Source organism: Aythya ferina (genome assembly GCF_964211825.1).
Source record: "Aythya ferina genome assembly, chromosome: 1".
NCBI lineage: Eukaryota > Metazoa > Chordata > Aves > Anseriformes > Anatidae > Aythya > Aythya ferina.
In genome coordinates this window covers 110129254-110268661 of record NC_140296.1, presented here as the reverse complement: position 1 = coordinate 110268661, position 139408 = coordinate 110129254, and the positions used below count along the sequence as shown (strand labels likewise).

At 49.4% G+C, this 139408-nt stretch overlaps 5 protein-coding genes and 2 long non-coding RNA genes across 15 annotated transcripts in view; 2 read left to right on the top strand and 5 right to left on the bottom strand.

Moving 5' to 3' along the window:
• The first annotated feature begins 2051 nt into the window (after positions 1 to 2051).
• On the top strand, positions 2052 to 25587 carry CD80 (CD80 molecule). The gene is made up of 6 exons (XM_084536861.1): positions 2052 to 2381; positions 13405 to 13746; positions 16289 to 16570; positions 18595 to 18720; positions 21469 to 21592; positions 22956 to 25587. Exons 1-5 carry the CDS (start codon positions 2297 to 2299, stop codon positions 21573 to 21575), a joined length of 942 nt encoding a protein of 313 aa, XP_084392987.1. The 5' UTR covers positions 2052 to 2296; the 3' UTR covers positions 21576 to 21592; positions 22956 to 25587.
• Positions 7383 to 9646, bottom strand: LOC311445125. The gene is made up of 2 exons (XR_014698219.1): positions 9557 to 9646; positions 7383 to 9049 (listed from the first exon to the last, which is right to left on the bottom strand). It is a non-coding gene; the product is annotated as an uncharacterized lncRNA (long non-coding RNA).
• A 1713-nt stretch (positions 25588 to 27300) lies between the features above and the next one.
• Positions 27301 to 34869, bottom strand: TIMMDC1 (translocase of inner mitochondrial membrane domain containing 1). 2 transcript variants are annotated; one of them, XM_084507134.1, is made up of 7 exons: positions 34777 to 34869; positions 34354 to 34519; positions 32875 to 32963; positions 30990 to 31057; positions 29957 to 30035; positions 28845 to 28955; positions 27301 to 28293 (listed from the first exon to the last, which is right to left on the bottom strand). In XM_084507134.1, exons 1-7 carry the CDS (start codon positions 34851 to 34853, stop codon positions 28194 to 28196), a joined length of 690 nt encoding a protein of 229 aa, XP_084363260.1. In that variant the 5' UTR covers positions 34854 to 34869; the 3' UTR covers positions 27301 to 28193. The 2 variants fall into 2 exon arrangements, with proteins under 2 accessions (XP_084363260.1, XP_084363261.1); XM_084507135.1 differs by having other exon boundaries at positions 27301 to 28588; positions 34777 to 34862.
• Positions 34870 to 35369: 500 nt separating this feature from the next.
• POGLUT1 (protein O-glucosyltransferase 1) lies at positions 35370 to 51082 on the bottom strand. The gene is made up of 11 exons (XM_084518903.1): positions 50949 to 51082; positions 50710 to 50800; positions 48096 to 48239; positions 47515 to 47650; positions 44782 to 44903; positions 43186 to 43245; positions 42168 to 42267; positions 41314 to 41372; positions 38823 to 38990; positions 38236 to 38292; positions 35370 to 37604 (listed from the first exon to the last, which is right to left on the bottom strand). Exons 1-11 carry the CDS (start codon positions 51043 to 51045, stop codon positions 37448 to 37450), a joined length of 1191 nt encoding a protein of 396 aa, XP_084375029.1. The 5' UTR covers positions 51046 to 51082; the 3' UTR covers positions 35370 to 37447.
• A 131-nt stretch (positions 51083 to 51213) lies between these two features.
• Positions 51214 to 133228, top strand: BCL9 (BCL9 transcription coactivator). 7 transcript variants are annotated; one of them, XM_084518076.1, is made up of 10 exons: positions 51214 to 51858; positions 62402 to 62524; positions 118578 to 118660; positions 121681 to 121987; positions 123533 to 123849; positions 124772 to 124961; positions 125430 to 125529; positions 125966 to 128195; positions 129531 to 129791; positions 131035 to 133228. In XM_084518076.1, the coding sequence occupies exons 4-10, from the start codon at positions 121935 to 121937 to the stop codon at positions 132150 to 132152; spliced, it is 4269 nt and encodes a 1422-aa protein (XP_084374202.1). In that variant the 5' UTR covers positions 51214 to 51858; positions 62402 to 62524; positions 118578 to 118660; positions 121681 to 121934; the 3' UTR covers positions 132153 to 133228. The 7 variants fall into 7 exon arrangements, with proteins under 7 accessions (XP_084374202.1, XP_084374203.1, XP_084374205.1 ...); XM_084518077.1 differs by lacking the exons at positions 51214 to 51858; positions 62402 to 62524 and adding an exon at positions 81288 to 81480; XM_084518079.1 differs by lacking the exons at positions 51214 to 51858; positions 62402 to 62524 and adding an exon at positions 104744 to 104800.
• Positions 100171 to 103998, bottom strand: LOC311436198. Its single transcript, XR_014692669.1, has 2 exons — positions 103133 to 103998; positions 100171 to 103060 (listed from the first exon to the last, which is right to left on the bottom strand). It is a non-coding gene; the product is annotated as an uncharacterized lncRNA (long non-coding RNA).
• A 5595-nt stretch (positions 133229 to 138823) lies between the features above and the next one.
• ACP6 (acid phosphatase 6, lysophosphatidic) overlaps positions 138824 to 139408 on the bottom strand; it is a 6759-nt gene continuing 6174 nt past the window's right edge. For both annotated transcript variants that reach the window (XM_084526096.1, XM_084526095.1), the window contains 2 exons: positions 139285 to 139408; positions 138824 to 138997 (listed from right to left, as the gene is read on the bottom strand). The exon at positions 139285 to 139408 is cut by the window's right edge and continues 42 nt beyond it. In XM_084526096.1, coding sequence (XP_084382222.1) covers positions 138857 to 138997; positions 139285 to 139408 — 265 coding nt within the window. In that variant the 3' untranslated portion in view covers positions 138824 to 138856. The remainder of the gene's footprint in view (positions 138998 to 139284) is intronic.

The following is a 139408-nucleotide window of genomic DNA, read 5'->3' as shown; positions in this document are numbered from 1 at the left end:
TTTGTTAGCACTCCTAAGACTGCCTAACACCCCTTGCTTGAAGGGCTGGCTTCTGAGAATCAAGGACATGTGCTTAGGGAAGCTTTAAGTGATGGACACATTATGACTTCTGCCTCTGATCAGAGCAGAACAAAGCACTTGACTGCTGTGCTGTTTCTGTTGTTGCAATCACCTCGCAATCAGGGAGCTGTCTATACGACAGGATACCAACAGCCATGATACTTCGAAAAGGAGAAGCAGCCCTGGCCAAGAATAACATCCTTGAGTTCGGGTTTCTGTATCCAATCCAGACAGCCTTAATGAGGCACTGAGATACTCTGGATTGCTCGGTGGGTAAGAAGGGGCACGAGGCTTTCTTGCTACAGGCTGGCAGTCAACGAGGGGGACCCAGCAGAAAAGGCAGGGTGGCCAGGAGCAAGGATTTCAGGGGCTGGGAAGCTCAGATACTTTCCCTGGGACTGCTCATCTAAGAGCAAGGTTAAACCCCAAGGAAGAAATGCAGATGTGGATGTAACAGGCTGGGGTTTCTTTTTAGTTGTGATATGCTAATGGCAAAAAAGAAAAAAAAATTTTTTGAAAGCTTGAATTTAAAATGAAAGTGAGATGGTAAACTGCGCAGCTAGAGCAGGGCTGCCAGTAACTGTATAATGATGCAGGATACGTGATTAGACCAGGAGCAGAAAGTTGTGGGGGCCCATCTGACTTGCAGAGAAGCTCAGTCCTTATTTGCCTAAAATGCTGCACTGCTGTATGGGAGTGGTGGGGAGGGGAGGTGGATTGGTGAAGGGAGAGCTGTGACTGTGACTGAGGAAAACAGCCTATGTACAGCTGAGTTCATGGTATGTATTTCCTTCTCTGCCTACAAAGAAAACACTTGTCTGTAAGCATTTGTACAGTCCTAATGTCATCTGTATTTTCAAACTGTGTTGGTGCCCCCATTAGAATATGCTTGGTAGAGTGCAAATGTACAGAATTGAATTCAGAGCCCAAATCACGAAACACGTGTACAAGAAACCCCACAGTGGACAGGCACAGTCCTACTCTGACTCACCATTGTGCTCCTCTGTGCTGTTTCATATAGAATATATTTTTCCCTATGAAAAAGGTGTAACCTGTTCTTGGTCTGGTATTTGGTCTCTCTGTAGAAATACCACCTGTTTAGTTATGTCAAAATAAAACTGATTTGTATTATGGCGCAACAGGCCTGATTCACTTCTACATCAGTCCCTCTCACCTACCTAATTCAAGGCAGCTATACTGGAGAAAAACTGGAGCAATGCAGCGGCAAATCATTTCTGATAAAAAAGATGCATTTCCTTTAAATCAAAGTAATCTGAATCAGCAAGCCAGAAATCTTCATTTAAATAATTGCTTTTAATTGTTTTGTGTATGCACATTATTTTTTTTTTCCCTGAAGAAAAGCAGGTTTCCATCAGTGTGTAAACCTTTCACTGTGATTATTACCATTAAATATAACCTCTGATGCTATATCTGGGTTCATTTTATTTTCCCATAGGCAGGTGCACTATATTTGTACAAATCTATGTCACTCAGCACACATTTACTCATTTGGGCTCTTACTTACTATTACTAAGCTATCTCTTTTTATACTCAGAATTTGCTTCTGAGTGCTTGGAAATCGAAGTTGAGCTAAGATGTACATCAGAGACATCTTTAGTGAAACAACGCCTCTCGTGCCTGCAGAGAGTTTGGGCACAAGGAGGGGACATTTATCGAAAACGTGCTTCGCATTTGAGAGTGATAGAAGCAGTGCGAGGAAAGAGCTAGCTGACCCTGACTCAGGACGACCCTACAGCCCTTGCCTCCCTCACCCTCCCCTGGGGCAGGAGGGGGAGCCCAGCGTCGCCCCATGCCCCATTTTGGGGCCCTTTCCTTCCTTCTCTAGTCCTAACACCTCCCGGCCCTTTGTTTTTGGGGGTGTCCCGGGGCGGCGGGGCCGTGGCGGTGAGCGCTTGGCCTCACACACGCCCTGTGAGGAAGCCGTGGGCGGGCGTGAGGCAGCTTATCAGGCCCAGCGCCTGCGCGCCGCCCGGCCTTCCCCCAGCACCCCGGCGGGGAGACAAAGTCCCCGGGCGAGGCCAACGGCCACCGGGTGCCCATGGCCTGGTGCTGAGCCCCTGCCTCCTCCCTGCAGCACCGGGAGGCCTCGCTCGCCTGGTGAAGCCCCACAGTGACGGGGACAGAGTGGGAAGCTGACTTGCGTCGGGTTTTTGGGGAGGCAGCAGGTGTCGGGAGCTCACGGGTGCTGTGGCTGCCAGCCCAGCGCGGCACGCAGATGGGGTGCCTGGCGGTGATGGCCGGATGGCCACTGAAGAGGTGGCTCGGACTCGCGCTCGTCATGCTTCACCTTGTTACTTTGGGTAAGTAAAATCAACCAGCACCGAGGGAGATGCTTGCAGGTGCCAGGCTGGAGGTGCCGGGCGGTCTCCCCATCTGGGTGGGAGGACGTTGGGTGTTGGCGGGGTGGCTGATGCCCACAGGGGCACATGGTGGGACCCCCCGGCCTCCCCGGCGGGGAGGAAGCAGCATGTTGGCCCCGAGGGGATGAGCAAGCTGCCGGCTCCTGCAGTGCGGTGGTTTCTGCAGTTTTTTGGCTGAAACTGAGTTTGTGGAGGGGAGACGGGGCAGGGTGGTGGGCTGCGCTGCTGCATGCCAGGGCTCCCTCCGGCAGCACGGCTCCGTGTTGGAGGACAGCAAGGGCTGTCCCCATGAACCAGCCACAACGCTCGCCAAAGACCACAGATAGCCCTGACCTCAGGAGGCTTGGGGTTGAGTCCTCTATGCTGTATGAAATGTTAACCCTGAAACCACAAAAAGCACACTCCTGAGCTGGGATTTGTTATGGGTGTGAAACAGGCTGTGCTTACCGGCGGTCCTGGTATTTCACGGCAGCTAACGATACCTGGGGGCCAACCTGGGCTGAAGCGGGGCTCCCATTAAAAGTAATGCAGAATTAGGAGGTTTTCATGGTGCTGTTGTGAAACTGTGAGATATCTGATGCTCTCCGCTGGGTTTCGTTTTGACTTTCAGTCTCAGAATCTTAAAACAAAACTCGGAGAATTGAGCAGGGATGCAATCACGGGGCTCGCTTGGGAAGAAGGCAGCCTTGGGCCCCCCTCGTGAGATCTGTGCTCGACGCTTTCCCCCGCACTCCTTCGCTGCCCTCTGCGCTTGCGAAGCACATGTCAGCCATGGGCATGTTGTGCCCGCATTTCAGTCGGCAAATAACCTGCCACGTGCAGAACTGCCTCTCCCACTGTAATTTAAGACCTGGTGTTTTAATGTAGTAATGAGCAGGTGATAATTTGGCAGCCCTGCAGTTTTTCTAGAAGGGGTGCTGATTCCAAGACCAAAGACGAGCAACAGCCAGATATATCACTTGATGCTAATAAGCAGTACTGGAAATAGGGGGTTGATAATATTAGCAAACTAGGAGTCCCTGCAGTTACTGTACTTTTTTTGGCATGGTTTACTAAGGGAACACTAGTTCCCTGAACGCTGAACGCTGGCTGTCTCCCCACCTGTTTCTCAGGCCCTTGCTTATAACTTTGGAACACTCTGCCCCGTTTCAACCAAATCCTACAAGAAGGCAGAGCTGCGGTGTTCTTGCCTGCTGCGTGGAAGCTGCAGGCCCCACATTGTGCCCAGTCAACAGAAAGGGGGAGCGGGCTGTGAGGTGGCTCAAAGCAGGCAGCACAACAGCCCTGAGGGCCTGGGAATCAGCTGGGAGCGGTGGGGAGACACCGCTGGTGCCTGGGCCGGGAGACACCAGACATAGGCTTTGGTCAGCCTGCGGCTGAGCTGAGTTACTTCTCTAAATCTGATTGATTTCAAAATTCCAGGGTTTAACTTGGCAAGACGCAGAGCAGGCAAAAAGCTATTTTGGAAGTGTTGCATCAGCTTTTGGGGTGTAATTGTTAGATGCTTCCCACGCGGTGAGGCGGCGGGGGGCCCGGTGCCTCAGGAGCGGGTTGCTTGGCAGACTGATGAGGGCAGCACAGCCGATGCACTTTCTTTCTCCCTCCCTATGCACACATACATACCCTGCCACCTTTCTCTCCCAAAGAGGTATTCCTGCATTAGTGATGCTTAAAAATCCATGGTACAGTATCCACATATGAGCAGTTCTAAAAGCCTCACCAGGATTTTTAAGTGATGCCTTCCTGATGGCACCCATAGGGACCGCAAGCACTGGCCTCAGATCTTCTCATGGCAAAACTGTGAAGCCTTGGGAGTCGTGGCCCTGCCAGTGAGTTCCCCTGCCCTGTTGAGCAGGTCACCAGGGCCAGCATCTTCAGAACCGACCCTGTCTGGAGCTGCTGATCACCACGGCATGGCATGGCATGGGCACCCACAGCCTGTGGCTCCATTGTGCATCCTCGGGCTTGGCCCGTGTGTCCTGGTGCTTGCACATCTTCCTGCTGCAGTGCTCTGAAAGGCCAAAGAGCACGCTGGGGTGAAAGCAGGTGCTCTCCCTATGCTGTATGTCCATAAAATGGTAATATTGGGAATGTCAGGCTGAAATTTTACATGGTGGCGGTAGAGGGTATTGAGGTGGGGATTAATTAAAAAGGATGATTCGAAGATTGTACTGTATAGGAAATGATGCATGCCCAAGCTGCCTTGATGTATTTGTTTCCCCCTACATTGAATTTTGCTACTCTGGCGTTCACCTGAGGTGACCCCCTGAAACAACACTGTAATTTAGAGCTGCTCCCAAGATGTTGTCTGCTGCTGGAGACACTGATGAGCACGAACGCCCTGCCGTCTCAGCACGGTGGAAAAGGGGCAGAACAGCCTTGATTACATCCTTGATTACAGCACAAACTTACTTATTTATGGTCTGAATGCAATGATGGTATCCTCATGGGCTTGCTTTTCTCCTGCCATTCCACCTTCACACCCACCTACTAATCGCAGGATGGCCATGTTCTCCAGCCCTGTTTGAGGTTGTTATAATGGGAAAATATCGCTTGAAGTCACCCACAATGACCTTTCCCTGCCCCGGGCATGAAGCTGGCGTAGGCACTGGTAGCTGGGACCCAGCCGCCCCTGGCCTGTGTCCGTGGAGCATTCCTTTTTGGCTTCCCTGGAGTCTTTTCATCTGACCGGAGGCAGTCCCGTTCTCGGTTTCTTCACTGCCGTGAAATTTTTGGGAAGTTCTGAGGAAAATCCCTACGGCTTTTCTGAGTTATTGGAGAGTTGGGGAGGGGAGGGGGGAATATTCACTTCCCTCGGCATCGCAAACGAATGTTTGCCCACAAGTAACTCACTCTGGGAATCCCCTCTCATGTGTTAATACCGATAAAGTGCTCAGAGTGGAGCTAGGTTTTGGAAGGGGGTAATGAGCCTTGAGGTGAAGAAAGGTTACCTGTTTCACAGCCTCTCACAAATATTAAAGCAGCAAGTAGTGAGCTCCAGGTGCTTCGCAGCTGATTTCCGTGCCAGCTCTGGTACAGGTTGTGCTGAGGGCAGATTGCGTGGTGGAGGTGGCAGAAATTTTTCTTTATGTACAAGCTTTGCCCACTTTGACACTGGATGCAAATTGAGTTTCTATCTTATCACTCTTGCTGTCTTCAGCTTTTTTTTTTCTTTCTTTTTTCGGACGAGTTTCTGTCTCCTCCCCCCATTCCAGATACGCAGAAAATAAATGTCTTTGGTTAAATAGCAATGGCAGCGGAACTGAGGAACTCCTTTCTCTGTCTGTCTGTCTATCCAGAATGAAACCTGCTCTAACAGCCTGTCTGGAGAAACAGAAACCCATCTACAGGCTTTTGCTTATAGACTGCTTTACTATTTCTGGCTTTTTTTTTTTTAATGAGAGCGCTCTTTGGGGGAGAAAAAATATATTGAACAGACAAGCGAAATTCCTACACAGTCAAATTATAGTTATATGCACGTATATAGAGTTCGTAAAGTTAGCTGTGCAACATTTCTTTCACCCACATTGTTTCCTTTTTCCAGTTAGAGCAGAATGAACACAAATACCTCCGGTGAGCTCATTACTCTGAGGCCAAAACCATTTTTGTATTTCTTGGATTGCCAAGGCCTTTGCAGCCCTTTTACGATGTGAATGTCAGACATTCCTGCATTTAAACATGCAAAGTTTGGGGCCGAAATTTGTGCACACTGAGGGCGATTACCAGCAGAAGTGGCTGCCCTACACGTCCTCACACCTTTCCCACTTGGTGCTGCCTCAAGCCCCAGATACAGGTGTGGTTGGTGGCGTAAGTAATAGGGCATACACCCTGCTGCTCTCCCCGCTGCGCCTGGCAGAGTTTCCTTTTACCTCTTTTTTTCCCCTTTTTTACTTTTTTTTTTTTTTTTTTAATTTTCGTTTTCCACTTTTTATCCTTCTTGCTTCCTTTTTTCCCTTTCATCCAGCTGCACCCCAAAGTTGTGCCAGGCTGGAGGAGAATTTCCACCTTCACAGAAATGCTCCATCCTTTCTAACATGTTTCCTCCCATAAGCACTGCGTGTCTTCAACATGATATTCTTCATGATGTGGCAAGACAGATGCATTAGACACACTTAAATCTGTTTGTTGACGAAAGGAAGTTGGTTTTGCTTTTAAGGATATGAACTTTATGTTGAATTGTAGCCATTCTGTCCCCTTGGAGGGGCATCAATATCAGGAGTCTCAGGAGGTCATTTGAGAATATGTAAATCTTTCCCAACGCGGAAATGCCACGGGCTCTGCTTCTGCTTTTTCACTGTTATGCTTTTAAAATATCATTCGTCCCAGGGGACTCCCTGGCTGAAAATAAAATTGCTGACTGCTGGGTGGCACCTCTAGCTACACGGTGCTCAAAAGCTGTCCGTGCCCCAAATGCCCCTGTGTCGTATAAAAAGCTAGAAAAGACCATCGAGGCCGGTCCCTCTGCACACTGCTGAGCTCTCTCCATAGCAGGTACCCTCTGGTGTAATTTTATGTGCCTGACAGACTGAGACTTCATCCCTGTTCCTGGCACGCTGCTCCCCGAGCAGACTGTGCTGTCAGCCGCTGCTTGCCACCGGCAGGGAGCCCTGAGCTGTGATGCTGCCGGCTGTTACCTGCAGCGCCCGAGCAGTCCCTGCCGAAGCATCATTTCACTCCCTCTGTGGTTTCTGCAGCTTTCAGACACCCCTGGGCCGCTCTGTTCTGCTTTGGTTAGCCATCCTTCTCTTTAATATCCGCTTGCCAGGTGACGCTTTTATCCAGGGCTGTTCAATCTTTGCTCCAGCCGAGGGGCTGTGACAAGCTCACCATCTGCAGAGCGCTGCTGAGTTAGTGCCGGAGCAGGGACCGCGGTGTGTGAACAGGATTTGTGCTGGCAGGCCTGCGGCTTAGTCACAGCACAGGTACATACATATTGCTGTGGCGACAGGCAAGCACTTCAGACAAATAAAAACTGCGACTTCTCTAATTCTTATGTGAGAGGTGTAACACTTGATTTTCCTGGTCACTGGGCGTTTTCACCTCCTGTTAGTTTCAAGAGGGGCTGGCTACGTGGGGAGCATGTGAGGCAGCGACATTTAGTGAGCACCGAAGAAAATGGGGGCCTTAAGCAGTGGGGGGACCTTGACTTCAAAAGGTTTGCTGTGAGGACAGCAGTACTGATGGCAGGGGCGCTGGAGGAATTCAGAGAATGATCTGAGGACATCTTCAGCTGGGAGATAAATATAGAGGAAGTACAAAGAGATCCAGTCAGCAAGGGACAAAGGCTCCAGGGGAAAAAAAAATTAACAAATTTATTTTTGTCTTCATGTGCTACAAATCTCCCCCAAAGGCCTGTCTTACACAACTGCCACATCTAGTTTCTGTCCCGAACTGGGAAATTGTAAGAGTGCTGAGCCAGATGCACGGATCTGAGCTTGAAAGGAACTAAAATATGCAAATCCTCCAAGGACATCCAGATTTTGTGTTTCCCCTGCCCTTTTTCATCTAGCTGGGTCACCCACTCCCAGTGCAGGGAATGGAGAAAGGGGGAAGGCTTGGAAAGACTCTTCCCTTCCCTCCTTTCCCCAAGTCAGAAATGTCCCCATCCCCAGCATCCCTCCTGCTATGCACCGACGGGAGGTAAGCAAGCCCTCCTTCTTTTCCTCCCCAAGCAACATCCATGCAGAGGGCTCTGCGGCAAATGGGAGGATATTCAGAAATTATTTAGTCATCATCACTGTCCCCCCCAAGTCCTTTGACTTCTCCTCTCCAGCTCCGTGTTCGGAGGCGACCTCCTGGCTAGCACCAAGATCAGAAATTTGCCAACTGACTTGTGATGTGAAGAGTTGCAATCTTACTCATCTTATAAGCAAAGCAGACTGGACATACCCAAGCGGTGGGCTTGTCCCAGCGCGAGGCACTCGTGACTCAGAGAGCAGCAGATTTTTATCTTGAGAAGTTCCGAAACAGGACTCGGGCAGGGCAGGAGCACGGGGGAGGAGGACCAGCTGGCTGGAGTTGCCCCAGCGTTGCAGTGAGCCCCTTCACCAAAGTACTTCAGATTCCCTTTCGCCTTCTCAGTTGCTAATTGCAGATAGTGGAAGTTTTCATGATCCGTGGAGTTTCTTCAAGGCTAGGTTTTTGTCAGAGCAGCGACTTAGTCGCAGAGCATCCTCTCAGCTCCTTCTGCCTGGTTTCCATGGCATAAAGATAACCAAGAGGGAGTGAAATTAAGTTTCTGGTGTTTTTGTCAGGAACCTGCCAATGCAACTCTAGTCAGAGGGAGGAAGGCTTTGGCAGGACCTGATGGGAGCGGTGTGTGTCCGAGAAACCAAGCCCACACCTGACAGCACACGTGTTGGGACAGCCATGTGAGCTTCTCTGAAGCGAGCGTTGCCCACAGCACATAACTTCTTACCAAGGTGTCATCAGGGAGACAAATAAGATTGATACTTTCCGATTCGTCATCACTAGGGCCCCGGGTTAACAGCCTGCTGGAAAAATGGGCTTAGTGCACATCCCCTGAGATGTGCTGTCTTGCTGTCTGTAGATGCAGAAAGGTCTCCTCTGCTTTTCACAGCTGCTTCATGATTCCAAGGATTTCTCCTCTGAAAAAGAAACAAAATTAAAAATAATAAATAATAATAACATTAAATGGAAAAAAGGCAGCTGAAGGAGTGGGGCATAAGAAGTCAAAAGATATGCCAGGGACATGAATGCTGTTGCCAAATTGAGCTGTATAAGGCTGGGCTAAGCAAGGTTGGTGCTTTGCTCAGCAGGAGCGTGGCTGTGAGGATGGAAGCACACAAAGGTAGGAAGCACAGCTGAAACTGCTGAGCAGGGCACCCCCAAGTTATGGCTCAAAACCAAGCAGAGCTGAACTTTTAGAAAACCTCTTTGCCCCTGCTCCCTGTCTCAGGCCTGACATGACATCGTAAAGTAGGATCAATCCCGGCTCTGCGCTGCTGCGGGCACACTTGCCAAGTGTGAGCATGTGTGAGGCAATGAGCTGGAATGGAGCCGCTGCCAGATGAAGTGTGTGGCAGCTTTTCTTCAGGATGCCCTTAACCCTCCTCCCTCACCACATCTGGGATGAGTAAGTGAACAGGACCTACCAGAAGGTCACCGTGACACCGGCTAAACTGTGACACCGTGAACCAAATTCGGTTCACAGCTGCTTCTCTTTGCCAGAGCAGTGCAGAACAGCTGAGGGATGGATAGCAGCAGTAATTAATTCATTACCGAGGGCTGGGCTGGAGTTTATGAAAGGGGAAAGGAGCATTCCTCCTTTCTCTGTGTGCTGAGACCTTCCTGCATGCTGAAATCAAGCCTGGGCAGCAGGACCCTCAGAGGCTTCCCAGGCACTTGTGTGCAGGTTAGTAGCCAGTCCCAGGCTCTCTGAAGAGGGCTGGCAGCACCTGCTTTTCTCTGTTTCATCTGGTCTTTCTCATTTCATGGAGTCTTTGTAGTGAAATGCAGAGTGAGGCAGTGATTTTGTCCCAGTGTCTCCACGCAGGAGTTATCTGAGCATCTGTTGGGCTATTTTCAGTATATTCACAGTGTGGGTTAGATGACATATAAGGTATTTCTTCCAGTGTTCAAGTGTAGCACAGGATATTTGCTGAGTTTTATCTTCATGGAAATCCTTGAAAGAATCTGATCGCTCACTGGTAAAATTTCCTGGGGTAAAGAAAAGACCAATGGGGAGTGTCCAGTCCTTTAAAGACTCAGCTCTTCAAAATTTCTCAATTTTTAAACTAATATAAAAGCCTGACAGAGCTTTTCGTAGAAGTGTCATCTGGAAAAATGTACAGGTACACTGTCTTACGTGCTGCTTACTCAGAGGGGCAAGGGACTCCAGGTCCACCACGAAGGACCTTTCCCTCTGTGTGGCTTGCCTTGTGGGTTGTGTGTGGAGTGAGGTGACACAAGGTGAGGCCAAAAAAAATGTCAAAATGGCTCAGCAGGATAGAGAAGTGGTGGGTGGAAGGGAAGGAGATGGCTTCGGGCTCTCCTTTCCCAGGGAATTAACTGAAGTTTCCAGCAGCCCGACCCTGCTCCTCTAAAGCCTTGTGTGGTCTTTTGCTGCCTTTTACAGGCAAATGTCTCAGCAGCGCTCTGCCCCAGAGGCAAGCCGCTCTCCTGTGCAGCCTGGCCAGCAGAACCAAGCTCTCTGTGGCTGGGGGAATTTCTGAAACCTGGCTGCCGCAAGGGATGAAGGAAAGGGGGAAATCTAGTTAAAGGTTTTGTTAAGAATTAAAGATTGTTAAAGACTCTTCTTAAAAAACGGGAGCTCAACAGCCTTTCCGCCCTCCGTTTCAGAGTGAACAAGGAAGGATGCTTTTCCTCTAAATTCACCTTTCTCTTCTAATCAGCCCTGTTGTGTTTAGGAGTAGTTTGAATGAAACACACTTTTTCTGCTGTTTGGTCAGCCCTTTCCTTGGTTCAGCACCGTGGGCTGCCAGCGGAGGAGCAACGTGAGTGCCCAGTGAGCAGGCAGGCTTCGCGGTGTGCAGGAGGGTGGTTTATTTCTTTTTCTAGAAAAGTCATTAAAAATTATTTCCATGGTGGATACCTCCCCCGCAGCTTGGTTATGGAGAGCATTCAGCGCAGAAATGGGACAGAACTGAGTTTTCATTTTTGCTTTGCAGTTCACCTTTAAAGTGAAAGGGGACTTTTGTGGGACTGAATGACTCTTCATGGACCTTGGTTCCTTCAGGCCTGCAGCATTCAGGTTGCAGTTTCAAGGGTGCAGAGCCTTGTAAGGGTAGATGTGACATCAGCAGGAGTTTCCAGCCCCTGCACATGTACTGCCGAGGAGGTTTTTGTTCTCCTTTTGGTCGCAAAGGAGACTCTTTGGGGCAAGGCGCGGAGAACCTCATGCAACTCATGATGCGATGTCTCACTGACATTTACTGTACGCCTACTCTTCCCCTATTGCTGCAAAAGAAAATAGAAAATACACACTCAACTACATTGTTATCACCAGGATCCACAGTCCCAAAGCTTTCCTGGCTGCTCCTGGAGGTCTCGCCAGCAATAGTAAGAGCTGAACTGTGAGAACAGGCAAAGAAGTGGTCGAGGAAAAACACACACAGACACACACACAAGTGCACAGCAGGAGGAACTTCAAGAATCACCGTCCCAAATGGGTCGCTTTTAAAGTAACCAGAAGGAAATGCTTTTTCACACAGCATGTAATCAAGTCATGTAACCCACCGCCATGGGAGTTTTGCTGCAGAAGCCAAAAATATACGTGTGTTCCTGAAGGGGCAGAGCCTATTTGTGGAAGATAGCTCCAGCAGTAGCAATAAGCTGCCAACGTCAGGGAGCCCCTAAATTTGTGACTGCCACATGTTGGGGTATGCCAGGTCTCATCCCGTGTAGTGTGCAAGAACTGCTTTTTCTATGCTTCTGGGCCAGTGGCTTTCTGCCACAGGTCAGTGGGCTGAGTGGGCCCGCGCCGTGCCCCAGTCTGGCTGTAGTCATGCCTACGATGCATTGTAAGGGGAAGTACAGGTGGGGGAAATCGTGTCAGAAACTATCACCTCCTTTCCTTTGGAAGATGAGCGAAGTGGTGAGATGAAGCTGGCACAAAGCGTGCAGGAGGGACGGGGAGAGCTGTGCCGCGGGGGACGGGGTGGGAGCTCATTTCATGCTCTGTCAGGGCTAGGGACTGCTAAACTGAGGCTCACAGCTGCCAGTGGTTGGCACTGCACTCAGGGAGCTCTCCCTGTTCAGGGCCTTCCCAGCACCTCTCAGATGTGTTTCCTGAGGTCTCTGCAGGGAAGGAAGAGGGAGTCTGAATCTTCTCTGCATCCGCCTGATTCCTTATTTCTCTGCTGTCAGTCAGTAGAGTGCAAGAGGTCGGTCTGTCTCCCCCTTCTACTGGAGATAAGTTCTGAGGCAGTGAGGCCTAGGCAAGCAGGGCAACCCCAAAACAACCCGGCCTTCTGGACTAGGGTGTGCAGGGGATGAGCATCACCCCAGAGGCTACACAGACCCAGGCAAAGGCAGACGCATCTGCCCTGGCCTTGCACAGGGCTGCAGGAGCCCCTGGCTCGGTGGCTCCCTTGCGTTGTCTGTAGCCCGGTGCCTGTGAGCACCCACTGGAAAGAGGAAGGGAAGTAGTAATGTGAAGCAGTGGGATTACTGCCAGCTTGGTCAAAGGTCAGCAGTAACGTGTATTTTCCTCTTGCAAGAGCCCCAGCTTGTCACTGAAGGTGCACACCTGTACACAGTGCCAGGAGGGAGTTTGGGAATACCTGTGCTGGTTTACAGGTAATCCCAAGGGAGGCCCATGGGCCTTCAAAAATATTAATTCATTTTAGCTAGTCTAGGAAAAAATGTTTACTTGCTAATACCATGTTAATATTATGATAAAAGTGTGGCTCTAACCACAGTTTGTTATCGTAGGGCTGCTTCTGGGATCTTAAAAGGCTGTTTGTGTGTTGTTTATAAAAAAAAGAAAAAAAAATCAAAAAGCAAATCCCCCAGTCTAATCAACCACTGTGGCCATGTTTGGGATGCAGGGACCACAAAGTTAGAGCAGAGACTTTCCCAACACTGAGCTCTGAAAAGGGAGAACAGAGGAGCCAGCAGCTGGAGCACGTATGTTTTTATCCTTTCATCCAACAATCATGGCAACTCTTCACTCTGAGGTGTGGTGTTGAAAGCAGCACCAGAGCTTATTTTCAGGCAAGTAAGTCTCCTGCCTTTGCTTTTGGTAATTCATGCTGAAATCATTGCGTGCCTGCTGGCGATCATGAGAAGGGCTGGAGCATCACATAAAAAGGCACCGCCCAGGCAGTCCTCCCCTCAAGGAGAGCTGAAGCTGTAGGTGGGGCGAGGGGTGAGGTAGATAAGGGGGTGCAGACAGAGCTGAGATAGGCGAGCTCTCCACAGCAGGCCCTGCCCCAGGGCTGCACCCCTGTCTCATTGCCTTCTGTTTGCCCCTGTACAGGCTGCGCGCTGCCGAAGGAAGTCAAGAGTAAAGTCGGGGAGAAGGTTGGCCTGCCTTGTTGCTATGAGATCCCCAGCTCGGAAAGCCTGCGCAACTACCGGGTCTACTGGCAGAGGAACACCAGGGAGGTGGTGCTGGCCTACTCGGAGGGGGAGAAGATCCCAGATTACAACCAGTACGTGAACCGGACAGAGCTGGACAGCAAGAACCTCACCCTGTGGATCTACCCTGTGGAAATCCTGGACAATGGCACTTACCAGTGTGTGGTTCAGAACCTCAGAATTTCACACGACTTTTCACCCCGTGTTGTGTGTGATGCGCCTGTGTCCCTCTCTGTTACAGGTAGGTGGGCTGCCTCCCTGCACCCGAGGCTTTCTGGCACCAGCCCCTAGGGGAAAAGGGCACTCCTTGAAGCTTTAGGCATAGTGTAGCAGGTAGCTTTTCATCGGGAAGCCTAAAACAGCACCAGAAAGTCTGTTAAGTCCCCTGTATTTCCCTTCAGGCAGCCTTCCTCCCGTCCTTCCAAAACCACCCCAGATACAGAAAATTGCCCTTTCCTCTCCCACCACCACACTCCCCTTGATGACGCCCTCTTGGGAAAGGCCATCTCCCAGGTCCCACTGCCACTGGGTGCCCTGGGCCACCTCTGCCCCCTGCTGTCTTTTGGGCAAAGCTGAGACCCTCGGTGCATGGGAAGCATCCAAGCCACAGGTGGAGCGGGGTGGTGCTGCTTCTCCTTGGCCCCAGAGGCATCTCCTGTGGGGCTGGCCCGTGCGCGGGCTGCACGGCAGCTCCACAGCCTGAGGTTGGAGACTTGAGGCTTTCTACCTCAAAGGCAAAACCCAAGTTCCTTTGCTCAAAACGAATCTGAATCTGTTGTTGGAGGCTGCAGAAAGTTCCGCTGACATTATTTTCCACTTGCGCCACTTGTTTTTGTCGTGGTTGGTTTCAACCAAAAGCAGAGATACTGGTAACGTGTGTGTGTGTAAATATATATATTTAAACAGATTTGAATACCTTTAGCAGCAGAGCTCCAGAAATCCTCCAGACAACCACTGAATGAGCATTCCCTACCTTGAATGAACATTTGTCAGGAGAAAAAAAAAAAGCCACCACAAGTTCTTGAGGTTTGGCCACTGCCTGCCTACTTGGGTGAATGAATGTTGGACATACACACAATGAGACAAATTCAGTGATCCTTTTGGGAACCAATAAGTAAAAAATGGCGCTGCACTGCTGGAACCCTCCCTAGCAGTGGAGGAGAGTATTGCTGAGGGGACCAGTTATTGTGGGAACCAGCAAAGGGAAAGCTCCCTTTGCCACAGCTGGAGCCAGGCTACCCTGAGCGAGAGAGGTGGAGCAGTGTTATGCCCTGATGACTGATCTGGGAGCTTCGGTGAAGCAGACTGGGAGGTTTGAAGGTACTTTCCAGATGTCAAACTGGATGTCAACAGTGTATTGCTCAACAGCGGGCCTGGAAGGAGAGCTGGGTCTGTGTCTGCCACTGGTTGGCCATGCAATGTTGAGCAAGTCTGTTTCACTAGCTACTGGGTAGCCTAGGCTATGGTTTCATGGTCAGCTTAGGCCATGGAAGACATGTTATGACCATAAGGGACTGCTCCCCATTTCCTTGCCTTTGTAGGCTGCCTTCTGCAGGTCCTGTCAGTCATGTGGCCAAAGTGTGAGTCAGGCAGGGAGCAACTGCAGACACAACCGTAGCTGCTCCAAAAAGGGCTGTTCTGCAGTGCAATAAGCAACATGCTGCAGCTCTCTGTGTAGCCTGGCCATGGCTGGGGCTGTAGGGAGTGGTCAGACTTGGAACTGGCAGGGGTGGGAGGGAGAGAGGGGCAGTTTGGTGCCTTTGGAAGCAGTGGTACTAGTGGATGCACACCCACCAGGAGCCACACATTGAACTGCTGCTTCTGACTGGTCCCTGTCTTGCCCAATCTGTGGTCCCACAGAGGTTTTGTCCCATGGAAGTGCTGCCTTAAATAGTCCCCGTGCCTCTTTTTGCCTCTGCTGAGGCTACTTACTGCAACCCGCAGGCATCCCCAGTAGTGCCGATGCAACTGTTTAGTCATGCAATGAGCCAGACTGGCAAGGGGATCCAGGCTAACAATGAAACCAGCTTTTTCTCCACCTTCACCCATACCTGTTTTCTCACCTATTTGACCATCAAGCCTCAGAAACACTTGCACATCTAAAGCAGAGGGAGGGCATGGAACAAGCTGTGTGGGTGGGTGGGAAAAGCTCCAAAAAACAATTATGGCAATGCCAAAAAAGTCTGGTGGGAACACGGTCTGTGTTCGTCAGAGGAGGGCCTATGGATTGCTATGCATTTTTGCAATTAGCAGTATGACAGGGTCTTGCTCTCAGCTGGGCTGTCTGGGGGCTCTCATAAAGAAACTATAATTTATTCTGGTACTGGCCATCATGGCTGAGAGGCCAACGTGTGACTAACTCTCCCCCCCACCAGAGATGGACCCTCTGTGAGCTCCAGGGTGAGAAAGAACAGGGCAGAGTGTGTGGGGGGAGGAAATAGTCTGCCATTGACTCTAACACAGATTTTTGTTCCACTGCTTCATATTCAGTCCAGTCTTATGACTCTGTTGCTCCACAAACTGCTGTATGTAGAGAGGAACAGCAGCACTGGAGAGGTGGCATCACAAAGTTCGTGACACCTGGGATAGTGATCAGGAAGGAAAAGAAGCAAAGGTCAACACTATATCCTGTCAAGGCTGCTGGGAGGATGCTAGGGCACAAGAAAGGCCAAACAGATTACCACAGAGGGAGAGTGTCCCATGGGGGAGTCTTTACTTTTACCATGGGTGACCAGGACTGTGGGGAATCTGACAGAATGGTTTCTCAATCTTTCTTTCTTCAGCTGACTTCAGTGAGCCAAACATAACATCAAATGTCATTAATACTACTTGTGAATCAACGGAGATGGTGGTAACATGCTCTTCTTATGGAGGTTTCCCCAAACCCAAAATCTCTGGATTCTTCAACAACGGGTCCCTCGTCTGGAATACCACCTGGGTGTCTGAGTCCAGCCTCAGCCCGTACAATGTCACTGGGAAACTGCATCTCAACGTGACCAAAGACATCAACCTCACTTGCTCCGTTGAATACAATGGCTTTGTCAAGTCCACCAGTTTGCTTCTAAGTAGGTTTCCATAATTGTATTACAAAAATGCTTTGCTGAACCTGCTAATTTGCCTCTTTGAGAAAGCAGTAGATGTTTGTATACCTGTTCATGCAAGGACGACCAATGATCCCATCTGTGAGCTGCACACCAAAATATTTCAATGGCTCTAAGACAGCAGGGATGGTGGAACAGTTATAGCTGTTTCTGGTGAGCAGACATGGCTCTGGCTTCCTGCTGCTCTGTGGTGGGCCACAGCTGGGTTGACAGGGCGGCCAGATCCCACAGCCTCAGTGGCTCACACAGGTTGGGATCGGCTCCATTCAGTGCCTGTCTGTACCAGTATGGTCTTGCTGCCAACTGTGTGACACAGACCAGGTATCTGAATGGAGGAACTTGAGAAACGTGTGTGCCTCAAATGCCACAGGCTGTGCTTACAATTTCCTCATTTAACAAGCGTATTTCTTTTTGCTTTAGTGACAGAAACCATCAGCTGTGGTCTAGACAAAATTCTGCTTTCATACATATATTAAATATAGGGTTAAGTCATATGGATAAAATTGCTTGTGCTTGGCTTAAAATTGATAAAATAATAGGTAAGTGTGTGCCTTGAAAAACTTGAGGGACAAGTGGAAACAGCATGAGGCAAAGCAGCGTGCTACAGTCCACATGTTTTTGCAGTAGAAAGAGATGCACAATAAAATTCTTAAAGCCAAAAGGATTGTTTTTTTTTTTTTTTTATGTTGTTACCAGAAAAAGTATTTTAAAATATGTCTCTGGGTCTGATGGTTTCACTGTAGAGATACAGGCATCTTCAAGGGAAACTAGTGAAGTGCTGTTGGTTATCCTAGGGAATTTTACCTTATTCATCAAGGTACCTTATTCATCAATCTTACTGAAGTCAAAGGGGCTTGTGAGGAAAGGTGCCATTCAGTTTCAGGACGAATGCCAGAAACTAGTGCTTTATGAATTTTGGTTATTACTGAAGGTAGCGCATAATCTCCCTAGAGATCATAATAGAAGGAGGTTACAAATACCATACTGCATAGAAATGGAGAGCAACAAAAAAAAAATAGTAGTAATAACAATACACTGTTGTCACGTTCTCAGAAAAGGAAGCAATCGGCAATGAGAACAGCAGCCACAAAAACCCTGCCTTTTGGCTTTTAAGAAGTGTAACTAGTCCCACTTTGGTACAATGCAAATGGTCTGCCAAATGAGTTTTCCATGAACACAGAGTTCTAGACAGAATTAATATAGCTTCTGGTAAACCCAGGAGGCAAAACCTACAGTGGGAGACAAGTGGGGCCAGATTGTACAGTGGATCAGGCTAGGGTCTTAGGAGTTGAATGAAGCTTAATTGCACTAGAAGCAGAAGATGAAAATCTGAAGACTGTGAACATGTACCTGTTGTGTCCTTTCCATTGAATTAGGGTTGTCCTGTGTGGTATGCAAACGGCCTGTTACCTACTCTCATTTTTGAGTAGCAGAACAGTTATCTCCAGCAGTGAAAAACAAAAAGACACAGATCTGCTGAAACTGAACTCTGTCCCCAACCCCTTTTCCTTCTGTGATGGGACTGACGCCTCCAGCCTATTAAATACCTCTTGTTCTCCATCGCCTGTGAATTCAGAGATGAAAAAATAGGCAAAAACCAGGTGAAAGCAGCAAGAAAAACTGCAGAGTCCCACTAAGAATGGAAACTTCCTGGATGTGGGCTCAGTTTTTTCTACCAAGCCTAACCAGTTTCTTTAAAAGGAGCTTATGAGCCTGTCTCAGTCCTGCCCTGAACAGAGATCCAGCATATTGGATGCTGTGGATGTGTTAAAATTTCAGCAAAAAAGCAAGTGTGGAGGAATGGGAGGGCCTCTACAGGTTAGGCACCAGCTTTGTCTGTTTGTTTATTGAATGTGTGCTGAATATCCCAGGTTGGATATCCCAGTTAGGATTTGGCCAGAACCACCAAAATTCATATACCTTCTCTTACATGAAAATGACAAATTGTTGTTGGGCCCTTTACTTATGTTTTGTTTCTTCTGTCTCAGCAAAAACAAATGACTGCATTGCCCCTACCATGCCTCCATCCTATAATGTCGTTACTGCTACAAGTATCATCTTTATCATCTTTCTTTTGGCTATCGCCCTAGCAGCAAGATACTTCCCAAGGCATGGTAAGTATAGCTCCTTTATCTAGAAACAGTCCCTTTCTGTTTATGGAGTATCTATGTAAAATACACTTTTATAGAAACTGTACTGACACACTAGGTATTTTTGTACCTCTTCTCATTTCCTTTTTTTTTTTTTTTTTTTTAATGCAGCGTCTACTATCACAAAACCTAAGTCCAGCTCAGGACTTTCCTACATTTTGTGCACATGCAGCACTAAGCGTTCTGGTTTGAGAGTCCAGAGCTGTTGGGGGTTTTGTCTGCAGATCAGAGTATTTCCAGAGAACAGGGGCATACAGAGCTGGATTCACAAAGGTCCATTTTTATGTATTAAGATGCTTGAAGATGCCAAGAATCTCGGTCATCACCATACATACAGCTGGGCACTATCAGTTTCAAAATGGGATCGATCTGTCCACATACCCTACTTGGACAATCCCTCAGAAAAGTCACAGAGCCAAAGTTACAAAAGTGTATGGTGCTGGGCCACAGGAAGGACTTTAGTACAGCGACATCTCACTTTTAGAAGAACCCCAATCGGGAGACATGGATTTGTCCTCTTTGTTGGTCCAAAAAGAGCAGAGGTGAGGTGCCAGGTCCTATGCTATGAAATTTTCAATAACTTGAAACATGTCCATGATTTTTTTGATTGCAAAAGGGACCTCAAGCATCTCAGGGTTAGGTGGCAGCTGAGCAGATTTGTTTGTTTGTTTGTGGCTCAAAAATCTTACCTGCTAGCTGTTGCTCCTAGTGTTGTCTAAGCTGGCCTAGCCAGAAAGCCCCTGAAGACATGGGTAGGCATCTAAAGGATGTACAAAGGCAAGTTGGCACCCAGCCGGTACTGAAACTCAACAGCAGCACACGTCCTGTCAGTGCCCTGTTAGTAGCTTTGAAAAGCAGTCCTGCAGGAAGACAGCAGGCTGTGCAACGTGCTATAAATATCACCCAATCGAGCTCTGCCAGGTCTCTGGGGAAGTGGAGGCAGGAGACAAGAATCCCATACCGAGAGCACACAGTGCGCGCTTGGGCCAAAAGCCACCAGTCTGCGCGTCACAGCCCATCACGGTCACAGCGGTAACCATCCCCCTGCTGGAAAGAGGTCGCTCATTAGGCAACAGGGACTTGGTTCACTCGGGAACACGTGAGTTTGTCATGTTCCTGTCTTCCGCTACCTCTGCTACAATTTCAAGCAAGGTCACTCACAAGTCAGGGCATGGAGGTGGTGTTGCTGTGCTCTTCCCCTCGTCGCCAAACACACCCTTTCAAAAAGCAATGTGACCGCTGCATCAGGCTGGGATGATTATCTTTTGGCGCTTTATCACCAAGAAAGGGAGCATCTGGAAGGCAGGAACCCTCTTAGCCACACCTGTGCACCTCCAGAGTGCTGGCTCTTCCCTGGAGCCACGTCGACGGGTGAGCAGTAACTATGCTGAAAACATGAAAACCACAACCCAACACAGCCTGTGCTGTTAGCTGCTGCGTGGACAATGAACTGCTAGTTATGGAAAAAAAATGAAGTGGAATTGAAACATCTGTCTCTAAAGAAGTGCAGGATGGAAATTAAAAGGTCTCCTGCTATTAGCATTCTGAGGTAGCCTTTTATATATAAACCAGATTGCTTTTAAGGTAGATGCAGGAAGCATACCAATGCAGTAGAATGACATCACCTGCACTGTCAGGAGACTCAGCTGCATAAACTCCTTTTTAGTCCCATTTTCCTAACACTCACAGGGAGCAGATCTGCCGAGTCAGGTGGCACAGTCACTTTCCAGACCATGTGAGATGTAAGAAACCAAGGCTAGCGTTTCAAACCAACTTCCCAGTTTGTACAGCTTGCTGCGCTTCGGCGCTGCTGTGCACTACCACCTGTCTGGGAAGGGAAATGTCTGTCCTGAGAGTGCTTCCCGCTGGTGTTGCTGCAGATCACCCTTCAGGAGGTGATGTGGGAGCTCAGAGTAGGTCTGAGAGTATCTCTGCTGCTCTGACATAGGGAAAGCTGGTCCAGGAGCTGCCGTGGTGCTCAGAGTCACTTCGGAGCTCGAAAAGCCATGCTTCAAGGAGCTGAAGTGTGGGAGGGAATAGAAAGAGAGAGCAAAACGGAAATAAGGGTTCTCAGATGTGTGATTGTGGTGGTGACCAAAACATGTAGGTGCTTTGTTGAGGTTCACACCCCCTAATCTGAGGAGTTTGGTAAGCGGCATTTAGTAACGTGTACCTTTTATCTTAGCACGTGACGACCTGTCTTTGTATCAGGCCGACATTCTAGATCTGTGCTAATGTGAACAGTTTTATCCACATGACACTATATAGATAACAGCTCTATATAATAGACCTTTCTATCAGATCAGACTATGTCTGTGGGCTAACCATATTCAGATGTACTGCAGGGATGAGCCCTGCCAAGGAAAAATAGGCATAACTAGATTTTAAAGACTTTTGTTTTCTTTGCTTTACTTTCTTGAAGAAGACGTTTGCATCAAACACTTTGATCTGCAGTTCACAGAATCACAGAATGGTTGGGGTTGGAAAGGACCTCCAGAGATCATTGGGTCCAACCCCCTGCTCAGGCAGGGTCACCTAGAGCACATTACACAGGATAACATCCAGATGGGTTTTGAATACCTCCACAGGAGACTCCACAACCTCTCTGGGCAGCCTGTTGTAGTGCTCTGTCACCCTCACAGTAAAGAAGTTCTTCCCCTTATGGCAATTGACTTCGAATTCCAAGTGCTAATGAGGGATCTTCTCTTTCAGCCTGTTTTCATTGTTCTAAGAATCAAGACCCAATGGACGAGGATGAGAAGGAAAGTATGAAGCCACCCACGATCTCTAAAATGACATCTGAAACATCATCAGTATGACCAGATCACATTTGCAGGTAATTTTGTTCACCACTCCTCTCTTGGCAAAATAGATTCTCATGCAATGTTAGCTCACAAAACCATGCGTGGTTTTGATATGAGTGTGCACCTTAGCATAAAAGTGGTAGGGCTCTACTGCCAGTTCAGACTCATGGTATTTCCCAGCCATGGGATGAGGCTCATGTTGCTTGTGGGGCATTGCCTCCTAGAAATTATCTAGTGAAAAATGTTAGATGTACTTATATACAAATGTACTCATTTGCGAGTAGCATACCATCTGCTGTTCCTCTCTAAGACTTCCCCAGGAACCACTAGTATTAAAAACCTAACTAATATTAAACGGTAATATTGAAAGGAGTTACTTTTGTTATGAGGTGTTGTAAAGGATGGTACAGGAATGGCTGGGGAACAGTCTGGCTTACCGAGGGTTTATGACTGTATACACCTTGTTTTGAAAACTCAGTTGTGTTCAGGGCTGTGTCCTCCAAAAACACATTTTCCAAATCAGGAGGCTAAGGAAAGATTAACAGCTAACTGTTACTGCTTGTCTCATTATCCAGGCGACTTTATTTCCTGCTCTCCCCTCAGCATGCTGAATTGCCAGGGTGATGCCATAGAGTAGCAGATGTAGAGTCCTAGAAGTCATGAATTTGTCACGCTGTGTTGCAGTAATCTAAAGGCTTAGAATTTTTTGAGACTGAAAGAAGGGGAAACTGTCGTTCAGGCCACTTTTCTCATTTCCAAACTTGACCACCCACTCATATTTTCCTCTGGGGAAGGCCCTATCTGGAACAGATACTAAAACCTTGGTTAGCACGAATCCTGGGGGGTTTTGTGAGTGCTGTTCACGGGTGGGAGTTCACCTACTGGATAAATCCATTCTGCCACATTCCTCTTTTGTCATAAAAGTTTTCCACACATTTTTTTTTTTTTTTTTTTTTTGTAACCTGCTGTTATTTCCCAACTCCATTGACTGGAACAGCTGCTGTCTGCGGACAGGGATGGAAGCTGTACATCAGGGCAACATATTGCTTCCTCAGTGGCAGACTGTAATCTCGTAATTTTGCGATGCACTGAGCCATGTCCTATTGCTGCTTAAATAGGGCAGCACATTCATTAGTCACCCCCTCTCCGCTGAGGGATGGCACCTCTGTACGGTCCAAAGGTTTTCACAGCAAGCAGGTGCCAGTCGGTAGCTCAGAGTAGGGCCCATCTTGAGCTGTCTAGTTCTGACCAGCTGGTTTTACTGTAATAGGAGCCCTCTTGTGGACTATAGCAGGTGATCCCAGTTTTTCCTGTCTGCAACATTTTGACTTACATATGGGATTAAAAAGAAGGGGGAAAAAATCAGTAAAATGTTTTTTTTCTTGTGTCCCTCAGGTTTCTTATCCTGTGTATTCTGCACTGCAGTCCCCACCGTTCTCTACAGCAATGCTTATTGCGTTGACCCTTTGGCTCTCTGGAAGGGGATGACAGCAGTAGAAAAATTTGCTCAAGAAGACGGACAGCATAACCTTTGTGACCGAATACAAAAACCCACCTATGCCACAGAAGCTGTGGGGTGGTCCTGTTACAATGGGGTTGCTGGAATTCCAACTGGGAGGACCCTCCATGTTCCTACAACAGGTAGAAGAAGAATGCCGTCAGCATTGTGCTGCTCCAGCACGCCAGTGCAAGAGTTTGGGATAATCTGACGCTGCCTCTACGAAAATCAGGGGGCCTGCAGAGACCTAGAAGGTAGCCCCCATCCACCTACCCCTGTAATAATGCAGAGCTGGCCCCAGACCCCACCGCAGTCTCAAGTCAGGCTGCACCTCCACGGTGCAACTGGGAGCAGCTACAACTCCTTATATTCAGCCTCGCGCCGGTATTTGCCAGTACTGTTCTTTGTGCTGGACGAGTCTGGATTTAGACTTGACCATTACGGATATGTGATATGATATTCCTTCTTCCCCAAAGCGGCAATAATGCACACACTTTTCAGGAAAAAGCACCTCGAGGTGGAAGTACACACCTCATGCTCATTTTCAGCGCTGTGAGACTTTGTAGGGAATGACAAATACTGACGGCACACCTAACAGATATCTAATATTGCTTACCTACAGCAGTGGCACAAGTTCTCATAACCTTTCTCCCCTGAAAGGATGGCCCTGCCAAGCCAGGTATGAAGACGCAGCTCCTCCATTAAGTTACTCAGTTTCTGACACAGTCCACCCCACTGGTGGTGGTGCACGTGAGCACACGCACGTGTACACATATACAAGCTCTTATATGCTTGTTTTATATGCTTCCTACATGCACTTGTAAAGCCCAGATTAAAGGTCTGTAACACTCGGCGGTTAACTTACATGTACCTACAAGAATGAAACTTAAGTAAGGGCCTTGCTACATAAATACGGGTCTGCTTGTGTTTGTACATTTGCCTAACAACAGTTATATGGGTCTCCATTTTTGGGGGGGAGTCTCTCACAGTGACATAGGGATTTACTTTGCTTTGAATGCTGCTGCTTTCTGTCAGCGTTCTCTCTACCCAGCCAGGACTTGAAGGAAGTTCCCTGCAGGATGCTAACATGGGATAGGACTCATCTGATCTGGGTGATATTCTTGCCTACTGTGTAGGAAAAAGTGGTTTCTCATTTTGAGGGGAAAAGAGGAGAAAAACCCCAAGCCCCAGCAAGCTTCCTAAGCAACTATGCATACTAACCTAACTCAGAGAACTCGTACTCCTGAGTATGCATACTAACAATGCATGCTAACCTAACTTATACCCAAGTATGATAGTGCTGTTTTGTTTTTTCCTTCTGTTCTGTCCTACTGCAAGCTGTACCTGTTACCTTACTGCTTCATTCATTTACGTATTTTAGCAGGGTAGACCAAAGTCTGAAAGCGCCACTCCATCATCTTTGTGGGAGGTTTTGTTGCTCAAACTCTCTATCTTGCTAGGATGCAGCACAGAAATATTAATTTCACTTATTTCTGGCAGGTAAATATTGAGAGAAAAATGGTTGGAGGAAGCAGGAGCACTAACAGCAGTTTATAGAGGATTGAGCTATGAGAGGCGAAGGGATCAGGGCGAGTCACTAGTGAAAAATAAGACACTGCTCTGTTTCTACTCCTGCAGAGTCATGCTGCCCCGTCAGCATTTTTCCGCCTTCCCATTCTATGAAGTGAAATGGGAACTTCAGAACATTTGTACTGAGGGGATTTTGACAGATAAAAGGAGATAAGCTTGCCACAAGGCCCTCAGTAGGTGACAGAGAACCAATGTTCTTTGCACGTGTGCACTCATTGCAGGCAGGACAGGGGTGGCACAGAAGGCAGCGCTACCAAAACAGCAACCTGACCTTATCACAGGAAGGCTGCCAGGGAAATGCGGTCTTGTGCTTTTCATGTTTCCATTTCTTTCAGCCTACATTTATTCTTTCCAGCACAAACTACCAGCTTCTTGCAGGCTAATGCCCTCTTTTCAACTTCGATCATTTCCGATGTTTCCACCTTGCCACCCACGCTGCAGCCCTGACAGCGGTGCCCGCACAGCATCTTCCCTGTGACCGTCCCATGCCCTGCTTCTGCTCCTGGCTGATAGCATGGGCCTCTTGAGAAGGGTTTGTCTTTTGCACAGTGCCAAACCTTTCTACATCACACCAGACTCCAGTGACACTTTAAATAACTCCTTAAAAAGGAAACAAAAACCTTCACTGACAAATATGTCTAGTATCAGTTTGTTTTTATACTCTTGATGGGCAGGTTGTTTATTTTTTTCCTTAAGCACTTACATTATGAAACATGTTTTCTATTGCTTTGTGCTGTATTCAGTGAATTGCACACAAATGGTTTCCATGAGACCTTTTCAGCTTTATATCTGGGTCATTGTACCAGGTGAGCTGCTTTGTTTATCGCAGGTATTTTGTATATAACATTTTTTTTTCCAGGAATTCTCCTTTAATTGTATTAAAAGTGAAATGGTGAACTTGGTGTCCTTTCCTCAGTAATAAAAGATGTCTGTTCTACATCCTGGGAAGTGGTAGAGCCTTTCAATTATTCATAAGCCCCATCCACCATGTCTCAGCTACTAAAAACGTGGGCTGTGTAGCACAAAGGTAGGTGATGCAGCTGGCTGATGAAACCATTACACTGGCTACAGCTGGCATCAAGACCCAACTCTGTTTGGTGTGCTCAACAGCGATGACAAAGAGCACTCGGGTACCCAACTCCTAACTTCCACACATCTCATGTTTGTGGATCTGCCAGGGATTAACTGAGGAGCTTAGCTGTGTGGCAGGTCTTTCTTTTCTCCCCCCAAAAAGAGAGTTTCTCTGCAAAAGCAAAATCTGGCGTAAAATGTTCCTACTGCATCCCTGCTACTTGTTACCTACCCTGCAAGTGGACAGCTGGTAACTTCTGCATTGTGCTTTTCTGGAGGTGGGGGGTGAGGAAACACTTATGTTCGTGTTTGACGAACACTGAACCAACTCTTCCCACAGTCTGGACAGCGACTTTGAGTACAAGAAATGAGGAACCACCTTTAGCAGGAAACAGAGCAAAAAATGGCTGCCCATCTTGAGTTGAATGTAGATGGAAAGTCTGTGCTTCCCCTTGCTAAAGGGCTACATAAGGACATCGAGCACTCCTTCATTCCTTACATGGAGAAAAAAAACACATAGGACTGCTACATCTTGGCTCTGACTGCTCTCCCAAGGAGGAACGCCCCTCATCAATGGTCACAGACACAGGAAAATTAGTATTCCTTAGGTATCACATCAAATAGGCACTGAGAGGCATAGAGAAAAACTGAGCAATGACACAGCTAAATGTCATGAGAACTGCGGTACAGACAATAAAATGTGTGGGATACTGGGTGGGGATGTAAAAGAAAAAAAAAGAAAAAGGAGAACAAAGACAAAACATTCCTGTTTAACTACAATGGCAAAATGTGACTCAGAAGGGCCTACTTTGTCTTTTGAGGGGGCAGAGGATAATCACATCGATGTACTTGGAGTTTAAAACCAGAATAGGCAGAGACCTCTCCATAGCTTGCTTCTTCACATCCTTCACTTACACAGAAAAGGGAAATCGAAGCTGGGTGATGAAAACCCTGAATCATATGCACTTCTTCAAAGGAAAAATGAACTACACAGTGTTTAAAAGAAATAAAATGATCATTTCAGAAGTTAGAAAGCACAACACCTTCTTGGAAGCAAGCTGTGCCAAAAATTTGTTTTGGGTGGGTGGAACACACGCTGTGGAATCAACCGTTCGGATTTCATTCAGCAGTAATTAGCTGTAACAGAGGAAAGCGTCCATGTGGAACAGTAGGTGGGAAGGAGACCTGAACCCCCCTGCCTGTGTGTAATTCTCCTTAATAGGAGAAAAACAAAACAAAACAAAAAAAAAAACAAAGAAAGGGGACCAGGACTCTGACTTCCTTCTGCTTTGAGGGAATGTCAGTAGGCCGCCTGGCCCTTCTAGGTGCGGGCCATTGATGAACTATCTTCAGCCCTACTCACAGGTAATGTCTTACAGTTACCTCTGGTACTGAACAATAAACAGAGCTGGCACCCTGCTGGTTCTTGTTACTGCCTGGGCAGGGGAAGTCTGACACTGCCACCAGGCTTACTTGCTTCCTGGCGGGATCTTAGATGGAACCCTTCTCGTGGGACACCACTCCAGTGTGTTTCTCTAATGTAAACGCTGTACTAAGCATGCAGAGATTATGGACACAGTCACCACTGCCAGATGGCTTTATTGAATGTCACGAACCCCAAAGGTCATTTCCCCCAAAGGCAATCCCCTTATTTCCAACCTTAAAATGAAGTTAGAGAACTTTTTATTGCTGTTAAATCTGTCCACGGTGCCAATTCTTCCACCATGACCACCAGAAATAAAAAGGAGCCTTTCTGTGGCTCCTCTCAGCCACACTTTAACTGAGGAACTCAAACCGTGTCTTTTTCAGGGTATTTCCTTCTCTCTCCCAGCTCCTCCACCCCTCCTCAGCACTGATTGTGAAATACCCTCAGTAGTCAAGGAGACAAGTGTGTTTTTCTGTAAAAAAGCCTGAAGAAACCACCATCAGCGAAAGAGAATCGGTCCCTGCCAGGCAAAGTCCAGGTGTGGGAAGGCGATGGTGAGCGCAGGAAGAACGCTCACTCTGGGGCTGCTCGTGCTGTGCTGACAGCAGGGTCCTCGGGTGCTGTCTGTAGAGCAGCTCACACCAGTACACAACCAGTTTTTTGGAATCGGGGTACCGTTAGCATCCAAACTATTAACAGGCTCCTTTACCTTCAGTATTTCTACATCGCCAATGGCTTGGACATTGTCAGCAGTGCAATAGGTTCTAGAAGACGCCCTGAGGCTGCCCTCATCCCCAGCCAAACCTAGCTGGCACTTGCTAGTCTGGAGAGTCTACACGTCCACTTCCTGAAGTGGAAGAGGTTTGGCCTTTCCGAGCTCTTGTGCAGTGACACACGTCCACAAAAAATATTTTGGGCAAACTGCGTTTTCAGAGGTGCAATGCATACACCTGCACTCACAGGAGACTTCCGTGACCCCTTGATTGAAGACTTATAAGCAAAATCAAAATACTTTGTAGTTGCTTATGACAGAGACTTTGGGGAAGACTTAGTAGCTCCTAGATTCTTTTCCTATCTCCATCTGTGGTCCTTCCAGGGTGTTGCTTTCCATTTGGCCCAAGACTTCGGTCACACTAAGCCTGGATTGCCTAGAGAGGGTAAAGAGAAGGCAAGCATATTCCTGACAAAGGCATCCCTGCAGAATCCCAACTCTTCGAGAGAAGTTTCTTCTAGAACTGGCACTAATTTGTGAGTTTTACATGCAGTCAGTGTCACAGCCCCTTCTCCCCAAGCAGCTGTCCTTCTTTTTTCCTCTGTTTAGTGGGAATGGAAGGAAGGCAGCAAAACAGGAAAAGCAAGAGTTCTACCCTCTCTCAGTTTTGGTAAAGAAACACTAACGTGCATTAAGACACATCCACCTCTCCTGCTTGTCTCCTCAGACATCTAAAAGCAAAAAACGGATGCAGTTACTGGGGTGGGGAGCATAAATTCTGAACAAAACTTGCTACAAAGTAAACAGCATCATCAAACACTGGGAAGGTTAAATCAGCAGTTCACAGACTGACGTGGAACAAACCAAAAATTAAAGAGCAGAAATGAGGTTTACAAAACCTAGCATGTCACGGTTTCTCTCAACGTTTGAGCCACGCAGACCTAGACACACCTCTAACAAGACTTAACAGGCAGCACTGTCACTTACCACTCTGCCAACTTCTGCTCATACTGCTCCCTGCGCTCACGATGTCTCTTCTCCTGCAAGGTTTCACCAGCAAGATTTTGGATGAATATTATGAGGCCCCCTGCAGGGATCCTGGAGAAAGAAGGAGAGAAGTCAAAAGTCACCCAGGGGACACGCATTAGTAATAACTTACCGGCAACAGTAAAAGGAGCATGCGGGGGCCAGCCACCAAATCACTGAAGTGTAACTTTCCCCAGTACTCAAATCACACCACAGTCTAAGGTACTCCTATTCTAATGTCAGCCACCAAATGCAGCCTGTCTTCAGCTGTGACTCACTGTAGCCCCTCTGATATTTTATTTGGAATTTACCCACCAGCAGGCACACCTAAGGCAAGGGGGTGAAAGGTCTTAACATGCCCAAACAACAGCTACAGATAACCTAATCCATAATTTCGGCAGTCATAGCCCTGCTTAACTTCTGTCCGGCTCTGGAGGTACTTGTGTTTTCACTGAGTGAAATGAGAATGAAAACTTCTGTTTCTCGTTTTTACACAGATTGCTAACCTACTGGCTGACAGCTCCCTGGGTGCCCTGCTGTTCAGAAGTTGCCATCAGGTCATCCAACACCCCTCAGGTGTTCAGTTCTGGGTTTGGAGCTGCTAGAGGAGCAGTTGCTGACAATGCTGAGAAGGGAGCCCAGAAGCTGCATCTCTTACACTCCTGGCCTTAATCCCAGACAACACAGATCCTTAAAAGAGGTGTCAAACTGCACAACCAATTGGCTCGTTAGGGACCATGCCAAGGAAGGGACATGGAAGTCATTTCTAAACTCATCCTCATAGTTTCCCATTTAATAGTAGTTAACGCAACCAGCAGAAAGATGCACTGAATTCTTATTACTGAGAAAAACAAAACATAAATCCAGAAAGAAAAAGCAGTTAAGCATCTGGAAGAGAAAGTCGTCATCTTGAGGTCCCAAGAAAAATACAGGAAGCCCCTCAGGGCAAGAGAGGAAGAAAGCTTCTGCAGACCCACCTATGATTCAAGGCTCGGTGTGGGAGGCTGCCAGCTAACACCTACCATGCCAGTCACACACCGTGACTCAGCCCCGCACCGGCAGTCACAGCTTACCCAAAGGCCGTTCCAAAGATGAAGCCACTGGCCAGTCCTTGCAGGCCCAAGTGCATTCTGAAGAGGGCTCCTGTGAAGCCTAAAAAACACAAAACCACTGAAACCATAAACAGCCCCCTCACCAGCCACGGCAGACCTGCTGAGGGAGCTGCTCTGCCCCATTTCTGCTCTGCCCCGTTTCTGCTCTCCATGAGCTGACGTCCACTTTTAACAGAGCAGAAACCAAGCGCTGTGGCCAGTGGGAGGGCCCCTCACCATACAGTCACAGCAGCCTGAGGAGCAGGCACTTTAACAGCCAGAGCTGAGCTGCTGTTGCAGTACTTCCCCAGGTCTTTATCCGCATGCTCTCTGCACTAAAACATTGCACGAAGCTCCTTCTTGTTCAGAAAGACTCCCCAAGAAATGCTAAAATGTCAAAGTTAACTCTGAGATAAGAACTGAGTTCTCTCCTGGCTGGAGCATGATCTCCCCACCACTTTTTTTTCCCCTTCTGTTCAGCAGCAGCTAATAATAGCAGCTGCCATGTAAGGCAAAAAAGAACAGAAAAGCACGCACCCAACTGCAAGGGCAGTAAAGCCTCTAAAACTCAACAAGCAGATTGCTTACCTGTTGCCAAAAGGAGACATGCAAAATTTGGCACGAAAATGGTAGTTTATAAACAGTGCACCGAACTGTTATGAAGAGAGGAAATAAGAAATGCTTTCCCTGCTGAAGAGGTGGTTGCAAGAGCAGGTTATGCACTACACGTTGCATTTAGGCCATGCAAGCATTTTTCACACAGGAACTCCAACAAATATTTAAGACGAACTAATAAGCACAGAACTCCCGAATGGTTTCAGAAAAGCACTGGTATCTTTGTTAAAAGGGCAGACAACAGCTGAGCAAAGTCACAAAGGCGCTCAGGAGAACAGGAAGCAAACCCCAGAAGCTAGAGACCTGCTGAAACCCAAGAGAGATGGATTCCTGCTTAGGATATTTTGTTTACGACTTCTGCTCCAAAACAGAGAAGCACACAAAGGTATAGCAGTCTCACCTCCTGCTGTAGCATAATTACCGATGGTGGTTTTATTGCGGTACGCAGACAGACTGGCGCTCACAGAGCTGGAAGGATAAGGCACAGAAGAAGTCAGCAGCTACACGTGAACAGGGCAGGTAGCAAACCACAGCTTGAAAGCAAGCTGGATTTCATTAAGCCCACCCTCAGGATGCTTCTAACTGCCCTGTTCCCAACCTGTCCAGAGCACGTGCAAACCAACCACAAATGCCTTGACTTCTGTAACTTCACTGCATGCAGCTGTACAGTCAGAGGCAGGGGAGTACCACCTCCAGACCTGGATTTTGGATATGCCTTTTTTCTTTTTGTAAATAAAAGAGTTTTATTTAAATCCATCATATATTTAAGTCTAAAAGGAGCTGAGCAATGCAAAGGTCCTGCCAGTCAGTCATACAGCTACCACCAGAGCTAAGTCATACTTGTGGCATCAGCAGGGTCACTCGCTCTTGAAGCATGAGGTTTCCAGCCAGGATAGACACACCATCTCCTCCAAACACATTAACTAAGCCCCAAACCACTCTCTGTTCCCAGTTCAGTAGTTGCATCCTTCCCAGCATATCGGCAAGCCTCTGCATGACATCAAGAGCAATCTTCCTCTCTTTATCAACACTGTCATGTCAGCCTTGCCTTTGTACATGTAAAGCTTACAATCTCTCTTTAAAATGGGTAACTTGAAATTCACACAACTGCAGGACAAAATCTTCAACTTGGACTTTATGGAAACAATTAACACTGAGTGGCAAACATCTCCCTTCAAAGCTTTTTACAAAAAGGGGTAGTGAAAAAGGACGATGGATCTGATTGCAGGGGAGACACCTGGTGGACAACAGTGAGGTTGCACGTCTAGTGCAGAAAGATCCAAAGTAATCAAAAGTCCTGAGAGAAAGCAAAGAGCATGCTAATGAAACCTAAGAAGAGATACCACAGCAAAAGGAGACAAAACACAAGAGAAACCAAGGAATAAATACAGAAAGGTACAAAACTAGGAAGAAAGACAGAAATATAAAGCCAGCTTACTGGGAAAAAATGCTAGTCAATACTACTGGTATCTGAAAACCTAAAGGGGATCTTGAACACAACATACCTAAAGATACAGTTAGTACAGGTTTAGAACTACATGAATATCTACCATTTTCCAGGCCAGGGAAGAGATATTGCTTGTTTTAAAGGGCTTTAGGAAGAGCATGCCTAGTTTGACACTTTAATGTCAGAAATACACTGACACGTCCTGGGGAGAAAAATCAGAGAAGTGGAACACTATCTGTGCATTATTTGCATAGGAAAATTTGAAGGACTAAAGTGGTACGTACATATGGTATGTCTGATGATCAATGACTGCGTAGTAACAAGACAATCATCTGCAAGTACTTGAGGACAAGCACAAAGAATTGTGAGTAATGCTGCTGTATACAAACTAGGAGTAATCAGACATAACAAAAAGGAGAAAAATTAGCGTGGGATAGAAAGTTGTTCTGGAACAGCTAACACTTTGTAATACTCTCCCAGATAAAAATGTGAAAATACATCAAACTGAAGAGATAAAGCAAAAGCAGACATAAGCCGCTAAGTACTGGGAAGAGCACTGTTCAAATCAATAATGGTATGGATTAGATGTAACAAAGAGGGCTTTCCCAATGTTTTGTTTTTGTGTTGGTTCATCAGAGTACTGGGATAATTTAAAAAAGCTTAAATCCTCCTCATACTTCCACCTTATCAATCAGACTCGCTGTTAACACAGTCTTTTGAGCCTCAAGATGTAACGAGCAGTCTCCGAACAAGCTGCACACATTGAAGGCTCCTTGCTGCTGATGTTCAAACTTAAGCCAGTTTTTCCTCCCACTATTACTACTAAGGAAACACTTACTTGAATAGTGCCACAAAAGCTGCTACTCTCCAGCTCCAGCGCCAGCCATAGCGGATGAAACTCCTGAGACCCGCACGATGCGCAGATTGCTAGAGCAAGAGAGGAGAAAGGTTACTGGTCACAGACCTGCTCCTTTTTACCAGCACCACCACACTGTATTCCAGGGTACAGGTGATGGTTTGTGAGACTGACATCACTCAAACCACTGGGAATGGCACCCTGACCCGTACAGACAAAGTCAACCCTCGTCAGAGGAAAGGGAGCTCATGTTCATCCCAGCCATGAACAGGAAAACCATTAATTAAATCCAGTTTGTAATGTCAACTTGGTCTTACTAAAGACCAACATGTGCTGCAACACGTCTGGGGGAGACAGCAACAGCTTTCTGAGAATGATATGGGAGACTAATAGAGAAGAGGGGACAAACTGGTAACTAGTTTTTAATTATTATGAGTTGATATATTATATATATTTTTTTATTTTTATATATTATATACATATAAATATTATACTCATGTATCATTATATTAGTATATAATATAATAACATATAATAAGATATATTGCAATATATAATATATATTAAATATTATATATTATATATATAATTATTTAATATAATATATAATTATTTAATATATAATACTATATTATATATTATAAATATATTATATATAATATATAATATATTATATTATATATTATAAATATATAATATATAATATAATATATAATATAATATATATTATATATAGTGTATTATTATGTTTATTATATTATGTTTATATATTATATATATAGATATATTTTAAATACATAAATAATAACCTTCTACGTTAAAGTGTTAAGAGGCCATCAAGCTGTACAGCTTAGCACTGGCACTTCGAAGTTTGACAATAAGATGCTTTTTAAAAACTGCAGTAAAAAGAAGCTTCATAATAATTAAAAATATTGCAGCTGATATCAAGAAGGAAAATAAATTCTCTTTTCCCGTGACTATGGTGTAAGTGCTTAGCACTGGTCACATACACAGGATAGTCTGCAGGACTGAGTATAGTCTGACACTAAGGCCTTGTAGAAAGCAAAGTCAGGGACCCTATCCAAATAAGGATGGATGTAAAATTAGGCAGATTTTTAAGGATTTTTTTTTCCAAATAACTCAGGTAACAAACACCCGGCCTGCCCACGAGGAAGGGCAGGCAGTGAGCGCCCTGCAAGCATGTGGGCGCTGGAGATGGCTTTCAGTCTCTAAATGACTGCATTTTGTGTCTGGCTCTGTGGGGCAGCGCCTGTGAGAGGTAAGCCAAGCGGCCCAACGCTATCAGGCTTTGGCTTTGGCCAACTCGCCCAACCTTTCCTTGAGGAGCTGTGGGCCCACGAGCACGCTGTGGGGGCAGGAGATGCCCAGCGCATCCCTCGGGGCAAGCTGTGCCGTTCCCCGCGGTCACATCCCCGGGGCCGGGGTGGCGAGGTGCCGTACCACCGCATCGGCTCGGTTCTGGAAGAGCTCGCCCTGGCTGCGCTCGATGAAGGCTCTCCGCGCCTGCTGGAAGGCGGGCACGCCGCCGTACACCCAGCCCACCACGCCGCCGGTGAAGGCCGACTTGACGATGTTCACCACCTCCTCCGGGTACTGCTGCTGATCGCTGCGAGGGCACGAACCGCAGAGTCACGGCATTAGGCTCGGAGCAGCGCTCCGCGACCGCCCGGCCCCGCCGCCCCCGGCCACCCCGTCACCCCCCGAGCCACGTCCCCGTGCGCCAGCTCCAGCCTCTCCTTCAGCACCCGCAGGGACGGGCACGCCACCTCCTCCCCGGGCTCGGCGGCAGCCCCGGGACAAGCCTCGCCCTCCGCCACCCCGGGGAGGTCCCCCCCGCCCCGGGGCCGCCCTCGCCCCCCTCACCCGCGCCGCCACAGCTCCCGCAGCCGCTCCCAGCCCGTCTCCGGCGGCGGCGCGGGGCGCCCGAACCCGCCCGCCATGGCCGCGGCGCTGCGGGGCGGCGGCAGCGCCCCCTGCCCGCCCGGCGGGGCACGGCGCGGCCCCGGGCTGCCGCCCGCCCCCTGAGGCGCCGGGAGGGGAGCCGGGGGGCTCCCAGCCTGAAGGCTCCTCTCCTCCACACGAGTCCCCGCCCTGCTGGAGGTCCCAGCACCTCTACAAGGGACCCGCCGGCCAGTTCGGGCCTTGTCCTGTTTACAAAGCCCGGCGGCCGGGGGATCGAGTGGTCGCGGCTGTTGTGGTACAGCGAGGAGGGAAGCAGGCTGGGAAGTGCCCAGCCCGTGCAAGCTGTCCACCAGGAAAAGTTTTCAGTCAGCATCACCCAGGACTTGCAGTGGTGGCTTGGACAGTATTTCACAGATTCCACTGAGACACCCCAGATATTGCTGTCGAAGAGGAAAAAACAGAAAGACACGCTTCACCTTCTCTGGTGAAACAGCTGGGGGCTATCCAGACCTTTTCTTACCATTCTGATTAAGAAATGATGCATCCGACAAGACTTCATTTTTGGTTATTTTAATCCAAAAGCACATCATTAAAAATGGTTTAAAAAAAGTATACATTGCTGTTTCAGTTTCTCAGGCTGCTGTCTCTTCATTGGCTAAGAATACAAGACCACAAAACCCCTTCCACTCTTATTCAACTCTTCCTCAGAAACCAAGCTATTTTAATACCCTAATTTATTTTCTTTGCCCGCTGGGAGAACCCAGCCAGTGGTCACACAAGTGGTGCGCTGCTCCAGCAGCTGGTGCTTGACTACTGGGTCTGGCAGTTATTTCCCTGTACCAGGGGCTGGCAGTGCTGCTGAGGCCTCCAAATGCATTCGTGTTGTGCATGTACTCGGCATTATTGTCCTTGGTAGCGTGTTCTCTGATCCAAACTGACTACAGACAAGAGTATGAGCTGTTATCATCCCTTCTATTACTGTGCTGTTTCCTATGACACCAGGGCTGCGGAGGCCACACTGGGATCCCACGCTGCTGGCTCAGGCCAGCAGGAGCAGTTTGCTTCTCTGCACTCCAGCTTCTGAAGACTTGAGCACCCACATGCCAGGAGTGCCAAGGACTGTGCTCAACTGACAGACGTCCACTGACACTCAAAGGACATATCTGGGACAGCGGCCGCTCTGACCCTGCTCACACAGACGAGCTGCAGCACAGAAGGAGCAATGATCCCAAAGCATAAGGGCAAGCAGCTCACAGCATAAGGGGACTAGACAGGCTAGGAACCAGCACAGTCTAGCTCTTTGCCACTAGAAAACTTGTTTTAATACAAGGCTTTGACATTACCGAGCAAACAGTAAGTAGGAGAAACTAAGCCTATCTGGATGCCAGAGAATGTGCTGCTTCATACCAGGCCTCTCAGTTCAGGGGCAACAGAGCATTTTAGAAACTGCACTCCTTATGAGCTGAGCAGCCTGTAGTTGGCATAAATACAGTCAGCCTAAAGAACCTGTGACTTGAACTTAAAATGAATAATATCACGAATAGCTGCCATTGTGTGATTGAAGACATTTCCTCAGACAGACTGAGGAAGATCAGAAAAGGAACATAACAGCTGGGTGAAAGAAAAGATGATGATGGAGTGAAGAGGTGTTACCCCCTTTAAAGTAAAATACCCTAGTAAGGTTGCAGAAGGGGATCAGAGCAGAGAATCTGTGAACATCTGGGAAAAAAAAAAAAAGAAAAAAAAAAGAAAAAAAAAAAAAAAAAGAACCTAAGAGCTGAATCTACCTCTGTGTATACTTCCTCTAGGTTCTTAAGGGTCCCAGGACATCTGGCCAGTGGACTGGTGAGAGCTTGCTAACAGGGGCTCAGTTTTGCACAGCCATGCATCCACCTCATTGCCCCCACAACAGAGGACAAACACTGCTTATCTCAACTGCTTGACTGTCTGCTACTCAGGCTAAGTACTGTGGTAACATTATCATCACCAGACGTTCTCCTATGAGGTAGGTAATTTATCTGTGCAAGGATAATTTGTCCTCTTAACAGCCCATCAAAGCCTTGCCATCAACCTCTTTAAAAACCTGACACAAACATCAGAAAAGTAAGCTATAAGCTATCTAAAAAGGCTACCCCAAATCCCAGCACCTGCTTCTGTCAGAGAACTCCTAATATCCCAAGTGTCATCACACAGATGAGAAAACACTGATCACTGCCAAAAACAGATGTGCATCTCCCAGCTGAGCGTAGCGGATACTACCTTGCCTGTGAGTACAGAGGACCCAGCAAAAGGTCAAGTAAATTTAACATGAAGGCATCTCATTAACTGAATGGGATTTAGGATCATTCTTAGACAGGTAGTAACAAAGTCCCAAATGCTAACTATGCTCTTCCAGGCACAGGCATAACAACCCCACTAAATAGCCATAATCCAACATCCTACTTAATGTTCTTACGGCAACAGTAACTGGGTCCCACTGCATGGCTGTGTGGGAACAATTTTCAAGTTAGCCTATTGCTGTTCTCTGTAGTCTTAGTACAAAGGATAATAGATCTAAGAACAAGGAAGAAGATACACCAATCTTCAGATTTCCAGAGATCAGTTTGAGCTGAAGAGAAAAACGAAGAAGTCTCTACAGTTCGGTTTTTGGCCATTCAGAAGTGATCTCACTGTAGTTCTTCCTCCTTTTTACTTTGTAAGTCAAGGCTTGGGAATATTCTGACAACAGATGCTCCCAGTAGCAAGAGACATCCTCCATCTGCAAGTGTTCAGTGATGAATTGGCGTCCCCTAGAGACACACAAGGCACAGTCAGAACCAATTTCCAGTTCCTGCAAGAGTCTTTGGTTCTGTTTTATATGTGTATCAACTTTCACTCCTCTGCTTTTTTTCAAATGAGAAACAACACGCATTGCTCTGTACCGTCTATTTCAATTTCACAACTTTCATTCAGTCTCATAGCTCTGACACTTGCAGTGCTTTTGTTATCCTCAAGATGGTATTTGTTATCTGGGATAATAAATATCAGATTTCACGTATCAGATACAGCCTGAGCTACAGTGGTGCCTGCTGCTACAGAAGCCAGTCCCTGCCGGCCTGGGTATATAATAGTTATAATGCAGACACAGTTCCCAGGGGTCAACTCGCTTCACACCGAGACGAAAGCTCTGAACTTCTGATGGCTTTCAGTGGGGTTCCTGACATGGGTCACATCTGAACCAAAGACCTAAACATATAATCTTGTTATCCAGTTCCCCCTGCTTGTATTAAGTCTTCCAACCCTCCTGCTGTTATTGCAGAAGAAAAATATACTTTACCCTATTAATACCAGGCTGTCTTTGACAGGTAACCCCTTCAAAAGCTGCCTAAGAAAATGTTTTAGATAAGAGTGCTTGACAGACAGAAAGGACACACGACTTACCTCTCTGCAATTTCTTGTGCTATGTTATCATTTTCCTTTACAAACTGCAACAGCTCCCTAAAATAACAAAAAAAATGCTATGAAACAACTAGTTCAGTGGAGAACTATTGCTAAACTTAGCTAAAATATTGTGGAGGATGAGATTAAAGATTTAGAGCTGAGCAAGGGATCAGTGCTCCTCATTTCAGTGCACAGAAGATACTTATCACTGTCAGTTGTTCCATGTAAGTCCTGGACAGCATGCTGAAATCCAGGAGCTGACATGTTTTTAGCCCAGTAATATGGTCCTCTTCTCCTTATCCATGTTGCAGTGGCCACTTGCAAAGATATTTAAGGATGTAGTGCCTGCTGATTTCAGTGAGGCTGAGACCTACATACCCCAGTGAAACTGTATTGTGTAAGTACCACATGCAAAAGATTCTCCGGGTGTGGTAATAAAGAGAGAAGAAAATGACCTCCAAGAGCATTTGACTGATGCCTATGAGTGGAGGCTCTTCCTAGTGTACATGTAATACAAACCAAATAAAATGCAGCAGTGTTTTCCCCTGGCATGCAGTGCCCTGCTGAGCACTCTTAGGGTCTCACACCTGACATCAGAGAGGTCTGATCTGACTGGGACATAGTGGACCCAAGGCTTCAGCTGGGGGTAGAAGAACTCCAACCATTCTTCTCCGACGTGAAAGACGAGCGAACCACACAAGAAGAGGTGTTTCAAACGGAAACTGGCAGCCACTCCCCGGAAATTAAACAGATACCTGTAAAAGAAGAAAGGAGAAGAGCTGATCACATCTGTCATTTTATGGAGAAAGACAGTAAGAAACTGGACTTTGAATAGTGATCAACCTTCTCTCACAGGGAACGTGTGAGGGCATAGGGATCTCTCTCACACCAAGCTAAGCACTTCTCACTAAAAGAGGGAGCACATTTATTTGAAGCTCCTCATTGCAAAGGAGTTACGGAGGTGCTAGGAGAGTTTCCAGTGCCTATCAAAACTTAGCAAGTGAAGCTTTACCTCCAACAAAGACATCTGCTTATGGAAAACCAACGAAGGCTTGTCTCACAGACCACAGCCAGAAAGGCATGGAAGGTCACAACATGGATGCTGCTCCTGGGACTCTACGCTGCTCCAGAGACTCTGTTCCCATGAGTAGATTTTCCCAATTCTGTTGTCTTGCAATGAGCTTTTTCTTTCATTGTTCTTCTTTGACATATCTATTCAGCCTTTTTTTCTTTTTTTCTTTTTTTTTTTTCTTCTGGGATCCTGCTTTAATCTGAATCTAATTGTTTCATATTAACTTGGGAATGTAACCCTAGGAGGTTAAACAGGCTAGCACAAAACAGATGGACTTTGCAGATAACAAAGAATCAACAATTTTGTTTTCAGTATTTTCTGCCAAGTTAGTAAAATGGGCTTGACTGGGGGAGGGGGACAGATTTTGCTTTGCAAACTGTATCTCAGAGGCATATTTGTTTGTTTGCTTTCTTGCTTTTTCATACCCGTGTTTCTCCAATTATATGGAAAGCTGTTTTTCCTGTGGGTAAAACCCCGCAGTACATGGAACTAATCTTTGAAGTCAAACATTTTGGGCTGGGGGAGGGGATTTCTCCCTTTAACACAGCTATTTTGGGTGAGATGGGGACTATAGCTAAACTTGGTTCAGCAGTAAGTGAAAGGGAGTAAATCTGAAATTATTTTGCATTCCTTGTATTACATAGGAGCCTGAGGCAGGGATGAGGAGCACACTAACTGAACAACAACGCAAACAGTGGTGTGGAAGCAAGAAAATGCCTCTGTCCATTTCAAGCTGTGTCTCCCATCGCCTGTAACCTCATCCAAGTCACTAAGGGCTGCTCTCAGACTTCTGTATACAATTCTGCACAGCACTGAAGGACACAGTGAGAAATTCCTGTTGAGCCTACCAGACCCTGTGTCTCACAGCCCATGGACAGATGGAGGTGCGGCTTCTAGGTTAGGTAGTGTGATTACAGCCCCTCTTTTCGTACCTGTGTTTTCCCAATGACAGTCTGAAGTCAATAATACACCACGGGACCACTGTAGGGGACAGTTGCCCATAACAGACTCCACAGAGTCCATATGCTGCTGCTGACAACAGCTATTGATGATTATTCCTCAAGGGGGCTATGACAAAAGTGTGAGAGAATGTCTTGGCCCACACTGTATGGAGGGGCTGCGGAGGCATCAGGAGTTTGGGGAAGCCTATGTGTAACAGAAGGGAGAAATCTGGGCAACAGTCTAGTGAAATATAAAATGAGACAAGTCAATCACATTTGCACAAAAACACAGCTTCAGCCAAGTGACTAGCTCTTGTAACAGCACATTCTAGCTGGTGGAATTGCAACTAAATGCAAACTTTTAAAGCAAAAGAAAAATCAAAACATTAGACATACAAGCACACGCAAGCCAAGTCTGTATTTCTACAGAGAAAGCCACGAGAATATTACACTAACAAAGCCTCCCCAAAGTAGTTAAAAAATAAAATCCTTTGTAAATCAAAACCACATTCTCCCAAGCAACATATAAAGTATGAATCAGTACTATATCTGCTCAGTCATATTCCAGGTTTTCTCTTTTACTGTATACATTCAACAGCAACCCTTGCACCAATATGCATATGAAGACATGATTCCTTCCTTCCTTATGTCCTCGAAGACACTAATGCTATCCCCGTAGCACCAAAATGCAACAATTTTGAACTCACAGCTTGATATAGGAACATAAAGAAAAATTTATAGAAAGTTTTTCTCAAAAAAAAAAAAAAAACAAAAAAAAACATGTAAAAGTAAATGTATTTTCTATCTATATGCTAATTAGTGATCTAAGATCTTTACTTTCCCCAAAGCACTTTATTTCTCCTGACCTGACAGGGGAAAGCTGACACTGACACAGGCCACAGTAAGCTCCCAAATTTTCAGCTGCTCTATGTCTGTTCACAAACCTCCCTGTCTGCACAGAGCTGGTTGCTGGAATTAGATCTTAAAATAAATTGAGACGATGCACCATGCAAGGAAAGAAATAGCCCATAGCCCTTGAACAGCTTTACTTTTCAAAATTCTTACTTGTATTTGCAGTGATCAACCAGTGGAATTTCCTTTGCAGGAGGCTTCCCTAAGGTGTCCTTAAAGTAAAGAGAATTAAAAAAAATAAGTAAGTTTTATATGGTTATTTCAAACTCATTTTCCTTCTCAGTTACAAATAAATCTGAAGCCTCAAAGCTCTCCATCTCACTTCTGAGAAAACCTTCCCTGGTGGGCTTTTAGAAGTATTATAAAGAATTTGGAGCCCTTCAAACAAGAAAAAAAAAAAAAGTTCAGTTAAATTACACATTGCCTGTAAGCAAATGCCAGTGCAAACACATTAAATGATAATGTTTAGTTGGCAGCTACAGAGCTGAAAACAGCTTGGGACAATGGACTCTGTGAAGCCAAGTGTAACTGGATTAGCCAAGAGTGTCTGGAGAGAGCTGGACTGTGCACTAATATGGAGCTAAAAAGTTACCAGCAGCAATTATCAGAACACTATCAGCAGCAAGACAAAGAGATGGGGATGACAGAAAAAGGTTTAGAAAGACTGACAGCAACACACAAGCAGCTTGGGGCTAGAAGGGGAAGTTGGCTAATTTTTCAGTAATGGGAGAGGAGGGGATTGGCATAAGTTCATTTTCTTATCTGTGCTGGCTTTTTTCAACAAAAACCATAGATGGAAAGAAAAAAAAAAAAAAAAAGGTGGTCCTGGCAGGCTCTAGAGACTCTTCCTTTCATTCACCAGAGAGCCCTACCCTCAACAGACCTGCAAGCCTCCCCCATGCTACACCACTCAGCTCTCCAACAAGATGCATCTCAATCATCAAAGCCATCTTGCAATGCTACCCTTTCTGGCCCTCATGCTCAGAGGAGAGGCAACACCCACTCACCTTCTCAGATTTCCAAGCCTGATTTTTAGTGTACTCAGCATCAACGAGTTCTGGGTCTTCTCGGGACAGCAGAATGAGGGGATCTCTCTCAGGGCTTGTTCTGCAAAAGAAATGACCTCAGTCATTGCCAAACCATCTCACCTGACACAGCTACCCAACTACAGGACTCGAAACCCTGCCTCTTTATGGAACTGACCTCAGTGTGTCCCCAGAAAACATTACTGAGTGCCTACCATACAGTAGACATCTGTCCAAGGGTATATTAGCAGAAGAAAAATGATCTGAAGCCACATTTCTTTGTTTCACTTATGAAAAAACAGTAAATGTTTAATAGTATTATTTAAGTAATTCCCAGGACATATCAGCAGAGATGCTCTTTCCTTTAGGCCTTACCCTGACGGGTGCCAAATACTTCAGCTCCCTAAGTCAGAGAGAGCTAAAAGATGGTAAGCATCTCCAGATCTGATCCCTCTGACCCCTACCGATAAACAAGGTTATGACATCCCCGAGGCTCACTCCTCATCATCTCCTGAACCTACCTATTAATAGCAGGATGTCAAGTCCACCCCTGAAACTCAATGATGTTGGAGGAACAGAGAGGAGCAGCGGTTAATATGGTTCAAACTGTCTCTGGGGAGAAAAATAATCTATCCTCTTAACCCCCATCACTCGGGTAACTAACAGAAGAATACTTGTTGATTCACTGATAAGCACTTCCACAGAGAATAAAGTATTCACATTGGCAAGAGGCGTGCTCATCAGTATCAAATCTTTAGATTTACATTATGCACCTGCAGTTCCTTTCACAGAACAAAAGAACTGGTTCTAAGAAACTTGACTCATTAAGAAATAAAGCAGCAAATCCTTAATAACCTCTGTTTCTAACATTAAGCTTACTATAATAAACTAGTTGCATACTAGTCTTACAGTGGTGAAATGTAGCTGTAGAAAATGTCTCACTTTCCATACTTTTAAAGAAGATATTCTAGATTACACTTGTTTAGGAAGATATGCTCACCTGGATCCTCGGAAATATCCTTTAGAGATTTTTTTCGTCCATGGCCATTTTTCTGCAGATCTGAAATATTGTTTATACATGGCAATAAATGATTTAATAAAACCATGAAACAGTAATCTCATCAGTTTTCACAGCATGGTCTCATTTTACAATTCTTCGTTTTTGATGGAAATCATTTTCTTCACTATAGCAGGAAAATTTCTCTGCCAGATCCAATGAAATATGTTTTCCTGTGAATACTGTGGTCAAGATCACATGATATAGGCTACTTTTCGGAACACTTTTCAGTGAAAACAATAAATTACACACACACCTACCAAACATTAGTCTTTAAGGGTATTAAAATTAACCTAAAATTTTAATCCACTTTTTACATTGTTGCTTTATTTTTCTCTACTTCGCTGACTATGGATGGTGCAAAATGACTACAGAGTTTTTAGCCATCATCATTTCCCACTTAGAAATAAAAAAGCCCCATGTTTTGAAAACACAGGGGCTCGTCATTTCCCCAAATAAATTTCAATTTGAATTTGTGAGCTCTTCAAAATAACTGTTCACACGCTTTATTTTTGCCAATGCAGTCGCCTGCCTCCCTCTAGGGAGCTGTTTGTTGTATGTTTCTGTTGCACCTGGCTTGACATCCTGATCTCCAGCCTGATCCGTGCAGGTTAGGCTTTGCATCTGCTTGTAACCCAGTGACATAAGCGGGGCTCAGTGGTGAAGCAAGGATAAACAAGTACTTTGAACCTTCACTGCATTGTATTATAGTACATTTGGCTTAGGATTTTGTAGAAGGAAACATTCAACCTCACACGCTCATGCTAACTGTTTCACATCAAGGTGTTGTGTTTTTTTTTTCTTGTTACGTTTCCATGTTCATTAACTGTTACATACTTTATTTGTCACTCTCCAGAGGAAACAGCCCCTTACTCTGCTAATAGTCAAAAATCCTGTGAAAAGGAAGACTCCCAGTCAGAAACATATTCTGTCTTACTCTCAGCACAGTAATCATTCTTGCTTTGTGGGAATGATTCCAGATTCCTCTATTGTACAATACTCAAGTAAAAGCAGACCTAAAGAAGGCTTTCCTTTACCCTTTCAGAAGCTTACACAAATAGCCTGGATCACCTCTGCAGTAAAAACAAACAAACAAAAAAAAAACAACAACAACAAAAAACACAGCTCCTAGAGAAGCAGGTGTAAACAAAGAAAAATATTTCTATGTGTCAGGGGAGATTTCTGCAGGCAAAAGATAACTCCTGCTTTATTGACAAACCCTGTTCCACTGAAAATGATAGTAATCTCGCCCTGACAGCCCGATGCGCATACTTTGTCCTCTGCATTCCTTACTAAAGTGTTGGAAACAGGGAAGCTAATTATAACTTTTAGTTACATCATCCAAGGTTTCCATGGAGAGTTCTTATACAGCAGATAGGCTGTACGTAGTTAATGAGGCAGCAGGACAGATAACAGACTGACAGACCTACGGTCTTAAGACTTCAACGTTGCCCTAATGCTGCTCAATGCTAGATGACTTTCACTGTGATTTTTGTTTTCCATTCAGCCTCCCCCAAAATATTCATTTCTAAAACATACCTTCTGAGGTCCTCTCTCATGAGGTCCCAGCGCCCTAAACCAGTTGGGTAAATTGGCCAAACAGCTGGTCCTCCTTCCCAAAACGTCCAGGCAGGATACATGATGTCATTGTATTCGTGTGTCTTAAGAAAAACGAGAATAATTTAAGAGTAAGTGTAGCATTTACTTCGGTTCCCTCAGCCCACCAGCAGCGATGTCCTTTCAGGGCATTCTGTCTGGTTTCTCCCTCACTGCTCCCTCCGTAAGCAGCCGTGAGAGCTTTGTGGTCACCACAAGGTTGCAAGGGGCCACATGAACACAACTCAGCTGAAGAGAGCCGGTGTATTTCAGCAGGCATACCTGCTTTGAGTGGGCCACTGGCTTCTGAAGGTCCTTTCCAACCAAAATGTTTCAATGATTTCAAAAAGGCTGTGCCTTGCTACATGATAACACGGCAATTCCATGTTAGAAAGTAACAAAGAAGAACTATGATAAAGCTAATTAGTAAATATTGTAAAACCTGAGCTCCATATACCTTTCTAAAGTGTGTTCTACTGACCGTAACTTACAAGGCATTACTATCTCCTCTGTGACAGAAGCCCTTCTAGGCCCTTTGACATTTAGGTTTCCAGTACTTTGTATCATTCCGGCCTTCTCAGAAATCACTTGACAATTCACTATAACAAACATCCCAGTCATGTAAGAATTTCAATTCCTCATTCCTATCTGGATGCTTAAATTCTCTTTTAATCAAGGGGAAAAACAGTACCTAAGAGTAAATTCTTTCATGAAACCATATTACAGGGCACTTCTCTGCACTAAACTTACTATCCAACTTCTCCATCTGCCTGTCACCTGGAAATACTGGAGAGCCAAGTCCACGAAAGTAGTAAGGAGGCTGGTGCACAAGACATATGAAAAGAAACTTGAGAACTGGGTTTGTTCATGCACAGGAAGGCTTGCAGGAATCTAAATGTTGTCTTCTGCAACCTAATGGAAGAATTTAGGGAAGACAGAGGCAGGCTCTTTTCAGAAGTGCACTAAGACAGAATGTGCGGCAACAGACTTTGATTACAAAAAAAAAAAATCCAATTAAAAACTGGGAAACCTGTTTTCATTCTGAGGGAAGCGAAACACTAGGGCATGTGCCCAGGGGGGCCATGGACACCCTGTTCTTGGAAATGCTCAGAACTGGGCAGGATGCAGCCTCTGGCACCCCCATCTAGTTGGTCCTGCTATGAGTGAGGTGCTGCACTGGTGTAGTGGTTTAACAACCTCCTGAGGTGCTTTCCAACTTAAATGAGCGTGTGCTTCTACAGTCTGCTCCTTCCCAGCCTTGCTAAAAGCAGGCATGGGTAACAAACCATGACAACTCCAGCCACCACCCTTACAAGATGCAGAATACAACAATCCTGCAATCCTTATGTTTCAAGCACCATGGACCAGCATCCTGAACCCTCCTCATTCTGGCAGGGACTAACGCAGTCTGTGCAAATAAAAGCTGTGCCTGGGTCACTGGGTTTCAGCTAAGGACAGGGCTGAGATTACAGTTCAGATACTGGACAGCAGTGACTGGGAAACTCAAGTTTCCTGCAGAGTCCTGCAAGGGAGCCAGGGGCAGGATGATGAATATGACTGCAGAGATTAAACTCCTGCAACCTGGTCTGCATTCATCTGGGTTCTGCTGGCGAGAGTAAAGGATGTGCTATGGTTCAGGGGCAAGACAGACACCTTTACTAATACATCTAGCAGTGAACAAAGTTGTTGAATGACAGCACTTGCAATGCTGTGCTGGAATTCTGGAGATAGTTTTAGAATGGCTGGGGATTAGGCACTGGTGGATCACATTAGAGTTCAGACTGCATGAGCTGAAGGCCTGGGTTTAGGGTAAGATACTATAATTTAGCAGAATCAAAGTACAGCCAGAGCTTGCAAGAGCAAATGATTTATTGCTTCTATTTGCATCCTACAGTCTGCTGGCCTTCAGCCAAGGACAGGGTCATGATCCGGGTTAGGTGGCAAAGCTGTAGAATTTGGGCATGTTGGGCATGCACTAAGGCACAGCAAGATTTCCTGAAGTTTGAGATGTAAGGACATTTTATTGGAAATGCTGAGGCACTGGCCTACAGTCAGGTTTAACAATGGAAAGGCAGGAAAAAATACATGAGTTCTCTCCAGTCTGGAAATAGAGAAGGAGAGAGCAAATGTCTGTGTGTGTGTCTGCCTCTGTGCGTATGAGCGTGTTTGGAGATGGAAAAAGAAATCCACGGGAAAGGAGTTCACAGGAGACAACACTATTACAGAAATGAAGATAAGGAACAGTTATCTGTGGTGCCAAAAAAAAAAAAGGACTGAAATATTCATATTAGCTGAGATCAGCTATGACAGCTGACTGATGATGAAAAATCCTTAACAATGCTGATAAGCTGTGGCTACAATTTTAACAGAGGCATTGTAACAAATCACAGTGATGCTGGCACATATCCCATCCAGCTGTGCATCATTCTGCTGTAGCAGAGGTACACTTTTTGACCTGGAAGAGGAGCTAATGAGGGGAAAAACTGTTCTATTAAATAAATCTGTAAGTCTGTCTGCCAGAAAACTGGAAGCAAAAAGCAGCATAACGAGTGAAAAAGAGCAAGCAATTTTGACACACGGGAAATCTTGGGGGAACCATCCTCCAAAATATGTGTTAGCAAGAAAAAGGAGGACACGCATGTCTCAGAAATGCTCAGCTTTTAATAGTGTGCTCACCTTACTGAAGGAGAAGACTGGGACAATGGGTTTCATCCACTTGGGGACCTGCGGGTAGTCTCGCACATTGATCACCATTTCCATGTCAGGGAGGCGGCTGATGATCCCCTGAAGGAAATGCTCGACTCCACTACATCTGTGGAGAAATGACACATATGGCAAAGAACCATAAGGAGAAGCAGAATCACAGAGCCTCTTGCGGGCCCCTCTCTCTGTGCAGCAGCAGAAGAGATGGTGAGCCTGAGACACGCCATGGTGCAGGCTGGGGACTGCCTCCAGCAGCCTCTAAGCCGCAGTGCAGTATAGACACCAGTGAAGCAACCCATCCTCTTAAACCTGACTTGGTCTGCAGCTTTCTCTGGGACCCCAGAATCAACGAGCTCTTTCTACACCAAGGTGCAACAATGACACTCACTTCCTGCTCACATGTAAGGCTCATACAGAATTTTCTAGGCTCCTGCCATGACAAGGAGTTGGTAAGGAAATGAAATATCATTGTGCTCAGTGACTTTCAATGTGGCAGGGCTGGAAGTACTCCTGTGTCCCAGCTAGGGAGACAGGATCTTCTGCACGGCTCTTACCTTGCAGGGAACATGCAGTCATGCTCACGGTACAGCTTGTTCTTAACGATTTGGTAGTGCGTCCCGAGCTTGCGGCTCACCACATCTGACATTATCTCCTTGGAAATGCCATCTCGAAAAGGAGCCAGGTCCTGCTTCCAGACACTGAAACAAAACAATCAGCCAGAACTGAGTGCAGCAGGGAGGATACTGCACATGAATTACTGCAACATACAGGAGAGGCTTCTAGCTCTGACAAGTTCCATATAGCTCCCAGCTCTGCTACATGTGGCATATCAGAGGATTCAATTTCAGTCACTTGAAACAGCCGCTACTCAGAGACTCAAAGGTCCAAGCTTTGCTCTTTGATGATCTATGTGCTGTTTGCCTGAACAGAAAACCCAGCACAGGCTAAATCAACACTGTCAATGGTAGTCATTATCCTAGAAAACACCTTACACACCCTGGCAGGTTGTGGATAAAGCCTTCAGTTCACTTAACCAGAGTTCTGAAGCTTGAAGATTTCCAAGGATGATGGGCCAAACCAAGACCAAATTCCTCACAAAATGCTATTTGGACAGAGAAAAGAAGAGTTTAGTTGTGAGGAGAAGCATCACCCAGTAATGCTGTATGCAATGAAAGCTAGTTCAGGAGAACAAGCATAAGCAAAGTCTGTTCTGTGACATCTGCACATTACCAGTGAGCTCCAGGAATGCAGTATGAAAATATAACCCTAACCTATACAAGAAAATACAGATGGAGTATACAGCTTATATTAATTCACTGTAATGGCTCCCAGATCTAATTGCTTGGAGCAGTTAGTAAGTGCTGCTGGACTGTAAGAGCCACAAAAACCACTCCACTACTTTTTGGTAGACACTGCATCAATGCCTTGGCTTCATACAACACTGCACATACATAAGGGGTGAACCCACTATGAGCATGATCAAACCCTGGCACAGGTTACCCAGAGAGGTTGTGGGGTTCACATCTTTGGAGATATTCATATCTTGGCTGTACATGGTCCTGGCAACTTACTCTAGGTGTCCCTGCTTGAACAAGGAGGTTGGACCTGATGATCTCAACAGGTTCCCCTCCTACCTCAATAATTCTGTTATTCTGTATCAGATACAAAATTGTAAACTACATAAAGAATTGTCCCAGTACAGATGGACTGATCACGGGATAAGCTGTGTGACAGGGATGCAAATCTGATGAGCTGGAGATCATGAAGAAAGTTGGAGAGTTTTACAGCATGTCCATGTCATTCTCGCCTATATTGCTACCTTTCAGTAGTCTCTGAAAGTTCTTTTCAGTTCTTGGCCACCAGAAAACGTGGCACAAGTAGAATCTGTTATCTGGGAAAAAGTACTGGCTTTCAGTATTCTGCTGCACACTTACATATCTCCAAATCAGCTATCAAAATGAAAAGAGTCTTTTAGCTGCACAGTGGATACATGTTGTATCATCTTTCCAGATTCTTTTGTAAAGCCTGTCACTACTGAATAAAACTGCTCTTTAAACAACCCTTAAATGAAATGCTGCTGTAATGAGAGCTAGGTTTGGAGAATCACAGCAACTGTAACTTTCTGTTACTATCAATTATCATGTTCTGAAGCAGGTGTGGAAGTCATACCCAAAGGCGGGTAGGAGATAGTGGAGAGTATGTTTAAAGATTAGGAGATGTCTTTAGGCTGTATTTGAATTGTAACTGAGGAAAAAGACTGGAAGACTAAACTAGAAGAGACTTGTCAAAAATATATAAAGAGCAATGAAGATCAAAACCTCCAAACAGTATACCAACGGTTGGCCCAATATGACTCATCTGATTTTAAAAAGCCAGTCTGGTGCTCAATCTCACCTCCAAAATGAATGAGCACATCTATTTTTTAAACAGGAGTCTGAAAATGGGACATCTGCATTTCTACATTTGGAAGCCTAATCCTAAAGGCAGAGGAATACTTCCTGAATGAGCTTCTCTTGGACCATCTGAGGTCATGCAAAAGTCAGGCAGTTAAATACGCGCTGCTACTCCAGTTCTGACAAGCAGTGAACTAAACTCCCCAGAAAGAGTGCTCTTCCAGTTCTCCCCTCCCTTCTCCCACTGGAAGCCCTGTCCAGGCACAGGCAGTGCACAAGGTACATCAGAACATCAGCATCAGAACAAATGAATGTGCTTTCTGTAATGATTCTTCTTAAACTACCTATTTTAAAATATTTTGCATGTACTTGATTTCTTCCACTTTCAAAAGCCCATCAGAAAAACTTGTTAGCAGTGTCCCACTGAGAGAGAAGGCAGAAGTGGATTTTTAACACAGAAATATCACCAGCTGTGTGGGGGATTACTGTGTACTCAGGTATGAGATGCTGACACAGTTTATGTTGTTCAGTTGCAGAGGACAACAAGGACTGTGATCAATACGCAGCTGGACACACCTTCTGTTAGAACTACGGAGGCCTATTTCACACAATGCTGTTAATAATCTTCTTGCAAGCACTGTGATCTACGATGGCTGCAGATATGATACTTTAGAGCCCAAATACTCTACAGCTAACTCTCATCCATCAGTGCTGCCAGAAGTATTCCCGCTCGTGGCCGGAGTCCTGTCCGGTAACAAGGAAAGCAGTGTCTCACCTCTGGTGGCAGCTGCAATTCTCCTTCACACATGGCTTATAGGCTTCCACGGCTCTGTTAATGCGGTCAGTTATCGTCTTCCATTTGGCATCTGAAACACACAGGAAGGAAAAGCCAAAGCTCATTCGTGAAACCACCGGGGCGACCTGCGGGTGCCGAGCAGCACTTGTGCTCCGGCTGGCAGCAGCCGCGCAGCGGACCAGCATCACCCAGCCCGACCCCCCTGCAGCCGCGCTCACCTGCCGGGCCGCCCGCCGCCACCCCCGGTGCCGGTGCCGGTGCCCGCAGCGCCCCCAGGGCCAGCAGCGCCCAGAGGGGCAGCGCCGCCCGCCCCATGGCGCCGCCGTGCCGCCGGGGGGGGCGGAGACGGCCCGGCTACAAATGGCGGCCGCGGCCACCGCTGGCCCCCCCCTCAAAATGGCGGCGGGCGCCGGGCGCCATGGGAGCTGTAGTTTTTGCCGTGCCTCGGCCCGGCCGCGCTCCGTGGCGGCGCTGCTCCCCCACCACAGCCGAGGGCTGAGTGTGGCCGGGACCCGGTGGGCAGGGTCCTGCGTGCCTCCCCCTGCCGTGTGCTCCCAGGAGCGGGTCGCCTGCAGTGGCCAGGCGCGGTGTTGAGCCATGGGGCGGCTGCGTTGAGGTGCCTGGGCCCAATCTGCCCCTGCTGCCCTACAGGGAGTGGTGGCTGCTGCCCCTGAAACTGGTGGTGGAGCTGCTGGTTGTCACTGGAGGCTGCCCTCCAGTGTGTGCAACCCTCTGTGGGGCTCTCGTGGGTCACGTCATGGCAGCTTTAACCCACAGGAATAAGGGCGCCGATGTGGCAGAGAGTGTTGTCAGGACCCTGGTTTCCCCAGCATGAGACCTGCCTATTGCACGGCAGCCATCCCAGTGTCTGTTTCTCCTCAAATGCAGGAACTTCGACTGCATTACTTGGAGTAAAACAGGGCCATCTACTGAAAAAATAACCAATGCCTAGAGAAGAGCTGTGTGTGTTTATGATACTTCCTCCGAACCTCTTAGCTTTACTCATTTACAGCTCAGGAGTCTCATGAGCGTTATGCGGCTGTTGCGTACCTAGCAGACCTCAGTCAGCCTGAGGGGTTTTTGGAACTTCCCTGGACACCTGAATTCATCAAGCACTTCATCCAGACTGTAAGTAAGAGGCTCCTTCTCCTGTTATAACTTCAGGGGTGGATGGGGAGGGGGAAGCAATCTCAGATGAAGAGAGTGGAGGTGGGTTTTACCACAGAGGATGTCTGGAGATGGTGGTTTTATCAGCTGTCTTCACTAACACTCATCAGTAGCTCTAGGCTTGTTCTGGCCAAAGAGTAACAGTTGCTGCCTTTGTGCACGGTAGGAAGCCAAAAAGAGCTGCAGGGAAGTACCCAAGAGGAAGGAAAAATAGAAGCCCATGCTGTTGCCTCTGCTTTATTCAATTTGATCATTTAGAATTAAGACATGGCTGTTACTGCTTAGGGATAATAGTTGAGATTGGTTTGTGTAAACTTTTCTGCAGCTTTGGGAAAGTGGACTAAAAGAAAAGAGGGAAACAATAGGACTGAGTGCCACCAGTGTACTATGTAGGACCTGCTCTATTCAGAATGGTTTCTAAGAATACAGTCTTCAGAACTACCTCCTGCTTAATGTTTCGGTCAGCTCAGTCGTATTTATCCAGCCTTCAGGAGACAGGCTCATTAATCCACTGCTGGATATAATAACCATGCTGATAAGCAGCCAAATTAATATAGGTTATAGTGCTTTGGGCTAAGCAGACGCTATCCTAACATGAATCCAGGCCATTTGATTGATCTTTCTTCCCAGGTTAAGTGTGGGAAGGCCTGTCCCATCTTCATTGTCTCTCTGTATCAAACTGTGAATGCTAAACCTTCATCTTTCCTGGTCCAGATTTATTTTGGTGTTCTTTGATGCCAGGAGGAGGTGCTGTGGCCCCTCATTAAGAGGAAGGAGACACATTTACATTAAGCTGGTATCTATAATGTGAAGGCTGAGTGATTAGCCACACAAGCCACCAACTGGGTATGAAGGCTTTTTTTTTTTTTTTTTTTTTTGGTGAGACTGAAATGGTTATGTAGGTAACTGTAGGTTTGGGTGGAGAAGTAGTTACCAGAAAGCAGACCCAGGAGAAAAAGCATGTGCTGAGGAAGAATATTGAAGGTTCCCCCAGGACTGATGATTTCTGGAGCTTAGTAGTTCTGCTGAATCTGCAAGAGCTGATAAACATGGGCACCAAGCTTTGCCTAAATCTGTGCAAGGCCAGTAGATGCTATTATCAACAGATGGTTGCATGATTAGAGGACAGGGGATCCTATTTGCAGGCTAAGACTAGTGGCTTGTATGTGCATCCATTGAAATAAATGACTTTGAGGGACTTTCTGAACAGCTGCATGGACACCTGTGGGTCACCACAACCCCTGAGTGTACAGCTGGCATTGTCCTCCGAGAGTTGCTCCAGCTGGGTGACTGTATGAGTGAAGTATAAGGGAATAAGTGCATGTTGTATTATCTGCTGTCGGTACTAATAGCTTCCTAGAGTGAAAAACTTGAGTATTTCTGGCTATCTCATCCCAAACTTGTGTTGCATAGCCAAAGAGTTTTTGAGTGAAAGAGGAAATTTGTTTTCTGCTAGGGTCCCTCTGTTTTCCTTTCTGCACAGGACTTACTTTTTCCCTCTACTGGCCCTTCTACAGCTACAGCAGTTGTAGATCCCAAACTGGAGGCTAGCCTTAAGACTTGCCCAAAAGTATGAACCTTCAGTAAGTAACACGATACAAAAATTGCCAAAATACGTGTATTTGCCTGATGTATTTGATGGTCTCACTCACTCTTAGCCATTTCTACAAAAACTAATCCAGCCGTTATTTCTAGCATCGTTTTCTGTCTCCCTCAAGTTCCAGACCAGATTTTCCTGCTTCTTCCCCGGCTCACTGATGGAGACATCAGCGTGCTGTTCCAACACTCTTTCTGGCTGTTTCTCACAGCTCCCTGCTAGTCTGTTACACAGCCAGTAGGACTGTTGTAGTTTGCTCTGTAGCAAAGGTTATTTCGGGTGCTTTCTCTGAGGCAAAGAGTAGGAGTGGTAGTCAGCATAAATGTTTAATAAGCCCTGAGAGCTAAGACTTTAAGATGAAGCTCCTTTTGAAGCTACATTTACAGTCTCTGCTCTCCCAGGCTTTGTATAATGAAAGCACCCCAGGCTACTGTGGTGTGGTTTTGGCATGTGCTGCAGTTTCCCCCAAGCACGTTGGATGGTTGTAGGCTTCAGAACCCCTTGACTCTCACTTCAAACACACCTTTTGCCTCACCTTCTCTACCTTCTTAATTTCCTGCAAATCCAGAGCTCTGTGAAGGAGCATCTGGCTCTGATCTTTGATACCTTCCCTCAATCACAGTCCCTCCCTCATTTTTTTTCCCTGCCAAATCAAGCACAAACACCCACAAATTTACTTTCATCGTGTTCCATGTGCCTGGAGTGGAAAATCACTTGGCTGTAAGTCTGGTGTCCTTGCTTTACATATTCAACATAGGTTAGAAGAAGGGTGCTTGGGAAAGAGTTTGGTTCTCTAAGCTGCCTCTAAGACTGAGCTCAGGAAAGCACTCTTTCTTGATCTTGAGTTTCTCTCAAAGCTATAGTCAGGCTTTTCTACTTGCTACTCCCTGTGTGTGCAGGGCTGTTGGTGGAGGATTTTCTCAATTCATCCTTTTGTGCTAAGTGGAAGTCCTAGGTTTTCTGAACTCCTTGAAAAACGGTGAGTTTTTTTTATCAGTCCTATTCCACTTGCTGTCAAAGTGCTTTTGAGGTGGCAGAGCGTTACCAGCTTCCAAAGCTCATTAGCTGAGACAAATTCCATCACTACCACCTCTTCTGACTCTGAGAGTGTGAGCTTTTGAATCTACCTTCCCCTCTCCTCCTGTGTCGTCAAGGTGGTGTGCTCTAAGAGGATCTTTGAGCCCCAGCATCTGGGCCGGGTACCTTTACAAGATTTTCTGTAGCTGCCTGGACCTGGCTGTGCTACGCACTAGTTTGTGCTGTGCCATACTCACTAATTTGCTGTGAGCAAGTTTTGTTTAGTGCAGGACAATTTTAGTGCAGGAAGTTTTGCTCAGAGCAGGACAATGATGAGTGAAGGCTGGTCATCCTACCTGCATTGAAGGTCTCCAGAAGTATGGAGAACTAAAGGAGGTTTATGTGCAGATAGTAAAGGTGGTGCAAGTTAAAGGGAAAATCTCCAGGTGTTATAAATGAAGCTGCCAGTAGATGTGAAGTAGCTAAGGTATGGTTCTTCCTATAGCTTTTACCCATGTACCATCAGTGGGGCTAGTCAGGCACAAATGTTATGTGGGTTCAGTGGAGGAGGGAGTAAGCTCTGCAAGCTGCTGAGGTTCAGAATTTGTGATTGGCATTAGTGGGGCCTCTGGGGCTGAGCTCAGCCGTTCCCATAAGAAGCCATGTGGCTTCTACAGAGTTAAGACTGCTTCCTGTTGGAGAGCTGCTCGTGGAGCTTATTTTCCCCTTGGCTCTGAGCTGTGTCCTGTAACACTCCACCCTGTGGCTGGTAAGGTTCAGGAAATCTGGTCACATCTGCAGTACCTGGGTTTGGGATGTTTGCTACTGAATATTCAATTATTTTAAGCGAAGGAGGCTAATTATGGAAGCGTTAGAGCAACTGGAGCATACTGCATGAGAAATGTAGTACCAGAGTGAGACCCAGTAAAGGCTGGGCTCTTAAACTAGGATTCAGAAGTTCTGCAGGGGCTGCAGAGCTACTGAGCTGGATGGGGCAAAACAAGCACAGGAGAACCCAGAGTTCAGTCTTGGTGAAGCCCTGTCTGAATCTGCCAGCAAAGAGAGTCATTAACTCAGCCCTCAGCTAGCCCAAGGGCCTGTGAAGAGAGGCCAGGCTTTAGGAATGGAAATGATGGAGGATCCAAGAAAAAGCGAGGCATCAGCAGCTCAAGCCTGGGGTCAATCTAAGGGCTTGTGTATGCGCTGGGAGCAATAAACCAACTACATCTCTTGCTTGAGAGAAGATGCAAGAGCTTCAGTGGTTTCACCCCTTGAATTTGTATGTGCCAGGGGGTGCCTGTGACAGCGATGACAGTATTATAAAGAATTTCTCACAATGGCAACAGATTACAGCAGCCCCCAAAAGGAAGGGAGACACCTGGTTAGTGTGAACTGTATGTGTAAGTGCACTTATAAATGTGGGGTCAGGCATATATTGGAGCCTTTTTATTTGTACCCCTAAAAAGGTAACAAGGAAATCCACTTTACTTTGAGTAGAAAGAATTTAGGACTTCGTTATTATTATTTATTTTGTACAAGGGATGGATGAGGGATTAAATCATTCCTGAATGAACAACAGACTGGAAAAGGTATGGGTGTGTAATGGCAGGGCATGGGGAGAGATGTGGTAGATTCAGAAGGTATCGGGTCCTTCCCCTCATCAAAAAGATGCATTCAATATTGAACCCATTTGCCTTTGCATCGCATGGCACCGACACAAACTAAAATCGACTATATTCCTATAGAAAAGGCCTTGGCATTAGGCCATGGCTGTAAAGACTTTTTAAGATCTGTTTGAGAGGCCATGTTAACTAAAGCTGATCATAAATCACTTTTTGCCATTGCCAGTGGGGATCTGGCAAACACCTTCCTGCAAACAGAACGTCTCTTTCTTTAGCTAGAGTTGTATAACTTGCAAATTGAATGCGAACCTGAGAAAGATTTAGTAGTTGCAGGCGTACTCTCTAGTGCCTTTGACAAAAATGCTGTGGAACAAAGTCCCAGGCTAGATTATGTATATGTCAATTGGGGAAAACAAAACAAAAAAACCCAGCCCTGTCGGTTCTCAAATGAAATGCAGACTTTTATTGCCAGTGGTTTGCTGAGGACGAGACACTGCAGGATGTAATTAAGGTTCTGCTAGAAAATGATTTGCACAGCTTATTCTGTCCCTGTTTCAGTTTAAAACGATTTAGATACCACTTCTTTGAGGCATGAAGAAAACTGATCCCACTGCAGGAAAATAGTTTAAAGGCACAGAAAGCCATTTAGAGCCTGAAGGCAACGCGAGCCATCTCTGCCTCCCTCTGTGGTCAGAAATACAGGTGAGGGTAGATGGAGGAGCATATGCTGGTGGAAAACTCTCATCCTCCAGAAGGAAGGTGACTTTGTCTCATGTCAGCTCGATGTGAAAGTCCTCCCCAGCCATTTTCATATCTCTGGGAAGCCTTTCTTGGAAGGCACTATAAGGGAGCGGGACTCTTGTATCTGCTAACAATGGATTTTATATATGTGTGGGTGTGCAATTCAATATGTATGTATCAGTGGACCACAGTTCAGTACAAGCTGAGGTTTATGGTAGCTGGTCCCAGTGCCTTTATGTACCACGCTGGTGGAAAACCATGTCAAAAAAAAAACACCAGAAAGGGGGCAGTGTCCATCTATCTGTTGCACTTCCATCACTACTCAGTTGCAATGGGTTGTCACGCCTGTGTTAGCAGAAACTGATCTCATCTGTGTGGGTTTGCTGAGATGAGTAAACAGAAAGTCGAGCGAAAAACTTCATGGGGTTTTGTAGCTTGGGACTGCCGCTGCTTCACAGATGGTTTGTGTGACAGCGAGAGGCAGCAATTACAGACAAGGTGTGCTCTGTGGAGGCCTCATGCTCGTGTGAGGAGGTTGTTGCAGACAGCGTGTGCTGTGGAGAAATAGATTCTCATTTCCCAAACCCCAGAGGGCAGTGGGAGGGTGTAAATTGCTGCCTTTCATGGTGGTGGTCTCGGGTGATAAATGCATCAGGTTAGGGTGGCTGTAGTCCAGAGAAGCAAACAACTTGAAACAGTGGGCTTTCTGCTAACTGGCCATGCTGTGGGATTTCCAGAGGACGCAGGAGGTGGCTCCAGACATCTGGGACAGGGCTGTTTGAAGGAGTAGGCAGCTTGTATGTACTTGGCATTGCCCATTAGGTGAGCGCAGCTGAATGCGAGTTCAAGCCCGGGGAGCTGCAATATTCAGAAGCTCTCCCAGGAGGTGCCGTTGTGCAGACCAGCACTGATAGCTCGAGATCAGACAGTGATTAATGCGAAGCTCTTCAGGGTTCTGGCTCGGAGTAAATCCATAACAGTGTGGACTGTGGGACCTCTTGCCTGCTAGCTCACTGACAGCAAGCGGCGTGTTCCTGCACAGGAACAGTTCAGAGGGCTGCCCTTCCTCCTCAGGCCCCAGCACTTGTCGCTCCCACTGCCATTGCTGCTTCCACTCCTTTCCTTCCTGCAAACCGTTGTCGCTGGAGAATTCCTAGATGGTTGTGACTCCAGAGATGTTAATTCATTCAAGTTGTTAAATCATTGAAGCATTGAACTGTAATTGACTAGCTTTGTTTCAACTGCTTTTTTTTTTTTTTTTTTTTTTTTTTTTGCAGCTCTGCAAAAAATAGTGCATTTCTCTATCTTAACGTTGCTTGGATGTAATAGAATTTCCTTCTGCTAATAAAATGAGGCATTAAGTTTCTAATTTAGGGATGGGATAAAATGAGTTGTGCTGTGATTTCTAATCATGGGAGAACTCTTCTAATGTGCACACATTCGGTGTTTGTCTTATAAAAATGGTTCCTTAACAATGCCCATTGCAGCTAATTTGTAACTACATAGTGTAAACATTGATTTCTGAAGTTTTTTTAATAGATCCCCGTGCTACTTAATTATCACTAACTGACCCTTGTTTTCTAATGGTGATTAGTTTAGTTTCCTCAAACTTTGTAAGAGATGAGTCTCAAATGGCAGTAGGATGGACAACTTATTTTATATCTAACAAGATAGGAAGGTCTCCGAGGTGTTACTATGCCTTCCCAGGGGTAGGATCTCCTGTTCACAGCAATGCCCCTCATAGTTGGACATCTAGAATGTTCTGTCTGGTTCATACAAAGCTGGGTTAAAGTCAGGGAGAAGCAAATTGGAGTCAGAATTTCTTTGGGGTTTAAAAAAAAAATCTGTCATCTCACTGAGCCCTTTGGTTGTGGTAGGTATCTTTTGGGTCTGGCACACCTTTTTGTCTGTGAACCAGCTGGATTCTTCAGTACCCATGTCTACATGAGTAGAGGGGAAAGCAACCTGCTTTCTGAAAACAACTTGCTGTGAGGAAACTCTAGGCTGACTTAATCCAGTTAATGCAGTTCCATTGCATTAAACAGTTATCAGAGAGGAATTCCTCTTCTAGAGATCAAGTCTTCCACTGCAGCTTTGCATCCCGTTACGCTATTCAAATGGTTGTAAGACCAGAGCATCGCATCTTATGACGTTCTTTTAAAACAGATGATTAGAGAGCAGTTCAGGGACTTGACCAGCTTGGATGAGCTGCCACCAAGAGAAAGGGAGGTGGGTTTAGAATAAGTTGTATCTGCATGTGGAAAAATAAAATGTGAGATGTGGAGGGGAGACTGGGAAAGGATATGAATTTTTAGAAGGTCATCAAACACCAGAGATCCCAGAAGCTTTTTAAGGCTGTTTGCAGACCATAAGCTATATTTGTTATTGTTTTTGTTCTGCTGTAGATTAATCACCAGTTTGTAGTGGGCAATAAGTTATACTTTGAACGCATGTCATCAGAGTACCCCTACACTGCCTGTGCAACAAAAATAATAGTTGTACTTCACCTGTCAGGAAAACCCTACAATTTATAAAGGGTAAAAAATGACCAGCTCTGGAAAATCTGAGGAACAAGAGAGATACGCATCCAGAAGAGATGTGAAGCAGTTGGCACAGAGTTTGCCAGATGGCCTGGGCTCCTCTGCAGAAGCTGGGACGGCATCTTGTAACAGGACCAGGCGGGATCTCCTTGGGCTGGGAATCCAGGCCCTTGAATGATGTGCTGCAAGCAGCTGTGTTGTGCAGGGCAGCCACAAGACTATAAAAGCACTCGTCTCATTCTGTCCTCCCGCAAGATGAATCCCGAGGCTGACAGCATTGTTGGTTGCTGAAGTATTTTGAGACTGGGGAAGTTGGAAGCGTGAGGGGAAAGTGCTAATTAAAGTAAAAGGCTTAAAACAGAAAAGTTACAAACTGAGCTTGAGTATATTTAGGGGGAAAATTTGAGAGAGGCTTTTAATGATCAGAGATTCTGGAAGAGACTTCCAAAAGCTTTTGGTTATCTTCTTACCTCCTGTCATCGCAGAGCTTCAAGGGATGTGGAGATGGTCTATCAGTGATGGTAGGACATGGTTTGGATGCCCACCATTCCAAACAAGCAGTGAAACTTCTTGTCAAATACAGTGTCACTGAAAGCTCAGAAAATAGGGCTGAAGGATCCACTGGGATGCCTTCTTGTCCATCCTGCTCTCCAATAGCATGGTTAGCTGTATTTGTCATTCCTGACCAACACTTGCCCTATTCTTGAAGACATGTGGTGGTAGTAGAGGCTACACAGTAAGCACATCCTGTATACCAGTGCTGGCATTATAGCTCATGTGTAGCTAGTCCTACCCCAACTACATTTGAATAGCTGACTTTTCCTAAGCAACTGTAGAATTTTGCTTGTCTTCTTTTTTTTTTTTTTTTTTTGAATAACATTTTTTTCCAGACTTTCTCAGATAATCAAAGCTGTTTTGAATACTAATTCGGTTTTCCAGCATATTTGCAGCCCCTCCCAGCAAGGTGCCACCTAAAAGTTTAATAAGCTCAGTCTCTGTTCCTTCATTCTAGTCGTTAATGAAAATATTCAATAATATAAATTCTGGGAGAGCTCTCTACAAAAATCTAGCTTGATGCACCTCTCCAGCGTGATAGAGAGCTAGCAGTAACTACCAGTTGGTTATGAAATTTTCCCCTTCCCCAACTAACTTGATCAAGAACAATTTGCTTTCAGAGTTTGAAATGTCCCAAGTTTAAAGTTTGTTATGAAGAAAAGTATCCAAAGACTGGGGGAAGCGTAGAGTAGTCCTAAACGCAAAACGTACTCCTAGATTGTAGAAGATCAGTGTTCTAGCTGCAAAATCCATAACCACTAGGAGGAAGATGACTTGCTCAAGAAAATTCTTTATTTTTGTCACCCTGCTGGAAAATGACCAGGCAAAGACACCTTCTGGCCTTGAAGCTGGAGTTTTACAAAAATAGTCTTGGTAGGTTGTTGAAAAAACCCTGTTAATTCCTGCCTTTTGGAACTCTACAGAAAGCTTGGCAATTCTGTAAAGGCTTTGTTTCAAAAAAACAAAACAAAACAAAAAAAAAACTCTCATGATTATTCCTTTTTCCTCTGGAGTCATACAGTGATCTCATACTGATGGTATGGTGATCTTGTAGCTAAGAGCTTCTCAGACATACTTCTAAAGCTGCTTAGACCTTCAAATGGCCAAGAGGAGTACTTGAAGTTTTCAAGGTAATGATGCCTTGTACCTTCAAGATTTAAGCCAACCTCTGACTTCTTGGTATCAGGAAGAGCTGTCTGCAGAAGGCAGATTATTCAAATGGTTGTGCTGCTGTTCAAAGGGACCACAGCTGGCTGGAAAATGGGCCAACAGGAGTTAACAGGAGTGAAGTTCAACAAAGCTTGAAACACCAAGCTCTGTCCCTGGGCAGAAATAACCCCAAGCCACTAGTATGGGTAGGGTGCCAGGAGGCTGGAAAACAGCTTAGCAGAGAAGGATCTGAAGGTCTTTTTGGACACCATGTTAAACATGAGCTAGCATCACACACCCGTAGAATGATTTGGGTTGGAATGGACCTTGAAGATCACCTAGTGTCCTATTTTTCTGGCAGCAAAGAAGGCCAACTAGGAAGAGCATCACCAGCAGGTCAAGGGAGGTGACCCTATCTAGTCAGTGCTGGTGAGACATCTGGAGTGGTGTGTCTAGCTCTGAGCTCCCCAGTACAAGACAGACATAGGTGTGCTGGGAAGAGTTCAGCAAAGGGCCACAAAGTTGGTTAAGTGCTTATATGAGGAAAGGCTGAGAGAGCTGGGACTGTGTGGCCTGGAGAAAAGGAGGCTTGGGGATCTCATGAATGTGTGTGAATACCTCATGAAGGGAGTAAAGACAGGCAGACACTTCCATGTGGCATGCAGTGAAAGAGTAAAAGGCAACAGGAGACTCCATCTGAACATAAGGAAATGCTTTTTATACTGTATGTATTGAACACTGGAACAGGGATGGAGTCTCCATCCACAAAAATTCAAAATCTGGCTGGGTACAGCCCTGTGAGACCTGCTTTAAGTTGACCCTTCTTTGGGCAGGGTTGGACTACACAATTTGGAGTGGTCACTTCCCACCTCACTGGTTTTGTGATTCTTGGGAAAATTCTTACACATCTTCTGATGCATCCACGTGTGGCACTATTAGAAGCAGGGCATTGACTTGATTCCCAATTTATACGAGGTACAGAGGAAGAATTTGTTTTGATGTAAGTGGATGAGAGGAAGGTGTCTGTTCCCCGTGTCCCTGTCACTTAGCAGACGCACCTCTACGTGTGCCAGCTGACAACAAATTAGCATTTTACGCACGACTGACTCTGGAAAGCCAAAGGCAAGTGTTAAAGAAAGCCCCGTGTGCTGTAAGTGTAGACCTATGTGTACAGGTCTAGATACATTATTAAGAATGCTCTCGCTCAGATATGGACTTTATCCTGTCTATGCTATTATTGTTAATGTTTTCCTATTATCATCATTATCTCTTTTTAATTACAGGCATAGATGGAAATGTAAATCATCTCTACTCTGACCTAATGAAGGAGCAATTGCATTTTCTTTCCTGTTCTGGGAGAGGATACAGATGAAGCAGACTCCCCAAGCCACAGGCCTGAGCACAAGGTAAGCCATTTGTTTCAAATGATCTGTTTGAAGAACAGTGGATAGGGAGCCGGTGAGCTGCGGCCAGCAAGGGCAGTGGGAAAAGGTTGGGAGCGTGGCCTTGGCAGAGAAAAGAGGGCTTGCTCCAAAGGCAGACTCAGATGTCTGTACTGGGAAACCGCCTGTCTGTGTTCCCACAGTGTGTAGTGAAACAGGACTTAAACTAAAGACTGTGTCAAGAAACACTTTGCTGATACTGATTTTCTTTTCCACATGGAAATAAGCTGGCGGAGTCTCAACAGCTAGACAATGAGCAAACAGCATATTAGATTTTTCTGTAGAGTTATATTAATAGCATGTATTTTTCTCAGCTTCTCAGGTAGACCTTTTCCTATTCAACATCCTTTTTTCTTAGTTGTAGAATCTTTGTATGTACTGCAGAGATGTTTGGGAATATAGCATGTCCTATAGGCCCCTGTTACATAGTTAAATGCTGCTTTCTGAAGGCTTCTATAGGGTCTTGAGGAAAAAAAAAATAACTCTGTAGCATATGAGTAGGTCAGAGAACATTACCTATTGCTCAAGCATATAGGATTCCTCTACCAGTACATGATCTGAAGCTCTGGTCATGCTCAGACTTCAGATTGTTTTGTGACAGAGCTGCTTGAGTTGCGATAGAACAAATAGCATGTACAAGGCTAGCAAAGGTAAGGCAAACAATGTAAGTGATGCTTTTTTTTTTTTGCGTACATGAAGTGTAATCAGTGTTTCTGTAATGCTCCTCTATATCCCGAAGCATTGGTGGTTCAGTCTTTCTACACCAATGACCAATAATTTTTGGACTGATTTTGAGGGCTGGCCAGTTATTTGGTTGTAATAGATGCTGTGTGAGGGAGAGAGGCAGAAGATGGCACTATGTTACTGCATCTGGATCCCATATAAAGTCACCGAGCGACCTGTGGTCAGCAGCGGGCATGTGTAACCAGGTGGTTTGAACTGCAAGGTTCTGTCACAGTGCTGGTATCAGCAAGTTCTGACCGGGGTGGTGTCAGTCTCAAGTGCCACGGCTTGTGGAGATTAACTGGTTGGTCACAAGGGCTTTTTCAACAGAATCCGAGATACTGTGGCAGGTTGTCTGGCCCCGTGGCACCCAGACAACGTAGCATACTCTCTGGTGGAGTTAGCTCCTGAGCTCTCTGCAACCCAGCACTGCCATCCTCGCAGGACCTCTGTAGTAAAACAAAATGGCCTGCAGGTCTGGGGTGAGGCTTCTGGAGCTGCTTCTGTCATCCCAGATCTGAGACTCCAGGAAGAAGGAAGAAAGTCTCCCGAAAACAGTGTTTCTCATTAGCACTAGTTTCAGGCAAACAGTTTTCAGATGAGCTGGTGTCCTTCAGCAAGGTGCTATCATAAATGTGCTCCTTCGGGGACCATGGGCCTCGTCCCTTAGTCCCTCCTGCCTTGACAGGCAAAGCCTGTATATTTACAGGTTTATCTAGAGAGTGGTATCATATCCATGTGGAGTAGCATACACTGAAACTTTAAAATGTGCCAGACTCCCTGCCTTTTTTCTTCAAGCCTTAGGGTGTTTCTAATTTGCTCTTCACTGCACCCTCCTTGAACGGAGGAGTATTGTGTTGCTTAAGAGGCAGCCTTGGGCGAGATGTGGTATATGATTTCTCACCAGCTCTGGGGTTAAGTGCCAGCATCAGGGTACTTTGCCTTCCTCTCCTCTCCCGTCTTGCTTTTGCTGTTCAGAAGCAGGAAGAAAACGCTGCCCCTGTTGTTAACCCACATCCGTTCAGGACAATTGGGGCTTTTGCCTCTGTCTCCAGGAGAAGTGGAAGCAATCCCTGCTGCTGGAGTGTCTTCATCTGCAGCCCCGCTGAGGTGCCCCTCCTGCTGCTGAAGTGTAAATCCCCAGTAGCTCTTTTAACCAGCCTTCTCATACTACTTGAAAAATAACTTTCTGTTGTCATTAACGCTGATCTATAGCCGCATTAATGTGTGAAATCACTGGGTGTGAAAATAGTGTACTAACCGCTACTTAATGTAATATTACCACAGTAATGTCTCTAAAAATATCTTGTCCACTTGATTGCTTTCATTGTGAACTAGAGATAATGTACCACTTACAGCTGATGATTAAAATTCATAAAGCTTTGGTTCTTAATTACAGCAACTTGCAATCAAAGTGAAATGTCAGATCCTGAATGTTGTTTATCTGTATACAAATTCACAAAAACAAGAAAATATAGGGACCGTCTACACAACAAAGCTGAGCTGCCTTGGTTTAAGGTTAAGTAAAATAAATACTCATGCGGGTATTTATTGAGACAGGTTGGTGAGCGTGAGATCTTTGACATGGCAGAGCTCGTCTCTTGTGAAGCGTACATCTTTGGAATATTCAAATGGTGAAATAAGGGAAGAAATTTGGAAAACATTGATACAGATGGAAATGTAGACTTGATAGAAAAATGTTGTGGATGGATGGAAGTGACTAATTTATGTGCTAGGAATGGAAATTGTGCAATTCAGGCTCAAGGTTAAACCGAAGAGGCATCCAAAGATGGAGGTATCTGAAATTACAGAGGTGGATTCCCCCTGCCTTGGGGAACTACCATGGGCACTGGCAGGAGAGGGTAGAATCCTTGCCTTAAACATAAACTGTAATCACATGCTTGGTCACGAGTTACATGGTAGAACAAAATTACATTCTTCTAGGTGCCCTTAGCTGTACATTTCCAGAGCTGTTGTATTTCAGATTTTTTTTTCCAACTTAATGCTAAGCTCTGAGGGTTTACAGTGCTCTGGGATGTGTCTTACCCTAGATTTACTAACATACTCTCAGCCCTAACTCCTTGTTAACACAGCATTCTCCCCCCCTTTCCTTTTTTTTTTTTTTTGTTCTGGTATGTAAGAATGTAAGATACATGCATAACTAAGTGTGGAAACTACAGTACTATTCCATTTATAGTCCTACTGGCTTTCTTTATTTGTCATATCTACCCTGTGCCAGTCTTTAAAAATCCAAACCCGAGGGAGCCAATTTCTCATAACATCAGTGAAACAAAATAACATCAGAACAATAGGATCCCTTCCTTACTAAATCTGAGTAGTTCCATTTATTTCTTCTGATTAAATGTCACTTTGAACGAGATCTGGCCCATAGTTTGGAAACTTCTTTTGAGAAGTGCTTTTTTTTTTTTTTTTTTTTCCACAGGGTGTTCCCAGTGTCTGCAAACTGATTATTTTTTTGTCCTTTTTGCTAGTAGATTAAACAAATAATTATTGCGTAAATGGGAATTCAGATCTTGACAATGGTATTCACTTTCCTAGGCTTTTCACGCCACCTGCCCTTCCATGTTACTCCTCTTGGTGTTTTCCTCATCAGTGTCACTGAAAGATGACTGAAGGTGCTTGGTTTTAGAGCTGATCCACTACACCCAGCGTTACTCCCCTGGCAGTTTGTCTCGTAGATGTTTGCTATTTGTCTACCTCTGTTCCATCTACACTGGTGAACTTTTTCGAAACAGGAAAACCATTTCCTCCGCTGGATGCATCATGCAACTCTGTCTCACCGAGTTATCCTGGCATGGAGTCTGCCCTGCTGGCTGTCAAGGCTTATGCTGATTTTGTAGCTCTCTGCTGGTGTTTATGCTACTTATGCATCACGAACAACAGGATGGCTAGTTTGCAGTGGAAACAATTCCTATGGCTGGTTGGTGTGGTGAATTCCTTGGTACGTACTCTCCTCATGTGCTCAGACCTTACCTAAGCTTAGTACCTGATCCCTGTTTCAGCATGCAGGGTATATGTGGCACAGTCCAGGCCATAGAGGAAGATTCTTGCACTAAAAAATTCCATCACGTTCTTCCCCCAACATCCCAACCAGAAAACTAGTAGGAAATTTGGTGCAAATGTCCTGTTCATCTTTGTGTTGCAGGTAAGTTGGTCCCTCGCACCTTAAGCAATGTTTCTGCAATATATTGCTTCCTGCAAAATCTGTAAGAACCATTCTTCTCAGAGTCAAATGAATTAAGTTTTATGCAAAGTAGCTTGCAGCTGTCTTGCTGTGTTTGTGTGTGCCTGCTAGCCTGCTTCCAGAATGTGAACATCTTTGTTTACAGGTAACTCAAGGTATCCGTCCCCTCCACGCAGTGTGTGCTGTGGACATATCCCTCTCTGCTTACTTCCCAGTCCCTCTCTAGGGGCTGTTTGCAATCTTTGAGAGGTTTAAGTGTTTCTCTTGGGAGTGTGCGGCTGTGGTGAGGGTGTGAAGAGATGCATTTAGCTAAGCTGTGTCTACATTGAGCGCGGAGCTACAGATAAATGCCCACATTTTCCCGGTGCAGTTGCAGCAGGCCACTGTGGTGCAGAGAGAAGCAACTGGGAGCTGCCTGGCTTGGGAGACATCCGGGATTTTCTGAGCAGCGTGAGCTCACTGAGGAACGTGTCCTCAGAGGCAATGTCTGACAGCTATCCCACTCGCATGAGGCGCCACATGTCGAGGAATTTAGTGTGAGTACAGCGGGCCAGGTTTGCATTTCGCCTGGTGCCTCTTCACACTTCCAGAATGCTGCAAAAAGGCCCAAGTGTAAAAGGGAAGGCAGCCCCTTGCAGTCGTGCTTTGTGCCACTGGAAATCCTGCAGGCTCTTGCTGCCATATGCTGCAGGTTGTTTGGGGAGGGAAGGCACCCTCGTGCCTCTCCCGTTAGCCTTTTATTCTGCGTAACGGGTTCGGGGTTGGCGATGACAGCTCTGCACCTAGGGGTAAGATGGTTCGTTCAGATTGGGCACCTGTTGTTCCCTCGTCCTCTCGGGCTGAGGATACAGCTCCTTTGAATGCTGTATTTATTACCTACTCCCTGAGCAAGAAATCAGACTGCAAAGGAGGCGAGGAGGTACAACATGTAAAAAACATGTCCTCCCACTCTCCCTCTTCCACAGGATAGGCTATGTTTGACTTCACACTTGAGGAAGCAGCTGAGAAATCCTTCAGATGTTTAAACATTTCAAACAGTTTGGATGTGTAAATGTCCTAGATTTTTAAAAAATTCTGCAGAAGTGCTTGAGTTACAAAGTGGACCACAAAATGTTTGTGGAAGTGTTCCTACCCTTCTGTTACCCTGTTATTCATTCCGGTGTTACTGGGGGAGGTGCAATTTTAGGGCAACAGGGAGGAAGCTGGGTGTTTCAAAGCGAATTTCTTATCCTTAGAAAGGACATAGTACACTTGCTGTTTTCAGTTTCCCTTGTTTCGGAGAGAATACTTCATTTCTGTGAAAATTTGCCATCTCTGTTTAATCACATTTATGTTTCGAGTGATGCTTTCTGTCCGAGGGCTGTGTTTCTGGTGACCCTGCACTGAGGCTTGGGCTAATCGGAGGTCACTGGCAAATCCAAAAGGGAGAGTTTCCGACGCTGGTAAAATCATGATTTAGTAATCCAGAATGCATAATGCTGCTTCTCAGTGATTCTCAGCTTCAGTTTCACATTCAGCAGCGTGGATGCGAGTGATTTTTCCTTCACTGCGTAGTAAATATGGTGTTTGTGAGAGGTCCTGCTCTGACAGCCCTGGAAAATGAGCCCTGTGTAAGCCCTCGGCGGAGAGGCAAAAGATGCAAGCTACAGGCTGTTCTTCTCATCCGGTTTCAATGATGGAAGAGGAAATAGAGTTTATACAAAACCTAGCCCAACCCCCAGAAACATCTTGCTTTGTTTATGTTCCGAGCTGTTTGGAAGAGCTATTCAGGCATTTCTCCATCTGACTGACTTTACATCTATTCCTTGATCTCATCGAGAAATCTGGCTTTTAGCTCCTGCTCGCAACGCTCCGATTTTCTCTCTCTCTCTCTCTCTCTCTCTCTCCTCTCTCTCTGCTCTCCTGTGTTTGAAAGATCCATGTATAACATGATTATGCAACCATGCAAATGGACACAGCTCTCTCCATTTGCTGCGAACCGCCCTTCAGGTCTCCCTTTATGAAAATAAAATTGCCAGTGAGACAGACGCCGTAGAGTGTAGCAGGAAGGGAGTTTCGTGTGGCTGGGCTCGAGCGTCTGAAGGCGACATTAGGGATGGGAGCAGACGATTTGCAGCAAACCAGCGTGCCAGTCTCTATCCACAGGAACCAGCATCAGTTAATAGGCTCAGACAGTTCAACTCCGAATCCTTTCCCCCTAGGAAATTGCAGATACTCGCCTTCCTGGCTGCTTCCCCAGCTGGAGGTCTTTCCCCCCACCCCAGAGCTGCAGGGAAATCAGCAGAGCAGCTCTCCCAGAAGGGCAATTTGCACCCTCCCGCTGCGAACACGCCGTCCTTTCTCTGCTTTGCACCCAGGCGGGAAGGCCCTGGGATGCAGTTAGCTTCTGCGCCTGGGTTTGGCACGAGCACTCCCAGTCCTGGGCCCAGGATGATTTTTTGCCCTGTGGGGATGGACCTGCCTCTCAAATTGCTCGCGTTGCCTGGAGGAGGAGTGAGGAAGTCCCTCGTGGACAGGAGATCATTTTGGGGGCTGGCTTTGCCCAAACTAATCTTCCTGCTTTATCACAGGGATAATATGTCTTATGCTAATGTGCTATAAACCCGCTGAGTTGGGGGGTGATGGTGGAATATAACTGTTAGCCATGGTTTTGCTTCTCTTCTATTTGATCTAGTTTCTCCTACCTTCAGGTTTCAGGAAAAAAAAATTGGTGTGAAGCTCGCACTGCTTGCCTGATGGTTCAGGGTGCCGTGGCCACCTCTCCTTGTCCCTGTGAGGGAAGATGCCCCTCTCTGCTGCGGTAAGAGCCAGACCTGTTCGGTTCTTGTGGCCTCTCCCATCGCAGTGCCCTGGTCCCTTATCCCAGGGGATGCTCCCATGGGTTGTCCTCGTCTTACCCCCGCCGAGAGCGGAGGCGCGGTGCGGGTGATGTCCACAACCCCATGTCTGCCTCACACGGGCACCCCTTCTTCGCTCTCCGGTGGCCGTGCCGCATTGCTGCCTGCCCGGGGCCAGGGCTGTGGCACCTCTCCTCCTCCAGCAGAGCTCCCTCCATGTCCCTTTCCATGTCCCTCGCCTCCGGGTCCCGTCCTCCCGGCGGGGCGCCCCACAGCAGGGCCGGGGCCGCCAGGGGGCAGGCGCGGCTCGGCCCCGCTCTCAGCCCGGGGGTGCCCGGCCCGGGGCTTGTGCCCACCACTGGGGGCGACCAGGGGCTGGAGGAGGGCGCCTGCCGTTCGCCTGCCTTTTTCCCTTCCTAATTTCTTCATTTTTCTTTTAGGAGGAGGGACGCTGTTGCATCCCCTCCTCCCCGCGTGCCCCCGAGGCTCGCCTTTCGCCTGCGCCCCCTGCTCGCTGCCCTCCCCGCTGCCCCTGTCAGACCTGTGTAGCCCGGCGTGTTTCTCTGTTTCTCTCCCCGCCACGCAGCCCTCCCTCTGTGCAGCTCTCTCCATGAAATGGAGCTGAACAATTGCACCGGAGCAGCTCTTTCTGTTCCTGCCATATGTCCGTGCGCTGAGGCACCATTTCTCTTGTGGTGTTTTTGAACGTGGTCGTGCTGGAGACGCCAGGGCGATAACAAAACTGGGGATTTCTGCCTCTGCCTTTCTGGATTGTGATGAGATTTAAAGGAGAACGTGAATGAGACGTGATGGATGGTTGTACTGATATTCTGAGCTGATTTAATTCAGAGTTATCTCAGATGCCCGGCCCTGCTACTGACAGGAGGACCTCTCAGGAGGAGAGGAGAGCACGCCCCGAATGTTACCCATCATCTGAGCACCACGGCGACATACCAAGTCACTGAAGTGGTATCATCCTCCTTTCCCCCTTCTCCCTCACCCCCCTTTCCTTTTCTTTTGGAAACAAATATGGTTCTTCAATAAAAGCACCTCTAATAACACTCAGTTCCTCAAACATGAACAGTTGCTGCCTGCCAGGGCAGCTGAAAAGACAGTGGCCATGATCAGTGTTCAGCTGAATATGGTGTTAACCGAGGCTGCCTCTGCAGCACGGGACTCGGCTCTGCCCCCCTGAAATCCCTGTTGGAGTGCCCGGTAGGTCCGTCCCCCCTCCCGCACGGGGATGCGCAGCCCTGCGCCCTCCTCATAAAAAGCAGCTTTGAGGCTGGGAGCTGTGCTGCCCTGTAATTAATGTGCGCTTAGCCTCAAACGCTCAGTGACAACAACTTAAATGTCAACATTCCTAGTTAATCCTTTGCTAACAAAATATGCCTGGAAAGAGAAGGCTCTGCATAATCTCCAGCGAACAAGATCTTATTTTAGCAGTGCGAGTACTTGGGAGATTTCCCCTGCCTGACCAATGAAACCGAAAGATTGGCTTTGTTAATCAGGGCTGTAAATGATGCGTTTGATCCCCTTAGCGAAGCAACCCGCTGCCTGTGGCGGAGCATGCAAACTCTCCTCTCTGTCCAAGCCCTCCTCCGGAGCAGCAGTAGGCTGGTCTTCCTGGGTGTTGGCTGCGTGACAAGGGAAGTGATTTCTATCCTCTGATGTTTTGCTGCTCTCCTCTCTGTTCAGCAAGATGTCCCCAGATTCTTCCCAAGTTACGTTTTCCAGCCAAAACAGCTAGCAGCGTTAAAAGGAGAATCGTGTGGGGAGATTGTTTTCAGCATCTTCTCAGGCGTATGGGAGCAGGGACCTTGGACATGTTTGGATTTCTTTCTTTATCTGGCTGCACCAGCCTGGTGTTTATCCTGAGGACTCCAGGCAGCCCGTGGGTGGTGTTTGTGTCGTCTCCCTGCAGCTGTTTCGAGCACTCAGGTGGAAGGCCGAGCAGCTGAGGTGAGGAGATGAAGGCCCTCACTGCCCGAAGCAGCCCCATGTTTTCAGTGCCCTGGCTCTTGGCTGGCAGGACACCTGCATGTCCAAGGCCCAAGGTCCACAAGCTCAGGGCAGCAGCAGCCCCCCAGCAGGTGCAAACACAGGACTGCTCCGCTGGGCCTCTGAGCCCTGCTGGGATGGGAGCAACGAGGGCCTTCTTCAGCTCAAGTAACACGGGACAATGTGACTTGTGGGATAGGACAGGCTCCTAATTGCCGGGGAATGACTCTAAGGTGCTTGAATCCAAATAACTGCTGGAGCTGTCTTTGTGTAGCCCTGAGCCACCCTCTTATCGTCTTGCTGTGCCAAAACAAGTGCGGTATATGCATGCTCTGGAGATAATTGGGCATTTTTTAAGCATCCATTCTTTCGCAGAGCCATCTTTCCCTGCCCTCGCTCTGTTCCTGACTCTCTTCCCATTTACTGCGACTGTTTTCTATTTTTGCTCTCGACAAAGGGCTGTGGGCTTAGAGGCTGCTCTTGTAGCTGTGGATGTAAAATGCCTGCTGCGTGGTGCTTGTAATGGAAGAACCGTTCCTGGAAATTAACTAATTCTCAGACCTAACTAATTAACTTTGCAGCCGCACGGAGCGGTGGAGGAGTGTCAGGCTGGTTTTATTGCTGGGAGAGGGAGAAGGGAGGTGGGCAGACCTGTGCTGGCATCCCAGCTCTTCCTCTGGCCCCTGTGACCATAAGTCAAGTCGTGTCACATCCCTGCTCCTCTTCCCCGTGTCCTCACTCTTTTCTTTAGTCGAGTTCTCAGGGCAGGAACTGCTTCTTGGTATGCCTATTTAGTGTCTTGTACGGGGAGGCCTTGACCTTGGCGGGGGCACTGATGGTTACTGTTACACAAACAGACAATAGAAGGACAAAATTATGGAGCCAGGTAGCTACAGATGTTAGTTTGTTCCGTTCTGGATTTTTTCCTTTATCTCCGTTTCCAGAACGGATTTGTTGCAGGGAACTTGCTTCCTCCCTAGCAGCGCCACATCTCTGCTTCTCTCCTCATCCCAGTCCTCCCTGAAGCCAGTGAAAAGATTCCTGCTGAAATACCCTGGAAATGGACCGGGCTCTTCCAAGGCAAGAAGCACAGCTTTGACATCAGGACTGTCGGTGTTTAGAGAACAGAGGGAGCCAGGCAAGGCCGTCCATGCCATTTCAAGGCTAGATGTTTGATAGGAAAGGCTTCCTGCGGCGCGTGTTCCCACGGAGGCCCGGTGTGTCCACGCTGACCGCTCTGCTTTGTGTGGGCTTGTTTTCCTCCTCCCTTGCTTGCAGCTGGGGCTCCCCAGGGAGCTCTGCTGGGCACCTGTGCCACAGCTGCCGGCAGAGCCTGGAAGAGATGAGCCTGCTCCCCAGAGGACTGCGGGGAGGCTGCCAGGAGCTCCCCCGGCCCTCGGGAGGGCTGCTGCTTCCTTGCTGGTGCCGAGCAGTGCCTGCAGCTTGTCCTCACTGGGATGCCAATTAGCACTGGGGCTTGCTGAGCAAACATGACCCGGCTGGCTGTGAGCGCTCCAGTGGGGAAGGGGCAGCCAGAAAACGCACAGCAGGAAAACTCGGTTTTGCTGCGTCCCAGTGGATGGAGGTGGTGACAGCTGGTGCTGTTTGGGATCAGGGATCATGCCTCCTGGTGTCACGGCTGCACGTGCTCCCAGCTGACATGAGCGTTGCTGGGCCCATATCCAGTGCGTGCAGAGGCAGTCAGGCTGGGGACCTAGAAGGAAAGGAGAAGGGGAAGCAGAATAGTTGCTGGGTGAGGAGGAAATATATTCAGCTCCTTTACTGAGGCTTGCCTTCCTGCAGGACTGCTAGGCTGTGAGCGCTGAATGCGAGTTCTGGCCACCAGGGACAACGGCGTGGGAGCTTTTCTGACAGTTGATGGAAACTTGAGGAGAAGGCTCGGAGTCAGTCAGCACTCAGGGAAGGGACACACCACGGCAACTGCCAGGCTGGGAGCATGTCAGTGTGTGTGCTGAGGCATGCCCCGCTCTGGGACAGGTGGCAAAGTGTACCTGAGACCATTTCAGGGTGAGCTCTCCAGATTCCCCCCTCAGAAACAAAACTCCCGATGGCACTCATTCCTCGTCCTGCTCCCTCTGCGTATTGGAGGCATCTTGGCACCGTGACACAAAGGGTGAATGGATGTGCCAGTGAAGATCTCAGCTTCTATACCCATGCAACGCCATGAAGCCCTGCAGAACACCTAGCTCAGGTCTTGATCCCGTGGGATTCATACTTACTTTTTGAAGCTGTGCACAAAGTAGTAAGGATAAGGCTCGCTACATAAATCATGCTGCCTGATTGAGGAAGCAGGACTAGGACCTAAAATGACTCACGTCCCACCAGCCCTGCTATGCCTGTGTGCTCTGGTGCAGAGTTGGCAGCAGCAGAGCTAACTGCCACATAGGTGTCAGCGTCACTGGGGTAGCAGACCCTGCAGGGCCATGCAGACAGGTTCCTCAGGGCACCAGCTGACCTGCCATCTGGGCGACGTGCAGTTTTGATAAGGACTGTCTTAGTTCGTGAACCTTGCCGTGCTTCCTGAGGATTGCTCCAGTATTGCTGTGGTCAGTGAGTGAGGGGAACCTGCAGAGAATCTGAAGACAAGCGGAGGTAACTGCAGCGTTGAGAATCCTGTCTTTGTAGCTCCATCCTGCAAGACAAAGCAGAGCAAGTGGTCAGAGGTAAACTGTGAGGGCAGAGCCAAAGCGGAAGCAATGTAGGAATTAGCCTGGCAAACCACTGCTTGTGGTTCAAGACCGAGGAGCTGCCCTTGTACCTTCAAGTTCTGCCAGGCTACCAAGGCAGGTGGTGATGGCAGCCTCACCTGCACGGCTCGTACAGGACCAGCTCATGATGAGTTTGGAACACGTAAACTAGAGCAGAGAGCCAGAACTGTGGCACAGCTTTTTCTGCCACAAAAGTAATGATTTTTTTTATTATTATTGTTAAAAAGAGGGTAGATTTAGGTCAGGTACAGGGAAGAAATTCTTTGCTCTGAGGGTGGTGAGGCCCTGTCCCAGGCTGCCCAGAGTAGCTGTGGCTGCCCCATTCCTGGAGGTGCTCAAGGCCAGGCTGGATGGGGCTTTGGGCAGCCTGGGCTGGTGGGAGGTGTCCCTGCCCACGGCAGGGGGGTGGAACTGGGGGGGCTTTAAGGCCCCTTCCAGCCCAACACGTTCTGTGATTACTGGAGCTGCTTTTGCAAGGAGTGGTGCGGGCAGTGGTGCTGGTGCCCCGCTGCGAGTGCTGGCTGCTCCCTGGGAAAGGCGGCTGCTGTCCCGGCCGAGGACTGCCAGCTCCAGCCCCTGCCCTGGGGAGGAGAGCTGTGTGTGCAGCTGCAGCCTTGGGCAAGGGATGTTAATAGGAAACAGAAACAGTTCAAGCCCAATGTGGTGGGGGAAACGCTAACAATGTTACGAGCTGGGAGCTTGTAACAGTCTTGCTAGTGAAATAACTGCTAGTGAAATCGCTTTGAGGTTTTTTTTCTCTTCTTGGTTTGGACACAGAAGTTCTCCAGCTTGTTCTACTGGGGCCAACAATATTCTTCAGTGTCAACAGGGTCTGGGGCGAGCCAACATTTTTTCTGCTAAGCGCTACCAGGGAAAGGGAAGCAGCAGCACGCTGCATCCCCTTCCCACGCGGCACGGCAGCAGTGGCACTCACCAGGAGCAGCTCCTGCCTGCCTCCCCGGTCAGCGGGTAGGCAGAGGGTGCGAGGGTGTCCCAGGCAGGGCAGCAGTGGCACTCGGGGGTGTGCTGTCCCCCTTTCCCAGCAGAAGTCCTCAGGACAAGCGCACTGTTAAATGGCATCATTTGGGGAGGGAGGCGGGGAGGGCTGGAACAAGTCTCTTTTCCCCTGGGAGGTGGCAGAGCACATTCTGGATAATTATTTCACGCTGCTTGGGAGCCGTACATAGTTTGGTTTCTCTTTGGTAGCCTTAATTGTGTCTTAAGGTGCCTAGAGCCTTATATTGGCATCTTTATTTATTTAAATACAAATGAAGGCATTAAATCAATTGTTCCTTTTTCTTTGCTCCCTCTTATCGTTGTTTCTATCAAGTGCTCTTAACTGTACCAGGCTTCTGCTTTTTCAGCTGAATCAGGTACACCAAGCAAGAGTCCCACGCCGAATTTCCTGCAGACTAAGGAAGGCTGCACTGAGGGAGCACACCTAGAAAACCTTGCTGTTCTTCTCCTCTTGCTGTTTCACTTGTATTTTGGGGCATTTCCTAATGTTTGCTGAGTGAGGCTTCCTTCTGTGGCCCCCTGCACACCTAACCCTCCTGCAGTGCAAACAGAAAGAAAAGGCTGTGCTCTATCACATCATTTGAGACCAGGGAAGGCAGCGTAGCTGAAGGGATAAGGAAACTTTTGTCTGGGTGTGCCCAATCTGTGACTTGGTTGGCCCCTCTCTTATTTTAATCTCTAGGTCCTGAAGTTAAAAGTGGAGCTTGGGATCCCTGAGTTTTATCATTTTCCTGTAGCGCAGATACATTGCCATTTGGTTACAAACTATGAGTCGAGGCCCTCTCTCCTCGCCAAGCTCCATAAAAGATAATTACTCCTGGAGTTCAAGTGGTGGCATGTCTTGCAAGAGATCTGGAAGCCTAGTATGCAACCTCTCAGATAGACATTGTAATCGTGCCTGTGATTACCCTCCTCCTTTTTTGTTCCCAGGAATTTAAGACGTTCACACATTGAAAACTTGCTGGAAAAAATAAAATCTCTTTCAAAAATGTGCTCATTGAGACCACACTACCTGTATTCTGATTGCGGGTCTGGTGGAATCAGGGGCGTGGGGTCCTGAACACGGAGAAGTCTGCTTACATTGTGATGGTAGCTTGACAAAGGCAGGCTTGCTGGTTTCCAGAGGTGTGGCTGTATGTCTGCACCGCACAGAGGTCGGAACAAGGGACACTTCTTGTTGGGGAATTATGTTTCCCTTGTTTAGAGCCCATACGTTTTCTTTTAAACATTGATTCTGCTTTGTCTCTGGTGATATCTCCCGCAGATAGATGTTGGCCTCTGTGCTTGGCCTAAATTCTATTGTACTTACCTCATTACTCCCCTAATGACGAGCCGACAAATGCTCTTGCTTGATTTACTGGCGATGTTACAGGTGTTTGGAACACTTGTCAGTGCTGTGCTACTACATGCCTAATTTTTCAAACGGCGAGGTGTGCTAGCTTCTTTTGTGGAGTGAGTGTCCACACGAATTTAGCTGCCGTAGGCTTTATCACATGCTCGCGCCCCAAAATTCTGGAGCTCTGCCCTTGGATCCCCCTTCCAAAAAAAAATCTTACTGTATGTGCAAGTGTTGATGTAACTGGCCTTTGGAGGCAGCAGAGCAGTGGGTGGCCCCGATCTTCCTCTCCCTTGCATCTCGTTCCCAGCTGCTACGGCCCCGTGGCACAGGTTTGCCCTCTGCCTTCTGCCTCTCATAGAACTGTTTTTCTAAAGCTGACAAGGATGTTGGCTACTCAACCCCCAGAAAACAGTTTTTGCCAAAACCTGCGTGAGCACGTGGCTGAGATCAAACAGCTTTTTGACAGGGTGAGTGGGGCAGGCGAGGTCTCCAGGCGCCTCACAGCAATGGGAGAGGAGCTGCTCGGAAGGGGAGGAATATCAACATTTCGTGCACATTTCTTCACCAGTTGGGCAGAGCTCTTCCCTTCTTCTGGTTGTGTTGCTAGGAGAGGAGTGCTCTGCCCTCCTTATGGCTATGAATAGCTCGCTCTTGTTTATTCAGCTCAGCTCCGCCTGCTGGTTACAACCACAACCGGCACCATCTCGTTGCATGACACCACCAGAAAACAATGCAACTGCAACAGGAACAATCCCCCCTCCGGCTGTGAAGACTTCGGGTACCTTTGTAACGCACCGCTTCAGAGCTCTGCTCCTCCTCTCACCGCCCTTCACAGCGCAGCCCCTCTGCTTCCAGCCAAAGGTCTCTAAGCCCAGCCGAACGGAGCACTGTCACCCCCAGAGCGCAAAGGCGAGAGGCAGGACCTGCAAATCGAGGCATTATCTCAGAAATCTGGCTCGAGGATAAGTGCACGATCACTTCAGAGCCCTCCTCTGGTATTCCAGTGTTGGAGTCTTTCAGGAGCAAGAAAAGTTACTTTTCCTTTTTTAGTGAAAGCTGAGATTCTTGCATAAGCCCATGAATCCAACATCACGGACTTTAAGAAAAGGAACAGATGGCTTGAAAATTGGCAATAATGGGATTTCTGAGATTTTCTTAAGAATATTTTATCTGAGGTCTGACCGGGAACGAAGCAGCCATGGCAATGGAATTAAGTTGCGCAGAGAGTGGGTAAAGCTAACGGGGGTGAGCAAAAGAGACCGAAAGTGGTGCAAAATGGGACGGGGCACAGCATTGCAAAACATCCACCATGAGGGACAGAGGGACAGACAGTGATCACAACCAGCGTTAGGAGGAGAGATGTGCATGTACGGGCAGATAGAGCCATGCCAGTTCGGAGGAGCATATTTTTCTCAAACCTCCCGGCTTTCTGGACTGGGAAGAACAGCATGAAGCAAAGAAAAGCAGCATAGATCGGAAGAGATGTGAACAGTTGCTGCACAGGTACAGAGGAACCACCCATTGTGAGCTGCCACGTGTGCCTATTCCCCGGGACATCTCATCTTTCTCCACCTGGAAGTCTTCTGGGGACGAAATCTGACCACCACATGCGTTTATCCAGAGTTCCCACATGCCCACCAGGCCTTTCAGATAGCCGGGCTGCTGAACATCCAGAAATTCAGGATAGGTCGACAGCACGCTGGGGAGGTGACCTGTACAGCATGCATGTGCTGTATCTAATGAGTCCAGAAATTGTCAGACCTGCTGTGCAGATGATCTGCTTGTGCACAGCATGCCCAGTGTGTTTTAGAGGTGTCTGGTCTGCCTGGCATGCACAGAAGGTCTAAACAGTGCAGGTTGTGTATTCCTGACTGGAAATGGGACAAGGACAAGGTTGTGGGTTTTTACACATTTTTGTTACATTTGTAGAGGAGGTGACAGCTGAATGCTTCAGCGGACAAAAGAAACTTAGGAATATTCAGTCATACGTATGGAAGCGAGCCTCCCCTACTTGTTTTACAGGAGCCACCTGATCTCTTGAACTGGAGTTGGGGTCCTGTCACAAAGGACAGTGTACAGGCACACAGCGAAAAGGTGTGGTTTCTCCCTGCCCCCTCCCAAATCCCAAACATCACATAATTTGAATTAATGGGAGTGCAGGAAAGGAGCAATTCCTACTTGGCAGACATGGAAATGAGCCCCAGAGATGAGTCAAATAAAGCTCTTAGTCTCCTAAAGCAGGACTCGGGTGAGTTTTAGACACCTGAGCACAACCCGTGACCCTGTGAGCCCTTGCTCAGCTGATGCCTAGTCCTGGGGATGCCCATCAGACTTGACAGCGAGGCCCCTGGCTTCAGCAGCTCTGCTCTGCACCTGTCTGGAAAAGCCTCCTGCTTGACAGGGCTCAGCATGACAGCAGCAGGAGGAGGAGGATCCAGAAACAAAATGCTGCTTTGCCTGCAGGAGCGTGCCTGCAGGATGGGCGCTGTGCAGAACCCCAGGGAGGCTGATGCTGCCTTTTAAGCTGCAGCATCCAGAGGGGTTAAAGCACTTGAGGAGGATACAGAAGACCCAGCCTGCGCTGCCTCCTCTGCCCCAGGGATTTCCTGTCTGCATCTCCCATGGAAGCGCTCCAGCTCCCGAGCTGCGGCTGTTTCGGGAGAGAGGGCATGCTCACCTCTTCTGCCAGGGGCGTTGTGCTTTTCTTAAAAGAGTTGTGGCTTCCCTGGGCACACATATGCACCGGAGAGGAAGCATCTGCAGGAATCACCAGCCTGGCTGTTCTGGATTTCACCCGAGGAGAGGGGGAAGCCCATGTTGCAGTCCACTCTCAAGTGACCACTTCTGAATTTTACCTGATGCCTCTTTAATGTAAAATTCGGAGAGAGGTGCTGGGCAGAGGGACCCGTGTTTTCCTTCGTACCATGAGATCAATGAGATTAAACGTGTGCTTACATGCTGTCCTGAATTGGGGCCATGAGGAGAGCAATGGGAAAGTAAACAGAAGAGAAACGTTATGGAAATGAAGGAAGAGGGAAAATCCGCCCTGCCGAGTGCAGCAGCTCTCATCAGTTGGAAGAAGACATGGCCTCACCCAGAGCTGGTTAGGCACTAGGAAGTCCAGGGACAGGGAGAGGAGACTGTCATCTTCATCGGGGTACAAAGGCAACCTGGAAAGCTGAGGCTTGGAGCAGTGGTTGTTTGTTGGGTGCAGCCTTTCCCAGACAAGGTGAGTTTAGCCGTGGGTTGTTTTTCACCTTTAGCAGAATGTGGGTACTGGAAACGATCAGGCTTCAACCTGTGTCAGCCCGGAGAGGTTTTGTTCTTCCTTGAAAGACTATCAAAAGACTCCGAAATCCTGAGCTTTTCAGGGGGAGCTTGGACTGATCCTGGCCTTTAGGGCACCCTGACGAGTGCCAAAATGAGCTTACTGAGGTCTCTTCTTAAGAGACAAATTCTAGGCTTCGGCTTCTCTTGGACATAAATCCAGAACTCCAGAGCGGCTTTGGTGTACGGAGGCTCGGTGCCCCTGTGCACAGTGTTAGGCACGTCTGCTGCTGCGCATCCCCTTGCAGAGGCTGCGGGAGGTGGCGCTGGGTGTGATGACCGCTCTGCATGTAATCTGGCTTTGCTTTCGGCAGAGCAAGCGGGGTGCTCATCCTCTTCCGAGGACCTGCAGTGCCATGCTCCCCCCCTCGTTCGCCAGCATTGCAGAGAGTGCTTGGGCAGCGGGTACCTCTGGGCCTGCCCTCGCTGCTTCCTGCAGCCACTCAGAGGGTCTGACCAGTGCCTGTGCCCAAGGCTTTGGTGAAACCATGCTCTGCCACCTCCCAGACCACAAACGGTGTGATTTTGTTTTCCTGCCATTCAAATTCTAGGGCTTATGTTCTTCCACCTCTTTGTGTTTTCCACGTCACCTCAAGTCCTTTCACCCAGATTCCTTGGCACTGCCCTATGCTTCCAGCTGGGACCGTTGTAGGATCAGCTCGGATTTTCCAGCCTGGTTGTGCTTCTCCTTCCGTGTCTCCAGGCCTTCTGGGTTGCGGTCCTTCTCCCCAGCTTGGCCTCTGTGTCTCTTTCCTGGGAGGCACCTCAGTGGTGTCTGTCCTAGTCTCCAAACTGCAAATTAGGCCTGCTTAAAATTCTCCTCACACTGACACGTGGGCTCCTATGAACTTTCTGAGTTTTCGGGGACTGTGGGAGCTCCGTTTTTGGGAGGTGGCTTCTCTGTTGAGCCCTTGGGCTCAGGAGTCTGCGTTCTCCCTTCTGCTGCAGCTTCGGAAGACGACCTTGGGCAGGTCACCTCATCTGCCTCAATCCCTTCCGCTGCTCGTCCAATTTAGATAAAACCACCCGCCCGGGTTAGCGGGGTGTCTGGGCGATCACTGGCCAGAACCGCTACCCGAGTGGCAAGGACTGTGATGATTTCCACGAACCGAGACCAGCTGCTGCTCGCACAGCGCTCCTCAGGGCTCCGCGGGGGCTCGCGGACACCCTCCTGGCACCGCCGGGACGGGCCCTGGGGCCCCTCACGGACCGCGTGGCGGCCGGGCGGGGGATCCCTCGTGGCGGCGACGAAGCCCCCCAGGGTCGCAGCCGCAGCCTGGGCTGCGCGGGGCCATTTTGGCTGCGCGGGGCGGCGGCGGAGCGAGGGGCTCGAGCGCGGGGCGCTCAACGCCTCCCCGCGGGGCCGGGGCCCGGGGAGCCCCCTCGGGCTCGTGCCGGGGGCCGCGGGGCCGGGGCGGGGCCGGGGCGGGGCGGGGGAGGGCAGGGGAGGGGGCCGGGGCCGCCCGCCCGCCTTGCGGCTCGCCAGCAGTGGCGGGAGGCGAGGCGCCGTGCGCCACAGCCGCTTGGCATGAATGCCTGGGCCGTACCAAGCGCCGCGGCGCCCGCGGGGGGAGGCCGCCCCGCCGCCCCGCCGCCCCGCGCAGACAATAGGCCCCGCCGGCCGGCCCCGTAAGTTGCCTCCGTGCCGACACAGCGCCCGCGGCCAGCGCCGCCCGGGCCGCCTCCCGCTGCCGCTGCCGCCCGCCCGCCATGCCGCGCCGCGCGCCCGCCGCCTGAGGCAGGTAAGCAACGGCCGCAACGGCCGCGCCAACGGCCCCCGCTGTGGGGACGGCCCGGCTCGGCTCTCCTCGGCTCTCCTCGGCTCGGCTCTGCTCGGCGCGGCGCGGCGGGGGGCGCAAAGTTTTCCGGCGGGCGCCCTGCCTCAGTTTCCCCCGCGTCCCACCTGTTGGCCGCCCCCCTGCCCGCCGCTGACGGGGCGGCGGCACCCCCGGGGCTGCTCGCCGGGAGGGGGGCTCCCGCGGCTGGTTTGCGCTTCCCCTTTTTATTTGTATTACTTGTGTTTTATTTTTTATTTATATTTGGTTTTTGACGCCGTGTGCTCGGGGAGGCGGAGGCTGCTCGCTGCTGGCGTGGAGCAGCCGGTGGGTACCTGGCTGGGCGGGAGAGTAACAATGTGCAGCCGCCGCTCCGCTCGCCGGAGGGCTTGTGGCTGAGGTGGCGGCGTGAGGGAGCTCAAAAAATACAGGCAGAGGGGGATAAAAGCAGAGAAACCCCCCTCCTCGTGCCCAGCCCTGCACCAGATTTCGTTAAAAAATCTGTGGAGGCTTAAATATATATATATATATATATATATATATATACACACATTATTTTTTCCCTGGAAAGCCATTCAGTACGTTAGGTGCCTCCTCATGAGGTCTTTTAAGTTCGTCATCTGCCGCCGTTCGGGTTTCATTGATTCGAGTTGTTTTGCTAAAAAACAGAGCCTACGAGCATCTGAGCTGCACCAGCCTTCATCATCCCAGCATCCTGACACAGCCCGAGCGAGGCAGGGGCTGGAGGGGGGGAGAGCAGGGTTTGTTCTCTCCCAGGCAGGGCTGGGAGGAGAGCATCGTGTGCTGAGGAACATGAGCAGGAACGGGAGATGGGGGAGGGAGTCTAAATTGTCCTGAGACCCTATTCAATCCGGCAAGGAAGATGGAGGATCTTGCTGCTGCAAAAAAAAAAAAATGTATACGGCAGAAATCTCAGCCGGCTTCTCTCTGACTTGTTACCTCCCTCCCCAAAATAAATAAATAAGCAGCAGGAGAATCAAAGCAGCGAACCATTGCTGGGTGGAACGTTTGCTGTAATGCCTTCATCCCGCGCGCTTTGCAGGCGGAGAGTCCAGTGATGGAGGCGTGCGAGAAGCAGGGAGGAAGGCTCGGAGGTTTTCAGTCACAGGAGGGGGAGAAGTCTCAGCTCGTGGTTGAAACGAGACTTGTCAGGCACTGAGGTGGGGATAAAAAATGCCTGTGCCAGGCAGCCGGACCTGTGGAGGAGGCAGCTCCAGCTCCTGCAGTTTCGATGCCAGGTGGAAAACCAATGGAGGGAGGACGTAGACAGGGAGGAAGGAGGTCTGAAGAAGATCTTGGACAGGCTTCTCACAGGGCTCTGAAAAGAGGGGGAATTTTGAACGCAGTCAGGACATGAGCAAAAATCGAGTATAGACGAGTTGGATGTGGTGTAGAGGGACTTTGGGCATGGAAGAAAGCGGAGGTCTGGTGTCCTGTCAATGGAGTTTGGGGCAGGGGAAAGGAGAGGTTTGTATGGCCAGCATGAGGGCTGATAGCACGTAGGGCCAGTATCGCAGCTGAGGGGATGGGGGAGAGAGCGTGTGGCTTGTCTTTTTGGTAGGTGGTTTGTCTGGTGGGGTATCTTCTGTTGAAATGACTTTGTGAATTGCTGTCAATTTTGTTGGAATGCAGCAACAGCAAGGACAAAACATGCGACTTTTCCCCAGCCTTTGTGAATATAGGTGTAGGGCTGAAATCAAGCCTCTTGATGACTGCTGCCATGCAGCCTACCCCTCTGCGTGCATGGAAGCAGCAAATCTGTGCAAATGCACCTGTGTGTGTGGCATGTTCTTCCTCCCGAGGGGCGAGGTGCACACGTTGTAAGCATGGTTCCTGCGTGGACGCAGCCCAGTTCTCTTGTTTTCCTCAGTTTACATAAGAGCTTATTCTGTCAGCATGGCACCGGTAGTACTTTGCAGCCAACTTTGCATGAATTGTGATGCGAGGCGCAGGGCAGGCAAGACTTGAAACCAGTACGTGCAACGCTTCAGCCTTTCTGTTCTGTCATGACGGTATTCCTGTGACAGAGCGGAAGACATCACGCACGCAAACAATGCCATAAAAATTTTATGCACATTTACATGTGGAGAGCTGATCTCGGGTCAAACGTGCTCCAAGTTGCTCCTCCTGAAGAAGAGGAGAGAAGAAAAGCAGTGCCTGTGCGTCGCAGACGGGGCTGGCACACTGCTCCCGTGCACGTGGATGGATCGCACACTTGCACGCTCCACCTTCCCTTGCCAGGATCGCCTGCCTGAAGTCCAGCTGGGCTGGTGGTGCAGAGAAGTTTTGCCCTTCGGATGCCGATTTGATGCCCTTTCTGCTCTTGCTTTGTGCTGGACAAGCTGGAGCCACAAAAGCTTAACAAGGGAAACCACTAATGAGCCCCTGCTTGGCATGCTGAGAGGAGAGGCCAAGGGCTGAGCGGGCACGAAAACAGCGGTGAGGAGCCCCCGGGCAGAGGCTGAGCCTCGGCAGGGATGCCGGAGTGGGAGCAGAGCCCCTGGAGCCAGCAGCGAGCAGCAGCACTGCAGCGAAGGCACGCGAGGAGACCATGTTGGGGGGAGGAGAGCAGGCTGCTGTTTCCACATCATCTGAAAACTCAACCTGCTGTCAGGACAGAAGGAAGGCTTGTGCATATTTTATGTCACTTTTCTCCTTCTAGGACAAGCTGCTGATCCGATCAGCGATGCACTTTAAAATCCTAGCCGCGCCGAGCAGCGAGGATGACTCGAGGCCAGTAACGAGCCTTGGCCTCCTGCCTCGGCTCCTTTGTGGACAGTCGGCTCCATCCCATGCCGCCCTTCCCCGGAGAGCGCCCACACAATTAAACCACGCACGCCGCTCCTCAACTACAGCATGGGATGTACCTGGCTGTGTGGAGACGGGGCCAGAAAATGGCAACGAGTCAGGGCCGGGGGGGCGGGGAGGGGAGCTGGCCATTTCTTGTGCTGCCTGCTGATGGCTAAAAGGAGGCTAAAAGGGTAAATTTGTTTTCCTACAAACTGGTCGCGCGTTGCTCCAGTCAGCTGCACTCGCCTCTGAGATCTTCAGTGGTAGCTCAGGACTCGGTGGGGTTGGCAGTAAACAAAACATATTTCACTCCTTCAGCCTGGCTTTTGCGCTCTGCCTGGCTGTCAGGCGTGAGGATTTTTCCTCATTGGTTCTTCGGTGCCGCTCCAGCGTGGTGGGGCCGCTCGAGCCTCGGATGCTGCTCCTACCCACTGAAGGTATGAGCAGCACAAACACTCCCTGCCTGGCACCTAAGGGTGTAGGCATCTTGGGCATGGTATTTTTGGTGACAGCCTCACACATGTAACCACACACATTATTCCCGTGTCCTGGAAGCAAGCCCATTGTCCTCAACACCATTTGGGGACCCTTGGGAGAACGAATGCTTTTGCACCGTGGTGTAGACTTGTGTATGGTGGTATTGGAGTCACTGTTGTCCCTGCTTTATCCTTCGCTTGTCCTGTTGGAGAAGGAACGATCTCATACGTGGAGGTCTTGCAGGACTTGAGGTCTTGATATTGACTTGATGGGCAGCTGTAGAACCTGGGCAATGGGATCACGGCTGCAGGCTGTAAAACGGGAGCCACCCTCACCTGCCTCACGTGGTGCGGCGTGCCCGGCTGCTGGCCTGCGCTGGTGCGGGGCCGTGCGCTTCTTTGCGGACAGCGTGGCGGGGTCGCAGAGCATCGCAGGAACAAAGCACGCATTTTTGCACCGAGCGTGACTCATGCTACGATAAATTCTGCTCGAGCTCTGCCTAGGCTCGGTGCTCTGTTGGACAATGAATTCCGCTCTGTCCTTCCAGCACAAAACAGCACAACTTGCCAGTGACATGGACTGTACATGTATTCCCATAACAACAATATTATAAACATATGGGGGACCTGGTGGAACAACTGCTGTCCATGTCTCCGCACAAAACAAGGAGCCGAGTAACAAAAACCGGAGTGTCTGAGGCTCTATCTCCCCAGACTGTGATCTCATCAGATTTCCCAAGCTAACCACAACCTGGTCACTGCTTGGATTGCAAACTTGGGGGCGGGGGGGAGAGCAGTTTGCAGGAATTGCTGTTTGTGATTCAGTCCGCTTCCCTCTGACTCAGTCCTGAACCATTCCTCGGTAGGGTATTTGGGGATAGTATGCTTGGGACATTGCACATCAGTTTAGTTCTTGGAATAAATTCTGCAGTGCCCAGGCTCGCTTACAACCGAGTTTGCCCCGGCATCTTTCAGGCGAAACGTAAAAAACAAACCTCTGAAAGCAGCTTTTGCCTGCTGAGGGCCGCATGGTAATTTTTGCAAACGAAGGGGGTGGGGGTGGTCGTAGCCCTGGGCGCTTTGCCAGGTTCGAGCTCAGGAAATTGCAGTCTATCTAGGTAAAACTTCCTCTATAGTTTCAATGAAAAAAAGTATTCTTCTCTTACTGTCTTGAACTGTGAGCGCTGTGTTTCTCTGGAGCCTCGAACAGATAGTACATTCTAACTAGAGAGCTGGTTACAGTTGCTTGCCGGGAGATTAATTTTTTTATGCAAAACCCGGGGCTTTTTTGCATTTTTGGGACACTTCTCATTGCAAAAGGCTGTGTATATTTTAGGTTATTAGAAGGCTTGATTGGCAATGTGGTGCAAGTGCAAGGAAACACAGCGGTGTGCTGCTTGCACAAGGGGCAGGCAGTTAGCGAAGGCACATCTTCTCCTACAGCAGAAAAATAAGGACCAGTTTTTTAGCCTGCATCTGCGAGCTGGATTTTGTATGTTTAGCAGCAATTGCTTTTGTAAGCTGCTGCTAAGGCACGTAACTGGCCGTGTGCAATTGCAGTAATGGAATGTGAAAATGCAACTACAGACAGACCTGTAATCTTGCATGCAAAATACGGCTGCTCTCGTTCTCCAGGTACAAAAAATGGCCCAAGATTGTGCTCGCCTTTCCGTTTAGCTGCCTTCACCTGCGTGTTTTAGGCGGCAGCTGCGTGTACGGAGTGTTGAGTGATTATCCCTGCTATTTTTGCTCCAAGAAGGAGGAGGAAATTAAATCATTACTAGTGGTCTGGGTAGTACGCGTGGTAAGGAGAGGGTGAAGCTCTGGGGGGTGACAATGATAATTTCATAACTCTGAAATCCTGCGGAAATGCTTGGAAGCGGGCGAAGAAGAAGAGCCAAGCGGTGACCTCCCCTTCCCGCTGCAGCCCCGGTGTATTTAACCACCCAGTCGGTTAACGACGCCAGGAGCTGGCCTCGCCTTCTGCCAAGCCCAGGGCTCTCAGGGCTGGCTAAGAGAGACGTGTGCTCCAGCACGGATGGCTGCGGGGCCGAATATTGACAGCGACAAGGCGCTGGTGGCCAGTGGGGACGTACGGCAGTAGCTCACTTGCTCTGCCCCTTGGCTCTGGGGCTTCTCTGGTGACACTGGTAACAAAGGGCTGCTCGGCAGAGGTGATACGGATCCCTGGCAGCCGAATGGAGCCTGCTAAACCCGAGTCACCCGCACTTCTTGCCAGCCCTGGAGCTTGGGTGTCACTGTCTGTTTGCTGTTTTGGCCTCCCAAAACAGGAGGCTGCACCTTTTCTATGGGGCTGGGAAGCAGGGATTCCTTCCTGCCGAAAAACGTGCTTATATTTTGGGGTTATTTCTTGCCACCCTGGGTCCTCGACTGCAGTCATTTCCATTGTGCACGATGCTCGTTGTAATTGAATCTACCGATGTATATTTAATAGAGTTGGCACCGCAGCCCGTAACTAGGCGCTGCTTCCCAGCCTTCTGCCGCTTGTTGTCACCAGCACCTCTTCGGAGTTGCAGTGGGTGCCCGCCGCCGCGCGGCTCTTTGTCCCGTGGCCACACGTCCCGCAGGACCCGCACAGCCCCAGTCCCCGGGCCTGGATGTCAGCCAGGTGCTTGGGGCTCGGGCCAGAGGAGCGACGCCTACCGGGTTGTCTTCTTCCTCTCTGCCACGGATTTGCTATGTGTGATCACGGGCGAGTCCTTTAACCTCAGCTGGCCTCGGCTGACTTATCTACTCCAGAAAGGTGTTGTAAGGCTTAATTATTGCCAGCTCTTCGGAGACCCTGGGGGGAAAAAAGTGCGTTTTATTCAGAAATCTCTCTGACCTTGCTGGCCTCTCTAAGCCGGTTCGGTGGTGCTAGGAGATATTCTCTGTGCTCCCTTAATAATGTTTCTTCAATTTTTCATCTGTACATTCACCCACTCTCTCAGCTGCATGTAAAATGCCAAGCTGTCTGAAGTCATGGAAATATTTTTATACTCTTGACAGCCACGACAAACATTCCTCCTCGGCAATAAACAAACAAGGTACACAACCTGCCATTAACATCAGTTTATAGCTGAGAGACCTTCGTCACTCATCGAGGAGGGAATCCAGACAGCTCCCGTGCTGGCAAGCCAGGCAGGAGCGCCCGCTGAGGTTAGGAGAGTACCGGATCCTGCGGGCTCGTGTGCGTGTGCAGCGAGCGACTGGGAAGCTCTGTTTGCCCGTGTGCGTACGGGAGTGCAAACAGGCACCAGGTATCTGGTTTATTCAGGGTTCTTGCAAACTATATTTGGCTCAGGCGTGCGTGGCTGTAGGGGTTTGATGTTTATTTGCGTGCACAAAAAGCCTGTTTTCTGCAGCAGCAGCTGAAACATAAAGGCGGTGCAAATTAAGCTGGATAAATATTAGACATCCAAAAAAAAAGGCTCTGCAAATGGAAGGTGTCAGCGAGCACTGCGGGAGCAGAGCCCCTGCCGCACACTGCTCCTCTCCGCTTCCCTCGGGGCAGCGGGCTGTAAGCCGCTGGGGTAGGCAGGTACCCGGACCCACACCACGGCGTCTTCTCCCCGCAGGTGATTCTCCATGTAAGCAGTCAGCTGTTGCTTGTTTTGCTGCATCCTAGGTTAATTCCCTCTGAATGCTTCTAAATCAGGGTCTCCAGAGATGGGGTGTTGGTGAAAAGGAGCAGCAGGTGCGAGTCTTTGAGCTACGTTACTTTGGTTTCTCTCTCATTCTCCCTGCAGGTCTTCCTCCTGCTGTCTGGGCAGTGCTCTCTGGTGTGCTCAGGGGGAGAAAGTCAGGACTATTCTTTACCTGTGCCTCTGATGGGAGGCTCTAAGTAGGGAGCTAAGCTCTTTCCTGCCATCTCATTCATTCACTGCATCCCTCAGTATCAGTACCTTAGCCCCTCCACTCTTAAAATGAGGGTGGCAAGTCTCCTTCACAAGGCCTTCTGAGAGCTAGGGAGAAAAAAGTGCAGGGTTTTCTCCTTCCTTCTCAGGGAGACCATTAAGTCTTCCTCTTCCCCTTCATGTCCCTCTTTTCTCTCTCCCATTTTCCTCTCATTTTAAGAGTTCTTATTATATTCCGTCCCTTTAGGTCTCCTCTACTTCCACCGCTCTGGCAATCTGTTTCTCTCTGCTGTTTCCACATCCCCTTCTATTTGCAGCTCCCTTCCTTCTGTTCATGTCATTTTCTTCTCTCACCCTGTATCTCCTTACCATCCCCCATTATTCATGTGCCACACACTCTTCATCTCTCCTCTCCCTGGTTTATTCCCCTGGATCCTTCCCTCCCGTCTCTCTCCACCTTGGACCCCTTTTTTGTCTTCCTCTGATGCCTGTTCCTGCAGCCTGGCCGCATGGGAGCCGCTGGCTGTGCCCGTGGGCCAAGGGAGAAGGGCAGCATGTGGGGTCAGCCCAGCAGCCCCGTGCTGTGGGTGCAGGCACACAGGTGGTGCCTGCCCTCTGACCAAGCGAGGTGAGGCTCCCTCTGCCTGTCCCTCACCGGTGTTGGGTTGGGCTGTGTCGGCTCTTGGTCTGAGCGATGGTGTGGGGTTGGCGCCTTGGTGCCAGCACGCTTGATTTCTTTCTCCCCAGAGGTCTGGGGAGGTCTCTGCTTCTTGTTGGAGAGCTGCGTTGAGCCAGCGAGGTGGGTCAGGACATCTGTGCCCTGTTCCTGGGAGACCTGTGCGTAGCAGGGAGGAGAGCCGCTCTTTGGGTGTCCATTCTGAGTCCTCTTTCCCTCCCCAGGACGTGTTTCCTCCCACAGTGGGGCTGCACAGCCTGGGGGAGCCCTTTCCCGGGGCAGGCTGAGGTGGTGCGGGTGGCCGGTGGGAGTGCTGGCCAGGTGCGGGCTCATCGGGCGCTCCTGGCAGCGAAGCACGAAGAGGTCACGCAGATGGCCAAGTAGATCCAAGTCCAGCCTGCGTCCTGCAGGACAGGGCACGGTGACTTTCTGGCCTCCTGTGGAGCTGAGCTCCGTTTCTGGGTAACACCACGCTTGCCCCTGCCAGGCATGACTCAGTCCTAGGCTCGTAAAAGTCACGAGCTTGAGCTCTCCTATCCAAACAGTTCCTGATTTCCCCCTTCTGTCTCCGCAGCGGGCTGACCTCGTATCCCTCATGCTCCGTGCAAGGTGCCACACGCCTTTTTCCACTTTTCCCACAGCCGTTTCTCCCCTTCTCTGTACCTGCTTCACCAGTTTTACCTGCTCTTTCCCTCCTGCTCTGGCGCTGGGCTGGGTCTCTCCCCAGACTCTCTCCATCAGTGTTCCTCTGCCTCGTTTGTCGTCCCGTCTGGCTTCCTTGTCTCCCTGGTCGTGCCACAACGCGGAGCTGGGGGAGAAGCGGCACTGAGATGGCAGGGCTGGAGGGCAGAGTGTTACCGGGTGAGGGTCCATGGCTTGCTGGTGGCTTTGGCCTCTCCCCAGGACGTGCCATTAGCAACACGGCAGAAGTCCCCTTCCCCCAGAACTGTGATTTTCCCCATTGCTTCTACCTACTTGCACTACTGGCAAGCTCCTGAAAGGTTAATGAAGTCGTTTGCTGCAAAGAGAAAAAGCGTGTCTTCCCATGTCTGGCATGAATTAATCCTGGAGGTGATGGAGCAGCCCCTGTTCAGGGCAGGGAACGTGCAGCCGTGTCCTTGAGTCTTGTCACCCCAAATGCAGCCCCTGGAGTGCCATGTAGGTGACCTGCCCACCCCAGTCCTTGCCATCAGCTTTGGTTAAACTTTGGGGAGAAAGCCGTGGCCTCCACACCCATCCTGGTGCCTGTTCCCTTGTGTCCTGCAGGACTGGGGAGGGGAACCCAGGAACGCCCCCAGGCCTCTCCTTGTCCCATTGCGGTGGATCCTCGCTGCCCGCTGCTCCTCGTTAGAAAATACCCCATATCAAACTTCGTTCCCACGGGAGTTTTTCTGTCTGAGAAACGGGAAAAAAATCATTCAGTTGGGTTTGAATCACATGAGTGGGAGCGGGAACCAACCCCAGAAGATAAGTGTTCTGGCCTTTACCGCACTCAGATAGCTGAGAACAATAACACGTACGTCTTGTTTCGAAACCCTGGGCTCAGGGATGTGTTCCTGCCCGGTGCTGCGAGAGCCTGAGCCAGGGCTCCTGCGAGGGCTGAGGACACGAAGCAGCAACTGTGTGCTTCGGTAAGCAGCAGCCCCTTTGCTTTCCTTTTGGAGATGCTGCCGGTACCAACCAGATATTTGGGATGGCAGGGGACAGGGCCAGTGTCCCCTCTCTCCTGCCATCCTGCTGCTGGACCCTGAATGGTTTTCCCTCGGGGAAAACAAGAGTTTACTTCTTCTGACCTGTCTCAGTTTCCTTGTACTTTCTGCCTGCTCTTTGCAGGCACAGGGTGAGCCATATAGAGCCATGTGGGGCTGGCCACCAACAGGACCTCTGCACGTGGTAAGACGCTAAATGAGAGTACGGATTTTCTCTGAAAACAATGCCTTACAATGTTCCCCGTGGGGTGTTCCTTCCCTTCCTTCCTCTGGTACGTGGGGAGCTTGCTTGCTTGGTTTCTGCCATCCAAGCCGCCGGTGGCTGAGAAGAGTCCTGTGTGTGGAGTCTGGGGAGGGTGTTAGGAGGTTTCTGGCGCTCTGTCAGTGTAAAGCGCCGTGTTTATTCGAGTCTCGTGCCCAGTTGGGATGCACTTCTGATCTCAAGCTCCCAAGTTCCTCGCCTTAATGCCAAAGATGTCATTCAGGGCGGTCCTCCTGGCCCAACTTGTGCTTCTGCTGAGCACTGCTGTGCTCAGGCTTCGGGGTCAATGCCTGTGTTTCCACTGGAAGGCCTCCAACCCACCCCTTCCTGCAAAGGGTCCAGCAGGCACCCAAACAAGCGTGGTTCAGCGCGTGGAAGCGCTTGCCTTTGCAGCATGCACTCCCATACATATATGGGTGCTTGCGGTGTGCCTGCCGGCCTGTTTGGGCCTGAGGAGGGAGCAGTGAGGGCCGGGGCAGCTGGGAAGCAAGGAATGACAGGCTTGGCAGGGGAGGGAGGAGAGAGTTTGGAAGCTGAGCTGGGGATTGGGTAACAACTGGAGGGGGAGATCAGATTTAGGAGTCGCGTTGCTCGCTAAAGAAAATGGCAGAAGTAGCAGCGTGTTGTCACCGGGGGTTGTGTTAGTCCCGGGTGTTACTTATTAATCTTCTGCTAATGGTGCTGCACAGAGAAGTGGCACTTCTGCGGGAACGCCTGGGACAGCGGGAGGATCAGCTGCGGGAGGTGCTGTCACCAGGTGGGGCCGGGGTAAGGAATCCTGCTGGGCTCCCTTCTGACAGACTTTGGAAAAGAGAAGATTGCTCAGGAGGCCTTTGGAGGGGAAGGAGGGGGAGTCTGTGACTCACCGGGGAACAATGATCTGCGAGGACAAAGGGGCAGGCTGGAAGAAGACCTGACAACAATGGTGCATTCCTGGTCCCAGCCAGAAGCAGGAGAAAGCCTGAAAGGATGAAGTGTTCAGGAGGAAGCTTTAGGAGTTACAAAGAGAGCTGGGAAGGGAAAGCCAAAAGTAAAGAGAAAGCAGGGTTTACTACAGGCAGGGTTGTTCTGTGCCTTGAATCACTTCAAGAGGTGGGACTGGTGTTTCGGTACGTGGTGTTTTGGTAAGCGGTATTATTAAGACTGCCTCTTTGAGTCAGTCTGATAGTGAAATCAGCAAATACTTCAGAGAAAATCATGCTGCTGGTGCAAGCCGCTTTTTGGGTGAGAAGCAACAGTTGAAGTCCCAGCCAACTTACAGTCCCCTGAACTACCCAGACAAAACCCAAAGGTTTTGTTTTACTCACAACCTTGTCAGCACTAGGCAGGGAACACCCCGCTGCCTGTCTGCTGCTGTTTCCATCAGCCAAAGGCAGGTCTAAATGCCAGTTTGATAGCATCTGCTTTGACTTGGTGTCTCTTCTACCTGTGAGTCTCAGCGCTGAGCCAGTGCAGAAATTTAGAGGCACGGGGAGAGGAGGAGAAGCTGCAACATAAGCACAGCCTCGTGGCTGTCCTTTCTTTTCCTGACTGCAGTGGAAAGCCGTCCCTGTTGAATGCTGGCAGGCTGTGAGCATGGTGAGTCCGGGAGCAGCAGCGCTGCGAGGAGCTCAGTTAGCCAGAGCTGGCCTCCGCCCTCAGCTGTGGTGTGGCTGAGCTGCCGTTACTGAACGCTGTTGGGATGTCGTTCCTAACTGTACACAGCACTCATGCAAATCATGCAACAGTGCATATAGAGTGTGTTTAAGAAGCGTGTTTGTTGTGTCTTGTTTAGTTACTCTGAGGTTAGTGCTGCACTAGGCCCTGCAGCACACCTCCGTACCCTACTCAGTAGAGGTGTGCTGAGCAGGCGGCCAGGACCCGGGGTGAGCAGTCTGTAGGTTTTCAACGAACTGGACCACGATGGCACACGGCTCTGTTCATACTCAGTGTCTGTGAGAGCAGAACATGACTTGGGCCTGCACACTGAAACACCTTCAGAGAGCGTTTCTCCGCCTTGGGAAGGGTCTGAGGTCACCGGAGCGCTGGGACCTGTGTTTCGGCAGGGCTTTCCGCTGGGGAGGGACGGTCCGTCTCAAAAGCAAGGTGCTGGGGAGTCCAGGAATGATAAAATCACCCTTGGATGTTGTGTGTGTGTGCGAACTCCTCGAAGTCATCTATGTTGGTATAAATGAGATCATTTGGCCTAATTAGTTCCAAGCTTAATTAGCAGTAATTATCCCAACATGGGAGTAATACCCGAGTAGGAAATACTGAGTCCTCGATTAGATAGATCTCTAATTGGTGTTACAATATTGTAATTAAAGCATGCTCATACGCCTCTGCCTCTACAAGTGATTTGTTTTATGTCTGATTAAACAGGGAGTCCAGCAGCCTCAAGGAGGCCAGGACATCACCGCTGATTGAAGCAGCGTATTATTCTTTGTTATAGGGAAGAAATGATGAATCACATATACTAGAAAACACTGTGGGCCAAATTAATCCTTTGAGTAATTGCTGCTGGAGTTGGGGAAATTACAACAGGGGTGAATTTGGCCTCCAGTGCATACGCTCTATCTGTATATCACCCAGTAAAACAAATACTCATTTGAATGTGCAGCCTGGCAATTACACAATCAGACAAATGCAAGGAACTTAATCTGCAGTTGGGATTGCTGGCTCGCGCGGGTGAGTTTATTCGGCTGCTGCGCCGTGCCGACGAGGCCGTGCACTCTGCTCGGGTGCTCGGCCCGGAGCAGAAAGGCACTAGCAGGGAGCACCTCGCTGGGGAGGGGGCCAGAGGCAAGGCGCCCCCTTTTCTCCAGCAGGAGCACTTTTAGTCCAGCCAGCCTGGCCCTCCCTCGCGGGAAGAGCTTCAGAGGAGCAGATCTGCGCACTTCTTGCAGAAGTTGAAGAAAAAGAGAGCGAAACGGGAACTTTCTGAAATTAGTCAGCTTCGAGGCATGAAAGCTTCCCGTGTCTTTTTAAGAAACCACCTCCTTAGAACTTGGCAAGTGCACTGCTTTATTACTTATCTCCTCGCTGCCTGAGTGGGCGACTGTACTTCCTGAGTCGGCTCTTCACTAGCGAGAGATCAGCGGCACAGGTCTGCAGAGGACAGTGGCTCCTCGCCTACGGAAAGTAACAAGCAAGAACGGTGATGCGTGCATCTTCTGGCTGTCACAAAGGAGCTCGAAGCATATTAGAATCGGAGCCAAACGCAGACCTGCGAGCAGCTCTTTGCCAGCGACTTCCATCTCCCGGCTGCAGAAACTGAGGCACAAATCGGTTCCTTGGCCGGCTGGAGCTCGCCGAGCTGGGAGCGCGATGCGGGCATCATCCCCTTCTGCTTCACCCGCAGAGACGTCTCCCTTCCCGAAGGGGAGAGGTGACTTGGGCGAGGAAATCGAGTACACCAAATGCCATGAAATCAATATTAGGGATACGAACCGAGACACCCCATATACGAGAATTCAAAAGGCAGGGTTTCCATAGCAGCGTTGCTTGGCCGCGTTGTATATGTGCTGTTTTGCATTGCTCTCATGATGTCAAAGGCATAGCCTAATATCTGCGTGTGCAATATGTCTGAATCAGAGTTGCTATGAAACTTCAGGCTGAATTACACCGTGGAGGCATATTCTTGCGCAGTGCTGGGAGGAAATAACAGGACTAGGTTTTGTTAAGATTTTTCTCTAGTGATACATTTTTTCTTAGAAAATTGCTGATTTGCCAAAAGTGTTGCTATTTTCGGGAAAAGTTGATTCCAGTCTAGTGTCCCATCTTGAGGGGGGGGGGAGAGAGAGAAAAAAAGAGGGGGGAAAAAGTTGTGAAATGGTCAAAATTCCCGGATGTTTGAAAGGTCAAAATCCTACCCTTCTGTCCTTCTGAGTGGTCATTTGCTTCTATATAAGTAAATTACTACAAACAGTATCAAAATGTGAATTACAGTGTTTCAAGATGATGAAGTAAAATCTTGTCTTCATTCATTTGATCATAGTTTCTGGGTATAGGCTGGGAAGCTATTTTTCCGCTCCCTGCTTAGGTCTGGGACAATGATTTGAAGTTTCCTTGCTGCCAGCTATGCGAAATGTCGGTGTAGCCTGCGTGCCAGTGTCTCCTCTCCCCCTTCTCCCTGGTGTTGGAATTGGTGAGCTTTGCGCTCATGCCTGAAGAGCTGAAGGTTTAGACTTGCTTTGCCGAGCATCGAAGCCATTCTTGTTTCGGAAGGAGACTGCAGAAGGGGTGTGGGACAGAGGAAAGAAGATGAGAGCTTCTTTTTCCTATGTGGCAGCGACAGATGCTGGGCGTTAGGCAGAGGCAAGCTGACAAACATCTGAATGAGTGGAGGAGACTCCTAACCCAAAGGGAGGAGTTGTGGTTTAGGTTAAAGCCACAAAGGAAGTGAAGGAGGTTACCACTTTCCTGTCTGTGGGCAGGAGGTTCTCCTAGTGCTCATTTGAAGGCTTCGCTCTAGCTCGTCCTTCCCTAGGAACACGCGCGTCTGTGTACTTCTTGAAAAGCATTCGATCCGGCCTCTGATCTTGGGAGTGCCGAACATCTCCTTCATCCACAGAAATCAGCGGGAGCCGAGGGTTAAAGAGCTGGGAATCGCAGGCTAATTTATGGAGCCAGATATTTTCAAGTGCGTTGTGAAGCCACATGTTTCGCTCGGCGCTGGAGTGTTTGGTACGTTTCTCCTCGCCTCTTCCCCTGGCCGATTCCACTCGGGCTTTGTTGTTGCTCGTATCAGTACCTCTGGGGCTGCCGGCTCGCTGCCGGCTTCAGCTCTCTCTCGTCCCCGAGTGACTGGCAAATTGTGCAGCACGGATCTAGCAGTCCCGCCTGCTGGTGCAGGGCAGGCTCTGAACGCCATCGGGTACCTACCAGCGTGGCCTGTGATCAGTATTTTCCTTGATTCTCACGGCATGCTTTTCTTTTAATGGCTCGGAGGCTCTGGCTATACGTGGCCGAGAAGTTTGTTGTCTCAGTTCAATGGCTTCGCTCCTCGCCTGTGAGGTGAGAGCGGCTGGTTAACCCTGGCGTGCTGCAGGAGGCATGCCAGGAGGGAGATGAAAGAATCCGGGACTGCTCTTACAAGAGAGCAGACTTACCCTGAGCCCGAGCGCTGGCGTGTAAGCCGGCTGTCTTAACCCAAGCTATCAGCTGGCTACTGCACAGCGAGACCCACTGTCAGTGACAATGACTTCAGTGTGTGCCGCCAGTGCCTTCTGATCGCCGCGCGCTGCCGTACATGAAAAGAGCATCTGAAAGGTGCTCCCTGAAGAGCCATTATGTGTTATGTGGGCTCTAACCTTCCATTAACAGCTCACCTTAGCCCCTAACCCTGGCCTTGGGACGCAGCCGAGTCATTTCATTTACCAGGTGTGAAAATCATATTTTGCCATGTGAGGATGATTGCTCTATCAGGTGCATTACAGTCCCTCTTTTTTTTTTTTTTTTTCATTTGCCTTTTTTTAAGGCTTTTTTAAAACTACAAGATAGCATTAAAGATTTATATGTGGCAAATGCATGCTTTTTTTTTTTTTTTTCCACAGTGTTTCCTTTTAGAGACCGTCACAGTATTGATTTCAAGTAGATTTTCCTCCTCTGTTTTAAAACATTTCCTTTGCCGATGGGTTTTCAACATTACCCACTGGATCTGTGTGCAGTGCTTTCCCCAGACTATACTATTGAGCCGAGGCTCCTAGCTGCCAGCCTCGAGGGACCACTTCTGAAGCTGAAGGACCATTTGCTGCGCTCCTCTCCTCAGTCCCGAGCTACCAAGCAGCACTGCAGCCTTCTCAGTCCAGGAGGTACTCCAAGCTGTGGGCTGCTTTTGGGGTGTGCCAATGGATCCCCAAACGGGTCCAGCAGTCGCCTCGAGCTCAGAGCGAGGTGCATGTCGGGGCGTTTCAGATAGACAGGGAGAACAAGCCGTGCGCCGGGATAGTGAAGAAACCGGAGTGGCAAGCAGCTGGAGCTGTAAGGCCATTAGGCTCTGGTGCCTGCATTTTATTGCTGCAGCTCGTCCTTATGGCCCTCAGAGCGGGGTGTGGGGCTGGAGAGGGCAGGGGGCTCTGCGGGAAGGAGATCTGTTGTAGGCAGCCTGCGACGCGGGTTCAGCCATCTTCTGGTGGATCGGCCGTCTTACCACAACACTGTTTGGCTTTGTTACTGTGGTGCTAGAGCCTTAGGGCCCCAGAAAGAGCAGCCTTATTGCAGTCATCGGAGTTATGCTTGTTTATGGCAGTAGGCAACTGGGAATGTTTTTTTTTTTTTTTTTTTTTTTTTTGGACATATTGCCACGAACATAAACGCTTTTCTTTGGGAGATGCTTTGCAAGGGTGGCTCAGGCGAGTGGCTGGGAAGCATTGTCCCGATGGAAACAAGATGCAGAAATGATCAGGTCTCAGAACAGCTCTTACTTCTTCCCACATCTGTGACATGCAGAGCCCACCTTCCAAAGGCTCTGTCCTTTTCTCCTTCCTCATCACCAGCAATTCTTAGTTTTGAGCTTTGAATACATCACCGAGAGCTCGGCTGCCGTGGGGGGAAATAGTGACCTGGGCAAGGAAGCCAGTTGACTTGCATGGGACCTGGGCAGGCTGTGTTTGTGCTCACTGCACACAGCAGCAGCAGGAGCAGTCTTTGTTGTGTCTTTCTTAAGCTGAAGGTACCCGTGCTTCAGCATTTAAATGTTCACAGGAGACTCATGCTGGATGCTCAGGAACAGCAATTGCCAAAAATGCAAGGGGTTCTTTACGACAGCATAGCCAGAGTATCACGATACTGCCTTCATTGCCTGTTGCTGGCTGGACTTCTGGCATTCGTTTTGCTGTTGCCTGACAGAAAGGACAGGTGGGAGGTATGGGCTGTGTGTAGGTACAGCCCGTGCTGCAATCACGCCGAGGCACAGCAGGTCCCGTAAGAGCTGCGTTACCTAGGCAGGTCCCCGTGCAGCACCAGCTCACACGCTAAATGGACGCTCAGAGACGTCAGGATATAGATGGAAAAGAAACACGCTGTGCTAGGTGTCTCTCAGGATCTGCAAGGCAGGTATCGTAAGCAGATGCATTCTTACCAGCGAATAAACAGATAAAATTTAAAATAAGCTGGCAGATTTTGTGCTCAGATGGACTAGGAACATTCACACAGTCTGTTCTTGCAGTTCAGCTGTGAGAGGCCAACACCTTCCGCAGAGAGGGACTAGCAAAATGCTTGGACAGAATTATGTCCAGCCATGACATCTGTTGCTAAAGTTTGCACCATAAAAGTCCACAAGTAGAAATGCAGAGCGAGAATGAGGCGTGTATGTAGCTGAGCCAAAAGTCTTGAGTGCCCTCTCGTAAAGAAGGCACCTGTGTGTGTCGGTGTAGTCCTCTGCCATCGAGGGTCTTGCAGGTCCGAAAAGCCTCTGGTGATTGCTGCAGAGGAAAGCCAGCACCACGCTCTGATAATAAACCAATGTCTAAAGAGCAAGGGGGAAATCTGATTGTTTTCTTTGGAGGCATCTCACTGTTTTATATAATCTTTGTACAGCACCTGTAAATCAGTGACTAGCGCTTTTGAAATGTATTTCCTTCATCACAAGCTGTTTGAAACAACAGGTAGCACCTATCCATTCAGTCAGAGCTCCCTTGACATTTTTAAGTGACAGATAATGAAAACTGTCTTCATTATAACTCGAGCTATTTCATCAGACTGTCACCAGCAAACAATGGCAAATTAGAGACTGAACAACCCTCAGCTCCGCTCTCCCAGGTACCAGTACAAATTTACGCGTCTCCGGGGTGCTAGGATGGGATGCAAAAGGGTGGTCAAACGCCCGGGGAGGTGATTCTTTAAACTCGAGGCAGAATAGCCAGTGCCTTTGCTGCTGCTTCTGAGAAATGTAAGAGGTGATTTCTCAGGTGGGAAGGCTCCTGGTACGCAAGGCACTAGAGGTCGTCAGGAACATGTTAAAATCCCTCTGGAAAGCAGCGGTCAGCTGGCGTAAAAATGGAGCACAAATGTGAGAAGGACCGTGGGTGAGAGACACGGCTTATCTCGCAGCGCTGAATTCGGCACTGCCTTCAGTTTATGAATGGGTTTAAAGCATGGTGCCAAGTAGAGCATATTGCAGTTGTCTAATCCTTAGGTGACAGAGGCAGGCATGATAGTAGACAGAGCTGCATCCAAGAGGACTCGTCGGGACAGCCCAGGCAGCCTGGCAGTATCGCTACCTGGTCTGCGGGAACCAGTCCCGGCCCCAGAATCTGAAGTGCCGAAGGGAAACCTGCTGGAGGAGCAGCTGCTCCTGTGCGGCGCCACTTATCTCACCTGGCGATGCTTCGGGCGTGCTTGGGCTGAAGCTGGCTCGCTCAGGGCCTTCTCACTTCGCTCCCCCCTTTACCAAGCTGCCCCTGTGGTTGGCCCAGAGCGGGGCAGGGAGCAGAAGGAGCTTTTCACTGTTAAACAAGGTTTGTGTGAGAGGCCCGTGGCGTGGAAGAAGCTAGCACCAGGGGGTGAATTATAGGGGCCCAGGGAAGAAAGAGGCTGTGGCAGAGAGAGGGTTGTTATTGGAGCATGCAGGGAGCAAAATGACTGAGATAGAGGGTGTAGATAAACAATTAGAAATAGCCGCGACAGTGTGATTTGGAAGGAAAATCAGGCACTACCTCAGGCCCCGGTGGTGTTCAGTTTAGGGAGCTGAGTGGTAAATTACAGGTAGGTTAGGACGCCGACAACATCGATGACCCCGTGAAGTGCTGGGGAGAGAAAAGTTGCAGTAACGGGGAGTAAGATTCAGATCTCATCTACCCGACTGTGAGTATCTCAAGGTGAAATAACAGAAGGAGAGGAGGCGGGAATATTGATTTCTGCCTCACAAAACAGACAACAACGCCTACTTTTTCAGAGCAAGAATTTAACCGTTCGCTCTAATGGGCCAGTCTGCAGTACAGTGGGGGCTTGGTTTCTTCTTCATGTGCAATCGAGAGGGGAAATCATGCTGAAGTTATTTTTATCTTCATGTAGCCTTGCAGGGAGAGTCGTGAGCCGAAGGTTACCCCCAAACATCTGTGCTGCCGCCCCGTGGTACAGCAGGCGGGCACCCCGAGCGGCCCCAGATGCACGGGGAGGCACGAGGAGCCTCTCATGCCAAAAGCGCCGGCGTTGTGCCTGCTGGTCACCCGTGGCTTCTGTCTGCCTGAGGGCAGGCTCAGCCTTCTTCCATTCCTCCCGTGAGAAGGATGCTTCTGAGAAGTGCTTTCTTCAGCTGCTCGTGGCTTTCTCAAAAATACTCCTTTGGGGATAACGGTTTGTTTGGTGGGGTTTACACCACAGAAGCGCAGTGTGTGTCCCCGTGCAGCAGAGCTGTGGCTGAGCAAGGGTGTGCTCTCTTGGACTAGGCTCGCCAGGTGGCTGAATGGGAGCAGGAGGTGATTTGGGCAATTTCCTGGGCTGCTGCCGTGCCTTTTCTCATTGCAGTCAAAGACAGTTGTGCACATACAAAGGGAGCGTAATGTTTCTGCTGAGTCTTGAAATGCTCAAGGGTCAGGCAGGTCTACAGCCAAATTCTCCTGGCTGGGCCACAACAACTTGGTATGTGTTAGCAGCTCCCTGTAAAACACTGGAACAGTGTAATAGGACCAGTGTTCCTGTGCAAACATTGGTTTTGGGATCTCCTGTATGCCAAAATTTGCCACCTCTGTTTTGTATGATTTTGTATTTTTCACGTGTTGCATGAGCATATGTTTCCCCAGATTCTGTTTACCTGATTCCCCTTCTGATTCAATCTCCTCTCTCCTTTTTTTTTTTATTTTTTTTTTTTAATCACAGGAGATAAAACTGAGCATTTATCCGTATTGCTGCCTAGCATTTGCCTCACACCTGCTTATTGACTTTGGAGATGACTCTAAACAGGGCGAGAGCTTCCTGCAATTGGACTGTTATAATGCGTGGGATTTGTGCACTGCATTACGGTTCTGATGTGGGATAATGTCTCGAAGGGGGGCAGATCCTCCAGAAGTCTGTCTGGAAATCCTGAGGTTCTTCTGGCACATATTTTAACCGCAGTCCCACTTCCACGCTCCAGCCCAAACCTGATTAAGGCTCAGGTCATTTGGAGATTGATGAGTGAATAGGAAAACCTGAGATTAAACGTTTCTCCCTTCGCAGTGTAGCTAGGACAAGCGCCCTGATTGCCACGCTGCACGTGCCTGTTGCTGGAGGGTGATGCTGTGCAGCCAGCCTCCCTCCTAGCAGCGCTCTGTGCCCTCTGTGGCCATCAAGGCCATCATGAGCCACGACGGGGAGCTACAGGTGTGGCCTTATGCCAGCACTGGGGGGTGTGTGTGTGTGCATATATATATATATATATATGGAGATCGTTACGGGTATGTACGCTTCTCCCTTCTGTCTGAGCTTGTGCAGTCCCATGCAGGAGCAGAGGGATCGCTCGCCCCAACCCAGCGAAGCTGCTGCTTTGGCGTTTGCAAGTCTGAGGTTCAGCAAAACTGGCTAGGCTCGGGGCTAGCCAGACTAGGCTCTAGTCTGATGGCAAAAGAAACGGAACTAGAAACAAAGCCGCAACAATCTCTCCCCCTCCTCCTAATCCTGATTTCCTCATCTTTTAGGAATGATTTATAATAGATAAATGCTTTCAGAAAGGAGAGGCTTTTCCAAGTTAACAGCGGATGTTAAGCTGCCCTTCCCTGTGGTCTGTTGCCATCTCTTTCACGCCGTCCAGCATCAGGCTTTGTCCTGCAGCGGGATTCATGAAGGCAGCTCCCCTGAGCCCATGCAGAGAGATCGTGGCAGTAGGAGAACTGCCATCACCTGGGCTCCTCTCAGAGCGGGTTGTTTCCTTTCGAGAAGGCTCATTAGAGCACGCAGCCATGTAAAACTCAAAGCTCGTAAGAAAAAGATTTCACAGAGCCTGATCTTTCTGTGGTCCTGCGGCTCCTCTGATCATTTACACCAGAGCAAAAGGAAGAAAAAAAAAAACAAACCTAAAGCAAACAAACAAAGCAACACATCCTCCTAATGATGTGTGTTCTTCACTTCCAGCCGTGCGAGCGTTTTACACCCACTTTGCACAGGTGTACGTGAACACAGAAGTCGAGGGCAGAATAGAGAGCAAAGCTCTGAAGGAGTTGGTGGAGCTTCCCTGCTGGAAGGTTATGATCACGCTGAAAGAGGGAAATCTTGCCTCAGCAGACAGGAAATATGTGATGCAATTTCAACCCGGAGTTGCTGGAGATAAAATAGCCCATAAACTGAAAAAAATGTAGGGAATACTTCGCTTGGCCCAAATGTGCAGTGTCAAAGCTAATAGCGAGGGATCCTCTGACTGCAGAAGCAGCGGCGTGCTGGCTACGGATGCACATGGAAACCGCGTCCCTTATTTGTAAGGAGGAGTGAGTGTACGTTCCTGATCCTGGAAGCAATAACTGTCGGCAGATCCTTCGTAATGGTGGCAGACTTTCTTGAGGGAATGTTTTTAAGCACCAGTGACTGAAAAGGTGCGATCTGCTGTTTCACTGGAGGTGAAACTTCTGTCACGTGGAACAACTGTGCGGTTAGAGAACAGGCTCGGCTGCAGAGCGCGGGTGGTCAGGGGCAGGGTCTAACTTCAGAAGAGTCATGCCTGCAGCCTTCGCACGCTAGGGCTCCGTGTCGCCATTTCGCCTGCCTTCAGTCCCGTCTTCAAAAGTTCCTCTTCCTCAGATGTTTCCACCTCCTCCAGTTGCGCCTGTTCAGCCACTCACGGGGATGAGATCTGCATCAGAGCTGGTCTGGTGTTCAGGGGTTGTTCTTGTTAGTATGCATGGCTTTTAAAGGAAAGTTGGGTCGTTTAAACAGCTCACCTGTGGCTGTGGCTCCATAAATAGTTTATCCGGCACAAGCGAGCGGCGGTAACTGTGAGGGAGAGCAGCAGGATCCTCCAAGTCTGCCGCAGATGGAGTGGTGAAATGGAGCCACAGCCCTACACTGGTAATGTTATTTGCATGAGTAGCTCCATTGTGTTTCAGTGGGACTCTACTTACACATGTAAAAATCGGTGTTTGCAGGGCCGGGCCCTTACAGAGCATAAAAGCAGCGACTGGGGTGTGCCATGCTCTGAACCCTCTACAGCAAGTGTAATGCAAATGCGTTTTGCTGGCTGGCCTATCTCGTCTGATGGGTTCTGTGCAAGTGGAGCTCCTGTAGCCGCTTTCCTTAGGCTCGCTTTGCCCTGGCGCAAGAGGACCCCGCTTCTGAGTCACAAGGCTGGCCTTCTGTCCCTGCTGCCGCCAGGGAGCTGCGAGGGGCGCGCAGGCAGTGCGGTGAGAGCCGTAATGGGTCCAAGATGTTGTTGGAGCGCTGCGGAGAGCCGGGCCAGCTGCCTGGCCGGGGCTGCTCTTACAAGTGTGCCCGAGGGAGGGCAAGGCCCCGCGGCAGGGGATGCTCTCCCAGTAGGCCGGGGCTCCACGTACCTGCCTCACCGCCTGTCACCGCAGCTGGGGTCACTCGGGAGCCTCGTGTTGGCAGTTCCCATGGTGAGGCCCCGGGAGGGCAGCGCCAGGGCTCTCAGGGCTGCGCCCGATCCCCCCGGGCAGCCCGGCTCCTGCGGGGGCAGCACCGCACCTCGCCGCGCTACCCGCAGCCCTGAGGGGAGGGAGGGAGGAAGGAAGAGCCGTGAAGCCGTTGGGGGGGAGCGGCTGGCCGCGGTTATTTGAGCCCGCTGCCTGCCGAGTTGCACAGTCATTTATAACTGCTGCGAGCGCAGGGGGATGGGGCTGGGGCTGGGGGAGGGGAGGGGAGGGGAGCGGCAGCAACCGCAGCGCGGGGGAGCCGGGGGCCGCGCGGGCTCCCTGCGCCTCGCCGGGGCGAGAGGCGGCCGGGGGAGGAGGGAGGGAGGGAGGGAGGGAGGGGGGCGAGGGCGGCAGCCGCTGACGCCTCACGGCTCACGGCGCCTCGCTGCGGGTGCTCCGCGGCTCCTCGGGGCTGGGGCGCGGGCCGGGGCTTCCAGAGGCGCCTCGAGGAGCGGGGGGGCGGGTGCCCGGCTCCTGCGGGCCCCGGGAGGGTTCCCGGGCGGGCAGCGGGGGCTGGCGGCTGAGGGGAGCCGCCGAGGGGAGCCCCGCGCAGCAGCGCCTTGTCAGGGGGCTCGCGCCCCGGCCGTTGGAGCCGTTACGGGGCGGGCCCGCGCGCCGCCGGCAGGGGGCGTGGCCTCCTCGCAGAAGGCGTGGCCTACACCGCGGGGCGTGGCCTCGCGGAGGGGGCGTGGTCTCGGCGGAGGGGCGTGGCTTGCCCAGCGCCTCCCCTGCGGCTGCGGGGGGCGCCGGCGGAGGCGGGCCTGTCTCTTTAAGAGCCCGGCCGCTACCACTGCGTAGGCGGCGGGGGGGGAAGGAGGGAGCTGAGGGGAGGGGGGGGGGTGGTCGGGTACGGCAGCGCCCGCCCCCTGTGTGGGGAGGGGCGGGGCGCGGGGCCGGGCGAGCCCACTGCCCGGCGCGGGGAGCGAGAGGCGGTCCCGCCGGCGGAGCGAGCCGGGGCCGGTACCACTGCCGGGGCGGGGCGCGGCGGGAGCGGGCCGGGAGCCGGGGGGGGGAGGGAGCGAGCGAGCGAGGCGGGGGGGGGGGAACGGGCAGGGAGAGAGGGAGGGAGAGGGGGGGCGGGGGGGGGCTGCGGGGGGCGGTACCACGCGCGCGGCGGGCAGGGGGGGAGGCGCCGGCGGACAATGGAGCCTGTGTGCGTCTGCGGGCGGGGGAAGGACCCGGCGGCGGGGGCACCCGGCGCGCCGCCCCCGCCCGCCCGCCGCTGAGCCCGCCCGCAGCCCCCGGTGAGTGAGGGGAGGCGGCGCGCGGCCGCCCCCCCCGCCCCCCCCCCCCCCCAACCGACCGCCCAACGGTCGCCCCCCCCCCCAACCGTCCCCTCCTCAACCGCCGCCCGCCGAAAGTTTGAGCTGAGGGGGGCTGAGGGGGCCGGGGGGCGCGGGGAGCGCCTGGCCTCGGCTGCCCCGAGGGGCTGCGCCGGGACAGGTGGGCGCCGGGCGCCGCCGGGCTCTCCCCGAAGCCCCCGCGTGGACGCCAGGGCGAGGCCGCCGCCGGCCGGGATTCGGGGTGCAGGGGGGCGGCGGGGGCAGACAAAGCCCGGCGCGGGACGCGGCGCGCTCGGGGGGCGTCGGGGCGTGAGGCGCCGCGGGGGGATGGCGGCGTGCGCGGTGGCTTCGTAGTAAACACACCGGGGAGAGGGATCGGGCAGGGAGCTGGCACGCAGCGAGGGAACAAAGTGTGGGATAAGCAGCAGCGCTGGGGAGCTGGCTGGGGGGCACGGTGAGAGGTGCTAGAGCTCGCCTCGGGTCCCAGAGTGGGCGAGGAGGAACCCAGAGCCTCGTCTTGGAGGGGAGCATCAGCACTGGCCATGGAGAGCAGCGGCTTCCCCCGGGCTGGGGCAGCTCCTCACCTCAGCGGCTCGGGGCAGAGGAGAACAGGAGGCTGTGCCGAGCCAGGCTCGTCTCGCTCAGCCCTGCTGCGGGTGACTGTCGCTCTCCTGTCAAAACAGAGTTGGAGGAAGCGGGGGAGACAGCTCTTCCAGTTCTGAGGGGTTCCAGGAACGGTTTTGTTTTCCTCGTAAGTATTTCGTCCTGGATTTCTCCATGAAAAGCCCACACAGGCAGCATAGGAGCCGTGCGTGAAGCATCCTTAAGTGTATCAAGCTTTAAAAAGGGGAAAAAAAAAAAAAAAAGCGAAGCATATTTTTTTCCCTGTTTTGTTGGAGGTTAATATTCAGTCAGCGATTGCTCAATGCATTACAAAAACAAGTATCGGGAAGCTAGGCAATGCACTACATAGAATCAAATAAAAAAATCCCAGGGAACAGAGGGAGAGAATTAACATACCTAAAGAGCTTTAGCCCTGTCTTTTGGTTTACCTCTCTCCCGCTTCCCGCTAGGGCCATAAGGCCTGGTTGCTGCCCGTGGGGGTGCCACAGTGTGGGACTAGTGGAGCTGAGCAGGGCTGAGGGGCAGCAAGGGCTGGCAGGCAGTTGTGCCTTCACCCTGCGTGTTCCCATATCCCACTGCAGGCCCATTGGCCAGCTGCTGGAAAGCACGGGGGTAGCTTTGGTGTGATTCTGTAGCCATTTCGGACCGGTTGGGTGCTGGCTCTGGGGTTGGGTTGGGTTTGGTTTTTAACAGCGATCTCCAAACAGATTATTTTCAATGAATGTGGCCTTTTTTTCTTACTCGGAGCATAAAAATGGCTCAGGGGCTCATATTCTTTCCTTGTCTCCCTTGCTGGCTCCTCCTCAAACAACAAAAGAAAGGCAGCTTTCTTTTTTAAGTTGGAGTTAGCAGCGATGACAGTTTTGGGATTTGGGAATTTTCCCAGTAAGGTGGGGTTTTTGGTGTTTGTTTGTTTTTTTTTCCTTGGGGGGGGGGGGGGGGGCGGATTTTGTGGAGAAGGGGGTCTTGGGGTCTGCGGTCTCACTGCACTGTTGTGAACTCTTAACACCTTAATTGAAGGGGTGGAGATGCTGAAGCACTAACAAAGACCTCCTTTATCCAAAATGTTAATCAATCATTGACGTTAAATAAGTGTGAACAAAACCAACTAAAAAAAAAAAAAAACGAAACAAGTTTTTGTCTAAGTCCCCCTCCCATTCAGTTGCTCGTCTTTGGTCAGGTTAATGTTGGGAATTCCTCTGGGGATGTATTTTGTGTGTACGTAGACGGACTTGGTTTTGGCAGCGTTTGGTAAAAGTTCTGTCGCTGACTTCCCAGGATACGTTTTTTTTTTTTTTTTCCCAGGGCAGATTGTTCAGTTCATAGACGCAATAAAGATGTTTTGAGAGAAACTGTGATCTGCTGCGGAGCGAGGGAAGTAGGGAGAATATGACAATACTGTTGCAACCATCTTCGTGTGGGGCAGGGGTGTGTGTAGAGGGGTTTTGTGGCTTTTATTTTATTTTATTTTTTTGTGTTTTCTGGGGAGGCGTCTTGCTTTCGGCTCTTGTGATCAGTTAATTTGTTTATCGGTCAACACAGTCTTCTAAGCTAGGCAAGACCTGAATTTCAATGTGGAAGAAAATAAATAGGTGTCTGTGCGTACAACCAGAAACTTTGTGGATGTCTTCTGTATATTATGGATACAAAGAGCACGAGCTCTTTCTTCCCCGTGCTTCCCTCGCTCTCTCCCTCCTTCCCCATCTTGCGTTTTCATCTTTGCAGTTTGTGCACTTGGATTGTTTTCAGTTAGGGTTAGGCCACAGCCAAAGAAACTGCATTTGTCACTGAACACCCAAATATAAGTAAGGCGACTATAAGCCACACGGCTAAAATCTTCATATGCAGCGGCTTTTGTGAACAGTTGATGTGTTCGAGGGGGATAAGAATGGACTAACCTTTGATCCGCATTTCCTGGCGATTCAAAGACTCGCTGCTCTGTAATATGTTGAATTTCCATTCCTATTTCTATAGGATTTTTTCTAGAGGTTTTTTTTTTTTTTTGCCTCTCGAGTTCCTGACACACCGTGTTGCCTTGCTAACTGTGCGTGCGTCTTAGGAGTTTTGTTGGTCTTTAAAAATTCAGTGGAAGAAAAGAAAAACAAAACCTGACCCCCTTATCTCAGGGAGCAATTGACACTCAAGTGAGTATCGAAACTAATTCACATCCTAAATGTCAGCTGTGTTACTTAGCAGGGTTTGATCTCTCCCACTTTCTAGAAGTTTACCAGCATTTCTTCAGAGCAAGGCAGGCAGCCTTCGTAAAATCCTACTATCTGGTTTGCACGGCCTTGGACTTCACAGAAATCTCCGTGCCTCAGTGAGGTCTGTGGTCTGTTTGCATAGATATCAAGTCCTTTAACCCAGCGAGATTTGCTGTAGGCTAGGATTTCCTGCTTACAAGCTCTGCTGGAGTCCCTCTGGTCTTCCTGCTGGCAAAACGAAGGTGTTAACTTGGGTTTTGAGAGCATTTTGTGAATGGAAGGAGATCTTACTGCTGATCTGTTGTCTGAGCACTGCTGTGCCTACCCCATGTGAAATGGCTTTCCCCATACCTTTACTCCTCTGTCGGGTTTTTATGTCCCTGCTTTAATTCTCTTGGGGCTGGATCTCAGCTGTGGTAGGGACTGTGCCTGTGATCAGGGCTTGCAGGTGATCTTGACAAACTTGGGCAAAAAAGCCATTCTGTAAGGAAATTTTGGAAGAGTTGCCTCTAAGACCGCGCCATCTTACACGCCCTGGTTAACTGTCACAACAGCAAAACAGAAGGTGATGTTTTACTGCCTGCTCAACCCCAATCTGCTGCTCCGATGTTGACTTCAAAATGAGCGTTGCTGGTGTTTTTGAAGAAACAGGGTTGCATCTGGTGGCTGTATCCTTAGCTGTGGGAGCTGCGATGCCCGCGAGCCTTTCTCTGATAGAGCTGGTTTTCGGGCGGTCCTCAGTGCGTCGTCCCCTCTTGGGCTCTGCAGCAGCCCTCCCTTTGTGCCGGTGCTGCTGCTCGAGCAGCTGTGTGCTGCAATGGATCAAGGGGCTGAGCTGGGTTATAAGTAGCCTGGCAAAAGAAAAGGTTATATTTAGCCTGGGTGGGTTTGCCAAACTCGTTCGCTGTTTGGCCACGCATGCGGTTGTACCGGCACATCAGACAGCGTGGTGCAGGGGTGGAAGTAAATATTGGTAGCAGCAGTCTCTTCAGCTGGCGTTGCTGCCAAGGGGAGTGCTCATCGAGCTGTACCTCTAAGAGTCTGCTAAACTTGCTAAATGTTTTTTACACCTATTTGTTACAGCTTCCCTTGCCTGAGAGCAGCTCCTTCGGTTTACCTTCTCCTTTTTGCCAACAGCGTTTCTCATCCCCGAACATGCGCGCGATGCACGAAAAGAGGAGCCCTCTTTAAGCAGCTTTATAGCGACTGCAAAAAGAGGAGCGTGCTTGTTGAGCTGTGGAAAAGTTTCTGCTTCTTCAGGACTGTCTGGTGATGCAGAACATGCAGTGTAAACTGATGGCAGAATATTTAGCATGGTTGCAATTAAGCAGTGAAACTCATGCTGTGAGAATCATCAGGAGCAAGGATTCAACAAGAGTTAAAAAGGATCAGATGTCTGCAGGGATATGAAGAATATCCAATTATCCTAATCAGCGATAGTAGAAATTTTGGAAGGAGTATTAAGCCCGAGGTCTAAACCTTGATTTTATTGTGCTCTAACAGATGTGCTTCTGTGTTTGGGAAGGAGAGGGAGGGCGTAGCTTGTTTTACCTGCGTCTTCTGCAAGGGTCTTGCATGAACTTGACTGGGACTGGAGTTTGAGATGTCCCCTTAAACTGCCCGGGCTTCTGCCTCGATCCTAGTGACCCGTCCTGAAATCCAGTCTGAGATCCTGAGCCGTGGCTGTGGTGCAAAGCGAACTGCTGCTGCCCGAGTCCATTTGTGGGTTTTGCTCCTGCTTCTGTGCGTTGTTACCTGCGCCTCGGTGGTTGGATCTCAGCGATTCGGTTTTGATCTACCTTGACAACACTCGCTGAATTTATTTTAAAGGCTGTTACGAAATTGCAGTTTACTCTATCTGCAGAATGAGCGTTATCTCTTTGGGGTGGCTGAACACGCTCCAAGATCCCCCTTTTTTCAGGGAGACTTAAAAGCAGAGACGAGCTTTTCCTTGTTTGCCCTCTGAGGAGGAGCTGGTGGAACGGGGAAGGGAGATGAAAAGTGGCACAGTACGGTGGGCTGTTTGTTTGTTTGCCTGTTTCTAAAGGCTTGGCAGAATCAATGAAATGCTTTTGAAGCAGGAGAATGGCAAGTATGCTTTACATGTGACATAATTTCTTCCAACAAAGCAGGGCTGAGAGGTGCCGGAGCGATGTCCTCTGAGAGTTCACTGAAATTGGGTGCTGTAGCCTTGAAAACAATGCTGATTTTAAGTGCTCCTCAGTGGTGCAATCTGTGGCAAAAAGAGCGCGTGACGTATGCAGTGGTTTAACCGCATCCAGGATCGGGGGAGAGCTCGCCTCTCTCGGTATTCAGGTCAGCGTGCTTGTGATTCGGGCACCGAGAGCACTTGAGCAGTTCCTCTGGGCTGGGCATCTCCGTGCGCACCTTCTGAGCGGAGGGGGAGTGTGGGAACCTGCTCAACCCAGGCAGCTGGAGCCCACGGGGTTTTCTCCAACCAGGTCAGTTGGATCTGGCGGCGAATTTGGGAAGAGAACCCGGGTCTACAAGCAGCAGGCCCTTTTCCAGCTCGCTCAGCTGGGCTCTGCGTGTTGCTAAACTGCCTTCCTCAGGTGCTGCGGTAGCGCTGCTCCTGCACCTATGAAATGGCAGTGCTTTATCTCCGCACCGATCTGCTGCGCTGTTTGAGGATTGATTAGAAGCGTATTTGCAGTGTAATATAAGCTGTGGCTGTCAAAGCGGAGCGGCCACAGCTTCTGCAACTGGAGCTGTTGCAGCAGGGAGTTGAGGCCATCGTAGGTGCGTGCAGAGGAGCTCTTCTCGCGCTGCTGGGATTGAATTTTTCTGCAGCGTTTTATGCGTATGGATGAGAAGGGAGCAAAGAACTTCAGGCCGAAACGGCTTGACAGCTTGTTAGTGAGGAAACACTCGCTGCTGTCTCAAAAAAAACACCCTTAACCTTCTTGTGGTTGGGGATGGCAAGTTGAAACTGTCAGGCAAATAGCCACCATCCAGAAGAAACGCTTCTGAATGTTCCCGCGAAAGGTAGCTTTGATTTGACAGTTACGAGGCTTTGAAAACAGCGCTCTGTTTATACAGCACGGTAAATAATCTGAGGTACTTTAGGCTTTGCTGTACATGCCCCGCTAACGAGAGAAGTATTAAACGTGTACGTCTTGTGTTGAGTGAGGGAGGATCCTGCAGCAGTTGGGATTGCAGGCGCCCAGTGCTTTTATGAGATCACGTCGAAGCGGCAGAGGAGATAATAGGCCTGATCATGGAATTGCTTAATTTTGTGTCAAAATAAGATTTTTCCATGCGGTGTTTTGAGATCTTTTAGGTGACCTCGCGTTAGTTATCAAATGTCAGTTTTTCATCCCAGCGGCTTTGATACGATCATGTAGCATCCTGGAGTGCCGTGTACGCGCAGTCTTTGCTTGCTAGAGGTCTTTGAAGTGATTTCCTCCTCAGAAGAGTCAGTGCTCTGCTGACGATCCGACGTTTAGCAGCTAGGAAACCAGCTCACAGACACACAGCGCCAGGTCACCAAAGGCTGTGCCACCTGTGAGGCGCCTATCGTGGGCACAGCGGCCCAGAAATGAGAGGCTGAGCGCAGCCAGCAGTAAGCTGCACGCGAGGGCTGGAGCATTTCTTCACTGCTGCCACAGGCACTCATGTTTTGCCTTGACGACCTCCCAGAGTAGAGAGCTTGGTGTCAGAGAGCTGCAGCAGGGAGCAGAGCAGGGGGCAGCTGGTGGCGACGGTCCTGGGTGAGAAGTGGCACTGGCAGGCAGTGCCACGGGGTGCTGACGCTTAGGGGAGCTGCAACAAGCTGCTCGTTTGCCTGAGCGAGAGGCTGGGTGCCTGTTCGGCGAGGGGTAGGTGGAGGAAGCTGTGGGGTTGCCCCCAGCAGTTTTGGACCTGGCATGTGGTGCCCCCTCACAGCGTGCTGTGGGGTTAGGGCTCGCCGTAGCACTGGGCTTTCCGTGGGTCTGTCCGGTGCGGTCCCGTCCTGGCCCTGTTGAGCTTATGAAATCTGACAAGATTGCAGCCTGGGGTGTTTTGCCTGAGGACTGTTTGATACCTTTCATTCTGGAAGCCTCGTGAGGGGATGCCGAAAGGAAAAGAGAAGAAAAAAGAGAAGAAAAAGAAGGAAAAGAGAAGAAAAGTGCTTCTTCTTTTTCTCAGTTTTCCTCATGCTGAACTTTCTCCCAAGTCTTCTACTTAAGCAACATGGCGTTACTATATATTGAAGAGCAAACTGGGGTCTCTTCAGCCCTGTCTTCCTATCCACTGCGTCCTGTTTGTTCCCCCCACTGCTTCCACAGATTAGTTTGTGAAGAACGAGCTCCTGACAAGCTTTATACGGGCTTCTTTTACCTGTGGTTGTTGTTCATGCTGATGTCACTATTGAAATTTTTGAAAAAGTAAACCCAGAGGAGCAAGAGAAAGGAGGTTGCCTCTGGCCCTGAACATGTTACCTGCTTCCCTAAAAAACAGAAGAAATTTTGACAGGAGGCAAAGCTATGAAGTGGGCTGGTCGGAAGCTCTAGAGTTATCCGCTGGACTCCTGCACGTAATGTTGACTGGTGCTGGGTCTGTTAACTGCTAACACGATGTAGAAAGCCGCAGAAGCCTGTCATATATTAGGGAAATAATGTTAAAACATTTCTTGAGAAATCCCTGATTGCTAAAGGCTTTTGATCTTTGCTGGCGCTCACAGTAGTGGGAACTCCAGAGCAGCCAGGCTGCTGCTAAGGTAAGTTACGCTCCACATAAAGTGCTAAAAGCCCTGGCCGTGAAGTACACCCGCTGCTCCTGGTGTCCCTAACGTAGGGGGAGCTGAGCTGGAAGACACTGAGGCCAAGCTGATGCTAGCGGGATGTCACGACACAACACGGCGACGTGACAGCAGCCTGGCCGACCTGCAGCTGCAAATACCCCTCGTGTTGGTGTAGCTGAATTGGTGTTAGCAGCAGCAGGAATCGGTCAGCCTCTACAGAAGCAGGTAGCTGTAGCTTAGGCTTCGATGCGTGCTTTTTTGGTTTGGTTTGTTCCCCCAAAAACTGGCTTCTGGAACTGTGTCAGAATATGCCAAGAGACTGTTCTGGTCCTATGCGTATCAAGTAGTTCAGTTTTATACATAGCAGAGGAGAAGTTGAAAGGGTCTCCAGGTGTCCGTGGACAACTTGAATCTGCTCACGAGTGTCCACAAGTGTCTGTCTCCTCTGCTAATTTGTGCAAGGAGTTGTGGAAAGAGTTGTATGAAACCAGTAACTGCCTAGGAAAGGCCATCATCCTCTTTGTACTAATGACACACTGAAGTACTGTTAGGGCACCAAAAATAAAGTTCAGTGGACTCACAGTAGTCTTCCAGACACAAAGTGTTTGCAGTGTTAAAACTTGTAAAATTATGGTTACAAGTGTAGTGGGCCACATGTCTGTTGCAACAGAGTATTTTAGAATGATATTGTAATACCCCATGAGTAACTACTTAAACAGCCTTTACATCCCTGCTGCTGTTGGTTATCCTTCTGCTTGTCAGACGGAGGAGGGAAGTGAACAGTCAGAGGAGATCACACTGTATGAGGGCACGGGGTGGTTGTGTTGGGAGTGTCATGAAACACTTGATTCTCTGAGCCTTTGTGTCTCTCATCCTTTGTCACTCATTGTTTTGACTGCACTTTTTTAAGAGTGGAGAAGGGAAGGTAGGACTTGCCCAGAGCAGCTGTGGATGCCCCATCCTTGGAGGTGCTCAAGCCCAGGCTGGATGGGGCTTTGGGCAGCCTGGGCTGGTGGGAGGTGTCCCTGCCCATGGCAGGGGGGTGGAACTGGGGGGGCTTTAAGGGCCCTTCCAACCCAAACTATCCTATGGTTCTGTGACTTTCTGTGGCTGTCCCTGTTCTGAGTGGAGTTCAGGAGAGTCTGGTTATTTGAAAAATGTTCATGAGTGTGGTGGTCAGAGTTAGGGGGGAAAGTGTGGGAGGAAGAGTGTGAGTGCTGTTTTACCCAAAGTATGCGGGCACAGACACAGGCCCAGAAGAGTTGGATTTGTGTGACCACAGACACCACGTTCACATGGAGGTGGTTAGGTGTGTTCTTGTAATTTCAGGGATGTTCATCCCATGGTCTTAAATTCTTACATTAATCTGAGCTACTCAAAGGAACCTCTTTTCCTTGTAATGGCATAGTCTCGTGCCTGCATTTTCCGTGTCAGTGCTGTAAATTTTCCATGTACATTAAGTGTGTTTATCTTTGCTCAGCCCCTTTCTGTGTGCATGGAGTGAGTTCTGGGCAATAACCTGCCTGTGTTTTAGCAGGTAGTGGAGTGGTGGACGCACACTATGTGTATGAGGAAAGATTTCATCAGGCACTTAGTTGCAATGAGCCTGGTGAAGATTGTTTGGGTCCCACATTCATGTAGTGAAATGAATTTAGGTGGCAAGTTTGGGATTCTTCTTTTGATTGAGAGTTGCTGCCAGCAGATTATCAGCAAAGCAGTAAGGCTAGGGAAACTTCTCTGACTTGTGCCTAAGGAGTTTCTTAAGGCTTTGGGAAGGCATGAGAACTTAGTGTATGGCATCTTTTTTATAGCCAGACATAAACACGGCAAAGTCTGTGCTGTTTCAGGGTAAGTGCTGGCCATCTAGAAACTGGTGGCTGGCTGTGTGTTGCTGTCCAGTCAGCCTTGTATTAGCAAGGTGGCTCAGTGATTCTGAACATCTTGAGTTGGAAGGGAGCCACAAGCACCATCGAGTCCAACTCCTGGCTCCACACAGAACCACCCCAAAATCAGACCCTATGTCTGAGAGCGTTGTCCAAACCCTTGTACTCCAGCAGGCTCAGTGCTGTGACCGCTGCCCTGGGGAGCCTGTCCCAGTGCCCAACCACACTCAGGGTGCAGAACCTTTCCCTAACCCCCAGCCTGACCCTCCCCTTTCCCAGCCCCATGCCATGCTGAGAAATTGATTTTTGCCTTTCTGGCAGGAGGAGCACATCAGCACGGCAGCTGGAAGGCTTTGGAGCGATGATGGTGTAGTTTGATTAGAGGAAGAGGCTTGCAAGCTCTGCTATTGAAAAAGCCAGGGCAGTAACTGGTCAGGCCAGCTGCTGATTGCTTGCTTGGGTGGGTGGTGTTATGCTGGGTCCACATGATGTGTATTGATCCCGTGTCTTCAGCCCCAGGGGTTCTTTAGGTATCCAGTGTGTTTTCTGCCTATGTTTAAGAAAAAGTGCAGAGGGAGCAGGCAGGGGAACAACAGCAGTGTATTTGAACAACCAGCTTGAGCCTGTCCACGCCTGTGCCACCAGTCACTGCTGCCTCCTTTATTGCAGCACCGGTGAGCGTGTGGCCACTGGGTGGCTGAAAAGTAATCCTCTCTTTTCCAGAGGCAGTTTTCAGCCTGGTCACAAGTGCTCATGGTGGCTGGAAGGGAAAGGCTTGGATGGCCTTAGGTTGGTGGCAGTTGGGTTCCTGGGTCCGGCACGCGCTGGGCCTGCGGAAGGTAAGGCAGCATTTTGACAAACCCCTCTGAATGCTGGTGGGTTCACCACGAGTTGTGTTACAGGCACGTGCTTTACACTTTCCTGGGAGAGGATGAGGAGAACAGCCTTTGCTAGGAGGTAGGGGGCAGATGTAAGGGTGTAGTTACAAGCCCTGCGTATGGGCCATAGCTGGAAACTGGGGCTGGTTCAAGGGAATGAAGATTGCCCCGTGTCCCCATCTCCCCCAGCGTCACGGGGAGATGTGCGTGGTGTCGGAATACTCATGTCAACGTACACAGTCGCTTACACACGATCTTAAAGGCCTCTGACTGCTCAATAAAAGCGTTGAATAACACTTCCCGCGTCCTCCTTGTTTCCTGGTTGCACTCTTATCGATGAGGTGTGTGACCAAGCACCTTGTTAAGCAGCCGCTTATTAAAAAGTAACGCGTGCTGCTCGGCTGCAGGTGTGCAGCAAGGCAAAACTGGTCCAAGCTGCACGGGGCGAGCCCCTGTGGTAGCTCTGCGGCTGTCCCGGCTGCAGCGGGGTCACCCCCTGCCAGTGCTGCTGTTCTCCCTCACAAGCGGTTGAAGGAGGGTCGGGGAGATGGGACAGGCCCTTCCCAGCACAGTTGTGCTGAGGGAGCGCGCTGGTTGATTCACCGCCTCAGCCCACAACCCACTCACACGGGGAGCCCGCTGCTCCTGTTTGTGCCCTGCTGCCGGCACCACCGCTCTCCGTCCCTCCTGCAGCCGCTGCTCAGGGTCTCACTCCACCTGCTCCCTCCTCTCCTCATCCTGCTGCTGCAGCGCCAATTCAGGGTGCTGGCTCTCCTCGCCTTCAGAGTCACCGCCTGCTGTCTGTAGCAGCACATCTCGAGGCTTTTTTCTTTCTCCCTGCTGATGTTGGGCTCTTGCCACCCTCGGTCCGGCACAGACCGACAGTCTTGGAAAGGCTGTGGGGGGAAAAAAGAAGAAGCGTGCTCTTGTACCCCAAGAAAGAGGTTTCTTGCCTTTAATGCTTTGTGTCGCAGTAAGGCCAGAAGTTGGATACTTTTATCTACTTGGTCTGCCTTCATTTCATCTCTCCACATTCTCCTCCTCAAAGAGGGAGAAAAAGACTGAAGCGAGTCAGTGCTAACTACGGCTGCTCCTGCTGAAGCAGCCCTAATGCTGTGCGCCTCCGTGTACCCGGCCACTTGTCACTGCCAAGCAGTGCGAGCGCCGCTTCTGTGGTGCAAGGGCATGGAGAGGGAATAAGCTAGTTTGGGTGGGCTTTTTTTATTTTTTTTGACTTGTTTGCATCACAGCAATAGGGTGGCTAGTTATAGGAGATGGCTCATGAGCAAGTTGCCAGTGGGTAAGCTCAGCTGAGCGTGTATCGGTATCTGCCTGTGTGCTGTGGGCCAAGACTGTGCGGGGGCAGCAAAGATGGAATAACATCGTGATAGCCGGGTCTGGGCCACCACAGCGGTGCCTTGTGTCTGGTTGTGTCCCTCCTGTGGTCCATGTTTTTTTTTTAAGGCCATCTTTCCCCAGTGCTTTGCCAACTGAACCTGACCATTCCCTCCGATGGGTTCTCCCCACCGCGCTGTGTGCTGGTGGTGGTGTTCGCCCTCCCAAGGGAGCAGGCGAGTCTGTCGCTGCCCGGCACAGGCACGCCAGTCTTGGCAGTGACATGGCACGGCCGGTGTCGTTTCGGTGGGTGGGGTGGGGGAAAGGGGAGAGGAGCTTGGCTGGGGAATCGGGCGCGGGGCTGATGGGGCCGCTGCCGGAGGTTGTGCCAGCTGAAGCAGCTTGTTGCGATGGGCGTTTGTTCCAGCAAGGGCTGCAGGTGTGACCTGGCTAGATAAGGACGGTCTATCACGATGAGTTCATTGTTTGATTTGGCTGGACTGGGTGGGGAACGGAGCTCCATTGTTTGGGCCTGGCTTTGTAGTTTGGTTTTGTTGAGGCGGATTACGCGGCGAGGTATTGCCCCACTGGTAAGGTGAAGCTGCAGGAGATAACAGTTGGAGAACGTCGGAGGGAAGAGAATACGCAGAGGGTTTCACAACGCGTAGCTAATTGAGCCTCCCAGCAGCTCCTGCCTCCCTGCTGGAGGGATCTGGTCAGCAGCAGGCACGGAGGCTGCACGGAAAGCCCCTGGCAGCGCTTGGGGAGCCATCCTCACAGTGTAAACAGCTGAGCGCTTGGGGACCGCGCTGGCCCCGACAGCCTGGATGCTGCCTGGGCTCTGGCTGCTCTCACAGCCTCACCAGTTTTCAGTGGATGAGGTAGAAGAAGCTGGCAGGTAGCTGCTCTTTCTTTCTCTCCTGACCTCAGATTTACCGCTGAGCCGTGCCTCAGTCTGCCTTTCCTGCTATTGCTAAGTTTTCAGGTGCTTGTGTCTTTCTTTTAAGATGTGACCGAAAGTTTTTGATGCAGGGCTGTCTCCAGTACTGAAAGAGTGGCTGATCCACTCATGGGCTACAAACTATTTTGGCCTTACAGGGAATAACTGTAGGATAAGGGGTCCTACTCACATCTGCAGCTCTCTCGTGAGCAAGCTCGCAGGCTGTCTCACTCAAGGTTTGCAGTTGGATTCCTTTCTCCCCGTAGCGTAGCACAGTGACGTGCAGTAGGGGCCGACAGAACAGCAAGGAGCCCGTCTTCCTTCCAAAAGCTGCCTGGTTTTCCCCTAGATGCCACTGAGCAATTGCCTGGCTTTACCTGACGCTTGATGTTTTTATTTATAGCTTGTCTGGCTGTGGAGGAGGTTGTGTGTGGAGCACAGGGGTTTGGCAGATGTTGCTGGGCTCACAGCGAGGGGAAGGCGAGCCTTTGAAGAGGCATGGGCGCAGGGAAGGGGAGGTTGCTCGGATGAGCTTCGTGCCAGCTTCTCAGAGCACAGATGAGCTCATGGGAATCCAGCAAGCTCAAATGTGGGAGTGCTAAAGCAGGTCTGAGCTACTTCCCCTCCGCACCTCCTCGCACTGCCGACATCTTCAGACTGTTCTGGCCTGATGCTGGTGTTTTTGCTGCTGATGAACCTGGCCAGCCTAGGCAGAGGCTCCCTCCTGCCAGTGCTTCAGAACGAATTTTGACTCCTCTGCTCGCTCCTGGGGCTAGGAAGGAGGGGCGGCAGCTGGCTGGGTTGTGGTTCCTGCTGCTGAAGCTCTGCCTCTCTCCTTTTTTTCAGGTGATCATTGCTTGTGAGAGGAGTGGTTCGCACCTCATGGCCTCCACAATGAGTACTGCTGTGTCGTGACGCCAGGGGTCTCGGTAAGCTACTTGACGGGAAGGGGAGGGCCGGTCATGTCTCCATGAATGTGGGTCCATCTCTCTTGTCTCTGAAACTGATGTTTAAAGCCATTCTGTGCCATCCAAACTGGGAGCAGCCACCGAGTTGGGTGAGGCTACTTTTCACCTGTTCTCACCTCCTCCTTTGAGCTTGCAGTGGCACTGATGTGGTTGCATCATCAACCAGATCAAGGGGACTGATCCAGCTGAACAGAGATTTCTCCTGTTTTCCTTGGGTTGGTTCCCGCTTGGATCTTCCCCTGATCTGGTCAGGAGAGGGATGGTGAGAATGAGCAGATTGCTGAACCACCCCTCTTTCTTTTCTCCTGTGTACCTTCAAGCAACCCTGCAAACACAGCCCCAGAGTCAGCTTGCCGAAATGCTTTGGGAAGTGGCTTGACCATTCATCGTCAACGAACCTTCCTCTAATTTCAACCCAATGATAAGGGCTTTGCTTTGGCAGGCAGGCTCCAGCTGCAAAAATACATTTCTCTGGAGATTTTCCATTATTGAACCCTAGATTTCCAGACAGACATACGTTAGAAGTGCATTTAGAAAAATCATGAGGCACCCCATTTCACATTATAAAAGACGGTGTGTTCCCAGTGTGCAGAAATGAGAAGCAGAGGAAGGTGAGTTGCTGTTCTTCCGATATATCCAATGAATATATTGATGTGTCCTTTATAGCTCTCTCTGTTAAGAAGAAATTTAAACTGAGATTGGAAAACAGAGTTCCCTTGCAGAACGTATCAATTCCAGCAGCTGGAAGATACGTGTATATATAGCATAAAATGCATGGCTAAAAAATGGGAGGTTTTTTAATTTGCTCTGTGAAGTACTTGGAAGTTTGGTGCTGTCGGAAGTCCCGTGCAGAGGGGGTGATCTCGGTTCTGTTCTTCATGTTTTCCCACGGCACTGTGCAGGACTGGGTGTCTGAGACAATTCTCATCTAGTAATTTGTGAAAGGTAGCATCATAAGGCATAAATAGCAAAAGTGGAAAAGCAGAGGAAGGAACAAGTAGAATACTGGAGTCCGTCACACAGGCGCCCACGCAGTGCTTTTAGCATTGAGCTCCACTCTTTAATGCTATTGTTCCTGTTCTCTGTTACCTGAAATTCACTCTGTTTTCAGTCACGCCTTCACCTGAAGTGAGGATTCTCTAGTCTCCCTGAGTTACACTGATTTTTACTGATGCCTGAGTGTATTTTGAAAAGTGTTGTAATTCAGTGCAGTCGATAATGTTACAGTTTTGTTGTCGAACAGACAGAGGAGTTGAATTTGCATGGAACGTTGGGACAATTTAGATGTTTAGGAAAATGTTCTTTTTTGTCCTCAATGTGTCTGTGCAGCACCAGCTCCAATTACAGCCTGATAGTGGTAACAATAGGAACCCAACATTGTTCTCGGAATCAATGGGATAACCAGCTCACAGCTCCAGCGAGATGTAGGGATCCTGTGGAGCGTGTGGCTGGGACTGGGGTTCACCTGATCGTGCCAAGTAAGAGGCAGGACAAATGAGGCTGTTACTGCAGAAACATTCCCCTCGTTAATGGGGTTGTGCAGCGCAGTGGAGGTGAGCATATGGAGCAGGATATTCCTCTGGCTTGCTGAGGAGGTACATGGTAGAGAAGAGGTGATGTTTGGGAGGTGATACGCTTCATAGAAGGGCTACAGAGGAAGGACTGTGGGGTGCTATCCTGTTAAAGTGCAGTGATACAAAGTCACTAAAATATGTAATGGCACCACAGCCTCACAATGAGATCCTTTTGGGGAACCAGAGAACCAGCTGCTCGATAATGCAGGTTACTGAGAACTCTCCTTGGCCAGAGGTGGTCATAAAGTACACGAGTTTCTTAGTCCTCCGGTGTCAACACATAAGCAAAGCGCTTTTTCCTTTTTACAAACAATCCAAACAGTTGTCTATCCATAATATTCAAGGCGCTCCCAGTCCGATGAGATTTATTTTGTTTCGTTTGATACAGACAGGAAGAAACTGCTTCTTCGGTGCTGAGGAGGAATACCAGGAATATTTACATTTGAATAATATTTAACTAGCATTGCTTAATACATTAACAATAAATCTTGGTTAGATTCTAAATTAAGTGGATTTGCATCTGAGTAGATGAGATGAGCAGAAGAGATTCTGTTGAAACATAAACAAGACAGAAATTTGTTCCAAAATAATTTAGCCCAAAGGACATAAACAGTAATGTTCAATAGTTTCTTCCCCCAGAAACACTTGTAAGTGTCGTGTTGCCTGCATCACGCATATTTGTTTATTAGCAAGAAGCTGAAAAAAATGCTTATTTTGTTGTGTGTGTTTTTTTATTATTTTTATTTTTTTTAAGGTCTTGATAGTTTGTACAGTGTTGCTGAGCAAATTTAGAGGGGCAGCTCTCTAGCGATCTCTTGGCCTTTCTAATAGAAATAATGACTGACTAACCTCTCTGGTATTTACAGAGTAATCACAGCATAGCTGGTTGCTTACAGGTGGTCAGGAAGGCATTTTATTTTATTTTCCTCCCTCTGTGCAACTCTTAGCACACATCAATGAACTTATGTCTGGTTATATTGGACCAAGGAGACAGAAAAGATTTGAGCAGAGTTTATGTTCTTAGGAAATATCAGATTATGGCCGTTCACGGGGGAATTCTGGATAGCTAAGTCATGTGGGGGATTTGTCATTTTGGCTTCCTGCTGACTTGCTGGGAGGTGTCTTCAAGCTGAGCACAGACACGGAATCAAAGCTTCCAGGTATGAGAAGCTTCCCCATGCGATTTAAGTGGCTGAAGGGAAGCTTGGCCTCGCCGCCTGTAAACCGAGCGGCCAGCCGGGGCTGCCTCTGCTTTGAAATACGCAGCTGTGCGGAGCCATCTGAGAGCTCTTCTCCTGCGTCTTCGCAGTGACGGGCAAGGACTGCCATGTGCTGCTTTGCAGACGCGTCTGCTCGCAGAGTTCCTCACCAGATTTCTCTTCTCTTCTTGTGGGCTGGTTTTAACAGTGTGCCCTGGAGATGCGAGACTTCCCCTGGGCAGCAGGAGGCACGCGTCTAGAGAATGCTGGAGCTGCAGGAGGGAAGCGCCCCGTGCAAAACCAGAGAGGAGCAAAGAGAAAAAAGGCAAGCAGACAGACAGCGCTGAGAGAAGCGGGTGGCAGGAACTGCTTCAGAGCTGCCTCTGGTGGCACAGTCCCCAGAGGAACTTGACGAGAGCCCATCTGCCTGCGTGTGAGACTGTGAGCTCAGGATTTCTGTCAATGCATTCCAGTAACCCCAAAGTGAGGAACTCCCCGTCAGGCAACACACAGAGGTAAGGAAAAGAGCCAGCAGCGCGTGGTGCTGCCCCTGCTCTGCTGCGGTGCGAGCCGAGGACAGGTGCATGCAACTTACCGAGCTTCCTCTGCGCTCCTGTCGGGTGTGCTGGGTACCTGGGCGCTGGCTGCACGGTGTGGATGAGCCCCCACGTTCGTTAGGTTCGGGGTGAGCTGAAAGAGCTCTTAACCTGTGGGGTTTGGCCTCTCCATTCCTCCTGCCCTCCTCCCTTCCACCAGGTGTCTAAGTAGGTTGGAGGAGAGCGAACGTGCCGTTTCTATCCGTTTGTGCTCTTCCCCTCAACCCCTTCTAATTATCTGTTTCCCCGAGGGGTAGTTGGGCAGCAGAAGGTCTCTGTCTGTACTTCCACACAAAATGCTTCCCTCCCGCTGTGTGCCGAAGCAGCCTGGAGAACTGATCAGCCGTGCCCCAAGATCCTCCGGATCGTTCACCTGCCAGTGCAGCGGGTCAGCATCTCTCCTCCACTAAGCTGGAAGGGGAAAAATCTGGAAGTGAAAAGCGTCCGGGGACTCGCAGTGGTCTGACCGACAGCATTCTCCAGTTCGATTATTTACTCCTAGAGGTCACCGGGAGCTGGGAGTGACTCAGAGGGAATGCCTCTGAGGCAGATGCCTGTCCAAAGGAGGAGCTGGCACGCGCCAGTCCCACAGCAAGGATGCTAGCGAGCACTGCCTGCTGGAAGCAGTGGTGATGGGAAAACAAAATGCAGGAGATCTGGTAGCAATGGAGTAACTGGATGCTGAGGAGGACAGGATGCCTGATGTGTGTGCAAAACCCAGGGGAGCGAAGTATTTTTAGGATGCAATCGGCTGAATGAAGGAGGGGAGGAAAGGATTTTGCATTTCCTTTGGCAAATGCAAGAAGCTTCATCTGCCCCATTTTGCAGGAGCGTGCAGGGAGATGGTATCCTTCCCTTTCCTTCTTCAGAGGCAGGTTGAAGCTGGTTTAATTGTTTTCACGGTCAGAGGTTTGTGTTTTCCTGGCAGCTCGCCCCAACGTATGATGAATGCCGCAGTAATGCTGGGTTTTCCTTGTGCTCCCTGTAGAACTGGATAGGGAGGAGCAGGGGGGGTCTGCTCAGATGGGAGCTGCGCTGTGTGATTTGGGTCCGGGAGAGTGGTGAGGTGAACTTTATTGTGCCGCCTCTGTTTACTCTGAGCTGCGCTTGGTGTGAGGCGCTTCTCTGTGCACATAGAAACCGTTGTCTTTATTGACAGAAGCCCCAGAGGTAGGTCCTCATGTGACAGCAGTTCCTGGGATCTGGCAGGTCCGCAGCCTGCCCTGGTGCCTTCTTGAGCAATGAGATCCCATCTTGGATAATAACCCTTTCAGGGCACGTTCAGAAAAGCACCTGGATGACTCCAAGCTTGCAGGCATTTCTTATTTGTCAGCAATTGTCTTCGCTTGCAGAGGTGGCACTGGTTGTTTCTGCTTTCTCTTCCCACAGGGTTGAATGAATCCATGGAATGATTTGTCACTTTCTTTTCTTTCCTTTTGTTTTTTTTCCTCCCTCTGTCCCCAGTAGCCCCAAATCAAAGCAGGAGGTGATGGTCCGTCCCCCTACAGTGATGTCCCCGTCTGGCAACCCCCAGCTGGATTCCAAATTTTCCAACCAGGGCAAACAAGGGGGCTCCACCAGCCAATCCCAGCCCTCTCCCTGTGACCCCAAAAGTGGAGGTCACCCCCCCAAAGTGCTCCCCGGCCCAGGTGGGAGCATGGGGCTAAAGAATGGGGCTGGAAATGGTGCCAAGGGGAAGGGGAAGAGAGAGAGAAGCATTTCGGCAGACTCCTTTGAACAGAGGGAAGCCGGGACTCCTAATGACGACCCTGAAATCAAAGGTACGTTTGCTAGGGTACGGGCACAAATGCAGGCAATTAGTAGGTGTCCTCTGTGGGATGGAGAAGTGCTAGGCAAGTGTTAGCAAAACGTTTCTTTGCCTCTGGTTCTCTAAGTTCCAGCCAGCGATGTCCAAGGGTCTTGAGGGCAAGCAAAGAGGGGAGGTTGTCGTAGCCAGCATCGGTAAACGCGTCTGTTCTCATCATGTTCAGTGGACGTGCAGGCCTGGCTCTGGTGGGAAAGTTCCTTTGTAACTCTGAAACTCCCCCGGAGGATTTGAAAGTACAAATGCAACCTGTTGGTTTCCTTCTGGCCTTTGGCCTTTCAGGAACTGCTCTGTTGTAACTGGGGTTTTGAACAATACGCAAGCCTGTTTTGTCAACACAGATACATAACCCGGAGCACCCTGGCTGGTAGCACAAGGCAGAGAGTTGGGATTTCTGGGTTCTGTTCCTGGCTCCAATATTGCCCTTGTGAGGCGGTGAGAAAACAGATGAGGTGGGCAGTCGTCCATCTCTCGTTTATTGCCCATTTGCGAGGTCTCCTGGCTAAGGTGGCTGAAGAGGAGGGGAAAAAAGCTGGGTTTGGCCCAGTGTGTTCTCCTTAGATGCAGACACTTGTATATTTGGACGTCTCCGTGTCTAGTTCTCCTGCTATTCTGTGTGACCGTTAGAGAATGCAACGGGATCGGCTCTGGGAGCTGCCCCTTGTCTCCAAATGGGACAGGCTGAGCTTTCTGCCAGCAGGGCCTGTAGCAGCATGGAGGCACTGGGGGGAGGGTGCGTGGCGTAACGGAAGAATCGCCTTTAGCAGTGCGTGAGGGGGAAGCGGAGGAAAATCTCTGTTTCCAGATATGAACCAGGAATGGTTCCCAAAGAGCTCCCAGGATAGTGATTCCCCTCTTTCCCTCTTTCGCCCTTCCAGACTGCAATTCTGCCGATCACGTGAAGTCCCAGGATTCTCAGCACACCCCACACTCCATGACTCCTTCAAATGCTTCAGCCCCGAGGTCTTCCACACCTTCCCATGGCCTGACTGCTACTTTGGAGCCAGCAAGTGGCCAGAAGACTCCATCCAAAGTGGTTTACGTCTTTTCTACTGAGATGGCCAACAAGTAGGTAGATGCTTGAATGCCTTCAGAAAGCAAGGCTTAGACCTGTGCTCCCTTCTTATGAAATTCTCGTGTGCCCTTCCTCCATCCGGTGTGTTTTTGTAGCAAAAAGGCATTTTTAATTGTTTTGGAGATGCCGAAAGGGCTGGAGTGGGGAACATCACTGCCTCTTGCCCTCCAAAAAGTGATTATTTAGTCCTCGGAGGTGCAGTTTTGGCAAATGCTGATAAGATACTCGTTTGCAGACAATGCAGCGAGTACAGCTGGGGTGACTTAAACCAAGACATGACCCCTAAATGGCGATGAGTTTGTAGATGTGAGCATTTTTCTCTTGCTACTCATCTGGAGTCAAAATATGTGTGGTTGAGTCTTTCTCCCTTCTGCCAGCTGAAGGATAGAAGGGAGGATGGTTAGGAAAGTTTGGTTCTTAGCTTCACCTGGATATGTGCGTCTGTCTGTCTGTCTTTGCAGGGCTGCAGAAGCCGTGCTGAAGGGACAGGTGGAAACCATCGTGTCCTTTCATATCCAGAACATCTCAAACAGCAAGGCGGAACGAAACACTGTACCCTTGGTAGGGAGTTACCTGCATGTGGGTGGGAAGGGAAATGGTAAATGTGCTTGTGCGTGTGTGATTCAGAGAGAGGGATGGTTGTTTATGCTCTGGGATAAATTGTAGGATGGAAAAGAGAGGGAGAGTTGGCCTAGCCTTCCTCAAATAAATGTCTTGGATTATCCAAAGAGGAGTTTGAGTCTCGCAGTATTTGGGTGGTGTATTTCCAACCCACTGCTCACGCAGAGCCTGCACAGAAGCAAGGGGTACCTGCTGTAATGCGTGTGCAAAATCTCTCTCGTATTGCCAAGATGCCGCTCCGTAAAGACTGCGTGGAAGCTACCCTTCCTTGCGGAGCGTGGGCTGGGGGGGTTGGGACAGGGCATTTCATTGGCACCTCTGCTTGTGTGGCACAGCCGTGAGAAGAGGAGTGATGGCGTGTGCCTTTCTCTTTCAGAACCCCCAGATCTCTGCACTTCGGACTGAACCCAAGCCCCTGCCGCAGCCGCAGCCCCCCGCCGCCCAGGACCAGAACCCTCCCCAGAACGCCAAAATGCAGCCGACTCCACCCGTGTCAGCACCGGTGTCCAAACCCACTGGTCCCCCGTGTCCCATAGATCAGGACAGCCCCAGCGTGGAAAGCAAAGTGATGTCGGTGGGCAGCCCGGCCAACTCCACCCCGTTGCAGACGGAAGGATTCGGGCAGAGTTCGACCCCCAACAACCGCGCAGTGAGCCCGGTGTCCCAAGGTAGCAATAGCTCCGCTGCAGACCCCAAAGGTCCTCCCCAGCCGGTGTCCGGTGGGGACCCGTCCAGTCTGGGCGAGAATCCGGACGGGCTGTCGCAGGAGCAGCTGGAGCACCGGGAGCGCTCCTTGCAGACCCTGAGAGACATTCAGCGCATGCTCTTCCCCGACGAGAAGGAGTTTGCGGGAGGGCAGAGCGGGGGGCCGCCCCCCAACTCTGGGGTGCTGGATGGTCCCCAAAAGAAACCCGAAGGGCCGATACAGGCCATGATGGCTCAATCCCAAAGTTTAGGCAAAGGGTCAGGGTCTCGGACAGATGGAGGGGCTCCGTTTGGCCCTCAAGGACACAGGGACATGCCCTTTTCCCCGGACGAAATGGGGCCGCCACCAATGAACTCCCAGTCGGGACCCATCGGCCCCGACCACCTGGACCACATGACTCCCGAGCAGGTGGCCTGGCTCAAGCTGCAGCAGGAGTTCTACGAGGAGAAGAGAAGGAAGCAAGAGCAGGTGGTCGTGCAGCAGTGTTCCCTGCAGGACATGATGGTCCACCAGCACGGGCCTCGCGGCGTCGTGCGAGGCCCTCCCCCCCCCTACCAGATGACCCCAGGGGAAGGCTGGGGGCCCGGGGGTCCCGAGCCCTTCCCCGAGGGCATGAACATGTCCCACTCGCTGCCCCCCAGGGGCATGGCCCCTCATCCCAACATGCCTGGGAGCCAGATGCGCCTGCCCGGTTTCGCGGGAATGATGAACCCTGACATGGAGGGCCCCAACGTCCCAAATCCCACCTCCCGGCCGGGGCTTTCAGGGGTCAGTTGGCCAGACGACGTGCCAAAAATCCCAGACGGCCGCAACTTCCCTCCCAGCCAGGGCGTCTTCAGCGGCCCCGGCCGAGGGGAGCGGTTCCCCAACCCACAGGGCCTGCCCGAAGAGATCTATCAGCAGCAGCTGGCCGAGAAGCAGATGGGCCTCCCCCCGGGCCTCAACATGGAGGGCATCCGGCCCGGCATGGAGATCAACAGGATGATTCCCTCCCAGAGACACATGGAGCCCGGGAATAACCCCATCTTCCCGCGCATGCCGGTGGAAGGGCCGATGAGCCCCTCCCGGGGGGACTTCCCCAAAGGAATCCCCCCCCAGATGGGCTCCAGCAGGGAGCTGGAGTTCGGGATGGGCCCCGGCGGCATGAAGGGGGACATGGGCATGAACGTCAGCATGGGCTCCAACCCACCCCTGGTACCTCAGAAGCTGAGGGAGGCGGGAGTCGGGCCGGAAGAGATGATGAAGCTGCGGCCCGGCGTCTCGGAGATGCTCTCCTCCCAGCAGAAGATGGTGCCGTTGCCGTTCGGGGAGCACCCGCAGCAGGAGTATGGCATGGGTCCCAGGCCTTTCCTTCCCATGTCTCAGGGCCCAGGAGTTGGCCTCCGAAATCTCAGAGAACAGATGGGGCCTGACCAAAGGACTAACAACCGGCTCAGCCACATGCCGCCACTACCTCTCAACCCCACCAGTAACCCCAACAGCCTCAACACTGCTCCCCCCGCACAGCGCAGCCTGGGCCGCAAGCCCCTGGATATCTCCGCAGCCGGTCAGGTGCATTCTCCGGGGATCAACCCCCTGAAGTCTCCCACCATGCGCCAGGTGCAGTCTCCCATGATGGGGTCTCCCTCGGGGAACCTCAAGTCCCCCCAGACGCCCTCCCAGCTGGCAGGAATGCTCGCGGGCCCCACTGCCGCAGCTGCCGCTGCCTCCATTAAGTCCCCCCCGGTCTTGGGGTCTGCTGCTGCTTCTCCTGTCCACCTCAAGTCTCCGTCTCTCCCCGCACCTTCTCCGGGATGGACTTCGTCTCCAAAGCCTCCTTTGCAGAGCCCCGGGATTCCCCCGAACCACAAGGCGTCTCTCACCATGTCGTCTCCGGCCATGCTGGGGAACGTGGAGTCGGGTGAGTGCCCCCTCCTCGTCCCAACTCCGTCTTGTGCCCTAGCTGCTGGGGGTGAGGGCTGGTGGCTGGGAGGACAGCGAAGTAATGGGTTGGGTGTAGAGGTACGAAATGCTTCGGAATAAAAAGTTCCGACAAAGACATGCAGAGCGTAGGGGCCAGTCGTGTGTCCAGGTGTGGTTACAGCTTTCCAGGTGTCCCAGCCCAGATGAGGAGATGTGCTAACGTTTGTTTGGGCTTTGAGCGCTTTGGAGAGAGCTGAGCAGCCAGCGGGCGCTGTATGATCCCCCTTTGCTAGCAAACCGGAGCCCTGCTGTGACCTGGGACCTTGGCACGGAGGTCTGAGAGCCCAGCCTGCTCCTGAACAGCTTGGGGCTGTTCACCGTGGGTCTCTCCCCACAGCCAGGCTCCAAGCTCCGGAGCTTTCCGGCCTGGGGAAACCTCTGAGCTGGGAGAGGTTTGCCCACGTTGCCCTCTAGTGCTGCTGCGGGTAACAGGCAGCGCTGGGGGGACGGCGCCTGCCTGCTGAGAGCAGGGGAATCCCAGCAGTGGTGCCGCAGGGAGGCTGACCCCTTGCAGTGCTGAGCAGGGTTGCTGGCCGGGCTGTGCCAGCACTTCAGCATTTTTTCTTCAAATGTGACGTGGAGATCGTGGCTGAAGGACAAAGGAGGCTGGAGGTGCAGTTACCTCTAGTTTGGGGAGAGAAGGATTATGGTAAGCTAGTAAGGGCAGAGAATTCTTCTTTAACTGGATGAAGCAGTAAATACATATATGTAAAAGCAGAAATGAAATTAAAACAAGGAGTTTTGCTTGTAGCTGCTCTGATACAGCTTGTCAGAAATCTGCCCACATGTCTCAGTGTAATATCTGCTCCAGCTTTTCATCGCACCGCACGCATCTTTTGTGTTCGCTTGGTGCTGCTTCAAGAAAAAGGGAAGGGAGTTGCAGTTGACATCTGGTGGGCGCAGGATCAGTTAACTGACTGTGTATTTATTTGGATTTTTATGGCTAGACGTAGCACGTATGTGTGTCTTCAGTGCGTGGAAAGTGAACTGTAGGGTTTTCAGACATACCTGGTGGTGTTTTCTGTAGATTTGTACAGGCTCCTGAGAGTTCCAGGAGAAGTGCAGAATCCAGGATAACAAATGTTTACCAAATCTTGACCAACAGGCTTATTTTTCTGGTTACTCTTCACAGGCGTTGGCTGTATGAGTCAGATGGTCCCTTGTAATAAAAGGGTTTTAAAGTTTTTGAGATCTCCTAGGAGAAGAGGGTGTGATTTAAGGAAAAAAACGGTGAAAAAAATAAATAATTTCTCCTTCTTTTTCCCCCTCCAAGGTGGTCCACCTCCTTCCACAGTCAGCCAGTCTGCTCCTGCGACTCTCCCTGGAAATCTTCCCTCTAGCAGCCCTTACACAATGCCTCCGGAGCCAACCCTCTCCCAGAACCCTCTGTCCATCATGATGTCCAGGATGTCCAAATTTGCCATGCCCAGCTCAACACCGCTCTATCATGATGCCATCAAAACCGTGGCCAGCTCAGATGATGACTCCCCTCCGGCACGCTCCCCAAATTTGCCACCTATGAACAGTGTACCAGGTAAGAAACTCAAGGCAATGTAAGCCCAAGCTTTCCGGCAGTACAGTGAGAGTGATTGGTGTGGAAGCTTCATCAGATGAAGGTGGTGAGAGGGGAAACATTAAAGGATATATAGTCATGGGGTGTTCTATGTATGGGAGAGATTCCCACTCTTATTCCACAAGCGGGATAACTGGTGTGAGTGAAGGCTGTTCATGGGGATAATCATCAGACCTACAATGTGTTACCTAGAAGAAACCATTCTTCCCTTGTTTTCAGACAGTGTCATAGAAGCACCACGAGGTTTCTTTTTTTTGTTGACACTGAATCATCTGGTCTTTTCTTCTCCACTATTTTTGTGTGTTGCCTTTCTTACAGAAGAATGTTAGCAGACTTTCTCAAAATGTACATTTTCTGGTAAAGGGAGTAGTGTGTAAAGGCAGGTGACCTCAACAGGGATTGAGGCAAACTGTCGTGGTCTCTACCTCAGAAAGTGGGAGGAAAGGCAAAATAAAATGCTGTTCTTTAGGGCTCTGTCACAGAAAAGCGTGCTCATAGGATAAATCCAGTTTCTGCTGACAGTTTAACGTTGATGGGTAGACTTGTATTTAATATAAAAGTAGGCTGTAGGCCCTCCGCCCGGTTGAATTAATAGTGGCAAGAGGGGATGACTGGATGTTTGAAGAGAGCAGCAACTGGTAATGAATTCTTGATGAGTTTACCTGTAGCTTCGCTATCTGTTTCACACACTAATGATAAGAGTTGCTGAATATACCTGGGAAAGCTGACTAATTGAGTAAGTTGGATGCTAGCTCGTTAACCTCGCCAATCGCCACCGCCTAGGCTTATCAGCGTTACCTGATTCATCGCTTCTTAGGTTTTGAAAGGAGATTCAGTCACCTCCCGGTGGACAAGTGTCCATGTGCTGATAATCTGCCACAGACTTGTTTGTCACTGACTGCCACGTCTAGACTGCCAGGAAAGTAGCAAAGGTATGAGCTGGGCTGAGATCCTACTTACAGAGCAGGCTTTAGGCCCTTTTTGCTAGAGCAGTGACGAGCTTAGGGAGGCTGCTGTGCAGGTGGCATCAGTTTTCTGGTTCAAATGGCGCTCTCCAGAGCCACTACTGTTGCTGTCTTTTACTAGCAGTAATTGAATTAATTTTTTTGGTGGATGTGGTAACCTTGCAGAAAGCTCTCTGCTGTTTTCCTTGTTTGCTTATGCTTGGCCGTTACCTAAATCCGATTCCTTGTCTCTTCCCTAGGAATGGGCATTAATTCTCAGAATCCTCGAATTTCAGGTCCAAACCCAGTGGGTCCAATGCCAACCCTTAGCCCAATGGGAATGACCCAGCCTCTTTCCCACAACAACCAGATGCCCTCTCCAAATGCTATGGGACCCAATATACCTCCTCACGGGGTCCCCGTGGGACCCGGCCTGATGTCACACAACCCGATGATGGGGCACGGTTCCCAAGAGTCTCCAATGGTACCTCAAGGACGCCTGGGCTTCCCGCAGGGGTTCCCTCCCGTACAGTCCCCTCCACAGCAGGTGCCATTTCCCCACAACGGGCCGAGCGGCGGGCAAGGCAACTTCCCGGCGGGAATGGGCTTCCACGGAGAAGGACCTCTGGGGCGTCCTACCAACCTGCCCCAAAGCTCGACAGATCCAGCACTTTGCAAGACTGGAGGCCCTGGCGGTCCGGACTCCTTCACTGTTCTTGGAAACAACATGCCTTCGGTTTTCACCGATCCGGAGCTGCAGGAGGTGATCCGTCCCGGAGCCACGGGAATACCCGAGTTCGACCTCTCCCGGATTATCCCGTCGGAGAAGCCGAGCCAGACACTACAGTATTTCCCTCGCGGGGAGGTGCCGGGCCGCAAGCAACCGCAGGGGCCCGGGCCCGGCTTCTCCCACATGCAGGGGATGATCGGAGAGCAGACCCCGCGGATGGGACTAACGTTGCCTGGCATGGGGGGCCCCGGGCCGGTGGGGACTCCGGATATCCCTCTCGGGACGGCCCCGTCCATGCCGGGCCACAACCCGATGAGACCGCCGGCCTTCCTGCAGCAGGGCATGATGGGGCCGCACCACCGCATGATGGCACCAGCACAGACGGCGATGCCCGGGCAGCCCGCGCTCATGAGCAACCCCGTGGCCGCCGTGGGCATGATCCCGGGCAAGGACCGAGCCCCCGCGGGGCTGTACAGCCACCCGGGCCCCGTCGGGTCGCCCGGCATGATGATGTCAATGCAGGGCATGATGGGACCCCAACAGAACATCATGATTCCCCCCCAGATGAGGCCCCGAGGCATGGCTGCTGACGTGGGCATGGGAGGATTTAGCCAAGGCCCTGGGAACCCAGGGAACATGATGTTTTAAGCTGCTACCGTAAGACTGGATGTTCTGATCCTTGTGAAGATGAGATTCCGAGTCCTGAGGGCTTTTTTGGGAGCTTCAGGAGTACAGTTTGGCCATGCAATAGGTGAAAAGAGACCAGAGGACGCTTTGGGAAATCTCGAATGTATGGAATTACCTGAAAAAAAAAATTATTCATTTTAACAGGTTGTTTTTTTTTAAGATTTATTTTTTAAAAATTATTTTTGTGGACTTGGGTATCCCGTGATGGCACCTGCTTTGAGAATCTGTAGCTGTATTTTGAGAATTGCCATTTGTCACAAGTTGCACCATTCTCTGTATGTTTACGTCCTTCGGACTGGCTTCTCCCAGGACTCTCGGTTATTTTTGGGGTTTTTTGTGTACTGTACTATATTGTAAAAGGGATTTTAGCAGAGACTTTAGTCTTTGGGGTGAGAGGAGAATGGGATTCTAGGCTGTTTACTTTAGGTGGAGAATCCATCTTCAGAACTTCGGACTATTTTCCTTCAACTCCAATGTATAGAAAAACCAAACTACGACCTCAGAGCAGAGTATTAATGAAAAGCACAAAAAGGAACTTAAGTTCAGTGAGGGGAATCTTTTAAAAGAAATAAATAATAAGTTAAGGACATATTTTTCAAATTATGGCGTGCTGTCCAGCACCTTCTGTCTCTCCCTCCCACTCTTTATTAAATAGGCTTCTCTCTCTCTCCGTCCCCCTTCTGTCTCCTCCTATGGCAGCTGCAATACATTGTGTTATTTTGGGGGGTAAACCTAGGAGCGCCTCTCCTCCTGTGGGGACTCTTCCCACTTTTAGGAAGGGGCTGGACTTGGACACTGTTACATTCTACAGTAGTCTCTCTCACTGTTTCCTATTCTCCTTTTCTTAGAAACCCCAAGTGATTTTATTAATGTGGGAGTGGAACAGACACTAAAAGTTATCCAGGATTTTTTTTGTGGTTATTTTTTTTTTCCTCCCCAGCGTAAAACGTTCTGTGTAACCTCCATTAAATTTGGTACAAAACCACTCGCCAGGGCTGTGGTGTCAGAAAAATAAAATATATTGTTTCTTACAAAGATGAACTGTCTTCTTTATCCAATGCAGCTGTTTCCTAAGTGCATCGGATGGCTGGCCAGATGACTCTTTGCTCCCAGAGATGATCACAGGCAGTCTAGAGGCCAGGTGGGGCAAGCTCCAGCAGCTCATAAAAATTGGCTCTGGAGGCAACCTTGCGAGGCGCTTCTCTTTGCTTACTGCTGGACAGAGCTTGGTTTTCCTCGGAGTGAGGTCTTGCTTCTGAACACCCCCGGGGATGGTGGTTATGATCTTTCTTCCTCAGTTTATCGAGGGTCAAGGAATAGCTGAAGCCCGTCGTCTCTGCCGCTTCCTCTTGGCGAGCGTTCGCAGCACTACAGGTACGTGGTTTGGAGCTTCCCCGCAGCAGCGACGTCTGCCTGCCGAGCGCTGGAATCTTGACACTGTGCAGGCTGCTGGGGCTGTGTGTCCCCCGGGGGCTGCGGGCTGGTGGGCAGGGTCTCTGACTTCTGTCGCTCGGAGGCTGAGGCAGCGGGGAGCGGATGAACTTAAATCACAAAGGTGAGGGAGAAGTCGTCGGTGAGATTTTTATCAAGACAGCCCTGCTGAGTAAATTGTTGCTTTGCTGCGGTTCTCATCGATTGCTTTCTAATCCCCTGTCTCTTCAAACTCGCCTTCTGAGAGAATTTCAGCAAGCAGGTTTTACGGTTTTGTCTATGAGGAGTGAAAGACTGGATGCTAGAACATCGATCGCGAGTTGAGCCCCGCTCCTGGAGAAGACCAGGAGGTGTCAGGTCTGCGGGGAAGGGAGTGGATGCCTGTGCATGAGAGCGTTTGGGAGTTAACTGATGTTTAACAGGTGGAAAAAGAATTGCTGTCCATGGCCAGCTTACCGAAGTTTTTGTTGCTAGTGTTACAAAATGAGGGAAGCCGTGCCCCTTTGGAGGCACTCAGTCCTCGAAGCATTCCCTTGGCTGCTTCTGAATTCACCTTTGTGCTGTCATGCAAATTTAAAATGATTTTGGGTGAGAATTACTCTTTTGACAAAGTGTAGGATGTGTGTTGTGGTGCTTCCCTCTAATAAGACAAGCAGCGTGCCTGAAGCACCGGCTTGTCAAGATATCAGAAAGAGCTGACAATGACACAGTAAGTGTTATTTCTGTACAGAGGAGTTACCTTTTCTTTAAATGGTTGCACAGCTCCCTTTTTAGCACCTTGCACGGGAACTGTCACAGTGCAACCTTTTTAAACGTTGCCGCTTCTGCCACCACATCTGACTATTTTTACCATGCTGAACAAAGCAAACTTGATTGACGTAGTAATAAGCTGGAGTTTTTTAAATAATCTTCCTGGCTGCTTCCTGTGCGTGTTGAGGTGTTCTGAATAGCAAAGGATTTGAGGTGTCTGCAGCTTAGTGGAGAAGAATTAGCATAGGAGGGTCACTGTCTCAAAGCCAGTTGATAGCGAAAGGATGCATTTTTAAGATGCTGGGTAATTGAAGTTATTTTTCTTCCCATCTAACTTAAAATGCTGGCATTTAGTATCTTAGCTTTTTCCTGCAGAAAATGCAGAAGATTTGGGTTCTCCTGAGTCCATGTGGATGCCCTTAACCTCAGGGGTGTTGCCTGATTCACATCAGGTAACTGACAGGAGGTTCAAAGGCTTTAGCTGGATTCAGTTGGAAAAACAACTTGGTAGATGGAGGCTGAGCTGCTTGGCTTTACTCCGATCCCACTTTTCCCCTTTTTGCTTCCCAAATGCAAAGGCTTTCTAGCTGCCCGCCTTGCAAATTCACCTTGGGATCTGTAAGTCAGGCTCTGCTCTCTCCTGCTCATTTATCTCCCATAGTAGCTGTGACTCAGCTCTGGTAGCCATGGTGCGCTTGTAGATGGAAAGTGGGGTTGCCATTTTTAGTTTTCTTCCTCTCCCCCTCCTCTCTCTTTCTTTTTCTTTTTTTTTTTAAACTTTCAAATCCTCCTCCTCCACCTTTGTTTGAAAGAATGAAATAGACTTTATTCATACATGCTTGGCTGCTCTTCCTCTCTAGTAGCATGGGAGGAAACAGTCTGCTGTTCAAATTATCTCATCCCAGATGGCTGCGCAGCCGGAGCGCGGAGAGACTTAAAAGGTAAAGCCAGCAGATGGTGAACTTCTGAAACGCAAAGTAATGTGCCTGCTAAATCAAAAGTTTAAAATATTTGAAATCTGCTTGTTTTAAAGTAGTAGACTGTTGCGAACCGGTCATCTGTGAAGTATGCTGGCAGTCTTAAGCACTGCCCAAATGAATTTGAGCTTTGTACCTGTGGTAGCTGGCTAGCTAATCTACCAAGGAACGTTACAAGCAAGTCGCTGGAATTACCAGTTAGTGCTGACCTCGCGGCGGTACCTAACAGGTAATGTTTCAGAAAACAGACCGATGCGTGGAGATCTGATCTGCATCAGTCTTGACTGGGATTTGAACGCTGGTGGTGCTTCTGGTACAGCCTACATATCCTGGCTTGGAGTAGATGTGAGTAACGGGCTCCTCCCGAGGAGGATAAACGTGCACCTGGAACGCTCCTCAGGCTATCAGATCTTAGCATTTGTTGTGCCAAAGTGTTTGGGCTCTTACAAATACGGTGTAGACACAACTTAATTTTGTAGTGGGTGCTATGTTGACTGTCTACTATGCTGGCTTTACTCTGATGGCAGAAAAGGCTATACTTGGTGGCTTTCTTCTGCACTCAAGGTGGTATATACATTCCTCACACAGCGTTGGCAGGGTATTGGCTGAAACCTGTTCCCTATTTTGCTATTTTTTGAGGAGAAATGAGCAATATTTGATGTAGGCCAGTGTTTAGTAGAGTGTGCTTCACTGTACTGATCGCATAGTAATCCTTAAGCTAAAGTCTTGCTTATGTGGGCTGGGTCATCTTCATGGTGGGGTGACCTCTTGGTGAAAGATTCTTCAGTCTTTAGGCAGTCCGTGTAGTTTTTGTTAACGCTGTTCGTTGTGATAGATGTGAAACACCTAGCTTTATCGTGCTGTTTCTGTTTAAGATTAAAGCACTTTAACTGGAGTGGTTTTTCAGGCCTTCTACTCCAAACCCAAAGTGCTAGCTTTGCTACGTTGGCCTTATTGACAAATGTACTGAGCTCGATATCCCCTTGATCTTGACTTTGAAGTAGCAAACCTTCAGTGCTCATGGTCCTTCACTGAGAGAATTTAGGTCCTCATGACTTGTTATACACTTAGGCTTTAACCTCATGGTTGGTTTCGTTCGAGTTGGAGCACGAGGCAGGAAAGAAAAGCAGCGCTGTTTCGTCTGGAATACTGGAAACCTTATGATAGGCTCTTTTACACGAAGTGAAAATAAAACCCTACCTTTAAGTTGCCAGCTTTGCTGCCAATTTCCCGCTATACTAACCTGGCCTGAAGTGTAACATAGTACATGAGGATAAGTTTGCAGTGCAAAATGAAGAAAGGCCTTTGGTTTGAGTTGACTGACCTGAGGTAACTGCATTGGATTAAAGTAGCCAGGGAGGCCAACTAACTTGGGTTACTTCAGGTTTATAAGGGAACCCAAGGCTGAACATGTTAGCTCAGTTCAGCACTACTCTGAGGGAAGTAGGCCTGTTCCATAGAGATGCATTGGTTCCTCAGGAAATTATGGATTTCTTGATCGTAATATATATGTTATCATTATAACTCTAACTCTTGATAATTATATATATATATGTTTAATTCCATGTTTTCAGAAATGCCTTAGCTCTTCTGTACTTGCAGTTTGGCACTTGACCCTTAACTGTGTCCTGTGGTCTTTGAACTCTTCCATTGTCCCACCAATCCCACTTCCAAAATCATTACTTGGGCCTGCTTGGTCAGAAACGCGGCTCCTTCATACTGGGGGCTGCTCAGCAGGCTTAGACCAATGCACGGTCTGAGCAGTTTCACACCAAGGCCGAGGTGGGTGCAGAAGCAGCTATGAGGCAACTATGAAGGAACGTATTCACAGAGAAGGCTTCTTCCTAGCCACTGCCAAGAAGCTGGCCTGTTTTTCTGAGATCTTCTGTTGGTACCAAAATGTACGTTATTCTGCCTAGAGCGATTAGATTATTTTAATGGGGTGAATGCAATGCCCTCTCATAATCTTGTTTGGGCTTGTGCTGCTCAGTTCAAGATCCTGAGTTTCTAGCCTGTTTGCTGTTCGGTGTTGCTGGGGTGTGCTTGTGGCTCTTGTTTCAGAAGGGATGTGAATTCCTGCTTCCTACTGATACAGCTGAAGCCTCTGGTGATGTTCCCCCATATCCCCGTTCCCAAGCCATCCACACCTTGCAAATAACTTCCAATTGTATACCTCATGTCTGCATCACGGCTCTCCAAATACTTTATACCATGCAAAAGAGAGAGCTTGACTAGAGCAGAACACGCTGTTCTTAAGCAAGGCCATTGATTTTTCTATAATGGCATTATGTTTTTAGGCTGCATAAAGAACTTGGTGGAAAATAACAATGTTTTGTTTGCTTTTTTGACAGTTTCTAATAGCAGTTCAGTGAGACCTCCAGTGATGTATTTAGTATTCAAATTATTCTGTTCATTGTGCACAGTGTCAACATGTAATTGTGGTGGGGGCAGTCTAATGAAAGAGTAGAGGTAAATCCAGCCCACGCTTCGCAGGGAGAAGGTAGTCTACTGCCTGCAGTCACATATCCATCAACGACTTGCGCTTAACATCGCTGCAGTCTGTTTTCTCTAAGCGAGAAGGGGTAGTGCAGAACAAAAACCGCAGCACCATTTTAATGAGTGGTCCCCCCATATTTTTAGCCTTTATAAATCCCACAAGTAGGATCCAAGTTTTATTTACTGTGAGGATTTTGGCAGCATCGTGGTCCTTAGTATTGTTTTATAGTATAAAGTGTTGGCATCTCAGCTAGAAGTACTTCTGTTGGCTCTGCTGGTAATATTCCTGTTTCACCAAGTGCAAAACAGACGCAGCACTGCCCAAAGCTGCAGACAGTAGCAGCTCCCTGGATTTTCTCTTTTAAAGCACTTTAAGCAGAGTTCACCCCAAGTGCATGTTCCTGCACTGAGCCCACTGTGGTTGTTTTGCATGTTCACAGCAGAATTTCCATAATTACAGGAGTGCAGGGAAGAGCTTTGGAGGCTTCCTGTCCCTTTGGAGAGGTTTTGTGTGCACAAAAATGCCTTTGAAAAGATGGGGTGGCTAAACGCTATGCAATTTGGGAGGTTCATCTGTATGCGGAGTAAATCTCCGATGTGACAAAGGGAAGGGAAAGGCAGAGCAGCTTCTGCAAACTGCAGAACCTTCTGCGAACTGTCACGTCAAAGCTCTTAAGTCTGGTAGCACAGAGTGAGCTGGGCTTCATCCCACAGTCCCTGCATATGAGGAGCAGTCGCTTTCTGGTACTCCTGAAGCAGCAGGGCAGTTTAAACAGGGCTGTTTTCAGACTCTGTGCCTTTGGATGGCTATTTCAGAAGTGAACTCGAGCCGTTCTGTTATGCAGCTTCCTTCCTCTAGCTGCTAACGGTGAAAAGTGACACTGTGCCACCCTGTGTCTGGTCAGAAAAAGTTCCCTCATCTGAAATAGCTTTAGAATAGGGAAGGCTAGCAAGAATATAAGGAAAAACAGTCAAAGATTGTGACAATAAACCGTTTAATTTAAGAACTATTTACGAGTCACTTTGCTGATTCTCTTCCACTTGAGAGCACAGGTTATTGTATTCCTCTGGACTGACTGCATACTGTGAAAGTACTTCTAGAAATTCTTCCAGTGGGCAGAGACCTGCTCTACATCCTTTCACCACTTGCTCCTGCAAAGGCAAAGAGACAAAAATCACAGATCTTTGTTGTTGTTGATCCTGATGCATTCTTCAGCAGGGAAATATGCTAGCCAAGGCACGTCCGTGCATAAATTCGTATTGGATCTAGAGCCAGCTCACCAGAAGAGATGCCTTGGCTACTATGGATGAGCTGTAGGTGTCTTACTTTATCTGGCTCCATAGTATGACCAAAACAAGTCTCGTTTGACAGCTTTACACAGATGTGTGTGAAAACAAAAGCTAAGGACATGTACAATGGGCTTCCTGTGGGACCTTACCTCCCCGTGGTAAGACACGCGAACAAACCACTCTTTGGACTGCCGGTGCTGATACAGTTCCAGGGTCACATCTGCAGCGTAAGAGGGCCACTTGTGATCAAAGGTGCCCAGGGCCACCAGGAGA

Coding starts and splice junctions, on each gene's coding strand:
- CD80 (XM_084536861.1), top strand. CDS start 2,297: ATGGGGTGCCTGGCGGTGATGGCCGGATGGCCACTGAAGAGGTGGCTC. Junction 2,382..13,404: donor GCTTCACCTTGTTACTTTGG/GTAAGTAAAATC, acceptor GCCCCTGTACAG/GCTGCGCGCTGCCGAAGGAA. Junction 13,747..16,288: donor TGTGTCCCTCTCTGTTACAG/GTAGGTGGGCTG, acceptor TTCTTTCTTCAG/CTGACTTCAGTGAGCCAAAC.
- TIMMDC1 (XM_084507134.1), bottom strand. CDS start 34,853: ATGGCGGGCGGGTTCGGGCGCCCCGCGCCGCCGCCGGAGACGGGCTGG. Junction 34,520..34,776: donor CGGGAGCTGTGGCGGCGCGG/GTGAGGGGGGCG, acceptor GTGCCCTCGCAG/CGATCAGCAGCAGTACCCGG. Junction 28,294..28,844: donor GAGCAGAAGTTGGCAGAGTG/GTAAGTGACAGT, acceptor TACCCTCTCTAG/GCAATCCAGGCTTAGTGTGA.
- POGLUT1 (XM_084518903.1), bottom strand. CDS start 51,045: ATGGGGCGGGCGGCGCTGCCCCTCTGGGCGCTGCTGGCCCTGGGGGCG. Junction 48,240..50,709: donor AATTGCAGCTGCCACCAGAG/GTGAGACACTGC, acceptor GTTTTGTTTCAG/TGTCTGGAAGCAGGACCTGG. Junction 47,651..48,095: donor GACTGCATGTTCCCTGCAAG/GTAAGAGCCGTG, acceptor ATTTCTCCACAG/ATGTAGTGGAGTCGAGCATT.
- BCL9 (XM_084518076.1), top strand. CDS start 121,935: ATGCATTCCAGTAACCCCAAAGTGAGGAACTCCCCGTCAGGCAACACA. Junction 123,850..124,771: donor TGACGACCCTGAAATCAAAG/GTACGTTTGCTA, acceptor TCGCCCTTCCAG/ACTGCAATTCTGCCGATCAC. Junction 129,792..131,034: donor ACCTATGAACAGTGTACCAG/GTAAGAAACTCA, acceptor TCTCTTCCCTAG/GAATGGGCATTAATTCTCAG.